The sequence below is a fragment of the Triplophysa dalaica genome, chromosome 11 (assembly GCF_015846415.1).
Source record: "Triplophysa dalaica isolate WHDGS20190420 chromosome 11, ASM1584641v1, whole genome shotgun sequence".
Taxonomy (NCBI): Eukaryota; Metazoa; Chordata; class Actinopteri; order Cypriniformes; family Nemacheilidae; genus Triplophysa; species Triplophysa dalaica.
In genome coordinates, this window is record NC_079552.1 from 20,609,546 (window position 1) to 20,753,724 (window position 144,179).

General features: G+C 38.4%; 9 protein-coding genes and 1 long non-coding RNA gene across 14 annotated transcripts; 5 read left to right on the forward strand and 5 right to left on the reverse strand.

Annotated features, from left to right (window-relative positions):
* Nucleotides 1-6,226: 6,226 nt before the first annotated feature.
* LOC130431650 (otoraplin-like) lies at nt 6,227-8,039 on the reverse strand. Its single transcript, XM_056760789.1, has 4 exons — nt 7,834-8,039; nt 7,289-7,428; nt 7,067-7,177; nt 6,227-6,993 (listed from the first exon to the last, which is right to left on the reverse strand). Exons 1-4 carry the CDS (start codon nt 7,955-7,957, stop codon nt 6,970-6,972), a joined length of 399 nt encoding a protein of 132 aa, XP_056616767.1. The 5' UTR covers nt 7,958-8,039; the 3' UTR covers nt 6,227-6,969.
* Nucleotides 8,040-9,600: 1,561 nt separating this feature from the next.
* On the forward strand, nt 9,601-22,720 carry gtpbp2a (GTP binding protein 2a). The gene is made up of 12 exons (XM_056760788.1): nt 9,601-10,008; nt 10,559-10,585; nt 12,788-12,972; nt 13,411-13,519; nt 13,948-14,145; nt 15,781-15,955; nt 18,349-18,568; nt 18,663-18,798; nt 18,938-18,996; nt 19,078-19,249; nt 19,345-19,509; nt 21,008-22,720. The coding sequence occupies exons 1-12, from the start codon at nt 9,823-9,825 to the stop codon at nt 21,170-21,172; spliced, it is 1,797 nt and encodes a 598-aa protein (XP_056616766.1). The 5' UTR covers nt 9,601-9,822; the 3' UTR covers nt 21,173-22,720.
* A 483-nt stretch (nt 22,721-23,203) lies between these two features.
* On the reverse strand, nt 23,204-28,919 carry polh (polymerase (DNA directed), eta). The gene is made up of 11 exons (XM_056760000.1): nt 28,696-28,919; nt 28,459-28,593; nt 27,991-28,202; nt 27,709-27,872; nt 27,456-27,559; nt 27,260-27,379; nt 26,921-27,044; nt 26,771-26,836; nt 26,235-26,407; nt 24,248-25,027; nt 23,204-24,059 (listed from the first exon to the last, which is right to left on the reverse strand). Exons 1-11 carry the CDS (start codon nt 28,830-28,832, stop codon nt 24,008-24,010), a joined length of 2,067 nt encoding a protein of 688 aa, XP_056615978.1. The 5' UTR covers nt 28,833-28,919; the 3' UTR covers nt 23,204-24,007.
* A 1,148-nt stretch (nt 28,920-30,067) lies between these two features.
* Nucleotides 30,068-34,985, forward strand: LOC130431192 (uncharacterized). Its single transcript, XR_008908159.1, has 3 exons — nt 30,068-30,466; nt 34,543-34,676; nt 34,822-34,985. It is a non-coding gene; the product is annotated as an uncharacterized LOC130431192 (long non-coding RNA).
* Nucleotides 34,986-39,890: 4,905 nt separating this feature from the next.
* On the forward strand, nt 39,891-41,458 carry LOC130431715 (glutathione S-transferase 3-like). Its single transcript, XM_056760878.1, has 6 exons — nt 39,891-40,080; nt 40,227-40,278; nt 40,482-40,614; nt 40,738-40,879; nt 40,958-41,083; nt 41,200-41,458. Exons 1-6 carry the CDS (start codon nt 39,994-39,996, stop codon nt 41,329-41,331), a joined length of 672 nt encoding a protein of 223 aa, XP_056616856.1. The 5' UTR covers nt 39,891-39,993; the 3' UTR covers nt 41,332-41,458.
* A 2,527-nt stretch (nt 41,459-43,985) lies between these two features.
* On the forward strand, nt 43,986-47,227 carry LOC130431378 (glutathione S-transferase 3-like). Its single transcript, XM_056760364.1, has 7 exons — nt 43,986-44,045; nt 45,631-45,906; nt 46,053-46,104; nt 46,312-46,444; nt 46,568-46,709; nt 46,788-46,913; nt 47,030-47,227. The coding sequence occupies exons 2-7, from the start codon at nt 45,820-45,822 to the stop codon at nt 47,159-47,161; spliced, it is 672 nt and encodes a 223-aa protein (XP_056616342.1). The 5' UTR covers nt 43,986-44,045; nt 45,631-45,819; the 3' UTR covers nt 47,162-47,227.
* A 4-nt stretch (nt 47,228-47,231) lies between these two features.
* On the reverse strand, nt 47,232-48,874 carry tmem14a (transmembrane protein 14A). 3 transcript variants are annotated; one of them, XM_056760366.1, is made up of 5 exons: nt 48,814-48,874; nt 48,536-48,625; nt 48,023-48,124; nt 47,852-47,939; nt 47,232-47,517 (listed from the first exon to the last, which is right to left on the reverse strand). In XM_056760366.1, exons 2-5 carry the CDS (start codon nt 48,609-48,611, stop codon nt 47,484-47,486), a joined length of 300 nt encoding a protein of 99 aa, XP_056616344.1. In that variant the 5' UTR covers nt 48,612-48,625; nt 48,814-48,874; the 3' UTR covers nt 47,232-47,483. The 3 variants fall into 3 exon arrangements, with proteins under 3 accessions (XP_056616344.1, XP_056616343.1, XP_056616345.1); XM_056760365.1 differs by having other exon boundaries at nt 48,733-48,873; XM_056760367.1 differs by having other exon boundaries at nt 48,715-48,859.
* Nucleotides 48,875-50,227: 1,353 nt separating this feature from the next.
* agpat5 (1-acylglycerol-3-phosphate O-acyltransferase 5 (lysophosphatidic acid acyltransferase, epsilon)) lies at nt 50,228-70,344 on the reverse strand. Its single transcript, XM_056760363.1, has 8 exons — nt 69,024-70,344; nt 66,345-66,417; nt 66,121-66,236; nt 65,730-65,819; nt 63,861-63,951; nt 55,572-55,733; nt 53,925-54,048; nt 50,228-53,691 (listed from the first exon to the last, which is right to left on the reverse strand). Exons 1-8 carry the CDS (start codon nt 69,240-69,242, stop codon nt 53,466-53,468), a joined length of 1,101 nt encoding a protein of 366 aa, XP_056616341.1. The 5' UTR covers nt 69,243-70,344; the 3' UTR covers nt 50,228-53,465.
* Nucleotides 70,345-71,135: 791 nt separating this feature from the next.
* mcph1 (microcephalin 1) lies at nt 71,136-110,931 on the reverse strand. Of its 3 annotated transcripts, none has more exons than XM_056761317.1 (15): nt 110,902-110,931; nt 110,266-110,326; nt 109,720-109,811; nt 109,497-109,615; nt 107,132-107,219; nt 106,888-106,999; nt 106,661-106,792; nt 104,788-104,880; nt 103,551-104,696; nt 102,107-102,207; nt 95,430-95,467; nt 94,450-94,612; nt 94,292-94,369; nt 72,430-72,667; nt 71,136-71,448 (listed from the first exon to the last, which is right to left on the reverse strand). In XM_056761317.1, exons 2-15 carry the CDS (start codon nt 110,300-110,302, stop codon nt 71,396-71,398), a joined length of 2,490 nt encoding a protein of 829 aa, XP_056617295.1. In that variant the 5' UTR covers nt 110,303-110,326; nt 110,902-110,931; the 3' UTR covers nt 71,136-71,395. The 3 variants fall into 3 exon arrangements, with proteins under 3 accessions (XP_056617295.1, XP_056617296.1, XP_056617294.1); XM_056761318.1 differs by having other exon boundaries at nt 103,578-104,696; nt 110,795-110,931; XM_056761316.1 differs by having other exon boundaries at nt 110,795-110,931.
* On the forward strand, nt 77,848-93,493 carry angpt2a (angiopoietin 2a). The gene is made up of 9 exons (XM_056761319.1): nt 77,848-78,213; nt 82,857-83,012; nt 83,972-84,093; nt 84,283-84,509; nt 87,463-87,590; nt 88,474-88,575; nt 88,658-88,824; nt 91,055-91,185; nt 92,473-93,493. The coding sequence occupies exons 1-9, from the start codon at nt 77,929-77,931 to the stop codon at nt 92,631-92,633; spliced, it is 1,479 nt and encodes a 492-aa protein (XP_056617297.1). The 5' UTR covers nt 77,848-77,928; the 3' UTR covers nt 92,634-93,493.
* Nucleotides 110,932-144,179: the final 33,248 nt, after the last annotated feature.

Below are 144,179 nucleotides of genomic sequence, written 5' to 3' on the forward strand. Positions count from 1 at the left end.
TGTGTATTATAAGGATGGGAATAAAAAAATTACTAATGTTTTTTGGTATGAGACTAAACATTGCGTGACTTTATTAGAGTTCGTACACAGGTAATGCAACAGAAATATTCGTGATGTTGAACCCGCCAAGGATCAGAGTTCGAAATATGTGGAGAGATGATGAGCAATGAATCACAGACTGGTTCAATGACGGCACAAAGACAGCCGAAGATCCTGGAGATGGTGTAGGCGTAAATGTAGCGAACAGCGTTCCTCACGGCCACTGTGCCAAGGGTTAGATGTCCACCGGTGGGTTGCTACTGCCGCTTCCTTGGTTTGGAGTAAGTGAGAGATGGCGTGGTCGACTGGGATAAAGGCAAAGGCCTCGTGGACTCCACGAAGATACTGAGGATGTGAAACTAGAGCGGAAAGCAATCCATAGAGTAAAGGCAATCCACAGGGTAATCCAAGGTATAACCACCACACACCAAGATACAGGTGGATTAAACACTTGCCTGGCAAGGCAAGGCAAGGCAAAAACAGGGAATACTTGTAAGCGTAACGGAACTGGGTCAACCAGAGTTGACGATCACTCAATGGGAGTGAGGAGTGATGCGGATTAAAGGGACAAAATTATTGAACACCAGGTGAGAACACTTGTGGAAAATGAATGCTAATGAGTGGGAGCTGAGTGGTCACAAACACGCAGACTATGAGCACGTGGGGTTGTAACCACCAATCCCCATGTGCTCAGACACTAATACACTAACACACAAACATAGACAAGTGCTCGCTTCAGATCCCGACAGACCCATCCATTTCTTATCTTACCTTTGGGTAACAGTTGTGGTCGTTTTGCTCAGTGTAACTTTATTATTAAAACCAATGTTTTCTTTCTTCCTCATTCAGGAAGGGAGTTCAAAATCAAGGGTGTAATCACTTGTAAAAATGTCATATATGATCAAATGTCCTTGTGGGTCAGCTAGCTTATGTACATAAAACAAAACGTGCTTTAAAAACAAGGATTGCGGTACATCGAAGTAGTATACGCACAAATGATCAAATAATCCGGTAGCAGTACATTTTCATTCGAAAAGACACAACCTCTCCACACTCAAGTATTGGAATTGAACATGTTAAATTGCCTAGAAGAGGTGGTGATGTTGACAATATTTTATTAAAAAGAGAAGCTTATTGTATTTATACACTGTAGTGGAGTAGGCGGGGCGAGACCGTGGTTCGAGTACGGTGAGTAATTGTGAATTAGCGTCAGCTGTGCGCACACCAGGCTCGAATCACGTAGGAGATTGGGAGCATATAAAAGGAACGAGCGACCGGACCGTCGGAGAGAGAGGACCGGGCCTGAACTTGTGTTACGTTTGTATTTGTATTTATATTTATGTTTTGTTCGCCGGCTGTTATATTACTTTATTAAATGTTTGCCGGTTCCCGCCTCCTTCCTTCCATGTCTGAATCTTTCTACATTGGTGCCAAAACCCGGGAGGAAGGAGAGACATGCTGTCGGAGAGTCCTCGCCGCCGAGTGGCCTCGCGGTGCCGGAGAGTTCGGGCAGCACGGACGAAGGGCGTCCGCCAGTGGCTGCCTGAAGCGGTGGCTCTGGGGAAAGTGAAGTGCACAGTGCGGCGACCGTCAAAGCTTCGGTGGAACGGCGACCTTTGCTGCCGCGCCCCTGGGTCAAGGTGGGGTGGCTTTCGTCCAAGCGGGAGCGGGGGAGTTGCCGCCGTCCGCCAGATGCCGGAGCCTGCGTCCGTCCCCCGAGGGGGAGGAGCAGGGGGCGGAAGTGCCGAGTGCGGCCACCGCCTGCCAGAGGCCGGAGCCTGCGTCCGTCCGCCCAAGGGGGAGGAGCAGGGGACGGGGAACCCGCCCCGACTCCCAGATAAAGGAGGCCCGGGGGGCGGACGGTCGAGCCGTCCACCGAAGCCCCAGGGCCACCGCAAGTAACCGCGAAAGAGAGTACTCCGGCTGGTTGAGGAACGAGCGGCAGCATGTCAGGGAACCGGACTATAATTTTTTTTTTTTTTCCTCTCTCCCCTCTCTCTGCCCGGTCGCTCCGAGGGCTCCCGTCTCCGTTGTCTCGTCTCGTCGCTGCATTTAAAGAGCCATTTTAAGCTCTGTATATTCAGACTACATATTTAAGCTAAACTTTAAAGCTAAGAATCTTGGTACAATGTTCACTATAATCTGGAGGATTTGCTTTCTAAGTATTTCCCAGCCCACAAACTCAAGTAACATTGGTGAGTAGCATATTTACATCAGGCAGACTGTTATGGATTCACATGCTTTTTGATGAGATTCAGATTGATTTCCTTTGTGAGCTCCTCAGTTGTGGACTATGGAGGCTGAAGGAGCACAGCTGCTGCCCTCATTTTTCACAGACACACACATACACACAGGTTTAGCCATCACTCTGCACACAACAGACCCCTCCGTATCCATGGAAACCCTCCAATGCTGATGCTGTCTTACTGATGATCGACTTTGGTTTGAGATGTGGCATGCTGTGATGGGATATTGGGAAAATACTTAAATGCACGAGCACACAGGTCTGTGTTGCACAGAAGGTAAACAGGGTACAACCATCATTTCAGACTTATTTATAAAACCCCAAAATAAAAAATCAAATGTATTCTGTAATAAAGGAAACACTTGAGAAAAAACGTATTAGTTGATAAGTACTTAAGCAAAGCTCTGTTATGGCTAAATAGAGTTTGTTTTTTACATGTAGATGCAAACCACTACCGGTAAATAATTAACAGGCTGGCTCCCTCCAGAGGTCAAATTGAAACAACGCTGCATTTTCCCATAAAAGACATGACTTTGTGATTCCATGTATTCCCATTTCCATACATATTAAAATACGTGTGTTCCAGTTTTTGTTCTGTAAATTGCCATCTTAAATTAAAACATTTCAATAATGTGTATGAAAGGATATAACTCTATTCATTAACATTTAGGCACTTAGCAGAAGCTTTTATCCAAAGTGGCTTACAAAGTACAGGAAACATTGAAGCGATACATCTCAAGGAAGCAAAGAAATTACAAGACGTGCTTTTTATTTACTTGGTGTTTTAGATAAAAAAATCTTGGTAACAGGATTGACATTCTGTCTTCTAACAGCTTTAACAAAAAAATAAAATGAAGTCATGAAAGTGTTGATATTTATCAATTGTTTATGACATTAACCTGGGTAACCGGGTTGACAGTTTATCTACCGATAACAACTATAACACAACAAAGGTGAAATGATGAAATTGGATATTTATCAACTTTTTATTACTTCAAAGATGGGATCAGGGTTGACTGTTTGATCTGCTCTCCTAATAACACCTACAACAAAACATAGGATGAAGTGATTTTATGTTTATCAATTGTTTTTTATATGAATCTTGGTAACAGGGTTGACATTTTAAAGCATTTTAATCTCCTACTAACAACTTTGATAATTCTTGTAAATGATGATGATATTGTCATTATTACATAGATGTTTATGTATATATTTCAAAATCTATAATGCATAACACATGATGCCAACTGAAATCTAAAAATGTTTCAAATATATGGATACACAACATGCGTAAGTGCAACTATAGCCATTCAGCCAGCCGTTCGCATATCAAACAGTCCTAGCAGGATATACAATATAATCAGGCTAACTTTGTTAAGTCCTCCGACAACATAAAACAAGGTGATAGAATGTAATACAGAGTAAAGGATATTAAGGGAATATTAAGAGTTTTATCAAATCTGATTAAAATGACGGTGAAATATGACTTCAGTCAAATTAGTTCAATGTGAATAATCATGTGCCCTGAGAAGACTTCAGCAGCAACCCAGCATGAATGACGCATGTCGAAGGATTGAACATTTCTTTGTTAATCAACGTGGAGGACAATGTAATGATCCCATGCACTCCTGCAGATCTCTTAAATGAACCAGGAAATGTCAGGCCATGTATAACCCCCCCAGAGGGCAGACTATGCTTCTGCATTAATCTGTGTGTGTGTGTATGTGTAATAACAAGTGGCTGGTAAGTCATATTGAGATGTTGCCTGACACGATAAAATCAACTACCTAAAAAGTTATTGCTATTACAAGCCATGTCGCCATCCTCTCACATAATGTCTGTCTGTATTTTCAGCTGCATTTAATAAAAAGAGTCAATGAAAACACAATTCAGTGTGGTGGATGGAATACCAGATCATATCATTTTTATTTGCCATTATTCCAGTTATCATTTTGAAATGGTTTCTATTCATATTTACTGTTGTAGTATTATACTGTGCACAGAATTGTTGTATGGCTCCATCCGGGTTTCAATTAACATAGAAATGTAAAAAGTACTTGGATATTATTCAATGATGATTTACGAGCTTTTTTAAAGCACATAAATCCTTAAATTTATAAAATTCTGATCATGTAAAGTTACTTAAGTATTGAAAAGTCAAGAATATTTTTTTCTACTCTATGAAATGTTTTATCGATGACTTTCTAATCTCTTTACATAATTTTGATTAAATCCTTATATGCTAATTACAAATGATTAAAAAGTAATCATTATTTGGCTAAATAATTTGGTGCCTTACATTGATAAGACCTTGTTATAGCTTTGATATATTCAGCTGCATTTATTCATCCCTTTGAATAAAATGCACATCGCCAAGGTTAACAAAGGGGGGTGTTTTTGACGGATGGAGCATTAACATAAAGTATCTCTCCATCCCTTTTGCTATTTCACCCTTTTCCTTCTTCACAGTTTATCAAAATTAGGCAAGCGTGGCCAAATACAGCAAGATAAATGATTCAAAGATAAACCGCACTTTGCTTCCCAGGAGTTAAGTGAAATTGGCAGCTCTTCTCAAAAGTGAATTGAGACAATTACTGTGAAACTTCAAAATGCCAAAACATACATGGCAAAGTCTGACTTCATACAATTCCTGTTCTCATATCCTTCCTCACTATATGCCATGCAGAAATATTTTATGGAATGTACACTTTTAAAATTGTCCTTTCATTTGTACAGATGTTTCATGTATAATGTTCAAAAACTCACAGTCAAAAACCGACAAATTACAGAAAAGGACAAAAAACGGTCATTTTACGAAATATTTCTGGGACCATGGCTGCCAGAAATGTTTTATTTTCCATTCGATTTCGATTTCCAAAACAGTACGAAGGAAAGTCTCTAGATGGCTCACTGCTTCTGCCAAGATTTTACATTCAGTACATGGAGTCTGATGGACACTAAATGTTGAACATCATTGTTTGTAGCCTACATGTTTAATGTTAGGTGTTCCATGTTCTGTGTCCTGAGGATTTTTAGTTTGTATATCGATTTCCTAACATTTGCACCTAATCAACATTAAACAATCACTGGATTAAACACCTGAAACATTAATTTACAGTTTACAAATGTAAATATTTTAAAAGCGTTTTAAACAACATGGAGTTAAAGGTGCAGTTTGTAACAATGTTTCAGTCAAAATATCCAAAAACCACTAGGCCAGTGTTATATAGTTACAACAACCCAAATGTTTACTGGTAATCATGAGAAAATCGCCATTGTAAACAGTGACACGGGGCTGTGCAGTCAATGGCATCATATCCGCGTTACCTTTCTTACCGCCTTTACTGACGTAGAAACCGCATGACAACTGTGGACAAATGCGGGAGTAGTGTAGCGTCTAGCTTGTTTCGAGCAGTCTCTTATTTATGGACCACAATTATATGCAACATTTATAAGTCTTATTACTTTACCTCATCCGCTAACATCTCGTTCCCTTCTAATTTATGGCCATCAGCGATGGAGTTTAAGAGAACAGATCCCATCTTTCTACGCACCTTCACAGCATCATCAACCTACGCCATTGTTGTTGTTTTGATTGTGCGCCCTCTAGCAGCGGTTTTTTCAAACCGTAGCTTTAATTAAATAATGACAGATATGTTTTATTTTTTTTCACAGTATTCTTGTCTTTGTTTATTTAGTGCAATGGGAAATTATATTCCAGATACAAAACATAAAGTTAGGGTGTAGTAGCATACATTGCGGTAAATAATTGAATGCTTGTCTCCATTGACTCCAAAAGCTCCATTCCAGACAGCAAATTGAATTTGGTGACATTCATTAATCTCACTATTGGTAAAAATAAAAGAGAGAGAGATTGAATTTCAAGCTAATTACCTTCAATTTACTGCTGTTAATGTACAAAGCACATTGCAGACGTAGATCCACAAACAAGCATGCAGTGCTGCCCTCTGGTGTATACTGTAAATTATTAAAGAACATTTATTTACATTCAGAAGATGAAAGAGGAGAAATGGTGATTAACTAAAGAATGAATGTGTAAGATAGCTATTAAGTTACATAAAATATATTTTCAACACAAAAACTAAATAATCCTTGTTTGTGGTTTTTGGGCAGTGGTACCTGTTTTCAGAGGTAAACACATGTATACTGTACACTGTTATTTTTTTCAGATTTTCCACGTTAAATGTAAAAAAAGACTTTTACTGTTTTTTACAGGTTTTCTTTTAATGTATTTTTGGAATATGGTTGAAAAAACTTGTAATGTAACATGTTCATATACATAATCATGCAATTTTACAGGGAAACTTATTATTTTTGCAGTTTATTTCTGGTGTCCTAGCTGCACCCAGCTGCCAGAAATTTCAGTTTTTAAAAAGTTTCCCTTTTAACACACAGCTAGTCGGGGATTATCGCGCTTATACCATGGTCATTTGCCAAGTTAAACCTCTTATTGATGTTTACAAAATGACAGTTATTTTCATCAGATCATTTTAAATGTAATAAAATCACACCCGTGCATTAAACTGTTTTTATGCACACCTTCCAGCCAATCAGAATCCAGTATTCAAACAGACCATTATATCCTGTAATTTTCCAGGGGAATTTTTTGTAATTTTTATACAAAATAATAACAAAGCAAAGGAGAATAGTACATGTTGTTGTCTTTAATCGCAGATGAAGTCAATGTCCTAGAAACATAAAGAAAAGAAAAGTGAATGCTTTTTCAGGACATTTAAGAAAAAATTTGGACACAGCACTTACTGTAGTTGGGATCTCAACAGTTTTTTTCTGAAATATGTGTGTCTCATTTACATAGTTACTAGGAAAATATCCAATGAGTCCCATCTGGTCAACATAACGATCACCATATACCTTAAAGAGAGATGCTGACATGATTCCTGTTTTTCCTTTTGTTCAACTGAGAAACCAATCCTTACTTTCAGATTATTAGTTTAAAGAAAAATACTTTTTGCAGTCACTTACACTTCCAGACCAGAAGACTCCAGCTCCCTCTACAGGTTTGAGTTTAGAATACACATAGATCAGATGGCCTCTTCTCAGGTTTATGTATCTGCAGTCTGAAGCGATGTAGTCATCAAGAGCTTTGGCCATTGAAATCACATCTAAATAACACATACAGTGACCATTTTGTCATAAATAAGCATTTAGACAAAGTTATCTAAAAAAACATTTGTTTCGGATAACCTAACAATCACAAATATGTAAAGCTATTTGTCACGCTTTATTTAGATAAGGCCTATATAATCTGAGAAATATAATTTAGGAATTCAATTTTTAGGTGTTCAAAACCAGTTTGATAAAACACAGTGATTGCACTTAAAATCTTAAACATATTATCAACAACTGTACCTCATTCATAATGTGACAGCAATCTCACAAATATTCTATTTACTATGACCACAATCCTGCCTCGTAGTTTAGTATTATGTATAAACTCATTCCTTTTGCATATTTAGGTATTCCACCTAAAAATAAACACAGAAACATCAGTCATAGAGTAAACTCACATGAACAATCCTTGTCTGCACAAATCTTTTTGTAAGCCAGTTTCTCCATGATAACACCATTTGCCGTTTGAGATAAACATACAAAACAGATCAAAAAGAAAAACCAGCCACTTGATTTGTCCATTTTTTACTGATAGTGAAGGAGAAATCACTTCTCACTTTTACATTCCCCAGTGTGCTCTTCTACTGAGAGGAAACAGTCAAGCTGCACATTCCAACCTCAGGGAAAAACAAGTTCTTTTTGGCTATTTGACTCGGTTTCCTGGATAACACTTGCCAGTGAAATACTCTCTGTATATGACTGATTCAAGTCAAATTCTATTCTTGTTTGGTTTGTTATAAGCCTCTTGGTAAAACATCTATTATGATTTAATTATGTATGATTAATATTAATTTAAAAAACAAGCAGTTATTATTATAAATGCTTGATTGTTATAACTAGTTTATTAGGTGCTAACCATGTAGGACCTAAACTCTGAAATAGCCTTCCCAATACTATTCGTGGGTCAGACACTTTCCCAATTTAGACATCTTTTCAGCCAAGCATTCACTTAATGCATAATATCCTAAATAAACCATCGGGAGACTCCATTTATTAGATATTATTTACCATGATGTTGGTTGCTCTAAACACCATGCTATGTGCTGTGCTGTGCTTTACCTTTTTTTGTGTTTTTCTATTTTTCTCATTTTCTCCTGTAAAGATGTTTTGAAACAACGCACATTATGAACATTTAATTATTAGTTGTTAAGCATAATAACATGTAATAATAATTCTTAATGTCATAAAGTTAACATCTTACAATTATTTCCGCTCATTATTTTTAGTTTATATCAAACAGATGCATTTCATGCAGTTTTTTTAAATAAACCTGATACATAAATATATCTAGACATTTTTTATTATAAAATTGTTATTTTTCTATTTTATTTCTTTATATTTTATTTATTTTATTATTTATTTTATATGCAATGCTTTGTATGTCAATGATGTAAATATAATCAGTAACAATGAATTTGAAATGCTTCAACAACTTCTGACACACACACACACACACACACAGATATAAATATATATTCTAGATACCAAATTATAAAAGAACGAAGCAACAATATTTTAAATAAAAAAGTAAACTTAAATATTTACCAGTATTTTATAAAGTATTTGTATGGTATTTCATAAATAAAATATTATAGAAAAGTTTTTCTTGATAATTGTGTCTTACATAACAAAGCTGACGCAAACCAAGTGCAATGGTTTGCTTCAGTTATGTAGTCATGTAACATTACACAGCGGTTGCAACAGGCCTAAAAGATGAATATTCATTAGTGAGAATAACTTCCGTTTTCCATTCACAAACTGTACTGAAGAAGTCGGATTCTTTTCCAAGTGGACACGATGATATTTTTCACAAATGTTTGACTAATGATTAAATTATTTTGTAGTCTCTATAATATACACCACACATTTGTTTGTTTATTTATTTACTTTCCCTCTTGGCATGACGTTATGAACAGAACGTTTGCGTGACGCTCTTCCGGAATAAGAGAATACAGGAGTTTTTAATATAAATATATACATACATATATATATATATAAATATATGTGTGTGTGTGTGTGTTTTGTATTTAAACATTTTGTTAATATTTAAAAAGGGGGAAAGTTCTGGTCCACACTCCAACACAATAGGTGGCGATAATGCGCCTTTAAAGTTAGTGCTACTGCTTTCCGGCATACAACCAAAAAGAAGAAGAAGAAGAAGTCGTCGCACTTATGCAAACTTGAACCGGACATCGAGTTGTTTTTGTTTTGAGCGGGTTGGGGGGTTGAGCCCTGCCGGCTGGAGCTTATAAATAATGTTTCTCTTCACTTAGCTTTATTTTTAAAATGACCTCATCATGAATGCAATGGAGTGAATGACGTAGGATATGTAAGTTACCTTATTAGTTTATCAGTCAGTCTTTTATTATTTCAGAGTTTGAAGCAGAATGGATACGCGGGTATCGGATCTATTCGGGAGCCTTTCCACACAAAGGTCCAGCTCTCATGGAGCAAATCATGGGGCTGTAGGGCTTGCCAGCCGAAAATCCACGAAAAATAGTAAAAAGTGTAAAAACCGCTCAGCCCGGTATCCCAAAGCAAGCAATAACCACCCGCCTTATCTACCGCCAGAGGTGAGTCGAACTAAATAACTTACAACCCCTTCTAATCTAGACAATACATCGACTTTTATTTTATATATAACAAATGTTTTATTGGTTTATAATACATGATGTATTCATTTATATAGGTACTTTCATCTAATACGGTTGTTGGGATTTTTTTATCTATTAGTCCTGTGATGTGACAGATGTTTTAAAAAATATACAACTTTACTTCGTCATAGCACTGACGCTGTTTGAAATGTCATTAACATTGTAAGGACTGTTTTTTGGTTGGCTGGTCGTTGCTATGCGTGTTTGTTTTTCACAATTTGACGCAAGACAACAGCTGTGTTTGTAAATATGTGAAATGAAGGCGGGGATAGATGACTGAATGCCTAATTCATTTGTTTCCTTATAGTCATTTAACTGGTTATGTGGTTTTGAACGACCCATCTGATTCACTGACTGTGTTTTTCTTCTGTTCTGATGGAAGCAAACGTTTTTGTGCCTGTGAATAATACTAAGCTGTGTAGCTTTTGAGCTCTATTCACAAACAACTCTGTTCTGTCTTTTGTTTTAGGTTGAAGAGGGAAACATTGAATACAAGGTGAAGTTAACGTCTTTATAAATGTTTAGTATGTCATTGGGTACAACTGTGCTATGGGCTATATGCATGAGTTACTTCCTCGTAAGGGAGAACTCTCTGCAGTTTCCAGTTGGGGAGACATAAAGAGAAATGGGAAACTGAGAAAAATAGTTAAGTTTAGCAGATGCTGTGCTATTCTACCTTATTTGAAATGATACTTTCGTGAGTTTACATGTGCATATAACATTCAATGCGGTAGAACGTCTCTTCTTTATTCCACTGCGGTGTGCCGCAATGTAAAGCATCTGCTTAATTTAACTAGTTTCTCAGTTTCCCATTTCTCTCTGCATTAAGTCTGCCCAAACGGAAACTGCCGATGGTTCTTGCATTTAACGCGGGAGTCACGCTTGCATAGAGCCCTTTCTCATTTTGTTATAAATAATCCTTAAAGTCCCAGTGAAATTAAAAATGACAATTCTTATTTTTAATGAAATATAGTAGCGTTTATAGTAAATAGCTTATCAATGTGGCTCATCTTCTTTTTAAAATCCACGTACCCTCATAATCTTCAGTTAAAATCGGAATATGGCCGGAGCATCCGTTAACTCCTCCCCTTCAACTGTCAGTCTGCTGTCAGCTTCATTTTAAAATCAATGCAACAGCTGTCAATTAGAAGTGTAAAACACAAGCCACGCCCACTAATTGTATCCTTTGAAATATGCCCTGTGCACAAGCGTAGCGACAAACTTCCGCTGTTGCCAGAAGTCGGGATCTCAGTTTCCGGTTTTCACTCGCACCGCACAAAATGTCAGTGTTTACAAGCTGTCTTAAAGATCAGCCAAATATAAGCATTAACGATGTACATCGTTGATGCCTGGTCTCCTGCTTCAACAGGCAAGCGGGACAAAGGATTTAAGCTCTATATATCGAATTATATCCACAAGTATAAGGATACATAGTGTGATCTAATGTGGTGTGCCAACAGCTAATGTTAGTGGCTTAGCTAGTTACCGAAGTGTTTATTTTTAGTGTAACGTTATTATAGAATTTTCAAATGTATTATCTTTCTCCCTTCTTAGTTTCTAATAAAGATCAGGGCTCAGGTGAAGTCATTGTGCTACAGATCCATGAGGAAAGCTAAGAAACCTCACAGTTTGAGTGTACGGTGTAGCTAGGACTTATAAACCAACAGTCATAATCTTGTTGCTCTAACAACACAGTGTTTCTAATGTTCCGGGGGATTTAGCAAAGGTAATTCATGTTTAATATAACTCTTAAATTAGTACGTAATTAGCCACTAACGTTAGCTGTCGGAACACCACATTAGATTAATCTATTTATCCCGTAGTTGTGGATATAACTCTATATATGAAGCTTGAATCCTTTGTCCCGCTATCTTGTTGGAGCAGGAGATCAGGTATCAACAAAATGGTGTACATCATTAATGGTTCCATTTGGCAGATCTTGAAGACATCTTGTAAACACTGACTTCTTGCTCGGTGCGGAAACTGACATCATGACTTCTGGCGACAAGGGAAGTTTGTCGCTATGCTTTAGCACAAAGTCTATTCCTTTTCACTTGAAAATGTGTCAGAATACAAGAAGGTAAAATGATCGCAACTTCCGGTTCAAGGGGACATTAAATGATGAATCTGGACACACATTTTTTTCATGTTTGTAAATCGTCTTAAATACCAAAAAATGTGGAAAAAAAACATAACTGAAACAAATATAAGGTAACAAATGTCAACATAACTCATTTTAAGCATTTAAGTCTTGAATTCAACAGTTTTTAACAGTTTTTAACCTGATTTATAAGAATATGGACATCAGAACTTTACTAGAGTAAATATAAAATATACATTTTTTAATAAAATATTGGGAAAAAATCATTTATATACTGGATATATAACTGCGTTAGAGCTTGGCCCGAGTGAAGACACTTCTGTAAATGTACACTTCATCAGATGAACTGAACTATTTTTATCCCACAGCTGGTGTCCTTTTTCATGAATTCATTTAGCCAACACTTAAGCAGCTTACAAACGCAAGCATTATAAGCAAATATGTCATATTTGGCATGCAAACACAGCAACAGTGCATTAAGTGCACATCACAGGCACGCCCGTCATTATTGAAACCTTACATTTGTACTGCTCATGCTCCGATTTCAACTGATCACTCTGTGTTCTAAAGCTCCTTGTTTTATTTTCTGTAACTTAGCTAAAGCTGATAAACCCCACAGAGTACCGCTTTGAGCATCTGGCCACACAGATGAAATGGAGGTTACAGGAGGGCAGAGGAGAGGCTGTGTATCAGATTGGTGTGGAGGACAATGGGCTGCTGGTGGGCCTGTCAGATGACGACATGAAAGCCTCTCTCCGAACTCTCCGCAGGATGGCTGAGAAGTATGAGCATTCATTTTACTGTAAACATAAGCGTCTATAGAACCAGAATATTCATTTATTACTGGACCGTTATATTATACTAGCTTTATATTTACATTTATGAAATTGGCAGCCGCTTTTATCCAAAACGACTTCCATTGCAATATCCTATACATTTATACATGGTCTTGTGCAATCCCCTGGGATCGAACCCACATCATTGAGTCGTTAACGCCATGCTCTTACCACTGAGCTGCAGGAAAGCTGTATTTTATACATTTATTATAAAATGGATGCCATCTAATTTAAGGGATGAGCTATTCATAGAGAATGATGATAAGAGACAGAGGTTTGTTTGTTTGTTGAATGATGTTGAACTCTAATGGCCAATTTAGATGATTGTATATCGCTACCTCTTGAATTGAAATAATTTGTCATTTTTGATTGGTTTGTGTTCAGGGTGGGTGCTGACATCACAGTTCTCAGAGAGAGAGAGGTGGATTACGACTCTGATGATCAACACAAAATAGCTGAGGTCCTCATTAGGAAAGTACCAGATGATCAACAGGTGAATAATTCAGATGCTCAGATAACACTTTTAACATGTTACGTGTGTCATTATGTGTCATAATGTTTTACATTATCTAAGTGTATGGTAGTCAAGGCTAGAAAGTATCTTATTTCAGCTTATACTGGTCCAGAACCACCCACAGGAAGATCAAGTTTTTTAATCACAGTTTTCCCTTTACATGTTGCTAAGAGGCAAGAGGATCAGATTATAAAATCATCATAAAAGAGCAACATTAAAAGTCAATTGATGGTTCATTCAAACGATTTGATGTTTCAAAACCTTTGTGCTTTTACCTTTGAACGCTTCAAGATTGTAAGTTTTTTTTTTGTCCATTGTAAATTATGGTTAGTGAAGAGACTGGGAGTACCATCTGAGACTGAGACTAAGCATATGTTGACTCAATCCTTTCTTCCATTCATTAACAGTTCTTAGATCTGCGGGTAGCTGTGCTGGGTAATGTGGACTCAGGAAAGTCAACTCTACTTGGTGTGCTTACACAAGGAGAGCTGGACAATGGCCGTGGCCGAGCGAGACTTAACCTGTTCAGACACCTTCATGAAATCCAGACGGGAAGAACGTCTAGTATCAGCTTTGAGATTTTGGGCTTTGACAGCAAAGGAGAGGTCAGTAATCCAAGCCTGTAGGGTAGCTTTTGTTACACTTTGATGAAATTCTTTCTTTAACCCACTTTGTCTAGAGGAATAAATCCAAAGAAATCAAAACAGCTTTACAATATATTAAAACAATAGTAATTTGCTCATAATTTTTAAGGGGTGTAACGATATTAGAAACCGAACTGAATGATCCGCGATACGCCGTAGGAGTTTCGCAAACCCCCACCCCATCACATGTGTCAGTTTCACTTGATGAGCGCCCTTTTCCTTGCAAAGGTTAGAGCATATCACTTCGCAAACTGAAACAGCAGCGCAGCAACTTTTGATCGTGCTCAATAATGTGATGACAGTGCATTGTTAATGGCCAGAATGCACATAGATTGAAAGAAACAACAAATTCATATTCAGTAAGTAATTCTCCTTAAAAGCGTCTAAGTGATATCAATGTTGAAAACAGTCACGCGACTTTCCAAAAATACACTGCTGTCAGTACTTTTTTCTGCAAATCACAAAAGCACATTCAAATACTATTTATTTGTAAGTCGCTATCGATAGAAGATAGGAGAAATGCGCGCGCCTAGAGAGTAAGAGCACAAAATACTAAACAAAGTTCTCTTTCTTACTCTGAAACGGACATTTAAACACAAGATAACGTAAAAATTCACATATTAAAAAGAAACCTTGTAAAGGTATTTAGTTTCGTAACCAAACCAGTATATTGCATAAGCTCTTAAAGGGGCAGCAGCATAATAATGATATCTGTTTATAGTGTTTATCAAACAACAAAGCACGGGCCCGAAAAACACTCACTGATATTAAAGGAATTGTGTACTCTAATAGTAGTTGTTCACAACAAATAAATGAAGAAAGAAGCTATAAGAAATATGTGCTTTAAATATGGAAAAGTGTTGAGAGTTTACATATACAATCAAATAATTCAATCATAAACAATGATTTGTATTAATATCTAATTGATTTATTAATATATTTAATTACAATTCAATTAAGTTTTATTGATTCTTTTTTCTTACCTCACCCCATGGCTCTGTTGCTATTAAATTAAAGGCTGGTGCCACCAACTGAATAACATGGTAGCACCAGTGCCACCTCTCTTAAGTGTTAGGCTAGAGCCCTGTTCTGACAAGTTTAAGTTTACATTAGTGTTATTTAGTGTTTACTGAGGCTTACTGCTCTAAAAATATATAAAACTAAAGTCAATTTAGTTCAAGTAAACAAGTTAAATTGTTGTTGTTATTATTAAGTTAAAGTGATTCTAGTGTTCCGGAGCATTGCTTGTGCCATGGCATGAACCCTGGCCTTACATCGAACCAAACCGAACCGTGGTTCCAAAACCGTCGTATGAACAGATCCATGGCAGCGTTGTATCGTTACACCTCTACTATTTTATCTTTCACTTTGCATACACTTAATATTATCCAAAATGACTGCAGTGGGTGAATGGATATCTTCTGAAGGAAATGTATAAAAATAAGAATATCTGTGTGCTAAATTTAGTGGCGATAGCTTCAAAGACATTTGAAGTTCTTAAAAATGTTCACAACCGATTCTCACACAAAATAAGATGTCTGGTATTTGGTTGCCCTTAGCATGACGGTTAACATTCAATGTCTGATCTGACCACAGATAGTGAATTACAGCGATTCCCGGACAGCAGAGGAGATCTGTGAGAACGCGTCCAAAATGATCACCTTTATTGATCTGGCAGGCCACCACAAATACCTGAAGACCACCATCTTCGGCTTAACCAGCTACTGTCCAGACTTTGCCATGCTTGTTGTCAGTGCAAACACCGGCATTGGTGAGTGTTTATGGGAGGCTTGAGATCGTATTTATGCAGCTCCCTTCTGAATAACAGGAAACAATGAAACCTTGTAATGTTTGATTTGATCAGTTCATGTTTATTATGGTGCAGTAAATCAGCTGTTTTCATGGCTGTATTACCCTCATTCCTCATGTCTTCCACACCTTAAAATAACCGAGGACTGCGCTTGTTGAGTGTTAGTGATCAGTTAGGGAGCGAGACGGTCCTGAATGACAGGATAGGGCTTAGAAACCTGAGACATGTCAGTCTTGTGACGAATGTTAGTTACATCATCGGACAGTTAAGTCTCCTGTTATGATTTCTCCCATATGAGGGTAACATGCAGAAAGCTACAGATAAACGATTCGAGATTCTAATATTGTGTTTTGATGACTGACTATGTGTAGCAGTTATCATTTAACATGATAACTGGTCTGGTATTGTTTTATACTCCCAGTTAACCATATAAAATATATAACCAACTCAATGTATTTCAGCTTGAGAGATTTTGCTGAATTGTATCTCAACTTTGGTTTTGCGGAGGTGTTCCTGTAACATATCCCTGTGTCACAGTGTTGTGTTTTGGTGGGGGAAACAGTGCCAGAAATAGGAGATGTTTAGGCGAGTGGGTCACACGCGTCTTTAAAGGGAAACGCGAAACCCCAAACTCTACACCGGTCTATATTATGCAACAGAAGGATGTTAAGGGGGAACAGAGTGGCATGGAATCAGTGTTATGGTTTTTCCATGCACAAATCCATGCAAACACAGACCCAGGCTGTCCACCAATCATTAACCTCAAATGATGGGCGGACTTTGGACAGACTGCACCGCCACACAGGCACATCTCAGCTGGACGTGACCTGGAGAGTTTATTTTCATGCTCTAAATGTGTGAATCAGCTGATGTGGGAGGGGTGTGTTCCTTTTAAAAACACACGTGTGTACACATTGAAGCACAGCACATTTGGCTGTCAAATGAGCTTTCAAAGCTCATCACACACTTACATAAGTAAGCCTAGGCACATTGTGATCAGGTCTGAGCCAGGGCAAAGGAACACCATGCTTTACCTTTAACCCAATACCTTTTTTGTTAAAATACACCCATCTGCACCTTTTAAGATAGTCCAGCACATCAGCCTATTGTTGGCTTTCCTATAATTGTCTAAACAGAAACTATGTGAAAGTTTTTACATTTGCATCCATTCACGTACTGTATTCATCTGTTTACATATCATATAACGTTATTACACTCAGACTACTGCATCCACACTGTCTTATGGGCCATTCAAACGGTACGAGGGGAAACACGCGGAAAGCGACAATATGCGGACGGTTTCGTTAGCGGAGCGGTGGCGGTGCGCAAGCCATGCTCGTGCACCCAAAATCCTGCCACTTCCACGGGCACAGCTCTTTACAGCAGGCGCAATTAAAGATAAAATGATCTTTTCTTTTTGAGAGCGCCAGCACCGCAATTCCAACGCTCACCGTGTACCATGTGAATGGCCCATTTGTACAGCTCACAGACAAGAGCCATGTTAGTCACCTCCGCACTTTCACTAACAAACTGTTACTGTTTTGGTGCTTGTTGTTTTGTTAGAATAGATTAAAGGGATAGTTCACCTAAACATTTTGTCATGAATTACTCACTCTCTAGTTGTTCCAAAACAATATACATTTATTTGTGTGGTTGATCATAAGGAAAGATATTTGGACGGATGCTTGTTGGACCCAATTGACTACCATAGTAGAAAAAATGACAATGGTAGTCAAAAGTGTCCTAGAACTGTTTTCTTCCCACATTCTTCAAAATGTTATATTTGAAATAATTATGAAGACATTTTCCTACTATGGGGTCCAAGAACTGTTTTGTTATAAGCATTGTTCAAATATCTTTCTCCGTGTTCATCAGAACAATGCAATTTATACAGATACTATCCCTATAACTTGAGGATTTTTGTTATGCTATGTCAAACGTCAGCGGTCACCAGAAAGCCTATAGAAGTTGGTTTCATTTTGCCAGACTTTTGACCATTGATGTTTGTAGACAAAACATCAGAATGACTTTGTGGTCAGATTTTTTGCTAATCCAGAGGTAACACGTCCCAAATATTTTACAGACAGTTGGTCTTTGTAACTGCCTGGCACCTTCTAAACTAGGTTTTCTAGACTAAATGTTTTTCACCAGCTCTGTCTTGACATTATTGTGGTCATTGTGCATCAGATGAACCGTACACAGCTGGAGGGTCATCCATTGATGTTTATTCTGAATCAGAGGTTGACGTATGCAACCATCCAATCCTGATGACTTAAATGCCACAGGAATCAGATTATCAAGTTTGCACCCTCCATTTCTCCTCTTACAAAGCTGATCTTGCACTGTTTTCTCAGCGGGTACAACACGGGAGCACTTGGGTCTGGCTATGGCATTGAAGGTGCCCATCTTCATCGTGGTGAGTAAAGTGGACCTGTGCACCAAGAACACAGTGGAGCGCACGGTCCGACAACTCGAGCGCATTCTCAAACAGCCCGGATGCAACAAGGTGCCCATGTTGGTAGCTACTACAGATGATGCTGTCACTGCCGCCCAGAAGTTTGCCCAGTCGCCTAGGTGCATCTTTTAAACAGCCCATCAACAACAAACCAAAGTTAACTTTGCCATCACAAAAGAATAATTTCTGTAATGTTTTGTTGTGATTTTGCAGCATCACACCGATCTTCACCCTGTCTAGTGTATCAGGCGAGAGTCTCGATTTGTTGAAGGTCTTTTTTAACATCCTACCTCCACTCAGCAACAGCAAGGAACAAGAAGAGCTCATGCAACAGCTACCCGAGTTTCAGGTACAGTTTTCCATTTTCATGGAATCCACATCCAGGTCCATCTCATTCTGCATCTTTCGTGTTGTACAAAAGAAAGTCATGGAGCGATTTTAATTTAAGCTGAACTGGTCCTCTATTTGTGTGTTTTGTGATCCTGTAGATTGATGAGATTTATACAGTTCCAGATGTAGGCATAGTAGTTGGTGGAACTCTTTCCAGGTACATCTTTCTCTTCATCTGCTCCATATGAACCGTGGTGAAAACTGACATTGGTGTGTAATCACAATGGGTTATGTGCAGCGGGATCTGCCGTGAAGGGGAGCACTTGGTGGTTGGACCCACAGATGATGGAAAGTTTCAGGAGCTGACAGTCTGCAGTATCCAGAGGAACCGTTCTGGCTGTAGGGTGCTCAGAGCCGGCCAGGCAGCTACGCTGGCATTGGGCGATTTTGACCGCTCACTGTTACGAAAGGTTCGTCCACACTGTTAAGTAGCAATGATATTTATGGCAGATTTAGGTGAATTATATGATTCTGAAATCTGAGTTTTCTTTCTACTACATTGCAGGGTATGGTGATGGTGAGTCCAGAGATGAACCCCACTATTTGCTGGAGGTTTGAGGCAGAGATCATTTTACTCTTTCATGCTAAAACCTTCCATAAGGGCTTCCAGGTGACTGTCCACGTGGGCAACGTTAGGCAGACGGCAAGAGTTGAAGCTCTGCACGGAAAGGTGAGTTTTAAAGCCTTCCTGTAGCTCAGTTTTAAGAGCATTGCGTTAACAACGCAAGGTTGTGGGTTCGATCCCAGGGGACTACAAATACCTATGTATAAATGTTTAGGATAATGCAATGTAAGTCGCTTTGGATAAAAGCGTCTGCCAAATGCATAAATTTAAATGTAAAGAGCCACGAAAAGTTATTACAGCAGAGAACACTATTTAATTTCTAGCTTTTTTGCACTATTTTTGCCTTCTGTGTTTAACATCCTTGTCTGGCCAATGTCAAAGGATGTGACACATCAGTGTCTCATTATTTTTCATGATTAATAATGTTTTCTTGACCAATGAGAAGACATTTCCCTAATTATTCATGACAGCACCTTGTGATTGGAGCGAACGTCTCCCATGGTAGGAAACCTTCGCCGGTTTTTAATGGCTCTTCTTCTCACTGCGTTCAAGCCCATTTTATTTGCATTTTTTTCAAAATGACAGTGAGGTACAATATAGCTGAAAGGGGAGGTTTCCTGAAAAAAAACAAATTTTTCAGATTAACTGATTAAAATATTGTACACAATTAACGCAGCATCCGTTTATTTTGTCATCCTTTCTCTAGCGTTACATTATATAATCACGCTCTTATTCATGTAAAGGGCTTTAAACCATTTAAGCACGATTTGAAACAGTTGCTTTGACGCGTTCTGAGTAGATAGACAGCTTCTAGCTGTGGAACAACACAATGCGACAGCGGTCCCGTCTGGTCTATACAGTCACAGGCTAAAGTCTGCGTCAGTGAATCTCTGTCAGACATGAACCCACCAGTGTTAAGTTCTCTTTTGTGCTTGAATGAACAACAACAAACAAGATTATGCCAGAAAGCCTGTTTTGACTAGCATTTTCGTAAGTACAGATTTCAACCTGTTAAATAAAATCCTAAATTAATGCAAAGAGTTGTGAAAATGGGAAAGGGTGTCAGATCTGCGTGCAGCAGCTCTTAAAGGGGCCTCATTCTTAAACCTACTGCTTTCACTAATGTTAATAAAAGAACAAAAGAAAATAGAAATTCAATTTGTTTTGTAGCTTTAATGAGACTTCTGTATTTATTTTACAATTTATTATTAAAGACTGTAAAGTGTTTGAGAAATTCAGTCAATTGACATGAGAACTCTCAATTATACTGTTAAATGGCCATAATTAATATTAAAATAAAGAAGAAATCATCAATTTAATGGAGACATTAGTTGCTTTACTCATATAAGAATGTTGGAATTCATTAGTGCGTTGTTAAATGTTTCTACATTAATTTGGAGATTAAATGTGAAATCATGAGAATGTAAAAGTATATTTCAAAACATGAATATTATGTGCGATTAATCGTGATTTAAAAATTGTGATTTATCAGATTTAAAAAATATATCGATTGACAGCACTAGTTTTAATCTAGTTTTCCTTTGATGGTCAGCTAACATCTATTTATCTGCCTTTGTTCTGTCTCCCATAAATCTTCCGTCAGGATGAGCTCCGCACAGGTGAGAAAGCCGTGGTACGATTCAGGTTCCTTAAACACCCAGAGTACTTGAAGGTGGGTGCCAAGCTGCTCTTCAGAGAGGGAGTTACCAAAGGCATCGGTCAGGTCACCAAACTCCAGCCCACGTCGCAGTACCAGCACAGCTCTTGATCCAACTTCACAGACTGAAAAACCCCGGCTGGTTTCTCATCACCTCATATTCACTCTTCACACTTTCTTGTTTTCCCTCTTCTATTTGTTCACGCTTTAGCTCACCTTTCTCAAGTCTTGAGATGGTCTCATGGATCCACTTTCTGTAAAGCTATAAAGGGCTTCTACACAGTTTTAATTCATTGCCTCCCACTGACAGTGTCATTTTAATGTTGTTTCTTGTTAACTCACAGTTTGTCATTCAAACATTGCAAGCATAATGTAGCAAAAATACAAGATGTCAACTGAACATCTTTCTTCTCACGTTCAAACAGCACTGATGAACATTCACACACTGTCAGATCAAGTTTGTTTGTGGGCAGACTTTTAATGTAGTTCTAAATAAATAAATAAAATAGTAACCAAAGGACAGAGATTGTGTAACACAGCTGCCAAAGAGACATCATTTTGTGGTAGTTTGTTTTAAATGTTGAGTATTTTAGCTGATGCCAATGAAGAATAGTTTTTTCTTAAGGCATCTAGTCGACAGAGTTTCATATGGTCACCTGTTTCGTAAACTCCGCTCCACCAAATGCTGAATACAATCTCCACATCACTGATGTCTTTTATTTTTGTATGTTTTATAAAGAGGCCTTTTATTGCTGTGGCAGTGTCAAGCTCTAACAGTGTTGCTGCTTTCAATCTCTGAAATACACCAGTAATGTTCTGTCTTACCACCAAGTGTTCTTTCAGTGTTGCTGCTTTAGAAGATATTTGAGGTATAATATGCGTGGTTTTCTCAAGTGCTCAAATAGCTCAGGAAACATGTAGTTCTTGTAGAATGCATTCCATGTTAACCAATACACTCGGAATGAGACTTCTCAACTGCACAACTCTTCGGGGTGAGGAGACTCTCTTTCATTCAGGGGTGTATCGCTATTGCCTTTTGATAAATTATGCAAAGGACTCTTTTATTTCTGCTCTGTTGCCTTTGTTTTGAGCTTTAAGCAGTTTCTGCTTCAGGTTACTGATTTGATCATTTTCTGAGGTCTATAGCAGAGAGTGTGTATTGGACTGCGCTTTGACTCTGTTTTTTTCATACCTTTTGATTGAAACATTTTAAATCCTTAATGGTAAAAGGGGTTGATAGATTTGTTAGCTAGGAGCCCCAAAATATTCTTGCCTAGTGCCGTCTTATAACCATCGCATGTATGTTTGTCAAATTGCACATGTTGTGCCTTTGTGAGTAATATTCAAATTTCTATCGTCACTGCTCAGGTGCAATTTTAGAAAACGATTAAGTAATTTGAACCAAAAAGAATATGTATTCAAACATGTAATAGAAAAGTCAAGTGGAGATTGTTTTAAATTTGGAATCATTTCTATTCATTTAATTTATGATTGGCATATTTAATATGGTCTCTTCTGTCTTCAGATGCAAGATGTTTTTTCAATCATATTTTTAAATGTTTTAGCCTTACTTTTTGGTGCATTAGAGTATTTATGTACAAGTTTGTTTGTATATTATGATGTACATAAATAAAAAAATATATATATTATAAAAACGTTTATTATAGTTTACATTTGGTTATTTAATGTTGTAATGTTTCATTACCTTTACAAACCAGGTGTCTTTTACTCATTTGAATCATAATGGTGTCAGCTGTGAGATGATGTTAGCACACAGCAATCATGCAAATGTTTTTTGCTCCCACACTGTACTAAAGAAGCAATGTTTTGTTGGAATAATTTTAGATAGGCTACTGATATATACACAACTCAAAAAAACATTTTTGTTTTAGAAAAAAATCTATTTAGGTCATTTAAAGCACATATTCGTGTTAAGAGGTCCGTCATGACATGAACTTATGATCTTAGCTCTAACACACTAAATAGAGTTACAGGAAGTGAAATTTACAGATGAGTAAAGTGTTACCCAACATGAGTGCAAGAAACTGCTTTGTTCTACATTTTCTATTTCTCTTTCAATAAAGGTTACTAATGATGTTGTATTCTGCCCTCTAGTGATATGAAGTGAACAATACAATCAAGGAAGTCATATTTTTTTTTATTAAACTTCTGTGAGAAATATTTTTGTTACATGCAAAGCTTCTAATATACCCAACTTAAAGTTAAAAGAGTTATAAAATACTCATTTATGGATTATAAATAATATACTTATAGACAGTTTTATAGGCAACAACATTGACAAACATTATATGGACCAAACTGCTGAGCAGTTTTAATTTAATTAAATGAAATATTTATGTACACTAAAAATGAAAGAAATTGTTTATAACCAAACAGATCAGACGTTTACTTTGAAGTGTACATCCAATTATTTGCCTTTTAATTTGCATACATTTGCTTTCAATGTTTTTAAAAAAATGTCACATAAGAGGAAAATTTCTAACTCTTCAATTTCAGAATGATCCAATTATAATTTCAGCCAATCAGGTAGCAGCAACTGTAAAACTGTTTGACAAATTAAGTCTTAATAATAATTTTGAATACATCACTGGACACAAAATCAAAAAGCACAAAAACAGATCACATAAGGATTTGATATCTTTTACAATTTAAAAGAATTTGTATGTGTATTAAATGCGGTTTCCTTCCATGTTTATGATCAACACACAATTTATATCTGCTGGACCGCAAAGAAACTCTGCCATGTCTCAAACACAAAACAATTAGAACATGCTTAATAAACAAGCGACTAGATTTAAAACTCAACACTGCTGCCACCTACTGGAGTTCAACCCAGTGTCCTTTAAGATTTAAATGAGAAAACAGAATAAGCTAACTATAGAATTTGACCTGAACCAGTTTCGTCAACCAATCATGTACGTTTCTTCATCGAACTCCTCTGGTGAAGGGATGTTGTAGAAATATTTTTTTAGGTTTCCTGAAACATCAAACATTTAGTTGGCTAGAACAAATGGCTTTTAAACAGAACACTCTGTACAATTTAAAACTTGATATTTATTTAGATTAGACACATAAAACATTCGAGATCTGCAAAATGAACATTTTTTAATCAAACCCTGATCATATTAAAAACTAATTAACAGGCACACAGTTTGAATACACTACATCTTTCTGAAGAAGGAATCCAGCGTGGAAGCTCCTCCTTGAGCTCTTGGTCTTTTGGCAACCGGTCCACTCTGAATCTTCGTTCTGCTTTTCCCTCTGGACGTCTGAGGTGTTCTGGCTCCAACGTGGCTGTCGCCGGAGGTCGAGGAAGATGAGGAAGAGAGTGATTTCTGCAAATCCAGAGCAAAATGGTAGTCTGTGTGCTCGGGTACATCCCAGACCAACACCTTCTGTCCACAACGCTCACACGTGTGAAAATCCTCACTGGATTCAGCGGCGTCTGCAGTGCATGATGGGTAATCTGATGGGCCAGAGTCACTAGTACCACTGCAGGAGCTCTGTTCAGCTGTCTCAACATGACCCGAGTTTGTGTCATCTTTGATTGAAGTGCTGGCGTCAGAGAGCTGAAGGCTTTTCTCCAGGCTCTTTTTTTGGAAGAAAGATGAGATACCAGCACTCAAACCACCTGTGTTTGTGTGAGGAGTAGATGTGGATATGTTTTCCACAGGGGTGGGGGCCAAAAATGTAGGCTCATCTTTACAAGCTTCCTCTACTTGGCTTTTTTTCTTTTTAGCCGCTTTGTGGAACAGAGACTCGATGACCCCGGGAGACTTGGGTGCGGGTTGTGTTTTGGGTACGGTGGAGGTCTGTGTAGAGGCCCGAAGAGATTGTGTTGAAGGTGGATCACTTGAGAGGAAGTTTGTTATTGCTCCTGATGAGGATGATGGTGCATCACTGAACTTACTGGCCGACAGATGAAGACAAGTCAATGCAGGTGACCTGTGTGAAAGGCAATATCAAATTACTTTGATTTTATAAATAAATGAAAGAGCCAAGGCATACATGTAAATTTCAGGCTTACAATGTCTTATAATGCAATTCTTACAGCAGGAACATCAGTGTTTGGTTCCAATCATGAATTTCACCATGATTTAGTCAAATAAAGTTAGGGTAGTGTAGAAAGTTATTCCAATACATTATGTTGTATATAAATGATGACAAATTAAGTCAGGATTTTTCCTTCTGTGCTTTTTTTTCCTTGGGATGTGAAAAACAAGACTTTTTTATTTAAGTAGAGATGGCCTCCACTTAAAGTCTCCATGAACCGGAAATTGCGATCGTTTTTACTTCCGTATTTTTCCGAGTGATATTGAATTTCTAATGATAAAATGGTCTTTCGTCTTTCTCTGCAATTTGATTGCTCCACCTAAAGGTAAATTTATACTCGAGTGTCGCCTCTACGCCGTGTCAGATATCATTTATACTTACACGTCGTTGTTCACGTTGACAGATAATTACCACTAGGCGTCAGTGTCCGAACGCATGTTGCTTGTGAAACCAAGACAAGAGCCGAAGAAGAAGCAGCTCGTTTGAGAAGCCTTAGCTGTGATAGCAGCAAGTAAACAGTCACTTTTGTTGCAGATTTGAGATGATTAATCCAGAAGCAGAAATATACTTAGATAATTCATTCGGAAATGCGTTTGAGTAAACATGACTCTATCGCAGAGTTTTTTGACCTGAGGGAATGGGGTTCAAACAGAAAAATCTCAGCGCTTGCGATCCGCGTTGTTACATTTTTGGAGAGGTGCGCATCAGGCTCTGAGTAGGCTACTGCGTAGGTCCGACACTGGACTATAAACTGAGCTTAAGCCGTCTAACATACGTCATTTTACTCATTACAGGAAGAAAGTGCATTTTCAGATTTTAACTAAAGAATACGGAAGCAGAACAAATTTTAGAAAGAGAATGACCCACATTGAGAAACTATTTATAATAAACGCTGCAATATGTCATGAAAAAATAGGCATTGCCATTTTTTAAGGACATCAAAACCCATGCTACAAACAGAAATGCGGTCCACTGTAATGACATCTGTGCATGAAAAGGTTAATGATTTTCTGTGCCATCATTTTCATGTTGAAAGATTTTCAATTAAGTCATTTTAAATAAATATAGATATAAAGTGTTATTGGCAAGCAGGACTCACCACGCTTCCTGGTGATTTCCCGCAGTATTAAGACTCTTGATGAGAGCAAAGCTGTCCAGAGTGATTTTTGCTGCATCGTATCTTGCAAGAGCACAGCAGCGAGAAAAACTGTTGGGTCTTTTATCTCCGGCCTGCCGGACCCCTACAGTCAGCTGTTTGGCCACTCTTCCGTTCTACAGAGAAAACACAAAACAAGAATGCATCTCAGTACAGAGTATGCAATACCATTCAACAGTTTAGGGTATAATATTTTTCTTCACATGAAAATAAAAGTAACCTTATCAAAACTATGGAATGGCAAAACACTTTGCATAGCTTTTTCCAATAATAAATCTTAATGTAGGTATAATAGAAGAAATACATGCAGGTAAAAGGGATTTCTCAGCAGGGTTAGATCCCAGGGATTGCACATACTCAGATACATATGTAAAGTATAATGCAATGCATGTCGCTTTGGATAGAAGTGTCTAGCAAATGCATAAATGTAAATTTAGAGTCTGAACTATCGTTTTTTTTTAAAGAATTAGAAAGCTCACCATTTCTCTGTCTTTGTTCAGTCTTTCCTCTAATTCAAGAGCCAACTGATGAAGCCAATACTGCACCTAAACAAGAAGTGAAATAGATCAACTTAACAAGAGTACAAAATGAAAAACATTACTGATATCGATCCCAGATTCACCATGTACCTTTTCTTTCGTAGCCAAACACGTTATTCCTGCAAAGTTCTTACTGCAGCCAATGGATTTTGGGAGCTGTCGAGGTTTTACAGCCTCAAACTCTATTCCTCTGCACAAGTCGTAAAGCCATGGCCTGATGAACAGACAAACATTCAGGAAAACTAAAAAAATACATTTTTGTGATCGCAGAATGAGCAAGAACACTTGAGATTCCACACGTTACCAGTGCATTATAGACTGCATTCAAAAAAGAACCCTACATCTTTTTGAGTTTTAAAAATGTCCATGTATGCATTTCCTTTTAAAAAACCCATTTTAAAGTGAACAAACTGTAATGTTGATGTTCACCCTGTCTTTTCTCCAAAGTGCAGTTCCAGTTGGGATTTGGGGAACTGAGTGAGCTCTCCCATGTTTTCCACCCCCAGAGTTTCAGCAACAGACGTTCCCAGTTTTCCTCCAAGATTACGACTGAGGAACACATCACGCATTCGTGTTACTTTAGGAAGCAGGTCGAATTACGTCACAGTTTAGAAAAGTTACTCACATTTTACAGATGGGAAGTGAGCTGAACAGTTGGGGTACAGATCCGAGTGGCAGAACTGTTTGGCGGTTGGGTTTATTCAAACCACATGCGAGTTTTGCCAACACCTAGAAAAATAAATCGAAAAAAACCTTTCACGTTTACATTAATAAGACATGGGACTTGTAGTCAAGAAGTCCGAAAATAAATTGAACTCCAGTACCACAGCAAAAGAAACTGTATTCACTGTTTTAAGAACATCATCGACTATTCAAACCTTATTGTGGGAGATTCCAGCAGAGCAGCGAAATCCAGTGTGTTTCTCCACAGCGGCCCTCATCTCCCCCACTAAAAGAGCCCCCACTGCCAAATGCAGCTCCGCGCCGTTCACCTGAGACAGAGAGTCCAGCCACTGCTTCAGTCCTCTTGCACGCTGTTCTTCTGTTCAAACACACACATTATCTACGAGATTTAAAAACATCGTCACATCAGTATACTGTAGCAGTAATCCTACTCATGACTTCACGACAGTATAAAGATATTTGCTGTTTTAACACACCTTTATCTAACACTGTATTCTCATTGTTTTGTGGAAAGCCTTGAATGTAGGTGCTCTTCAGATGATCAGGTTTAATCTCCTGGGCGGTCATATCTTTAAGCCTCTGCTGCACGTTTGCAGTGAGGTCCATGTATGCCTCGTCAATACTCGCTCTCTCAATGACAGCAAAGCGTGACATCACCTCGATCACCTCCACGCTGGCCTCCCTATAACTGATACAAACCAGTTACATAACCTATAACTATTATTTTTAGGACAGGAATGTTAAATGACACCAGTATGTGGTAGGAAAAAAACATAAAGCACTGAATATAAAACAATTAAAAATGCAGAATAAAAAGATAGTTTATTATTTACAATATGTTAAACACATTCATTATATTGTAGGCCAATATGACTGAACTACTTAAATAGACTGCAGGAGTAAATAACATTAAGTGTATCGATGAGAGAAAAAGGGGCACGTACTGGGTAAGATCCGCCTTCCCATGTGACTCTCTGACCCGTGCCACCTGCAGATCAGGGCACAACTTCTTGGCATCATCTGCCCACATGTTCCTGGTGACCCCATGAGCCCTGGCTTCATAACTCACTGCAATAATACTGAAAACACAACACTTTTATTCTGTGTGAGAAATCATTTTATTTTATGTATGTATGTTTAACACTAGATCTAGGATTTAGTGTAAACATGCCATTTCTCACCCTCCTCCTTTCCACGTCTTGTACTGAGCTACAACGCAGGGTTTGTTCTTCAGCTCGGGATTGATCCTCTGCTCCACTTGTACATAAAAGCAATCCATGTCCACCAGCGCGACCACCCTCTCCTTACCGAAATCCATCACCAAAAAACCTCACCGATGATTAAACAACAAAAGTTTATGTCTCTTCCGCGCGCTGGGAGTCTTGTGCTCTTTCTCCCCGTGCAGTGTTACTTAGAGATCTGACTGTGCGTACTGACATCTAGTGGACGTTTAAACTATTGCTCTGCATTTGATGTGTTAGACACATACAAAACTGCGCATACAAAGGGATGAATGACTTTAAGTACCGCGAGAGTGACGCAAAAGTGAAGGGAGCAGTCTTCTCTCGCGATGCTTTGATGTCATTCACCAATCGAATCCAAATTAGTAGTAAAGGGTCTAAAATTCTTGCAGAGCGAAAATAACAGATAAAATAGCAACTGATTGTCATTGAAAAGAAGAATATACAAATAACTAGGACGTTTACTCAGGATTACTTATAAAGTAATAAAAGTAAGCCAATGCTGCCATCTCTTTGTGAAGGATCAGTTTTATAAACACAGTATTTACACAGTATCTTCCCTCAGGCCATCTACCTCTTGAACAGTTAATTTTATTTAAAAAAAAATGTCTTGCGTGCAAGACTTCTTATGTGCATTTAACTCTGTGCAATAATAATAAAGTGCAATCTTCAATATCCTTCAGATAATACACTATCTATTTTTTATACAACTTTTTCTGTAAATTATATTTCATCTTGCTGTATATAACACATACCTTTTACTGAAATAGTCTATTCTATTTTTTACTTGTACATATTTACATACACACATAACTTTACTCTTATGTTTATTGTATTGTATTTCTTTATTCTTATACCCATAGGCCCTTATTTAAATCATCTGTGTAACTGTTTTTTGTATTGTTTGATGGTCTGTGTGTTGTTGCTTATTCTGTGTACTGGATGCTCCTGTCACCAAAACAAATTCCTTGTATGTGTAAACATACTTGGCAATAAAGCTTTTTCTGATTCTGATTCTGATTCTGATTTTAAAAAAGTAAGTTCGTTTATTTGCTTCATACTGTTATAAAACTTTACAATTTTAATTATATTATTTTTTTTTAAATGCATTCAAATGTGTACAAAGTTCGAATAATAAAGTTTCATAACCTACTGATCTGTTAAGTTTTATTCTTTTATTATCACTAATAAAACATAACTATAGACAGTATCCGGCTACTGTCGTTTATAATGTGAAAATGCTCAAATCAACCAACTTTTTGTTCACGACAAGTTTTAGTTTTCAGGTTATTTAGCCTAATAAACTGAACTTTGATTTTTTTGATTTTCAAAAGAAAGGCAGACTGCCACGTGCAGCGCCTCATTTGGATGTGTCTGAAGTCTTGGAGCTCGACTTCCCTACGTTTCTCCTACAAATGGGCCTTGAGCTTGTTTGGAGGTTCTAGCAGGGGAGAGCAGCTACTTCTATACCAACGATGCTCGTCCGCCGGGGGCACTCGTCCTCTTCCACCGAGCGCAGAGCTTCGGGAGGGACACACATGGAGCGGTGAGGGAGGAAGGGGACACCCGCCTAGCCAGCCAGATCAGCCGAATCAACACTAGCGATCAATGGGGTGACAGATGTCGCAGCCAGATCGCCCTCACATCCGAGAATAGAAGCTGGGTCACAGAGAATATATACGGCTGTGAGGAGCATGCTTTCGCTTCGACGGTAAGGGGACTTTATTGCCAAAGACGCGTTGATTGTTTCATGCATTTATCCGAATGCATATAAATCTACAACGTTATCTAAACCTAGATTGCATCTATATTATATATAGAAATTCGTTAAATATAGCCTTTTAAAACAGAACACTGGCTATTTCCCAGAATGCTTTGCCACCATGCAAATGCACAGTGCTACCATTGGTTTTGATCGTGAACTGAAACGCCCCTCGAAACCCACGCTGGCTGACGCGGCATAGCGTCAATGCATTGAGGTGGTCATTGTGTTGGATACGCTTTTGTTTGTACTTCAGCTTAGATAAACAGCTGAAATGCAGCTATTGCTTTGGTCGTGCAACGTGTTTTTCCTGTTCCTGTAACAGTGTGTCGTCGTGCATTTGGATGAATTCGATATACAGTGTGTTTAGAGTTCAATATATCGTGGCAGGGGGTAAAACGTGCATTGAACTAAGCCGTGTTTACATCGCTTCGACGGAGCGAAAGGTCGAGCAATTTGAACGCGAAATTAACTTAAAGGTTATTAGGCAATACTATTTGACAAATAGTGAAACTGGTGCATTTTTAGATGTGTGAATGGGCTGTGCGAGTTCTCTTATTAGTCGGGAAGGAAAAGGAAGATTTGGAAGACGGTCAATACCTAGCAGCAGCAATATTAGCGTCTAACCAAAAGTGCTAACGTTGCATATGCATATCTGTGGCTGGCTATAACTTAGTTTACTGATAGTTGTTATACAGTGGTGTTAAAAACAAGCAATTGTTATACTTATATAATTTGTTCATTAGTCAGCATGTGTAAAACATGTCAAGTACATTTATTATTCATGGCTTTACCTCATGACGTGGAAAATATCTTCATTAGTCATCCTGGATGTGCACTCAAAATAATGAGCTTTCATCATCATGACTTTTGTTTGCATTCTTTGATTTATTGGCTTTGAAAACGCTCAAACCGGCTTAAAACTGGAAATTCCACAGACTTCCATTTGTTATTGTTTTGTGGTTCAGACAGTTAGTGCGAGTATTATGAATTGTTATATATTCTTAATGGCTGTAGGACAAAGGTAGGTTGTTATTCACAGATATAAACAAACACTAGGGGAATTTACAGTAAGATATAATACTTTTTATGGGGGTGTCCTTTCAGTAGCACCAAGTTTTTAGTGCCTTTTGTGTCAAAGATAATCAATAAAAATCCATTTATTTTTAGAGGAAATAAAACTGGGTTGTCTTCCAGAAAATGTACATCTGTCTATATGATATTTTGCTAGGACAAAGGTAGGTACTTAAGGCTGACGTCGTTCCTTTGTCCGGCGCCACAACCCAAAACCTGAAATATCAGAGAGCCACATATTACAGCACACAAAATGACTGATAAACTGTTGAGTAGTTGAAAAGTCATGCATTGTTGAATTCTGTGAAATGCAATAAAATAAATGTCATATTAACTTCTCTCTTTTTAATAAAATTAATGTCATACTTTTAGTGAGCTCCATGCTTTTTCCATTTCCATACTGTTAGAGATTTACTGTTTTCTTTAGACCTTCTGCTTGATCTTACCAGGTTAACTCATGCAACTCATGTTTACTTGAATATAAGAATTTAACTTTTGGAAATGTACGCATTTTATCATTCCTTCCTGTGTTTGTCCCAGCACTTGTCATTCTGTCCTGCAGTTTATGTTGTTTGACTCTGACACACTGTAAACCGCTGGTTTAAACACAGCTACCTTGTTTTGGAGCAGGTTTTATTTTAAACTGGACTAATCAACCGTAAGCAAAGGGATGTAAATCCAGAAGCGGCCGAAGTACACAACTTTCTTACTTGAGTGGATGTACAGATACTACTGTTCAAATATAACTCTACTACATGTACAATTCTTACTTGAGTAAAGGAAAAAAGGACGTGCTTTTAAAATTACTTGAGAATTAAAAGTAAATTACATTTATGTAAGTGGTGCATTGTTTTATTGTCGTATAACTCATGCCTCTGAAGCAACCTACTTAATACACTGAGTAGCTCACAGTATCAGTGGTATTAAGAGCTTTACATGTTAAGCATGTACAGTCCAGCCCGAAATTATTCATACCCCTGGCAAATTGTGACTTAAAGTTACTTTTATTCAACCAGCAAGTTTTTTTGGACTGGAAAAAACACAGGCTTCTCCCAAAAGATAATAAGACGATGTACAAGAGGCATCATTGTGGAAAAAAAAATTCTCAGCTTTTATTTACATTTAAACAAAAAGTGGCATGTCCAAAATGATTCATTCTCAATAATCAATAGAAAAGCCTTTATTGACTATTACAGCAATCAGACGCTTCCTATAATTGCTGACCAGCTTTTCATGTCTCCACTGGTATTTTTTGCCCATTCATCTTTAGCGATGAGCTCCAACTCTTTCAGGATGGAGGGTCTCCTTGCCATCCCCCTGATCTTTAGCTCCCTCCATAGATTGTCTATAGGATTTAAGTCAGGACTCTGACTGGGCCACTGTCTTTGTCTACTAACCATTTCTTTACCACTTTTGCCGTATGTTTTGGGTTGTTGTCGTGCTGAAATGTCCAAGGCCATGTTGTTGTTGAGAATTCGGATGTATTGCTCCTTTTTCATGGAGCCGTTTACTTTGATTAGGTTCCCTGGTCCACCGGCTCAAAAACACCCCCAAACATTAGGTTCCCACCACCATGTTTTACAGGGGGGGTTGTGTTATAGGGTTGTAGGCTTCTCCTTTTTTATGCCAAATGAAGGCTACATCATTGTTGCCAAACAATTCAATCTTTGTTTCATTGGACCATAAAACAGAAGACCAGAAGTCTTCTTTGTCCAGATGAGCATTTGCATAGGCCAAGCGGGCTTTTGTGTGCCTTATCTGGAGAAGTGGTGTCCTCCTTGGTCTGAGTCCATAGAACCCAGCGGTGTGCAGTGTCCGTTGGACTGTCTGCCTTGAGATGTTGCCACCAGCAGAGCCCAGATTCATCAGGATGGCCTTGGTGGTGATCCTTGGATTATTTTTTACCTCTCTCACTATCCTCCTGGCCAGCACAGGTGTCACTTTTGGCATCTGACCACGTACTCCAAGATTTTTCACAGTGCGGAACGTCTTGTATTTTTTAATAATACTTTGCACTGTAGCCACTGGAACTTCAAAACATTTTGATATGGTCTTATAGCCCTTTCCTGATTTGTGAGCAGCCACAATGCACAGCCGCAGGTCCTCAGTGAGCTCCTTTGTCTTAGCCATGACTGTCCACAAACCAACAGCAGAGAGCTTCTGTTTTTTACCTGTTGAGTTGATTAATCAGGGTAATTAGGAGACTTTAGAACAGCTTTGACTATTTGGAATGGTATAGAACTTTGGACTATCCCATTGACTGCGACAGTTTTCAAAGGGTATGAATAATTTTGGACATGCCACTTTTTGTTCAAATGTAAATAAAAGCTGAGAAATATTTTTCCACAATGATGCCTCTTGTACATCTTCTCATTATCTTTTGGGAGTAACTTTAAGTCAGAATTTGACAGGGGTATGAATAATTTCGGGCTGGACTGTATGTGTTTAGTTTAGATGTAATCCTGTATGATCATTTGGCCTAATTATGCTCATTAGCCACTAGGCCCATATGTATTTATGAGCAGTGTTTTTTTGTATATTCCCCTTACCAGTTCTAGCAGCAATTTACCAGTAAATATTAAGGTTCTTGTTATAGTAAAGTGTAGAAGCCATGTGTTTGCTGGATTTATTACCGTTTGTATTAGTTTAACTACAAACATAAACTATATTCAATATTGAGTACCAGGATGGGGCAGCATGTACTTGGAGTCCAATGAAAGGTATTAATTGAACAACTTCCTTACCTGCTTTTTATAGATATGTTAATGTTATATACCTGTTAAGACCTTTAAAACAATATTTCTCAACGAGAGATGCATTTTTTTTGGGCAAATTATTTAGAAGTCTCCCCTATTTAACACTAGCAAGCTGATGATTTAATTCATGTGTTTTAATATAATATATTTTGTACATATAATATATAACATTTAGTTTTTCCTGACTCTTTGTAGATATCAATCCAGAGAGTGGAACAAGAAGAAGCGTCATCTAAAATGCCAGGATACAGAAGAAACAGGTTGCAGTGAACCCACATGTCGCCGCTCTTCTAAATACAATGATGAATATTCAGTGTAATCGATGAAAAGTAAGAAGCACACACGCACACACACACACAGATCTCATCATTGAATTACATCATTTTATTATTCTCTGACTGTATATATTGTCCTCTGTTTTTCTCTGACTATAAATTGAATATCTAACATTATTCTCTTGTTTCGTTTCCATAGTTCCAGCTACTTGTTGTGCTCTGATGGATCAAGATGGTGACCGTTTTACAGACTCACTTGGGCCTTGTTTTGCAATGTTGTTTCATGATGGTAATGTTGCTTAACGTGTTGTTTAAACATGAATGTTTAAAGAGCCATGTTGGATACTATGAAGTTGTTACTGAATAAAATTATTTCATGTACAACAACGTACACAATTTGTCTGTAATGTATTTTTGTATCAATTAAAAAAAATAAACACTGTATATCCAGTATGCAAAACATACTGGATATACAGTGATTTATGTATTTCTTCTAAATAAAGTAAATTAAAATCAAGCAATTTGCTGTAAAAAATACAGCTTTATACTGTTGCTATTCAAAATTACAGTTTTTCCTGTATTCTGCAATTACAGTAAATGGCTGTAAATTAAATTACAGTACTGTGGCTGTACAATTTACAGTAACTGGCTGGCAACCCTGCTGCCAGTAGTTTACTGTAAATTTTACAGGATTTTTTTTACAGTGTAGCTACTATAATACAACTATGGTAAATGTTTAGTTACTGTGGCTTAACTTAAAATAGTTTAATTGAAGTATGGTTACTATATAGAGAAAATTGTAAATGTTTGGCTTCTGTTGTTTTACTGCAAACACCATCCCTCCGAGAAAAAAACCATGAATTTGTGAATTAGAATTTTCTAATATACGACGACACCGGGATCCAGAATTAGTAAAAAACTTTCCAAAAAAAGTTGGAGTGCGTCCAACTAGTTTTTTAACAAGTTGACCATGTTAAGCAAGAGAAGCCAGCACGTTCAACAGTGTGAAGAAATCAGAATGCATGACATAGCATGATACCTGTGCCCGTATTCTTAAAGCTTCTAAGAATCTTCTAAGAAAGCTCTTAATTTAGCTTAAAAACTTCTATGTAGGAGTCTTAGCTTAAAAACGATTCAGGACCAATCTGAGAGAAACTCTGAGCAAGGAAAAGACATTTATGTAAAGGAGGCTGACCCCGTTGCTATGTATGACACAGTCTTTTAAAGAATGTGATTAGTTGTTTGACCAAGAAGGAAAAAAGAGGGCTTTTAAGTATAGGTTCATTAGTTCGGCACACACACGCACTATATATACACTGGTGTGAAAAAAGTATATGCCTCCTTTTTTAAATGATAGTTTTATTTATTAAGGGAAAAAACTATCCAAACATTTCTGACCCATATGTGAAAAAGTTATTGCCCCAATTGGTAACTGAGTTAAATTTCACTAGCCATTCATTTAAGCCTAAAGACTGCCAGACCTGTTGAATCAAGAATTCACCTAAGTAGAAGCTGTCTGACAAACTGAAGTAGTCTCAAAGATCTCAAATAGCAACACATTATGCCGCGATCTAAAGAAATTCAAGAACAGATGAGAAACAAAGTAATTGAAATGTATCAGTCTAGAAAGGGTTACAAAGTAATTTCTAAGGCTTTGGGATTCCAGTGAACCACAGTGAGAGCCATTATCCACAAATGGAGAAAGCATGGAACAGTGGTAAACCGTCCCAGGACTGGCCGCCCTACCAAAATCACTCCAAGAGCACAACGACGACTCATCTAGGAGGTCATCTAAACATCTAAAGAACTGCAGGCCTCTCATGCTTCAGTTAAGGTCAGTGTTCATGATTCTACAATAAGAAAGATACTGTGCAAAATAACATTTATGGGAGAGTTCCAAGGTGAAAACCACTGCTGACCAAAAAGAACATTTGCTAAAAAATATCTTGATGATCCCCAAACTTTGGGCAATTATTCTGTGGACTGATGAGACAAAGGTTGAACTTTTTGGAAGGTGTGCGTCCCGTTACATCTGGTGTAAAACTAACACAGTATTCATAAAAAGAACATCATACCAACAGTCAAACATGGTGGAGGTAGTGTGATGCTCTGGGGCTGCTTTGCAGCTTCAGGACTTGGACGACTGGCCATAATTGATGGAACCATGAATTATGTGCTCTACCAGAAAGTCCTAAAAGAGAATGTAAAAATAACTAGTTAAAAAAATCTAGTAATGGCCAAGTCAAAGTTCAAACTTAAATCCAATTGAAATGCTGTGGCATGACCTTAAAAAGGCTGTTCATGCTCGAAGACCCTCCAATGTGGCTGAATTAAAACACTTCGGCAAAGAAGAGTTGACCAAAATTCCTTCCCAGCAATGTGAAAGACTCATTGCGAGCTATCGCAAACGCATTTTTGCAGTTGTTTCCGCCAATGGTGGCAGTGGAATAACTATTAGGTTTAGATGGCAATTACTTTTTCACATAGGGTCAGAAATGTTTGGATTGTTTTTCCCTTAATACATAAAACCATCATTTAAAAACTGCATTTTGTATTAACTCTGGTTTTCTTTGTGTAATATAAAAAATTGTTTGATGATCTGGAAGATCAGGAAGGGGGCAAATCCTTTTTCACACCACTGTATTTATATATATTCTTTTTTTTTTTTATTTACGTATTTGATAGAAAATGAACAGTGACACAATAAGTTCCTGTAAGTGCTGTAAGTGTTTGTGTGATCACTATACTAAGATCACTAAGGTTGTGACAGAACCAAATCATCTCTTCTGCATAGCTCCATTTCGCCTGTTGCTAGACATGTTAATGTAGTGATTTTGTCCTTTTTCTCTGCTGCCAAAGAAACTCTTCAGTCTCTTGAAAGTCCTCCTCGCTACTCCTAAAATGTTGGACCTAAAGAGCTCTTTTAAGGGATAAGATCCTTTATGAATTGCATTTTCTTTACTAGGATCTTTTCTGTAATTCTCAGGGGAAACGCCCATATTTCTAAGAATTTTGTCTGTAGGAGCAATTCCTTGCGCTAAGATTGTTCATGAATACAGGCCCATGTGTTCTGGTGGATGAATTGGTGGTATGTCCTCTGGAGTGGAGATTGGCTCATGCCTTTGATTAACAGAATACATTTTCGGTATATATCTCTCAAGATCTGTTTAGGTACTTTAACTAGTCTTTTTGGTTAAGCTCATTGTCATGAAATCTTCCTAAAATGTTTATGTTTCAAGGCAGACTGCCTGTGCTACAATTTTAGGATTGTTGTTGGTTGGTTTTAGGATTTAGGAGTTCTGGATTTTGCCCTAACTTTCTAAAACTTACTTCAACATGGCTTCTTTATGTGAATACGAGCGCAGTATCACGACAGGAAGTTCGTCTTCGCTGGCCATTTCTATCTGAAATGAGGACATGACTGCAGCTAGCTATTAGGATCAATCCAGCATGTCCAGTGCAAAAAGGCTTTGACTTTTTAATTTTACTTAACATTATTTTATTTATCCTTTATATTGAAGAGACCTTTTTGAAGGAGTTTGGTTGACTTATGAGCACTTGAGCTTGAATGAGACTTGGGTGTTTGTAATAGATGCAAGTTATTGTGTCAGCCATGATTTGTTGCAATTTTGAGGTGTTAAGTCTAATTATGATTTAAGAAAATACATTTACGCAGATGCATTTATCCAAAGCAACTTACATTCCATTATTCCTATACATTTTGTTTTCTAAGTATGTGGAACCCCCTGGGATCGAACCTTCCACCTTGCGTTGTTAGCGCAATGCTCTTACCACTGAGCTACAGGAAAGCTGTAAAGAACAAATGCACTTCTAGGACCCTGTTTTTTGGGACAGCGCCGCCTATGGAATCAGAGCTCGAAGAACCGCAGTAACAAGGACCCTAGTTTTTGAGGACCGAAAAAAGTGCACAAGACAGTACTTCCACCCAATAGGTTTATTTGCCTACAACCAAATACGACTTTATTTCTTACAATTAAACCTTATGCTAACAGTTTAATGTTGAGTTATTATTGTGACTAACTAGCATAATATATCAACACATCAAGTAAAATATATAATAAATCATGGTATAGCCTTTTCATTCACTATATTCACCACATTTCAAGTCTCCGACGAGACAGAAAAGCGTGGAGAGAAAGAGAGAGAGGTGAACGAAATAATGAACATTAAGATGAACATCTTCAACTCTCTTATCATATTAATTAAAATTTCATATTTAAAAGATCTTAGAGACCACTAAGGCCGAAGCCTAGTAACGTTACTTGACAAATTAATTTATTAATCTTTTGTCATACATATTTTGTCATCTTCATATAGACGCAGTAACTTACTGTACATGACAAAATCCAGCAGGTGGTATGTTTACAGTCAATTATTATGATGTCAAATGTAACAATCAATATTATGAAAATAATGTCAAAATGAAGAGACGTGACACATTTAAATGACATAACATGTAAAATCAATACGTATAACTAACAAGATTTCACAACAAAAATGTCTCACATTGTGCTGGTTATGCCTAAGATTAATAATCATCATTAAATGAACATAAGCTTGCCAGTCGTCCTACGTACGGTTTCGTTAAACGAATATACTTAAAACTCTGTCCTCTCTCAAAAATGTTCCGTTTTTGGCACATCCATAACGTTGGAATTGCCCTCAATAAAACCAGACTGTCATGAAAAGGCTTTTACTTTACTCATTGTGTTTTGTTTCATTAAAACACGTTTTTACCCAAATGCTTTATCGAAACAGATATATATTTTTATGCAATAGGCTAAGAAAACGAGAATGTTTAACTATTTTGTCACACGGTATTTTCTATATTTTCAAATTATGTCGGTTAATACATGTGAAAATATACTTTCTGTAAGGAAAATGAATACGCATCTTTTTTATCAATTGTACTTAGGTCTATGGGCTGTCAGGTATGCATACATAATGCCTTTTCATAATGAATTGACGGTACCTTTATTAGAAATTTGCATGTCATGTGCACACATTTCCCCTTTATCATCATGACTTAGACATTTCTCATGCTATTACCCTTACACGTTTATATTGACAATAAACGATCTACGTGCCTAAACTTGTTAAAAAAATGGCTCACTAACAATTACATATTATTCTTGTTTTCTTTCAGTGAGTGCACGTTTTTTTTTTTATATGGCTCAGATTAACACAGAAACGTGATTTTTGCTGGGGCGCGTGCTCGTGCCCTTTCTCCCAGTAGGTCCCGCCTTCTGCTGAGATATAAAGACAGACACCGGCGATCCTGTTGCACACTTACATGATATCTGTTTAGTTACTCAAAGTTGAGAAGTGGTGGTTTCTTTTCTCTGTGAAAATGTCTGGAAAGATCGTGTTGCATTACTTCAATGGAAGAGGGAGAATGGAGTCAATCCGGTGGCTTTTGGCTGCAGCTGGAGTTGAGGTTTGTTGCGTGAACGTCTAGAAAAGTTATGCACATTTATGCGATTATATTACACGCCGCAGACGTGCGTGTATGTAAACTAATGATTCTGGATATTCTTACCTCTTGACTTATTGAACATGAAAATACATGTGTTTTGTTTACAGTTTGAGGAAGTGTTTTTAACCAAAAGGGAGCAGTTTGAAAAGTTGAACAATGGTACGTCTGCGTAACTTCTTACATGCTCTCTAGAAAAAAAATGAGCCATTCACCGTGGGTTGTATTATGAAATGTTGTGGACAATTGTTAGGTCTACATGTCTAACAGCCCTTACATATGTTGCAATCAAACTTATACAATATACATTTGAGTCATTGGGTGCCAAAGAATCATACATTAATTTATTTGGATCTTTTATGTAGATGGAGCCCTGATGTTTAACCAGGTGCCTTTGGTTGAGATAGATGGAATGCAGCTTGTGCAGACAACGGCTATCTTGAACTACATTGCTGGAAAATACAACCTCAACGGAAAGGACCTTAAAGAGCGAGCAATGTAAACATAAATGATTCATGAGATACTTGTTCAACAGATTCTAGTGTTTCCAGTAAGCTTCTTTTCTTGTAGCCACACCTGAGCATATAGTATTTCATTGAACACATGTGGGTTGTCTTGTAGGATTGACATGTATGTTGAAGGAATCGGTGACTTAATGGATTTGATGACAGTTTTGCCGTTCTTACCACCTGACAACAAGCAGAAACAGCTGGCAAACATAGAGAGCAAGGCAAAAGACCGCTTGCTTCAATTGTTTGAAAAGGTACTGTAGTGCTATTTTACACCTGGTTTAATATTTTGCAATAATGCAATTATGTTCACAATTTCACTTTTTTGGTAGGCTCTTGCACACGGTCAGTTCCTTGTGGGAAACCAGTTAAGCCGTGCTGATGTTCTTCTCCTTGAGGTCACACTGATGTTGCAAGAACTATTCCCTGAAATACTTTCAACGTTTCCCAAACTTCAGGTGCTGAGAAAATTCACACCATGAAACAAATTACACCAGATTTCTTTTCCATGCTCCAAAATAATATAAAATCATGTGTCTTTGGTAAAATTTAAATGAATGATCTTTCATTTCAGGAATTCCAGGGCAGAATAAAGGCCATTCCAACCATCAGCAAGTTCCTCAAGCCTGGTAGTGCAAGAAAAAACCCACCTGATGAGGCTTATGTGAAAACTGTGAAGGAAGTGTTGAGCCATTTATTTAAATAGGAGTTCCATTAGAAATGACAAATTATGGACCAAACTGAAATTTAAACATGGATTCTGTCAATCATTAATACATTTTTAAATAAGTCTTGTTCATTTTCCATTTACAATAAATATGTACAATAACTCATATACGTGGTTGTCCTTTTGGGGTTTTTATTTGATAAAGTGACATTGAGTTACTTAAACATTTATAACCTTTTGGTCAAATGTTAATACATTAATGTTAACTAAAGAACTAACAAAGACATACATTTGGAATGAACAAGTTACAAGATTATGTACACGGAGAAATTAATGTGAAATGCAAACACCGTTTAGTTGGTTCATATTGTCAAAATAGTCCCAATGTGGTCAGTCGATGTAACGTCTAAAAGATCACAAGTCGCAAAACCATCCAACCCGATGAAATTAGAACACAATTGATTGACTTTGTGTATATATATAAACCATCACCAAGTCAAACAGCAGCATCAGACGGCTATATTCAACTCATGACAGTGATATAAGCAGCTCAGCATATGTACTAGATAACTATTAACTACCTATAACACAGTTTTGAGATATTCATTAATTTATCTTTTTATTTGTGTTTAATGCAAGTTGTTGTTCATTTCTTGTTGATGTAAGTTGTTGAACATAGAATTTTGGAAATACCGAGGTCCAAAGACTGAATTTGTGATAAATCAAAAATTGACTTTCTTAATCCACATACAGTAGGCTATGTGCATTTTATAACGTTTGGAATGCAAAGTATAAAAAAATTGCTAAAACCATCTCTGTCTTTTCATGTTTATCAGTAATGAAAGTAAACACATGATTGATATTTTTAGCCAAATACTTCCAGATTGAAATAACCTGTCTTTCATAAGTAATGAATAATTGACGACGGGCCGTTTAATTAACGAAAGATAAAGCACACCCCGAGGTGGTCGGAGTGGCCGTTTCACCTCGGGTATGCATTAACTTTCAATAATTGAAAGGACCGGAGTCAATTATTCCGTTTATGCCACAGTTACCACGTCACAAGTATTTTTTCAGGTGTTTTATTTCAAGAGATTTGTTATGTTTGCCGCTCTTCTAATGCTACTGTGAGTGGGGGACGTTTTTCTCATCCGAAGCTGCCGGAATTTCCAAGACGTTATTTTAAAGACTTTGAGAGAGAGCGCGCATGCACATGTGACAGTAATGACAAAACCCTTCGAACAAGAAGGCTTTTCAAAATTTCAAAATTACTTTGTTGGTATTTTATAGTTATAAACATGATGTAAAAAAACTGAACAAGTATTCAATAGATGTTTATTTATTCATTTAGTGCCACCTAAAGTTCTCGAAGTTGCATCGAAAGCTCGCAGGTGGTTGTTTAAAGCATTTCCCCCTCTCTTTATACATTACATTAAAATTATACCTCTTCAGCAGACGTGTTTTTAGTTTTAAGCCATCGTTAAACACATTTACTGCCCAAAGCTGTAGTCTGTTTGGTGTTTTTTCGTGTTTTTCAACTTCAATCTCCTCTAGATGTTCTTCACTGACCGTTTTATGACGTTTACTAGGCTGCGGCTGCCTTTGATGTTCTCTGTCTTTTTTTCATCTACTGCACTGCCAAGTAGACCTACAGCTTTCGTCAAATTGCCGAAATTTTCTTACTTTCCATAAATATTTAAAAGATATTTCTGTGAATTTAAATCGTCTTTAATGTTGTTTGCGGTGGACAGCTACAGTTTAAATGCGTTATATCGATTAAACTTGGCGCAGTGATATCTAACTATTTATTCGGACGACAGATCTGGAACTACTTCATAGGTGTGCGTTTGACTGAAAAATAATGCACGCTTGTAGAACCTTCGTCAGCCAATCAGAATCAAGCATTCCACAGCCCCGTGGTATAAACGATCATAATGCATTTGGGTTTGAAATTTAATAAAGGTATAAGTTTTCCATTTTTGAGTGAACTGTCCCTTTAAAAAAAATTTTTGCGACAGAAGTTGCAGAATCTTAGGTTTTTATTAACCATAGGCCAACTTAAAATAATATAGAAAAACGCTTTTTTACATCGCAGACTATACAAATAAAATTCGAAAGTAAAAACATTCCAGTATATTGACGTGTTTTCATACAAGTATGTGTTGATTGTTAGCTTTTGAATGATTGTATATCTACAACCCAAGGGATTTGGAGTATATTTAAAGAGAAAGATTGTGGTATAAAGTTTAGTCAAACTGCGATACATCAAATGTTTTGGCTTAATCAAAGACGGCGCCATCCGCGCAGCATTTTAGTGCATTTAATCCGTGAATTCCTGGCTACAATTTTTGATGCAATTAAAATTATAGAAAGCTGTTGATTATCCGCTTTCTGCGCTTTTATTGAGTAAATAATGACACTCTAGCAATATTTAGTATGATAATAGGGGTTCCCCAAAACAGGCATAATCGAAGGTAGGCTATTTTATGCACCGTTTAAATAACAAATAGGGAAACAACCAGTGGCGTTGCTAGGCCCTTTTTATGGGAGCTAAAGCCCCCCAAAAGTTCTAGCTCAGCCCCCCCTAAAATATTGTGTGTAATGTAATCTGCACAAGAATTCGAGATCGCTTTATTGCCCCCTTTAAAACTCTTATTATGAAAACGTCGTAAGGCTGCGTTATTTAGCGCATTCTTCAGTTCACACACGTCAGCACATTGGAGTTAACGTCATTAGCAGAGTAACTTTACAAGGTGTGTTCATTAACATGACATCTGCATTTTTGCCCTTTTTTTTGTTATAAATGCATTTTAATATGATGTGGAAGCGATACAAGACCCTTTCCCATTCACTGTTTAAAAGTTTTATGTGCGTTCACCCCTCGTTAACTATTTGTTAACGTTACCTCGAGAAAAATGAAATCACTAAACACCAATGACGGCATACTTCCACGATTAAGATGATATTGTAGCGCACAGAAAGTGTCATTAATGATGATGTGCTATAGTTATAGAGAGTTGACTGTAGTTTTGACAGCTCTGGAAAGAGGACGAGCAGATAAGAGTTACTGTAGATCAGCCCGGTGCGGCAGTGTTATTCATTGTTCTGAGTTCTGAGGAAATAAAAGTGTACAGAAGCTCTATGTCGTTTTTCAGACGCTTCAGTATTTTTATCATTAATTGAAAACATATTGTGGAGGTAATAGAGTAAGACGCAGTCATGCAGAGAGAGTGACAGCGCTAGTGCTAAACAGAATGAATGGCAGGGAAACATGTTAAGTTATTCTCACTAAATAATGATTCAGCAGTTGATTGTGACATTTATTTCATGGACTGTGACTGTTGTTCTCACTTTGAAATATAAATGTTGCACGTTGATCGATTAATGTGATGTTCATTTGAATAATAACTTGTATTTATGCTTTTCTGCATATTCTTTCTTAATTATTTATTTTAGTAACGTATACAATATGTGGTGATTAGAGTGTGGCTCTCTCTCTATATATACATCCTCATTGGAGGCTGAGCCCCCCTAATATTGAAAACCTAGAATCGCCCCTGGTGATTAATACTTTCGATTATATTTTAATGTTTTAATAAATCGCATGCAGCATGCAGTGTCCACGCAAAATGAATGTGTGAAATATACAAGTAATTGTTAGTTGCTGGAATAAATTTAAAAATGCACCGCAACAGCAGGTGGCTTTCCGTGACCCTCCGACCCAAGTTTGAGAACGTTTGATATAAATGACCATACTGCTTGTTATCGGGTTGATACATTTGGGCATGAGATTGCGGGTTCGCACACTCATTTCACATTTAAGCAATATCCATGGTTGCATTTAGTTTGCAGTTTGGTTTATTTTTATCGTATTAGTCCTAATAGATGCAACTTCAACTATTTGCAAAGTTCTTATTTTGTAAAGAACGCCTTTACCTCACATAACACAGTGAAGCAGTCCCTGTATAGAGTGAATAATTGATTATCGAACAATCGATATCCATTAATTCAGCACCTCCGCCATGGGCAGCACTTGGTTACGTGGACGTAGGAATGTAACCTCACAAGGTATAGTTCGGGGAACACGCCTAGAAAAGGCATAACATGAGTTAAGCTGTACCTTTAGAGTCTTCGTAGCACATTATCGTGAAACGCAGCCCAGTACCTTTATAAGAAATGTGCTTGTCAGGTGCACTCATTTACCCTTAATCATTATGACTTAGGCATTTCTCATGCTATTACCCTTAAACGTTTATATTTACCAAACGCTTTAAATGCCTAAAATTGATAAAATAAACTGCTTGCTAACTATGACATATAATTGTTGTTTTCTTTCAGTGAGTGCACGGAATCCTTTATCGGATTAACGCAGAAACGTGATTTTTGCTGGGGCGCGTGCGCGTGCCCTTTCTCCCAGTAGGTCCCGCCTTGTGCGGAAATATAACGACAGACACCGGCGATCCTGTTGCACACTTACATGATATCTGTTTAGTTACTCCAAGGTGAGAAGTGGTGGTTTCTGTGAAAATGTCTGGAAAGATCGTGTTGCATTACTTCAATGGAAGAGGGAAAATGGAGTCAATCCGGTGGCTTTTGGCTGCAGCTGGAGTTGAGGTTTGTTGCGTGAACGTCTAGAAAAGTTATGCACATTTATGCGATTATATTACACGCCGCAGACGTGCGTGTATGTAAACTAATGATTCTGGATATTCTTACCTCTTGACTTATTGAACATGAAAATACATGTGTTTTGTTTACAGTTTGAGGAAGTGTTTTTAACCAAAAGGGAGCAGTTTGAAAAGTTGAACAATGGTACGTCTGCGTAACTTCTTACATGCTCTCTAGAAAAAAAATGAGCCATTCACCGTGGGTTGTATTATGAAATGTTGTGGACAATTCTTAGGTCTACATGTCTAACAGCCCTTACACATATATGTTGCAATCAAACTTATACAATATACATTTGAGTCCTTGGGTGCCAAAGAATCATACATTAATTTATTTGGTTCTTTTATCTAGATGGAGCCCTGATGTTTAACCAGGTGCCTTTGGTTGAGATAGATGGCATGGAGCTTGTGCAGACAAAGGCTATCTTGAACTACATTGCTGGAAAATACAACCTCAACGGAAAGGACCTTAAAGAGCGAGCAATGTAAACATAAATGATTCATGAGACACTTGTTCAACAGATTCTAGTGTTTCCAGTAAGCTTCTTTTCTTGTAGCCACACCTGAGCATATAGTATTTCATTGAACACATGTGGGTTGTCTTGTAGGATTGACATGTATGTTGAAGGAATCGGTGACTTAATGGATTTGATGACAGTTTTGCCGTTCTTACCACCTGACAACAAGCAGAAACAGCTGGCAAACATAGAGAGCAAGGCAAAAGACCGCTTGCTTCCAGTGTTTGAAAAGGTACTGTAGTGCTATTTTACACCTGGTTTAATATTTTGCAATAATGCAATTATGTTCACAATGTCACTTTTTTGGTAGGCTCTTGCACACGGTCAGTTCCTTGTGGGAAACCAGTTAAGCCGTGCTGATGTTCTTCTCCTTGAGGTCACACTGATGTTGCAAGAACTATTCCCTGAAATACTTTCAACGTTTCCCAAACTTCAGGTGCTGAGAAAATTCACACCATGAAACAAATTACACCAGATTTCTTTTCCATGCTCCAAAATAATATAAAATCATGTGTCTTTGGTAAAATTTAAATGAATGATCTTTCATTTCAGGAATTCCAGGGCAGAATAAAGGCCATTCCAACCATCAGCAAGTTCCTCAAGCCTGGTAGTGCAAGAAAAAACCCACCTGATGAGGCTTATGTGAAAACTGTGAAGGAAGTGTTGAGCCATTTATTTAAATAGGAGGCCCATTAAAAATGACCATTTTGTTAATTTTCCATTGTCAATAAATATATACAATAATTCTTATACGTGGTTTTTCTTTGGGGTTTTATTTGATAAAATTACATTAAGTTACTTAAACATTTATAAGGTTTTGGTCAAATGTTAACACATTATTGTTAACTAAAGCACTAACCAATGACATGCATTTGGAATGAACAAGTTACAAGATTATGTACACAGAGAAATTAATCTGAAATGGAAACACCGTGTGAACATGGCAAACTGTTAAATTGGTTCAAATCATCAAATTAGTCCCAAATGTGGTCTGTCGATGTAACTCTTAGAAGATCAAAAGTCGCAAAACCATCAGGAGGCTGAAATAAGAACACAATCACAGATTGAGATAATATATATATTTATATACAGACTGCTATATGCAACTCATGACCGTGATAAAAGCAGCTCAGCAGTGATAGAAGATAACTACCTAACACAAATTCATTTAGTTTGAATATCTGCTTAATTTGTTCCAATAAATTCTTTAAAGTTGTTAGTGTTCTTTTTCCTAATCAAACTGTTTATTTGCACTGCAACGTCTTCTCTTCCTCCACCGGCTGATTTAATCTTTTAATATTTTGTCTCATTCTTAAGCAACATCTAATATTACCATGAAGGAGCCTAAAAAACTTACAGACATAACCACTTTACCTTAACCCTGCCATAATGCCCGCAGGCATCAATTTTCCAGAATTCCTGAATCTCATTCCCATCACAACAGCCAGTGCACCAGAAGCAACTACAGTTAAAAAGTATACAGCAGTTAAATGAATGAGAGAAGAAAAAGTAAATAATCTTGTTGATTTTTTCTAATGTACTCACATAAAGAAGGCCAGTAATCATGGGGGTCAAAAGATATTCTATATGCGCCATATGCAGACACGCTTCCGAAGAACAGTCCAGCAATTAATGACATCACACTTCCTGTAATTTTTTAATGGAAAACAGAAGAAGAAACATGTAAAAGCTCCTCCAGTTCCTCATAAGACAGTACTGTGTTATTAGTACTGTGGCACACGGACGCCATCTAATGTCTAAAACACGGTAGTACGGTTTAATGCTATTTACAAATGCATTTCTACGTGCTATTCACATGACATTTCAAGAATCTCAAAGACAATCTGAGTTTTACTCCACATCTCTACCACTCTTAAGAAAGTAAAGCAAGCTTTTGCATCTTTCAAGAATACACTTTTACTATAATATACTATAGTATATTTTACTATAATGTTGAGGTAAAACTATAATAAGGTGCATTAATGTTAATAGTAGATTATGGGACCATCGTAAACATTAGCTCCAAAAGTGCATTTAAAACAATAACATTGTGTATACCTTTTCTTTTATATCCCATAAATCCTCCCAGCGCAATGGCTGCAGCATAAGCAAAACCCAGCCAATCTACTGCCATTGTGAACTAGAAAACTGAACATTGACATGCGTACAGTATTATATTTCACAGAATAACACACAAATACATTTAGGTTCAATATAAACATCAACCGGTAACACACAGTCAATAACAGCATTACCACAAGCGCGGGTGAACTGAGGGTATTTCAACAAACGCTGGAATTTAGCGAGCACAACTTGAATATGAAGTGTCGGAATACCTGTATTGACAAGCAAAAAATCTAACTAAGAGGGTGAAGCTCTTATCTAGGAACTTACATCACGATGACGACAAAACCGGAAGTGAATGAGTTGATTAATAAGTTTTTGTGCACATTTACAAAATAAAAGTCATGGATAAAATAAAACGTTTTTAAATGGAGTTCAGTACAGTGTATTTCGCCTTATTGTTTGTTGTATGTATTACGTTTTTAATACAAACATAACTAGCATATTTTAAGACACATATATTTCTTTAGCTAACAGCACACATGGAGTACAAAGAAAATCATTGCCAGCTATTTTGTTTGTAGCTACATTTGATTAATGATAAAAACATAATACAAATAAACAAAATAAAACACATTAATTAAATCAAGAATAAAAAAGATATATATATTTAAGGATTCAATTTCATTTAGAGTTAATCCATAGGAGCTATAGCCTAGCAAGTTTTAAAGGACTCCTGTTCATTAAATGCCTATAGAATTAAATGTATTTTTTTTTTAAATTCACAAAAAAGCAAGACACCTTAATAAATCAACATCTGAGCATATACCATTGCACCAATTTAACCTCTTTTTCATCAAGAATATTACCAAAATAACAATGTAAGTCAAAGTCAGACATTACAATATCATCTTTCATACAAACTTCATTTACAAACGTTTGTAAACACTCTTGACCTGATAAAATGCATTCATTATACCAAAATCCACCACATTCATAGATCTGTTCATTTTACCACATTTTATCACTTTCAAATCAAATGTTACCTCTTATTGCACATAAAACGATATTGAATTGAATGTCACGTGGGAAAGAAATTGAATATGTAAAATTACATTAGACAGAACTTTTAAAAACCAACTTTATTGTGAACGTCTCCAAGTACAGACAATGGGATGCAGTGTTTCTAGATTAATCTGTGTACTGCTGGGCTGCTATTAATATGGCTATTTAAACAATACTGCATTACAAGTCTTTAAAGGATAGGCATCAATGCAGCACCAGTAAGGTGGTTGCAGTATCATGAGGATTGTGTTTGAATAACAAAGTAAAAAAATACACAAAAGATCAAAGCCTCCAAGGAAGAGTTGATCCTCATTGATTTGGAAACACTGAGGCGTAGATTTGAGGTTTGTGCCAGTCATATTACAAAACATCAAAGTCTTTGATTCAAACACTAGTCTGGTACAGTAGTTAACTGGCAACAATAATAACATTCGTCGAATAGTGACATTAAACATTAACATTATCGGTCCACACTGGGGTACAGGACCATCTCCATTTCTGCCCAAAAGATGCTCTGGAGAGAAATTAATGTGCTGCAGCAATTTTATCAGTCATACATAAATGATGTGAAACGAAAGCGATATTGTCATTGTTAAATGAAGGATAAACAACAATTAGAACTGAAAATTAAGATTTGTTTTAATGGTGTGAACTGTTGAGACACTTTAACCGTCTGAAACACAATACATACGACAATACACATAAAAACGGGGCAGATATCAACCCAGAGGAGAAAAAAAAACATTCACAACAGGACACACTGCTTATGGTAAATGTAGATTAAGTTTAGGAGGTAGAATTTATTATGTAAAAACACCATATTGGTTACATTTAGATTACGGAAGACACACAGTTATTATAAAAGCAAATAGCCCTCATCTGAAAACATAAATGAATAATTTGAATCTAAACTAACAGCCTATTGGCATGCAGGCAGGTGTAATCTATATTGTGCAATCTTTATTTAAACTCGATGAAAGAATAAAAAGTGCCTTCTATTTAAATCACACATTTTGGCAAATGCTTAGATTTGGGGCTGGGGGTAATATGTGTGTCAAGTTTCCTACATCCCAAAAAGTTGTATTTGTTAGATAAAGAAGGGCTTGATTCCATTTAAGGTTTTAAATAAAATAACTCAGACATTATTTCATCTCAATCGCATTAACTCATTTCTAATTTTCAAGTGTTCCATACTTTTTCCAAATACTTTTTCCAAATACTTTTCCCATCAGAATGTATTTCAAATAACACAACCACACAGTATAAACCATGGGCAAGCACAATCTTCTGTAAGCCTACAAATCTTTTTAATGTGGTTACTCGTATTTTTACCCACGGATGCAATTAGATAGATGGAGTGAAGCTCCAAGTGCCATACCATTACATTCTTCAGCAGTACTTTATGATATTTACTTGTCTATTATCATCAAAGCGTAAGATTTCATTCATTTGTACATCATGAAAGGCATAAACAAGGTGGTGTCTATACTTGCGGGGTTTGTTTTAGGATATTAAAGTCCACACCAAAAGCACGACATGACAGATTTCCCAGACTTTTCTTCCTGTTATTACGTGGGCTTTAATAAAGAAATTCCAATAGAATTCTAATATTCAAAACCTATTTGTTTTTTATATAAAAATGAATTTAACTGGTTCATTTTAAAGTAGGAATCGCATTTTTTTAACCAAAAATAAATAAATAAAACGACGCACCGTACTTTTCTCCATATAACAAAAATACATACAGTGAGGGAACATTGATCCCCTGCTGGTTTTGTAAGTTTGCCTGCTTACAAAGAAATTAAGGGTCTACCATTTTTATTGTGGGTTTATTTTAACTGAAAGAGACAGAATATAAAAAATATTTTTATATAAAGGTTACAAATTAATTGCGTTTCAGAAAAGAAGAACTTGGACTTTGAAGGGAAACGCTTGTTGGCAAGCACAGAGTTAAGACATTTCTGATAGTTGGTCACCAGGTTTGCATATATGTCAGGATACATTTTGGTCCACTCCACTGTAAATCTTTAAGGTTTCTTGGCTGTCACCAAGAAGACTTTTAGCCTCCTTCACAGATTTTCTATAGAACAACAGACTGGCTAGGACATTTAGTATGCTTCTCCTTAAGCCACTCTATGGTTGTCTTGACAATATGTTTTGTGTCCTTGTCATGTTAAAGGCCCATGCATGACCCATCTTCAGTGATCTAGTTAAGGGGAGGAGGTTCTCCTCCAAGACTTTACGGTACACTGGCCTGTCCCTCAGCCCCTCAATGCGGTGAAGTCATCCTGTACCCATAGCAGAGTTAAAAAGCCCTAAAGCATAATGTTTCCAACACTGTGCTTCTCTGTAGGGATGGTGTTCTTGGGGTCTAAGTCAACATTTCTCTCTCTAGTAGTCAATTTTGGTCTCTGTGGTCAATTCTGTGGTCCATATATGCACACAACCAATCTGTGGAGCCAGAATTCTTGCTAGTTGGTAGGGGATCAAATACTTATTTCACTGACTGAAATGCAAATCAATTTATAACCATTATATTAAAAATGTTCCCCCTGATTTTTCTATATTCTGTCTCTATCAGTTAAAATAAACCCACCATAAAAAATATAGACCTTCATTTCTTTGTAAGCAGGCAAACTTACAAAATCAGCAGGGGTTCAAATCATTTTTTTCCTCACTGTAATTACCATGAGATTTAAAGCTCAATAAAAATATTTCATAATAGTAATTCTATTCTATCCGAGTCATTTTTCATTCATTTATCGGAGCTCCTAAATCTTATCGTCCTTCCAACTAAAGCAGTGGTCAATAAAACCACCAAACCATTTCTGAATTTGAATGAAAGTACGAGTAACATGTGACAGAGAGAAAGATTATCCTTTACAAACTTTGGCCTGTTTCTTATATCATAATACTTTAGAGGACTGTGAATATTTATTATTTATATTACATTTTGGAGCTTGACAGTCATGGACACTATAGACCTTAGTTATATATAAAAAAAAAAGATTCTTCACAACCTCTGTTTTGGTGTTCTACGAACGAAAAAAATAAAAATAAAAAAGAATACAGTCTAATAGCAACTGGAGGCAGAGTAATTCGTGAAAGATTTTTTTTCCTTCTGCAAGTTTGGCAACAATCTGAAATATTTAGCAACAGTGCAAACTATGACAAAATATAGCCCAAAATATAGCCCATATCTGATGGACCTTTCAGGTCTTGTCATCAAATCAAATAAAAATGATAATCAATGTGAAATAACTCCATTTGTAACCAACAAAAATCACCCCAATTACACATAAAAATAAAACATTCCACAGACACTCAACAACATGAACTAACAGAACTCCGAGCCTGTAAACACATTGATAAAAAAATACTAATTTTCAGAACTCCACCTGTCATCAAAAACTAAAAGGAAAGCTGCAAGTTTAAAATATGTACTTTTCAAACAGAAAATGACAAAAAGATTTGAAATCAAAAGCGAAATCTTCACGTAATGATCTCTCTGCGTTGTGTTTTTGTAACCGGTGCATTCCTGATAGAAAAACATCACGCAGTGTTTACGCCACAAACAAGCCTATGACCAACAAATCTGGCTTCCCCGCCAGCAAATGAGGTCACTGATAAAAACATTCTTTTGTTGCAGTTTATTCTTTGCTTGCAGCATAGACACGGTGTTAAAGTTTACCATCAGTCAACTGGGAGAGTATTACAAGATGGTCAGTAAATAAACCTCTTGATACGCTATAAGCCAAAAGTTCAAAACTATGAATCTGAAATCTTTTCCAAAGAAGCAACCTCACATCTCTGAATGCTGGTGTAGCCGTGAGGAAGATATTTTCTTATGGCTTGCTGCTTATGGACGTACGCTGACCCAAGCCCATCCCAGCAGAGTCCCATAGATCCAGGTGTTGAGATAGAGTTTTCTACCTGACTCAGTTAAAAGCATGGGTAAAGTCAGACCACCGAAAATCAGGAGGGAAGGCAACGTCTTACAGAGACTGAGTGTTGACCTCCGACCTTCCCCGGGGAACCTGGACCTTTTTTCTGGGTCCTCGGAATCGTAGAAAGTGGTCAGAAGCCTAGAGAGGAAGAGTAGGGCAAAGTGACAAACTTACAATTAAAAGAAATGTAACTCCATTTGGGACTTCAAAATAAACTATTTTTAGTAAAGGGTGACATTAGTGGTCTTTACATCACAGTTTATTGTATAAGCAGCTTGGAGAACTGAGATTCTAAAATCAGCTATCAGCTGCACTGTTCAACAAATGAAAGAATTTAACGTTGAGTTGTGTGGCAGGTGATGGATACTCACTGATCCTTGATTTCAAATCTTTCGTGCAGCCACCGGCGGAAGAACACAGGTTCATGAGGAATTTCCCTCATGTCCAAACGCTTGAAGTAGATGTGCACCCTGCGGCATTCCATACACAGGAACTCTACCAAAACACACACAACTTCAGTTAGGGCGAGAAGAGGAGGTTCACACAATCAACACAGACAAAAACAAACAAACACGACACGACAAACAAACAGCACAATCAATAATGACTAAAATAAGTCCTCATGCGATCCTGCACGATTCCTTTTGGTTGTTTTTCACCGTTTTAGTCTTAGACGTTCTCGGTAAGAAAATATTTGTATGAACAAAGTATTGTTTAAAGCAATATTTATTGACAGAGTGTTTGTTTCCAAAATCAGTGGGATATAGCAACACAAATATCTGGGAAAAACAGGCAATGACTAATCCATGGGACATGCTGTGGACAAGTTACATTTTAAAAGGGATAGTTCACCCAAAAATGAAAATTCTGTCATCGTTTGCTCACCCTCCTGTTATTTCATGCCTGTATAAATTATTTATAGTTAAAAAAAAATCTGATGAACACAGAGAAAGATATTTGTAAAAATGTTCACTTGTGACATCAGTGACTACCATTATGGGAAAAATTAAAGGTAGTCATAGGTGCCTCAGAACTGTTTGTCTTCCTACCTTCTTCAAAATATCTTCTTTTGTGTTACTACTATGTTAGTGAATGATGCCCCAGAACTGAAAATTATTGACATTCTTCCAAATATCTTTCTTTGTGTTCAACAGAATAAAGTAATGTGTACTGGTTTGAAAGACCTGAGGGCGAGTAAATAATGACATCATTTTTATTTTTGGGTGAACTATTCCTTTAAGTGTTCAACTGCCATTAATGCAGATTAATGCATAGGTATTCCAGCCAAATATCTAAACTGCGACCGGCCTGTGTTTGGAGCATTTTGTAGATTTTTAACAATACATAAAGCCCAGTTAAGGTTTATCTTTGATCTTTCGGCTGTATTTTTATTGCCTGACTTCTAGGAGAAAATGTTAAAAGCTCCTATTATTTCTAAGTTGCTTGAGAGAAGCCTCTGCAAAATAAATGTGAATGCAATTTTTGTTGTTAAAATGCAGATTCCCCAGAATAAGTCTTTGAGAAATATTGAGAATGTTATAAATTGTTTTCATGATAATATTTCAAGGATCTTGCTAAAGAGTAAATTCATTTTCACTGTGGTATTCGAACTCGAATCAAATGCTGGTATTAACTGGTTAAATTTGCTGCTATTGTTATGAGTTACTGAAATACTGGTATCGTGACAAACCCACTGCTGTGCTGTCTCTGAAGACATGCAAGTGTTTTATTTAAAAGGATGTAGACGTAATATCATAACAGTTACCTAAACGTCGCTTCTGTTTATTCCTGTGAAAAACAGGATGTTTTCTGCATGACAACACTTGCGGATTTAATGTTTTTGGGAACAGTAACCAATGGAAAATAACGTGTCGCACGAGTGACTTGTTTACAGGAAGTGTCAGGAAATTCACATGTCTGTATTATAGCAGGCCTCAAACAGCCTGTGCCCGCATTCTTTCCTGTGCAATTTTCAGTTGACCACACAAAGATCTGTGACAGAAGCATCACGAGAGTACCTGGCATTGAAGGAGCTGGACGCCTCTGGCCATCTGCTGTGAGAGTTCCCTCGTACGCAACAGTGATGTCATACACGGCATCCAGGTGATCCTTCATAGCATCTATGGCAACGTGTGATGCTTTCATTCTTGGAGTCAAAACGTGCTTTAGCACAGCCAGTCCTGTAGAACATAATAAAATGATGAAACACTACGAATTACTAACTTCTAAACATGGTTTCTAAACATTGTCCACACTTTCTTCTCTCAATTATTGTTCCGTTTTCAAATTATTGTAATATAAAAACCCAGTATATGTTTTGCTTATTTTATGAACAGGTTATGCTCAATTTAGGACCCAATGACCTTTGGTAACAAATTTGGCACAATGTCACAAGGCACCATTTTTTCATCTGCACACTGACATGAATGAGGTTTAAATGCCTTGCTTGGCTTTAAAAGACTTGGGATACAGAACACAGTTTTATAAAGTTCACTGGAGAGAAACTAAAATCTAAACAAATCTGATCATCAAAAAATTTCAGCATGTTAATAACATCAAATATCATTGGTTCCCTTTCTGTCGGTCTCTCGACGTTGTGTCGAGAACGACAGATGGGGTTCGCCCTTGAGAACCAATCAACTCTGACCACTATAGAAAAGGCCAATGAAATTTGGCGAATGAAATTTGCATGCCGGGCTCCGCCCCCGGATATCCGGTATAAAAGGAAGCCGGCGTGCAGCATTCATTTACCTTTTGTTCTTCAGAGCCTTCGCTCATGACTACGAACTGAACGAATTCAATGAATTCTTCGTCGTCTTCTACTGCCGGATCTACGACGTGTAGCAGGGGATCGTCCCTACCTGCAGCGACCTTCCCCTGGGCGTCTCGGCAGTTCCGAGGGTGTGAGATTTATCTAAAAGTCCTTTTCAGGACTGACTGAGCATTCTCCAGCGCGGTGTTCTCTTTGGTGCTGAAAGGAATGGATACGATCGCTGCATTAGGTGTGTGGGCGTCCAGCACACTGAAGCAGCGTTCGTTGACACATCTGCCCGCACTGCGGGTAGATTGTCATTCAGAAGTTGCGGTCACGGGTGGCTGTCTTCCTACGGGAACCAGCCACCATTTCGTCTGCTACCAGGGCTGTGACATCTGTGGCTACGGCCCTGATGACCACCCACGTTAGCAGCGTTAGTGATATGGGGAACTCTGCGAACGTAAACCAGCCAGCTAAGTGCTCACGGGCCGATCGCACCCCGATTCGCTTTTCTGAACGTTCCCCAACCGGCGGTGGCATACCGTCCGGATTGTCACGCACACACATCGAGAACGACATGTCCCGCTGTTCTCTTGGGTGCGGCAGGGGACTGACACGATCGCTGCATTAGGTGTGTGGGCGTCCAGCACACTGAAGCAGCGTTCGTTGACACATCTGCGCGCACTGCGGGCAGATTGTCATTGAGAAGTTGTGGTCACGGGTGGCTGTCTTCCTACGGGAACCAGCCACCATTTCGTCTGCTACCGGGGTGGTGACATCTGTGGCTACGGCCCCGATGACCACCCACGTTAGCAGCGTTAGTGATATGGGGAACTCTGCGAACGTAAACCCGCCAGCTAAGTGCTCACGGCCGATCGCACCCCGATTCGCTCTTCTGAACGTTCCCCAAACGGCGGTGGCATACCGTCCGGATTCTCACGCACATCGGGAACGATGTGTGACGTAGATGAGATGTCGCTCGCAGCATCGGAGGGAGACTGACATCCGACTCTGACGAATCCGAGCTCCACCCCCAGCGGTCGTGTTAGGAGGAAGCAGAAATGTCATTCATGCTAACCCGGGGTTCCGGAGGTGCATGAGGAGCTGTGTAAAACTTGGAGCGCTCCACTCTCGGACCACTCCAGTGAAAACCAGCTCCACCTCCCTTACTTCCCTCGATGGTGAGGCAGCCAAGGACTGCGTCGAGATCCCCCGAGTGGAACGTCCGCCTGCGGTGCACCTGTGCCGCGGATGGCTACCACCTGGGGGGAATCGGCCACGCCTACGGTCCAAAGCACGTAAGACTTCGGCATCACTGGTGTCGAGGGCTTGCGATGCCGCGGACCAGGCTGCCTCCTCTCTCTTTGCCATGGCCATCCTGCAGGTCCGCCAGGCCAAGGCGTTGAGAGAGCCCCACGAGGGTAAGGCCGACCTGGGTATAATGCAGGATCTCCGTGCCGCCGCTGACAGCGCTCTACGGGCGACTAAGGCGGCTGCACGGGCCCTGGGTCGGACGATGTCCACGGTAGTGGTCCAGGAGAGACACCCCCGGCTATACCTTGTGCAGAAGAGTGATACCAAGGAAGTCCGCTTTCTTGATGCACTCATCTCGCAGGGTGGGTTGTTGGTAGAGAAGGTCGAGGACTGCGCCTGAAGGCCTCCGAGATCCCGCGTGACGTCTGCTTCCCTGCAACCCAGGACCCCTTCGACATCGATTCCGGTTCCTGTGCCCCCACAGGCGGCACCCCGGAAGCAGACGTCGAGGGGGAAACCTCCACCCCGTCAGCAAACTTCTCACGAGAAGGGACACAAACGGGAAGACTCCAGGGAGAACAACATCGGGCCCGAACCATCACAGCCACGGCTCTGATCGGTCGGTACGTGACGACTCCTGCCTCGTCACCAAAGCCGGGCCCTTTTCAGGGCCTGGCGCCCACTTACTCACAGAGTTTTTCGGTCTCCCCGGGTGTACTTGCAGCCGATCCCACACTCCACTGGACTGTGCTCGGCGAACCGACCTCACGCCCTGGCGAGGCGTGAGGTCGTACACATACGACAGCTGTCACCACTCTCAAACCAACAGTGCGTGCCATTGTCTCGCCAGGCAGGTAAAAAGGCGGAGCCATCCTTCCCTCCGGGGACCCCCCGCGACAGATGGTTAGCTCCGCCAGCCGACGAACCACCCCCCGTGGAAATGATGAAGCAGACTGCCCCCTTGGTCACCCTGTACAGTCCCTGGGAGCTCAAGAGCTGCCCACACTGTCTCGCTGGCTAATGCGGGTGGTCCGTCTTGGTTACTCGATCCAGTTTCCCAGAGACTTCTGGCAAAACAGGCATCGAGTTCGTCCAAAATCAAGACGTTCAGTGGGTCACAACCTGCACTTCATCATTCCCAAGAAAGACGGCGGGTTGCCATAGGTCTGCGTACCCTGAACAAGCACCTTCACGAGTTGCCGTTCAGATGCTCACGCAGAGGCGCATCCTGACATCTATCAGGTGTCAGGATTGGTTTGTGGCAATCGACCTGAAGGACGCTTACTCTAATGTCTCGATCCCCTCGACACTGCCCCGTTCCCATGGTTCGAGTTCGAGGGGTGGGCATATCAGTACAGAGTCCTCCCTTTCGGTCTGTCCCTGAACTATCTCGACAACTGGCAAACACTCGTGAGATCTGTTCTATACACAGAGGGACCTGGTAGTCCGGCATCTAGATCGATTGGGATTTCAGGTCAACCGAGAAAAGAGCAAACTCTCCCCAGTGCAGAGCATCCGCTTTCTCGGTATGGAACCAAACTCTGCCACCATGACGGCACAGCTGTCCGCAGCACGTGCCCAGTCAGTGTTGGAACTGGAGGCTCCTGGGACACATGGCATCCTCCGCGGGGATAATACCCCTCAGGCTGATGCACATGAGACCGCTTCAACACTGGCCACAGAGTCAAGTTCTGAGGACAGCGTGGCACACCGGCAGCAGGCGCATGGTGATGACGCCCTGCTGCCGACGCACCCTAACCCCTTGGTCTTCCATGACCTTACATGACTCCAACCCCGGTCCAGCTCATTTTGGGTGTTGTTCGGACAGGCACAGATAGACCTCTTTGCCTCCCATGACACCACCCATTGTCTGCTTTGGTACTCCCTGACCGAGGCCCCCCTCGGCACGGATGCCCTGGCGCACAGCTGACCACGGGACGGGCGGAAGCACACCTTCCCCCCCCCAGGAGCCTCCTTGCACAAACACTGTGCAAGGTCAGGGAAGAGGAGCACCAAGTGTATTGGTTACACCACACTTGTCTAACCGCACTTGGCTTCAGAGTTGATGCTCTGAACAGCGACTCCCCCTGAACCATTCCCCTGACAGAGGACCTGCTCTCTCAGGGGAAGGACACGTTCTGGCATCCCAGATCAGACCTCTGGAACACCCATGTCTGGTCTCTAGACAGGACGAGAAAATCCTGAGATGGCTACTCCCCCTCTATGGCTGAGACCATCACCCAGGCTAGGGCCCCATCTACTAGGCGGTCACACGCCTCTAGACGGCGCCTCTTCTCGTCCTGGTGTCTCTCTCTCTCAACGAGAAAAGACCCACTGAGGTGCTTGATCAGGATTGTGTTCTCCTTCTCACGAGACTGGAGACTAACATCTCCCCTCCAAACTGAAGTGTATGTTGTCGCTATCGCCACTCATCACGACTCAGTTGATGGAAAGTTTCTAGGGTATGGAGCGGAGATGAGGCGGATTCTGCCCTCTCGCGCCCGTTAGGAACCTGGTGATCAGGTCGAGTTGCCCTAGAAACTTTCCATCAACTGAGTAAAAACCTTGAAATCTTGAAAGCCCCTCAGAGGTTCCGATCTTCCTCACCTGAGTAAGACAGCCCTCCTGTTGGTGCTCGCTTCCGTCAAGAGGGTAGGGGACCTCCAAGCATTCTCTGTGTCCCCGGATTGCCTTAAATTCGGCCCTGGTAATTCTCACATTATCTTGAGACCCAGGCCCGGATACGTGCCCAAAGTTCCCACTTCTCCCTTCAGGGACCAAGTGGTGGACTTGCAGGCGCTCCCCACTGGGGAGGAAGACCCAACCCCATCCGTGTTGTGTCCTGGACCGCACGCAGAGCTTCAGTAGCTCTGACCAGCTCCTAGTTTGTGTTGGAGGACAGCAGAAGGGGAAGGCTGTCTCCAAGCAGAGTCTGGCGCACTGGGTCGTGAATGCCGTTACGACGGCATTTCGATCTCAGAATCTCCCATGCCCATTGGCAGTGAGGGCTCACTCCACCGGAGTTTAGCCACCTCCTGGGCACTGGCAGAAGCACCTCTATAGCAGACATCTGTAGAGCTACGGGTTGGGCTACGCCCAAACACCTTCGCAAGGGTTAACAGCCTTCGCGTAAACCCAGTGTCAGCCCGCGTCCTGCGTGGCGACATGTAGGACTGGCATCCGGGGGGGCGTATGCCTGCGAAAGCACCTTCCCACCCTCCAAGAGGTTGGGTCAGTGTGCTATCTACCCTTTTCTTCTTACCCAAACACATGGCTAAGAAAATTGGTACCTCACCAACCTTCCTTCTTACCCAGACACTGGTTAAAAACAGGCATTCCATCCATCACTAAGCAAGCACCTCCTGGGGGTTGGCTGGGCAGAGCAGCCTTCCCCCTTAGGCCGGGAAACCTTATGACCTATCACAGATAGTTTTAACCGGACCTGTGCTATCGGACGCAGTAACACCCCCACCGTGTGCTGTTCCGTCTGTTATACCCTCATGACAATGGTTCCCACACATGGTAACCCATGAGCTTCCCCAGGTGGACCTCCACCTCGCAGTACTACCCAGTCCGCCCGTTCCATGCGTTCTCCTCCAAGGACGAGACCATATCATATCTCCACCATATTCCTCCCCACGGGTAGGAGGTGGCCTCTGCAGCGCTTCTCTGATTAAGAGTTGCGCTTTTCCCGGTGTAAACCCGAGCCGGACGGCCTCTCGCCTGTAGAGAGCTAAGGCCCCGTCCGTGAAAGGTTACCGGTCAGGGCTGTACCCATCTTTCTCCCAGAAAGCTCTGGAACCCCCCGACCACCACACTGGAAGGTTACAAGTTTCACGAAAGCGTCGAGCTGACACGCCCAGGCTTGTTACCGTCGCTTCGCTGAGATTGTGACGCGATACAGCGTTTGTGCCGTTTTCCATAGATAACCCCATCTGTCGTTCTCGACACAACGTCGAGAGACCGACAGAAAGGGAACGTCTTGGTTACGTATGTAACCTCAGTTCCCTGATGGAGGGAACGAGACGTTGTGTCCCTTATGCCACAAACACGTATCGTATTCTGCTGCAGTCGTGAGAGGATCTCAGGCTCTTCAGAACAAGAGGTAAATGAATGCTGCACGCCGGCTTCCTTTTATACTGGATATCCGGGGGCGGAGCCCGGCATGCAAATTTCATTCGCTAAATTTCATTGGCCTTTTCTATAGTGGTCAGAGTTGATTGGTTCTCAAGGGCGAACCCCATCTGTCGTTCTCGACACAACGTCGAGAGACCGACAGAAAGGGAACTGAGGTTACATACGTAACCAAGACGTTCTCATGTGTCTAAGGACTACTTGTCATATGATATTAATGCAATATCGCTCGAGTAACAGTGTTTATCACCTAATGAATTGAGAGATGAAATGGAATCTCCCCTTTTAGAACGTAAATATAAATGATAGCAGTCATAGGAGTCGCTTAAGGCTGGATCACACTAAAAGACTTTTGCTCAGATGTTGCCCAGATTTTCAGTCTGGAGTTGCTGCAGAACAACCCTTCACAACTCCTTCCTGGTGGAACATTCTTATTGACTCAGTCCGGTCAACCACATCTCTCACAACATTCAAAAAACGACTGAAAACCAATCTCTTCTGTGAATACTTGACAGACAAATGGGAAGAAAAAAAACTAACACTCTCTTTTTCTCAACAGGTAGTGGTCTGGCTTTTGTTGAAACTAACTATTTATTAGCACCTATTGTATTAGGTTGTAAGTCGCTTGGGAAAAAAAGCATCTGCTAAATGACTAAATGTAAATGTAATGCAGAAAGTCTGCATCAGTCTGCAGATTTTATTATGTGTTGTGATGCCCACCAAACTTTCAAAAAGTCTGCAATGTGTTATGTCTAGTTTTTGAATCTGTTCAGAACACATAAGAAGATATTTAGAAGAATGTTATAAACAGCCTACCATTCACTTGCATTGATTACAACAGAAGTAAATTAGTGCGCTGTGCTGTTCTCTTACCAATATTTTTCAAAATAAGTTATTTTGTGTTCAGCAGAAGAAAGTCATACAGGTTTGAAATGACTAGAGGGCGTGTAAATTATGAGAATTTTTATTTTGAAGGTGAACTACTCTTAAGTTATTTCAATGCTGTCATATTTAAATCAAATGCTCGTATCTGTGCAGTTACATTGTATTATCTGATAATAAACTCAATATATGTATCTTTTTTTATCTCACAAATGTTTAATTTCGACGTTTATTAACACTCTGCTGTCATTTGGATTATTTTAATGACATATGTATGTGTTTTTATATGGACCATTTTAAGCGGCATATAAGAAACATGATGGCATTTAATAAAAACATATTTTGTTTGTATTCAAATGAAGAAAGGAGGTTGAAAAATTCCCCCACATATTACCTTCCATATTTTGACGAACACCAAGGTCCTGTGATAATAATATTAGTCCCGTGCGAATCAGCATCTCTCTGATTTGGTTGGCTCATATCTAATTTTTCTAGGTTTTATCCACCGTTTGCAAATAAACACCATACAACTATAAGCTATACACAAAGCCTTGCCATCACATCTGGGAAATAAGTCAGTAAATTTGAGTAAAATCCAAGCTGTCATTTATCCAGTGCGAATGCGCCACATGAAATACAGATGTGGGGAGGTGATTTATAAATTACACGAGGCCCCCGGATGATACTAATCCTGTGCGAATCAGGCGAATGTGTTACCTAACGTTACGTGTCTAACCAAATTCGCAGAAGGCTCCAACTAAGTTTACAACGCAAACTTCTATCCAATCATAGCAGTGGGTGATTACTTCCAAGTCTTGATATGAATATAAATGAAATATAAAAGAAATGAACACTATAACTCAACGCAGGGCAAAAGTAACTTCAGGCCAGGCATGTGTGCCCGATCAAACAGTCTATAACAGCTGTTGTCACTGTTAATTGTCATCACATTAAAAAACGTTCCTTTGTTTCGAATAAAAATTCCATTCCATTTTCTACCGCTTATCCGAACTACCTCGGGTCACGGGGAGCCTGTGCCTATCTCAGGAGTCATCGGGCATCAAGTCAGGATACCCCCTGGATGGAGTGCCAACCCATCGCAGGGCACACACACTCACTCATTCACTCACGCACTCACACCCTACGGACAATTTTTTCCAGAGATGCCAATTCGAATAAAAATAATAAATAAAATTAAATCATAAATAAAAGCATGTTATGAGACTAGGCAATTTTTTGTTGAACTATTCCTTTAATGTAATAGCAGAAAGTCCAGAAATACCTTCTTTGGCTGCAAAAGTTTGACTGTCATTGACAACTTTCTTGGACTCGGGGTTGTAGCGGGTTCCCTCTGGGAAGATGACAAGATACATCTATGCAGAAAACAAATAGGGTAACAGAGTCATAAAAGTGAAGCACTTACTGCTGTTAGTGAATAATGGGTGAATCACAGTCATGGGACAGGGCAGATGTAGGTATGCATTCTTCAGCTCTGTCAGTTTGTGAAAATACAAAACTTGGGAATATCCGATGGGGGGAGGGGCTGTTGCTTATGATGAAACCACAGTATGACAGCAATATTGTATAAAACAGCTGCATAGCTCAAAGAGTGTCATGGGAAAAAGCCTGTTAGTCTTTAAAAAAAAAAAACTTACAGACAGGAAGGATAAGCAGAGGAACTCACATTCTTTGTACAACTACATTTAAAAAATACGAAACGAATAAACCAAAACGAAGGTCAACCGTGCAAAATGAATCCAGTTTACTTTCTTAATGCATGCTTGCTACTGATTTTACAGTGCATAATCTATTTCGGAATGTTATCCAAAAAAGTTTGTCTTTATAATCAAAGTGTAACATAAGAATTTTTTTAATAATGGAGTTTGACCAACATTTTAAAAGCACCACATCATGATTCTTCGTCATTCTGACATGTAAATATGAAAAGCAACCCATGCTGCTTCTTATAAAGCATAAAGTCATCACATCAACCTGAACCAGAGGTCGCATTATAAACCAAAATTCACCGTTCATGACCTAAAAGCACTTTAAAGTTACTTGTAAGTGAATGAATGAATGATTACAAAACAGCATGCACAACGACCGGTCATTGTTACTGACTTGACATATGGACATTTGTCTGTAATTAGTATTTTATGTCTGACAAGTTACAACAGAAACATTAAAAAAGTCGTATGACACGGCTGAAACGAATATTATGGTTTGTTATAGATGTAATTCAATGTGGATACACGATTTAAGGTTAAAAACGCTGTATTTTCCACATACAGTTCATGTTTGTATCTTGTGCGTGTTCCTCTTGCCCCCGCCTCTCTGAAACGCGTAGATTTTTGACAAAGCTCATCGCTCTGATAAGTGAGGTGTGCTATTTTAACTTGTTAACCAGTGCATAGTGGTTGGTCGAATACTGCAAGCGAGTGAGGGAAATGTAACGCCTTTTACCATATTTGGAACATCAGGTTCCTCTTTAATTGTACTGACAGGTACACACACCTTACTTGCGTATACATTTGGGCAGTGTAAGTCAAATACTACTGACGTAGTATTGTGGGGGTGTGGTTACAAGAGGCGTTTCAGGCAGGTCTGGATAAGTATTCGCTTTTAGATAGAATGCATCTTTCGTTCCCACACTTAAATTTTTGCAATCTTACGTGTCTAATACATGCATGAGCAACTTATAAAACACCAAAGACCCAGAAAAACACGTGTTCGCGCCATATCACCTCTTTAAATATCTAAACGACGTCGATTTATTGGGCAGTATATAATATAGTATATAAACACAGTAAGTACAATGAAGACGTATGTAGCGATGTCACAAACATGCTAATTAGAACGTAATATCAACTTGCACCACAGTGACGGGTAGAAATACATAATGACAGATTTTTTACGAGCCTGACTAGCGCGACCTATGACCGTCACTAAAACCCACATTTCTCAATCCAATCCACTAAATCTCATCAAATAGCCCGTTGCACATGGAATACAGAAGTAAAACAGGTTGTGAATATCGTTTCACATTAACTCTACACCTAAAATATAAACACAGTTATGATGTCTTACTTCACTTATAAGGACAAAGACAGACCCCTCATTCAGAGAGCGCTACGGGTGACTGTATACTCACAGGTGTGCCCACTTTAGCCTGAGAGGATAATTTCTTCTTCATGGCATTCTCATCAAATCTGGCACTCTTCTTGACATACACTCCTCCATGCTGTGAAAGACATGCAATAAAGTCCTGTAACGGCGCAATTCAACCACAGAGCAAACACAACAGGCACTATGGGAAGACAAATCTTGGTTTATCTTTTATCAAACAAAGAATAGCATGGTGCCAGTGATACCAATGGAGTCGAATGACAGAGAATGCAGACGGACAAAATGTATTCCTTACATTCAATGTGTCGATTTGAAAAGCGTCTGTCTAATGTCACGTACAGCAATGATCACATATCAAAAATATTCTAATACCACTGCATCATGAACCGTGTATCGTGGGTTGACATGAACATTACCTGTGAGAAATACCACCCGTACAGCGGTAGCCACTTTAGACCATCTTTCAGTACGTATCTTACATGTCCTAGTGCATTTTGACGAATGGCCAACACGTCAGCTATAATCCAGTCAGCTGCAATAGAGAACACCGTAATGACATCAGATGGAGATGTTACAGATGTGAAGTCACATTCACGTACTATTCATGTGGTACTTCAAAGAATGCAATGGTCATACTTACATGTCGACTGATGGTTGGACAGGTAAACAACATTCTCTGTTTTCTTTGGTATGTCGTCCCCATAAATTATTATCTGGATAGAGATTTACAAAGAGCTTTTAAAACGTCAGACAACAAAGAACATCAGGATAGTCTGAATGTACATGATTGAACCAGTTTGATGAGGACAGCAGCTCAGAGATCTTCAGCGTTGTGTGACATGGTGCGATATCAGGTTCAAACAAATTGTGAGTTTGTGGATTGAACATATGTCTGGGTTCTGGCAGATAGAGTTTACCAAGACCATATGCCTGCAACATTAATAGCGAGGCATAGCAACGACACCGGAGGGGCTATAATCTCTCTAACATTAAAGCTTGAAAGCATTAAGTCATGACTCTGAATGCTTTTATTGACGAACTGCATAAACTAAATCAGTGTCTGAGCTATGGTGTGACGAATGCTTCCCACTATCACTTTGGGCACTTAACCCAGAAATTAAGAGAGAAAATGAAGTTGTTGTGCAAACAGAAAATAAAGTACATTTGCAGGACATTCATTTATTGTTTCGCAAAAGAATGATAAAAGAACAAAAGCGTCCGTGTTGCCTCTGACAGAGATTACTGTACTATAATGTTTATAGGTTAAGGTTTATAACTGTTAAGGTTTCTGGGCTGTGGTTGATTTTTGATTTCACAATCATCAAACTCAACTCTATTTCTTATTCACAACCAGGATGTAAGACTTATCCCTTCCATTTATTAATACATTGATTTTGATAACAGCATATCTCTGTAAATGTTATCAGTGTAGTGAGATACTGTTGGTGACGTTTCTTAAAACTCACCTTGCTTGGTGACTCTTACAACTGACTTTGATGAACTTGATTAACAGGCTGGTCTATATATTTTACAGCAGAGGTGTATGAACATAAAAGCATTTTACAATTCAAGTTTATATTTTCCCACACAGAGGACATTTAACATTTAATCTTAAAGGAAAGATTATGTGTATAGACCTGAACCCTGTTTTAGGACAATAATAAAGGAGTTGCTTTTAAATGTGATTGTGAACTGGACATCGTTTTAGCATTGACCGTTGGTTTAACAACAGCTAAATGATCAGGGCTTTTCTTCCGACTAGGTCAGCTGAGGCATGAGAAAGCCAAAGTAACATCAGCACTAAAACACCAGCTTCTGCAGTTACAGGCTCTCTGAGATCAATAAGAAACAGGTAACAATTTGTTGTTACTTTCATTTAAGATCAGGTATCATGCTATGTCATGCATTCTGACTTCTTTGCAATGTTAAACGTGCTGGCTTCTCATGCTTAACATGGTCAACTTGTTAAAAAACGTGTTCCATGATCCATGTTTCGTAACGGATCTTATTCCTTTCATCGGCCATTCTTCCGGAAAAGCACTGTAGGGCGATAGAAAGCGCCTGCCCACGTACCAACCAATGAGCGATAGGAAGACCCGTTCATCAAGATTGTCTGCGCTGCATCAAGACTGGCTGCGCTGTGGGCCTGGAGCTGCAACTCGTTACTCTTGCGATCGTGAGAGAAGTTGAGGTGTGTTTCTTTGTTCAGGGCATGTTGGTGATGGATGTTATATAAATGGTGGATATAATGCAGGATTTGGAGATAGTTTAAACTGATAGATGAACCGGTCCCAGTGCTAAAAGATGTCAGACATGAACTGCACGCGGAAAGTCAAACTAAGTCATACGTCTGTGTTTTGTTTGCAATAATGTAAACAACAGGAAGGGATAATGTGATGATATATTGTGCGATCGTGCCGTGGTTTCGTCTCCCCTGCCTGCCTCCAGCAGCTCATCTTTTCCAGAAATAATCTTACAGCTGTAACACTTGTTTTATATATTTGATCAAACTAAATACTCTTGAAGATACGATTCATGCAATACTGATGTAAAGGCACTTAAGATTGATATGAGATTGGCAGAAACTGTTTGTGTTACCCCATCTTTAATGACAAGTGCTGTTACTTCATATCGGTGGATCACAACCTTTTCAACTTCAAGGCCTCCCATCGCCCAAAACAATATTTAAAAAGTTTTAAACATTGCTTCATTAAACATGGACTTAATGCATTATTCATATTTTGGTGCAAAAGACAAATCCCTGTTTTCAAGAACGCATGTTCTGCCTCAATATGGTTTAATATCATCAGGTATAAAATTGGGACATCAGCATGTCTTGATATAGATTATTAGTTTGAAGGAAGAGTTCTCTCTTTGAAAGGACATTTCTATGATCATTTTCTCATACTCAGTCATGTTGAACCTGTATGACTTTCTTCGTTCTGCAGAACACAAAAGAAGATATTTTTGATAGCCAACCAACATTGGCACCCACTGACACAAAAACATTTCTCAAAATATCTTATTTTGTGTTCAACAGAAACAAAGAGTCATATGCAAGTTTTGAATGACATGAGGGTGAATAAATGATGACATCAATTGTGTGTGAACTATCCCTTTAATGTATACATTAAGTTATGGAATAAAAAAAGATTGACTCAGGGGTGGTGAATGACAATATGTTGAATCTTTTGACACAATGAATACAAAAATTACACAAAGAAATGATTCCCATACGCGCAAAAGGGATCAGTGTTTTACTCTAGAATGTGTTATCCAACATGAAGTGATAAAGTGATGACAAACACTACACACTTACCTCCACGCCCGTGTAATTCTCAAAGAAGAACAGGACCATGCTCTGATAGAATGAATACGCCCGATCATCCACAGTGTGATAGAGTCTGGAGGGCAGGAGGACGGACAGCAGCCTCCAGGCGCTCCAGGACAGCAGGTAAGCGGGAGCGGTGCCTAGCATCACGGCCGCCGGGAGCCAGTAACGCAATGAATACGTGTGCACGACCAGAGACAGCAGCATTTTCACTCTAAACACTAAGAATCCCTGTAAATCTGAATCTTTAACTGCGTATCTACCACGCACTGATGCCCACTTTAATCCGATTTCAACAGCGATGTCGATCAGGAAGGCAAAAAGTCGACGCAAAATTTCACGCTAAACTTCCGGAAATTTCCCGCAGGTTGGACCATGACACCCCAGTCAATGCACCCAGAGCACTCTCTCAAGTGTCAGCATCATCAAGTCTTTCACATTAAGCTGATACGAAGGCGCATTTATATAGAGAAACACTTTGCACAAACTGCACACTTCACTTTCGGTTGCAGTATAACTTACTAAAAAGACACTAGAAGAAGTAACGTTACAGTACGTTAGCTGTCAGTGAATGTTTCACTTGCAGGACCTTCTGAGGAACAGTCATACAGTACAAAACTGAAACAGATCTAAACCCACAGTTGTGTCAACTACTGCTGCCGCTGATTCAACGCCCAAACAACATTTAAACAATCGCGTTATCTTACACACTTGATCGATTGCCACATTTCTTACTCCCAAAGTCACACACGGCTTTCAGAGCCTCCATATTGCAAGGGTGTCATCAGCCAAGTGTGTGTATTCTGCGCAATGATTGGCTGCGATGTGTGTTCCGGGTATGTGACGGTTACTACGACGACGCCTCCCTGGAGCTGTAGCAAGTGCGAGCTGGTACATTCGCTCAGTGAACAGTATTCACGAACTACGACTGCGTAGCTAGTTTCATGTCATTGCTTAAATTCGTGAAAACAGGGCTTTAAATAAAGAAAAACAAATTGCTAACGCTGCTTTGTTTCCTTCATTGAACATCCAGTCACGTAACCTAACGCTGTTGATTAGCAAATACTTATTTTTAGTTTTTTGGCCATTCCATTCGCAGTCTATGAATTGGTAGAGTCAGCCTCAGACCTCACGCCCACGGAACATAAACCAGATAAAAGTCTGATCCATAAAAAAAGTCTGATGCATAAAGCACAATTTTCTGGAAACACTTCAGCACGTTCGAAGTCATCATCTGATTGGATGAATTTCACAGGATTTCCGGGAGACGTGCACGAAGCCGTCTGAAATAAGAAGTAAGCTCAGCTGTCGTGTTTATCACGTTCGAATAAACGCTTGATTCTTAAACGTATGCGAGGTTAACGACATAAACTTGTAATCATTTAACTTTTGACACGTTCGTGAATTTATAACGGCCTGTTACTGCGGGGAAATTTCCACGCCTCGAAACATGATGCGGCACAAAACGAAACGTAATAGGTTGCTTTACCTGTCAGTCATGTGGCCTCTGGTCTGGCCTTGGCCAATGAAAGCGGTGATTAGTTCTGGCTACGCGAGACTAATGAATTGGTGACAATTGCCTCATATAACTTGTTTCCTCATAAATGTATAATGTTACTATAATGTAAAAATGTGTCTAAAATATTATCGCTTTTTATGTCATCCACCTCAGCTTTACAGTGCAATTACCTACTATAGGTAGTAAACTGCAGTTTTTGACTATGCACATAAATAATAACGGAGAAATGATTATTCTGATACAGTGCTGGCTATGTACAGCTATAAAGCATAACTGCTCCTGTATTTCTATTATTAAAATTATTAATTTGTATGCATATTATAATGCATAAACATTAATGATGGGGTAAAGCAATAACATATTTGCTAAAATGTATTAATGTTTATTGTCACCAAAGTAATTCTGGAAGTCGATGAAATTAACTGTTGCTGAGTTTGTTGTGTATTAACAGACAGATAGCTTCAGTAAGGCTCCTTATTATTAGCGTCAATGTTATTTACATAGATTTGTAATCATAATAAATTGTCAATCTTTATTCAGATCTAGAAGTGTCCTCATCCCTCTCTTTGCAATGTATAATCCAGTATCTTTGCATTATAACATTTATTTGAAGAATGTTTCACAGTTAAAAGACAGTTTTATTAAACTATGTTAAACAAAATAACAACTTAAAATACATATTTAAAAAAATAAGAAAATGATACAAACCTGAACTTTAAAGTGTCAGACATACGAACATTACAAAACAGTAGCTAAACATGAAAAAAAAACATTCACACTTCCCAAATTACAAGGATTTCACATTGACCATCATCATCATCACCGATAATCACATTGATCTTCATTCCACCACATAGTTTTTATATGGGAGTAGTGTGAGATGGGTGACACTGTCTGAAAAAGGAAAATGTGTTATGTAAAACAGAGCACATTAAAATGACTTGTATTACAATATACTTTTCTGTTTAGTTACAAATTTTACATTCACAAAAAATTTAAATTGTAAACAATATGATGTACTTTATATACAGCACAGTAAACATTACACTATTATTCTGTATCAATAGGGGGCGAGAGAAGAAGACTGTAAAAGGTGCCAAATAATTAATTGATACAACATGTTAAATTGTTCTCTGATATCTATGTGGCTTTATAAAGTGCAAAAAAATATATATAAAGTGAATAATAATGTTGAGCTCTACACTGATTTGCTGTTTCACTGCGTGGCTCATACCAGTAGCTCACACAGCAAACATATAGCTACTGTCAAGTGAAATGGAATAAGTGGATAAAATCACTTCTTGCGGTAGGGGTTGTAATGGCAATATAGTCGGAATCGCCCCCCTTTTAAATCAGTATAGTAAACGTTACGTTTACTATAATAAATAATGAAGGTGGTCACACTTCAGTATAGGGGGCAATTCTCGCTATTAACAAACCATTAACAATGACTTTTCCCCAGTAAAGTCTTAATTTGTTACTTATTAATAGTTAGTAAGGTCGTTGTAACGTTTAGGTATTGGGTAGGATTAGGGAGTATGATAATGCAGAATATGTAATTTATAAGTACTAATAAACAGCCAATATGCCAATAATAGACATAATATGCCAATAACAACTAGTTAATAGTGAGAATTGCCCCCAAACTGAAGTGTTACCAAGTATACGGTAATATTTTCCTTTGGACTGCCACATTAATACTTTTTACAAACACCATTACATGCCTTGATATCTAAACCTTTTCTTAGCTAAGCAGTGATGATACGTTATCATCACATGTCAAATGGTTTGTTGCGCTCCCTCAAAAAACGTGTGCACCAGGAGCCACTGGTTTTTGGTACATCTTGAGAAATCATCATCAGTATGTCATCTTACCTAAAACCCACTGTTCAGTTAGACTATGGCTTCCTTCTGGTTTCTTGCCAATATACTCTCCAATGCAGATTCCTGCCTGTCGCACGCTCCGGCACACAGTTCCTCCACACAGTTGAATGAGCTCTGTCAGACTGCTGCAGGGAGGCTGCGAGTGCGGCGACACAAACATGGGAGGCTGATCCTGGAACAGATCCTGCTGATGCTCCCCAGCTGACAGATGCTGCTGTAGCCGGCATATCTGCCATAGAAGAGAGAAATGTTAAGTACACCTGCAGGTCTGAGTGAGTACAGAGAACAAGTAGACTCTGGAATACTCTGGAAGAAGTGGGTCTGAAAGAGAATACGAAATATGATGGTACGTGTCAAAACATCAAACATTTAGCAAAAGAAAGCAGAAAAAAAAAACTACCCTGGAGGGCTGACCAGATCCGCCTGGCAGAACAGCTAAGACCGGCTTAGGCCGTGTTCAGACTTGACTTTTTTTGAAGCTGCTAGCATCTGTTTCACATTATGATCCTATGGCGTAAAACGTGTTTGCAAAAAACGTCCCAAGTGCTTTTTTTCAAACGCCAGCGTCGGCGTCGTTTTATGCCGCTCAATCGAGTCTCTTTTGAGGGTTGAAAAAAGTTGGAAAATACTTTTGTATAAATGTACGTTTAGATTTCACACAACTTCTGATTGCATTTCTAGCGAGGAATTTGTATAGTAGTTTTGAATTATTTGATTAGTTATTGCAAAAACGCTCTCTGTTTATAATTCAAATCTTCTGTGATTTCCGTTACGCTGCCTATCTGTTTTCCTGGGCTGCCTTCATGCTCAGGCGCTGCCTCTGAGGTCATGGCGTTCGGCTGCTATTTGTAACCAACAATCAGCTATCTTGTCAAAAAAGAAGTCAAGTCTGAACACGACCTTGAAAGAAAATGGCATGAGTTTGTGTAAATGATGATAATAATCATTTTTGGGTGAACTATTCCTTCAAGCCTGTACAGTGGGTCTTAATAATCTGTAAGAGGCCTTTAATTAGTTATTCGATGTAAAAAAAATCAATTTGATATGATTACAAAAGCATCTTTATATATCTATCAAAAATGCGTCAGGAATGAGTTAAGCGTCCAAACGTTTTGAAGCGATCAGGAGGAGGCGGTACACCCGCGCACATGAGTGATGGGAAGTTCATTGTGTTGGGTATATGTGCATGACAAAGGTCTTGTGATGTTCACTGTTTGCGGTTGATCAGGGTAATACATCATAGATTACACATAATGGCATCTTTTGCGGCTCGTTTGAGCTCCCAGGGCTCCAATCTGAGCGGGCTATTCTCTCTGTCCAAGTGCTCTCAATGGTGCACACTAAAAAGTAGACTTCTGGCACGGCACACATTCACATCACTGTTGAGTGCGCTCGGGGGGCGGGACTCTGGAGCGTGCTCCATGACTGCCATGGGTCAGTGACGAGGCTGAAAGGGACAATCTGCTCTGTTTTACAAATATGCCTGAGTGTGTTAAGCGGCTGAAGAAAATAGGAATACGCTGAAACAATGTCGGGGAATAGTTTTAAAGTGCTGGACCATTTCAGACTTATGTTTTAAGCTTCATTAACAGAACTAAAGGTAAGAAGTTCAGAACTGAAGGAATGCAGAACAACAAGAATGATCTACTTCTTATAGAACTTGTAAGAAGTGCCAATTCTTTACACATAATTTGTTCAGCTACAAAAAATTGTCATCCATTTTTGGAACCGTGATTCATTTCATCACTATTCCTGAGGTACTGCTGGAAGTGAACACACTTGATCACGGGTCAAATATAAATTGTGCCGGTATTAAACATTATTTATTTATCACTTTTAATGGCTTGGAGTAAAAGAATGCAGGGATGTAATCTAGGCAAAATCCGTGTGCCTTAAAAATGCTTACCTTATTAGACTTGTTTCTAATTTCCTCTTTTCTAACATTTCCAAAAGTGATAATAGTAATAATAAAGCATGAATAGACATATAATCTACAATAGAAATGTTTGGTAATAATATATAAAACAATTATTATTTAAAGTTAGAATAATCTACTGTTTTGTCTGCAACCAGAAAGAAGGTCTCTAGCGTGATGAAAAGAAAAAATCCTCTCACCAGAATAAAAGAGACAGAGCATTTGCACGCTGTAAACTCTGATTAAGAAACAGAAGGACATTGTATATTTCCTTCTTCCTGCAACTTCCTTCGTACATGAAATGATCAACACAAACACAAGCCCTCCCACGCATGTGATGAGGAAAGGTGATTCAGCCCCTGCACCTGAGTGACAGCGGGCCTTTTCTCTCCATCCTCCAGACGGCACTATATTGCGATTGCATGCAGAAAACAATGAAATTTAAGAAAATAATTTATTGAAAATAAAAGGGCCGGAACAAACGTGGAAATGTTTTGGTGGACATTTCAATTCTGATCTTTCTGGGGACAGATAAAAGCCACTAAGTCCCAGGGAAATAAAAAATGTCAATTCATATTTGTTCATGAAATATTGCAGCGTCGATAGTAAAAAGTGTATCAATGTGGGTCATTTTCTTTTTCAAATTCATCTGCTCCCATAATCTTCAGGTAAAATCTGAAAATGCACTTCCGTCCTGAAATGACTATCCATCTCAAATGACCAAAACTAGACGGATTGGGCGGAGCATCCGTTTACTCCTCCCCTTCAACTGTCAGTCTCCTGCCAGCTTCATTTCAAAACCAATGCAACAGCTGTTTTTACACATCCAGTCCATTTCCAGTTAAAAACGCAAGCCACGCCCACTCATTTTCTACAAGGAAATTCACTCTGAAATGTGTCAGAATACGGCAGACAAAACAATCGCCACTTCCGGTTCATGGGGACTTTAACTTTATTACATCAGTGATGAACAGAGTAAATATAAAATCCGTGCATCATAACCAATTCACAAGCTTTAAGACACTTTGACGTTGAATCTTGAATAGTTTAAATTTTCCTTTTTTTTTAAACTGGCATGGTGCTAGCAACACCAAGGTCATTGGTTCAATTCAAAAGCAGAAATGTTGGATATGTGGATTTCTACCAAATGCACAAAAATGTAAATCAAAGTTTTCACTTACATCAAGCAGTTTGTATCAAAATAAGGACTATATATCGTTGTGATATGACCCTTGTAAAACACACAAACAAGATATGATATACTGCCATGATAAATGTTATATGTTATGCTTTTGCTTGCCAAAAAAACCCTACTATTTGTCAAAACACAAAAATGTCATGTTTGTTCCGGTGCATTTCCACTGAAAACTGTGACGCACTCTAGAGCGAATAAAAGCTTTGATGGTCATCATAAAGCAATGTTCTCTCAGGTGTTAATGGAAGTGACGACAAGGATGCATGATATCCAAGCAGAGGAGACACCCGAGGGGTTAACAGACAAAACATCCTCCGAGCGGAATTATTTCCTCACACAACACCTGTCTTCCGCTTCCTTCATGTCAGCTTTTCAGCCCGATATACTGCATTATCATCCAAAATGAGAAATTGCAGTAATTCATCTTAAAAATGTAACAAATTTGTCAGGATTTGAATACAGTTTAAACTAAACTGTACTGATGTGAAATAAGAAACATCTATGATTCTTTTAGACCCAACTGTTTAAATTGTAATAGAAATGTAGTAATTTTACAGCCCCAACATTTGGTTAACTGTATTCTTTTAACAAATTTACAAGTATTCCTGTAGCTTGACTGATAAAGCACTGCATTAACAGCGCAAAGGTCACGAGTTTGAACCCCAGTTCCAAGAGAACTCACAAACCGATAAATTCTAAAGCTTGCGTAGCATTGAATACTGAAAGTCACTTTGGCTGAAAGCATCTGACAAATGGAAGAACGTAAACGTAAACCTATAAACACAAACATCTACAAAACTCAAGATGTGATAATTCAATAATAATAATTCAAAAGCAACCGCAAACATCTGATACTATGACAAATGTCAAAACACAATCAACTGCGGCTCCGTTACAAGAAACAGCGATGTGCCGGCAAGAAACGCATGACCATATCAGACGATGTGGGAGGAATTTATCAGACGATATGATAACTGAGAATGAATATTTTTAGATGTTCCATTAACAGGGATCAGGAATCATACTGAAAGGACATGAGAAGTGCTTTTACAAATGTCATCTGTCTGAGAGCCAGATACTTTCATAAACAAACTGACTTTTAGATTTTCTTCCCAAACATATTCCAGGAATGAGTTAATATGACATTTTTCATGAGAAACTGTTTTACATCAATCATTTATTCAAAGGATTTGACTAAAACATCTATGAATTTAGAATTTCTAAATATTTGTGGCCCTGGACAGCGAAACCAGTCTTATGTGTCAATCTTACAGCTGAATAAACAAGCTTTCCATTGATATATGGTTGGTAGGATAGGACAACATTTGACCGAGATACAACGATTTCAAACTTTGGAATCTGAGGGTGCAAGAAAATCAAAATACTGAGAGAATCACCTTTGAATTTGTCCTTGGCTTAGCATATTACTCACAAAAATAAAGTACATATATTTATGGTTGAATTTAACAAAATATGATCAAGGAACATGATCGTTACTTAATTACCCAATGATTTTTGGCATCAAAGAAAAAACAATCATTTTGACCCAAACAGTGTTTTGTTGGCTTTTGTCACAAATATTACTGTGCTACTTAAGACTGGTTTTGTGATCCAGGGTGACATTTGTTATGCACTATTTAAGTGGTAAAAACTCAAGTCTCCAGTTTATGTAAAATCTTTCGATGTTGAATATTGATCGCTCGTATAAAATGATCCAAGAATGCAAATGTCACTTGCATTTGTTCTCGAAACTAAAAGGGGTTTCTTCTCCATTTTACCACACTTGCCTATTTTCAGTTTAAACAAAAAAGTGGGGAATGAATGGTCAAACATTCAGGGGTATCTGTGCTTTGAAAAAAATAATATGCAAGGTGAAAAAAGGGTGCACATATGGACCTGTAGTCATATGGTCTGACACAGACATTGCTGAAGCTGCGTTACTTGAACTATACAGCTGCATCCTGAACTGATTCTTTGAGAAAAACACAGCCATTGTTGGCCGTCCTCTCCCTTCGAACTGACCCACTGTCATGTCTTTCTTTAGAGCACATGCAGACCAGAAGGGAAGTGTTAATGAGAGCTACTGAGCTCCTGTCTGGCTTGAGAGCTCTTCACACTGCTGGATTGAGTAGCCACGGGTCATGGGAGGAGCCCATTAGACCGATGAGGGGCGAGTACGAGCCTGCGAGCAAGTGTCACTCTACCAGTGCCTCTGTGACACAGTCTCCTCCTACTCCTCTTGATGGTATATAAATGAAGCTCACACATAATGCCAGAGCACAATCCTGGTGCAGGAGAATTGAGTCATCTTTCTTCATCTACAGCTCCAAGAAGGGGAAACTTTACTTGCACTGCTTGAACGAGCACTATTGAAGACTTGATGAAAATGACCGGAATATTATTTAAGTTTTTTGCTTTAAGTTATTGTCTGTGTTTTGGAGAAGGAATTACTGCAAATTCAGAATCGACAGGGAAGAAACAGTACCAGATCCAGAACGGTCCATGTTCTTATACCTTTCTGCTGCCGGAGCCGCAGAACTGTGGAGGACCTTCAAGCTCCTACAACCAAGTTCAGCGTGATGACATGGTGGACTACGACAGCTCGGTCCAGAGACTGGAACAACTGGAGAACATCATGGAGAACTACACGCAATGGCTGCAGAAGGTACATTCTTCTTGTACATCAATGCACAGCAACAAGAGTAGATTTTGCGTTCAAAAGCAGATTGGACATTAAATGTACAGATTGTATTTTGTTGCAGACTCAAGTTTCATTTTGGAGTTGTGTATTAGGTTGTGGTTGAAAAACATTTTTACAACCTCAGGTGCACCACAAGTTGTTACAACGGATCCATCCATCCATTTTGTACCGCTTATCCGAACCACCTCGGGTCACGGGGTGTTACAAGGGATACTTCACCCAAAAGTGGAAATTCTGTCATCATTTACTCACCTTCGAGTTGTTCCAAATCTGTATGAATTTCGTTGTTCTGATGAAAATCTGTCTGATTATAAGCATTCTTGCAAACATCTTTCTCTGTGTCCATCAGAAGAAAATAAATTCACACACATTTGGCAACATTAACATTCTGTCCAAACTCATGACAGCCACTTTTTTGACAAAATACATTTGCTTCTCTGCATTTATTTATAGTAGAAAGGATTTCTCATCGTCCCCTAATTTCTTTCTGTATTTTTACTTCTCTACCAGCACATTTATGGCAGACAAACAAAACTAACCGGTGTAAAATGTATTTGTTTGTTGGAAAAACACACTTCTACAACATGCTGTTTTATCCAGCTACAGTAGCAAACAGCTGCCGCAAATACTGTACACATGTTGATGATGGAAACGTAATGAAGTTCAAATCCAAACATTACAATACAAAGGAAACATGCTGTTTTTATAAACAGCTGAAAAGCCAGAGAACGCTTTGACTTCAGCATGAGTTTCACACAATGAAACAATGTCAGAAGTTCACTCGAGCGGCTTAAAATCAGGAAACAGCACTGAGCGCTTTGGTTTGAAGGAATAAACATCATTCCTTTCAATGGCATCAGCGAGGCAGATAAGATGAAGGGGCAGTCAAACATATCTCATTATATAAACTGACCAAAGCTTCTTTCATTGAATTCCAAGAGCTGGATTACATTAACCAGAAAAGACCAGCGCTTAAACCCAACCAGACTGACCAGACTGGGATGTAAATTGGGTGTCTAAGGTTCACGTCAAGTTCAAGCTAAAATTGACATTAAACATTTACTGTACTCAAGAGAGGGTGGATCTAATGCAAAATAAACAGTAAGGACTCTTAAATATTTTGATTCTACAGCTACAAGTGCGGACTTCAGTATAACGCATTTTGTGTCCCAGAGTAAAGTTAACAGATAGACAGAATTAGTGTTGCCAGTGTTGTGTGAATTTGGCAACTTCTGTAGGTTAAAGCCGGAATGTTGTTCATCAACTGTCAATCTTACGCTAGTATATTTATGAAAATAATGTTTTGGTATTTTGGGTAGGGTCATTGGGCAAATTTCAGGCTAATATTGATTGTCCATGGGCTGGGCTTTGGTTACGATTATCTGGCAACCTTGGGCAGAATGAACTGATCGGTTTAGTTCCACATACTCAAGCTGTAGTGTTTTTTGTCGTCATATGAAAGTTATCTGACTGGTTGAAAAGCACATTTAATCTTTATTTCTGTTAAAAATGTATTGTTTTAAGGCATGCTTATTTTAAAGGGGTCATATGGCGCAAACGCGTGATTTTCTGTGTCTTTGGTGTGTTATAAGCTACTCACACATGTATTACACACTTAAAATTGCAAAAACAAAAGTGTGGGAACAAAAGATGCATTCTTTCTAAAAGCGAATGCTCATCCAGACCTGCCTGAAACGCCTGGTGTAACCACACCCCCACAAATCTACGTCAGTTGGTGGTATGATTTGACTAAGATCGCCCAAATGTAAACTCAAGTAAGGTGTGTGTACATGTCAGTACAATTGAAGAGGAACCTGATGTTCCACATTTGGTAACAGGCGTTACATTTCCCTCACTCGCTTGCAGTATTCGACCAACCACTACGCACTGGTTAACTGGCCTTTTCAGAGCGATGAGCTTTGTAAAAAATCTGCGCGTTTCAGAGAGGCGGGGCAAAGAGGAGATACAAACATTCATGGTATGTGGAAAATATAGCGTTTTGAACCTTAAATCGTGTATACACATTTAATTACCTCTAAAACAAATAATTATATTTGTTTTAGCCGTTTCATATGACCCATTTAAAAAGACTAAAGCACTGCCATTTTCATTCAGATAAGTTGCAAAAACATTGACTTTTATATCTTCCTGAGAGCAAAATTAACAATATTTAACAGAGTTTTTGGGGTCTTCTCCCAACAGAAGAACGAAGACCTTAAGGTAATAGCTCACCCAAACATAAAAATTCTGTTATCATTTGCTCAGCCTCTTGGTATTTCAATCCTTCATGACTTTTTTTGGAGAACACAAAAGAAGATATTTTGAAGAATGTTGTTAACTGGCCACCATTCACTTCTTTTGCATGGACACAAAACCAATGAAAGTGAATGGTGTTCTACTGAAGAAAGTCATAAAGGTTTGAAATGACAAGAGGCTGAGTAAATGATGTCAGAATTTAGATGTTTGCGTGAACTACCCCTTAAATCTGATGTCAGAGGAAAGCACCATTTTATAAATGGACCATTGCACAGAGGAATGTAACAATAAGCCATATCTGATTCATAAGTGGCCTAAACACTTTATTTATTGTGCCGGTTAAACAATGTGTCAGTATGTGGCCGCCCTTCCATGTGAAATCAACACAAACAAGTTGCAACTGATTATATCACGAAGCATCAATGGAACGTCCTGCTCGCAGTTCCTTTGACAAATCATGACACCCTTCACGTGTACCCGTGCTCCACAAAACACGCACGAGAGGAAGACAAACAAAATCGACCTGATTAAACAAGCTAAAAATATTCATACTACAGTGTCGTGACTCGTGACTGTAAATTGCTCTTCCGGACAAACCGAGTGAGTAAACAGCGAAAGACACTCCAACCGTCGCCATTTTTTTCCTTTCAGCATTCTAGAAATATTTTCATTGAGGATGCAACTTATCACTCATCATTTCCATCCTGTTTGAGTGTTGGCTAGTCTACCGCTCAGGAACTCAATACAGGAAACCAACGTACGGATCGGAGCTTCAGACAGTGCTATATACAGCAATCTGCCTATTCTTTTACTTTATTAAAATATAAATTGTTTAAAATGTTGAGATCCAAAGGATTAGCCATAATAAGAACAAATTCTGAAAAAATCATATAACATTTTGACAGTGCCGTAGTTTATCATTTCAAGCAGCATTTTTCAAAGGAAATGACCACCTGCATGTACACTGAAGTTTATGTTGAGAAGCTTGACAAACAAACTGTCTGCTCAACATCTGCTAAAAGAGGAAGAACTGCCTGCCAAGCACACATATTTCTTCAAAGTGGGGATTATTATTATGACAACTGACAGCCAAGATATGATTTGCCTTTTGACCTACTCGAAAAGGGGTCGCGATGACTGACGATTGAGACGCCAGAAACAATTACTCCATTATAATGAGATCTGAACTCAATGCTGGTAAATTAAAGCACAGTGAGCCGGAACAAATCTGTCAGGATACTCAATAACTCTCATAATGAAATTCAAACCACTCAACCAAGGGTTTGTTTATAAAAAAACAACATTCATTCTGTCATCATTTATTCATCCAAATGTTGTTCCAAAACTATGGGTTGCTTTTGGAGAATGCATGAAACAGGGCATTATAAGATCTTACTTACTGATAATCTTCATCGCCCCCACAGCTTTAAAAACTCATAGGTGGTATTCACACGTGGTACATTTTCAAACATGCAAGATGTCAAGTTTGATGCTAGAGATGCTAAAGACCTTTGGTCGGTCCCTCACACAAAGAACACATATGTCTTTAGAGTAGGGATGCACGGATAACATTTTTAAAAAAAAAATCTGGTACTCGCCGATACCGATGCCAGTACCTTTTTGCAACACAATGAGACTAATGGACACAGAATAGCTTCATAATTATATACATTCTGAAAAAATATATTTTATGACCTTTTCACAAACTTTCAGTGCAAATTCCACAACAAATTCCAGTCAGTTCTTTAAGTTATGTCACGTGAGGTATCAGTCTTTGGTATCTGTGCATTTATATGAGTACGAGTACATGAGCTTAGTATACCTATACTGGTGGTCGGTGCATCCCTACTTTAGAGAACTTCAAATTTAGTACACAACATCAGTTCAAACACTATTTTTTTTATGCTATACATTTTTTACACAATTTGATTAAATTGAAAACAAGAGATATTATGGAATATATCTTCGTTTCACTGAAAATAGAAAGACATGTAGGTTTGGGTTTATCTGTGGGTTGGATAGTGGCCACTTAAGTTTAAACATAAAAGAGGAAAGGTTACTTGGAAAAACGCTTCATATTAATGACATGGGATTTTACATTGTGTCTTTCTGTTTGGAATTTTACATTATGTCTATACGTTTGTCATTTCAGAGGTGCAGGCTGCCTTCTATATTCTTACCTCAAAAAAGTATTAGACAGGAACAAACTCCATTTGCAAAACGTACATTCAGCTGCTAAATACAATACCAGAACACTCCTCTCTTGCAAATCTGCAGTAAATACTTGTAGAAAACAGACAGATGTGGCATCATCAGCATCTACTTAATCACACGTCTGATGTCTTTCACAGCTGGAGAACTACATCCAGGACAACCTCAAACAAGACATGGCCCAACTCCAACACGACGCCGTACAAAACCACACGGTGACCATGATCAGGATCGGGACGAGTCTACTGAGTCAGACGGCTGAGCAGACACGAAAAATCACAACTGTTGAAGCCCAGGTGAGCACTTTTGTTACGTGTGTACTTCAGTAAACACTAACACTGTTAAAGCTAGTAAGATGGCTTGCAATAAATGTATAACTTACATTTTAACAAGGTGGCAGTTGAAATTTTATGTAAAAAAAAATCACGAAGACTGGTCTTATATACATATTACTCCCAAGATAAAATGCTGCTACAAATGTAGTCAACGTAGTAATAAGTGTACACAATGTGCTAATATTTAGCAAAATTTATGCAAATATAGTTGCTGTTATCTGTCCTGTTAAAATCCATTTAAGTAGGTTGACAGAATGGATTTGTTTGGAACTATTGAGGGCTCCATGAACCATGTGACCACATGTGAGATGGAGTGTCATAACTCTCATATTCAACGGCTCTGGCCAGTTCCATTTCAAAATGCAATGGCTGATTTTACACATCCAATCAAATCGCAGAGAACGACCAAAGCCTCGCCCGCAATTTTTTTCCATTTAAAATTACATTTCATTCTGAAATGTGTCATAATACGGAAGTAAAGGCAATCCTAGCTTCCGGTTCACGGGGACTTTAACACCCAAATCACAAAAATCTTTATTCTATCATGATAACCAATGGTTCGTATAGCATTGGACTGAAAGTCTCTTTCAGGCATTAAAAATGGTTCTCTGTCATCTCATTTGTTCTTGCATGTATCATGACTAAACACCATGAAGCACTTCTACTCTACGGACCAGAGTTGACTTTTGAGTGAATGCCTCACATTACAGTTGGTAGATGAGAAAACCTTCCTTAAGTGAAAGTGAAACATAGAAAAACACTAATGAAGACTTCATAGATGTTATTATATGAGCAGTCAGCAGTTTCATCCTTGCCAAATAGTTCACGTAATGAGACATCTTTTCAAGGATGTTGCAATTAAAGCCGAGTCTTATCTGAGAGCATTCTGTGGGAAACACCAAGTCTTTTTTCATCTTTAGGTTATTAATCAAACAACTCGACTTGAACGTCAGCTTCTTGAGAACTCCATTTCCACCAGCAAACTGGAAAAAGAAATTCAGCAGCAGATAAATGAAATCGGCAAACTGCGTGATAAGAACAGGTAATTAATACAACAGTTCACAGTAAACAAGGCAAAAGTCAATAAAAAAACACTCAATACGAGATCTTTGCAAAACACACAAGGAATGCATATCAATTTAAGATTATATTAACCAACAACCTTTACTATATATATGGTATAATCCCCCCTTCGATGTTTTAAATGGTACATCTCTGGGATTACCCTCAGTTTCCTGGAGAAGCGAGTAGAGGAAATGGAAGGGATGAGAAACACAGAGCAGGACAACTTAAAAGAGGAGAAAGAGCAGCTGAAGAAACTGGTGGAGAAGCAGACCAGCATTATAAAAGAGATGGAGCAGCAGTTGCTCCGCGCCTCCTCTGACAACTCTGCCATGAAACAGCAGCAGCAGGAGTTGACCAACACAGTCAACAATCTCATCCACACCATCTCTCCGGGTAAGCCCCCGGCCGCCCGTGTCAGTATTCCACTTATCACATGTGAGATCGGGGACAAAACAGACTCCCAAAACAATCTCATGCCAGCTCACCGCCAGCTGTTCAAATGTTTGGGAAAAAGATTTGACAAAAATCAGTCCGCTGCTTAGACAGAGACACAGAGAAAGATGATTATCAGTAAAGTACAGAAAACACAACATGCTGTTTTTGTCATTGCTCCAGATGAACGACAGAGTCTAGGTACTGTTAAAAACAAAAAGTTGAATCATCATCCAACACTTTCAATATATGAAAAAGATACAGCGAATCATTTCTGATCTGTATGATTTTATGTAAGGTAGTGGTCACCAAACTTTTCTACCACTCAAAAAGTACAAATAAATTGAATCAATTGAACCTCTAGCTTGAGGCCTTTTATGTAACCTATAATAGTGGGCCTATTTGAATAAACTGAAATCCTTTTTCCACTTTTCATATGCAACTAATGGCTGAAATATACTACAAGACTTTTGATGAGATCTTGCCTTAAGCAAACTCTGTAACATGTAGAGGTGCCATTTTCAGAGTTAAAAAAAAAGACTATTTCAAGGACTTTAAATCACACATTCCTTAAAACATGTGGATAAGAATGAGTTTAACAAGACCTTAACTATTTAGGTATTTACTGTATCAAGATTTGTTATTTATAAAGCATTTATTTGGAGTTTATTTGGTTTACTTTTATTAAGTAAATACAGTTCATAGATGGAAATGTTATAAATAGGCCCTAATAATAACAACAACGTCAATCATTCATTTTAAATCATTTATCTTTTTCTTTGTCTATGTATTAATGCTCTGTTTCACAAAATAGCCAAAGGTCTGACAATGTAGTATGGAATATCATATTCGGCTAATTGAAAACATAAATAGGATGTCGGCAGGCAGGTCATCTCCCGCATGAGATAGTACTGGAAACTGAGCAGTTTACCATCACTGACAGACCTGCGGATCATTCACAATAACAACTTTGTGAAGGGGCAGTTGTCTTTCACACAAGCTCAACATTAAAATACATGCGCGCTGGCGTGATTGGCGGTTGGGACTTTTTGGAAGAAATTATGAAATGCTTGCGGAAGGTGTGTATTGATAAGGGGGCATTAACATTTAAAACTCGTGAAATACGCAGGATGCGTCTGTGACAACGCCCAGTATCAGCATCCTCTTTCTGAATAATTCGCTATATTACACAGCTGCTCATATCTTATTGCTTTCATGAAATGTAATGTGAGCACAAAATGAGATATTTGGAAGAGTAGAGGAAAGCAAACAATTCTTGGGCACCTTTGACTACTATTTAATTTTTCCTTCTATGGTAGTGGATGATTTCCCAGAAGTGAAAATTGCTACAATTCTTCCAAAATACTTTTCTCTGTGTTCATCAGAACAAAGAAATGTATACAGGTTTAAAATTAAACGAAGGTAAGCAAATGATGACAGAATTTTCATTCTTGTGTGAACTAGCCCTTTAAGGATGCACATTTTTCTATATCAAATCAAGTAAAATCATTAAATGCCATTTATCATGTTAAAAGATAGTCCCTCACATTTACTAAACATAAACACTAATGATCCATGGTTTTGCTACAGTAACCATAGTTTAAAAGTATTTGTAGAAAAAAACATGGCTATACAAATTATACCACAAAACACAGTTAAAGGAATAGTTAACATTCAAAATGAAAATTCAATCATCATTAAGTCGTCTTAAACGTGTGAATTTCTTTGTTCGGTAAAACAAAAAATAAGATATTTTGATAAATGTAACCCAAAAATGTTTGTCTTTTATATTGTATGGACACCAAACCAATGCAAGTCAATGGGAACCAACAAAAGAAGATATTTTGAACAATGTTCGAAAATATTTTCTTTTGCGTTCTGTAAAAGAAAGACATACAAGTTTGAAATAACAACAGGCTTTGTAAATAATTACATCAGTTTAATTTTGAAGGTGAACTATTCCTTTAATTTTTAAATGCTACAAAAATAACCACCAGCCACATAGTGACTCTAACAGTATCTCAATAAAGCCATAAAAAAAGGTTTCATAAATCAGTTAAAGGAGTCTTTTACGGCTAAAACAAATATTATCTATGGTTTTAGATGTAATGCAATGTGTACACACGATTTAAGGTTAAAAAATGCTGTATTTTCCATGCATCTTTGTCTCTCCTCTTTGCCCCGCCTCTCTGAAACAAGCAGATTTTTAACAAAGCTCGTGGCTCTGAAAAGCGAGATGTGCTATGATTGGCCAGGTAACCAGTGTATTGTGATTGGTGGAATACTGCAAGCGTGTGAGGGAAATGTAACATCTCTTACCATGTTTGGAACTTCAGGTTCCTCTTCAATTGTACTGACAGGTACACACACCTTACTCGCATATACATTTGGGCGGTCTTAGTCAACTCATACCACCAACTGACGTAGATTTGTGGGGGTGTGGTTACACCAGGCGTTTCAGGCAGGTCTGGATGAGCATTCGCTTTTAGATAGAATGCATCTTTTGTTCCCAAATTTTTTTTTTTGCAATTTTACGTGTGTGATACATGTGTGAGCAGCTTATAACACACCAAAGACACAGAAAAACACTTGTTCGCAACATATGACCCATTTAATTCTGGTCCTTGATTGTGATTGGTTGTGCCGTGTTCTAAGCCATTGTATAATCCCCCCAAACATACAGCTGGCCGCATTACAAGTATCACTGCGCCACAGTATGTTCCTGCCTCTGTGTTGCTTGGCAACACCTTTGCAATAATATTTTTGATTAATATCACTACGTTTTGTTTTTGGAATCCTTTCTATGTATACGGAATAACTGTTTTATAAAAGCAATAAGCCCCCTGATTTATAACAGCTAGGATGCGTTGTTAGGCAAATAAACCTCTTGTCACAAAGAAATCTCTTTTTCTAGGTGGCAGTTCAGCGATGATGCAGGATAACCCAGACCAGTACAATGACTGTGCCGCAGTATTCAAGTCAGGGAACAAAGAAAGTGGGGTCTACTCGCTGATCATACCTGATACAAAGCAACAATTTAAGGTTAGAATGACATACTTACTACATTTAAGGTCATCAGCCAGATTAGACTTTGCTATTTTTTTCATTTGTGACTCTGGCCAACAAAACCAGTCTTAAGGCGAAAATTCTAATTTTTTATTTTTTTTCAATATCTCAAAGCTGAATTAATAAGCTTTCTATTGATATCTGGTTTGTTAGGATAGTACAATATCTGGCAGAACAACATATGTTCACAAAGCTGAAGGTGCAAAAAAGCTAAATATTGAGAAAATCGCCTTTGACTTTTTTATACATTTACGGTAGGAAATTTATAAAATATCTTCATGGAACATGATCTTTACTTAATATCCTAATGATTTTTGGCATAAAAGAAAAATCTGTAATTTTTACCCAACCCTGTATTTTTGACAAATCCTAAAAATGTTCCCGTGCTGCTTAAGACCGGTTTTGTTGTCCAGGGTCACATTTATTAAATCTGAAAGAGAAATTATTTTTTGCTTATATTATTATGTGTGTGTGACACCTCATTCAATACGGCCATTCAAACCCAAGTAGTGAAAGACCAACAGCTACCACAATAACATGTCACAAACATTTAAAAATAAAAAAACAGTCCTGTGGTCCTTGCAAACCGACCAGCAAGAAAGCCAAATTCTCCTTTCCCTTTTTTTTTAACATGCCTGCCGACAGACAGCGATCTCCTAAGATACCTTTCATTAGCAGTAACTGAAGTCTGGCAATTCACCATCCTTTCTCACTGCTCAGCGTATCGAGAAAGTGGCCCAAAAGCTTATTTGTTTATGTTAAACCTCAAAAGAAAGGCATGACATGAGATTCAGTTTATACAGAAGAGCCATGAACGACCGAGGCAAAGTTGCCAGTCATTTACCGTCTGTGTTTCCAGGCCTACTGTGACATGGAAACAGATGGAGGTGGATGGACGGTCGTACAGAAGCGCTTCAATGGCCTGGTTGATTTTCATCAAACTTGGAAGAACTACTCGGCGGTAAGAATTCAACAACACTCTTGCATCCTAATTTTAGTTTCGGTTTTAAGTTTGACGCACGGATCACTTGTTTCCACCTCAGGGCTTTGGTGACGTCTCTGGTGAATATTGGCTGGGAAATCAATTCATCTCCAAGCTGACACAAGCAAAACAGCATGTTCTTAGGATAGATCTGATGGATTGGGAGGGAAACACAGCCTTTTCCAAATACCAGCAGTTTTCACTCGATGGAGAGAAGCAGAACTACAGGTAGAATTATACTGTACTTCAAACACACTGTCATGGGATGTTGAGCAAAAACTCAAAATATCATGTACTTTTGTTACTATCCACAAATACTAATGATCACACATCCCAGCAATATGCTGTAGAGAAATACTGAGATATAAAATGCCTCCCACACCTAATCACAACGCGTTTCATATACACAGACTCTCAGCGTGATCTCTTGTTTGAAATGAAACCCTAGGAAGCTGTGTAAACTGTTGATGTGGTACACACCCATATAAACACTGCCGCTGGTTTAACTCATGCTGCCATGAAATCTCCGGAGACCTGGCACACAATTGTCAAAGCTCCAAATGAAATATTTTGTCATCTGGAAATAGTTAATGCCCGAGTAACGCAAAAACATGATACAGTGCAGTCTGAGTGTCCCCGGTACAACTTTTGCCATTTGATTCCTAAACAAGCTAACGGCTAATTGCCGTTTTTATAGTAATAACAAAGCGACAGAAGAACAAGATATTATGTCTCCATTCCAAAGCCAAGTAGCTGTGCACTTCCTAAACAGGCACTTAAGGGGTGATTCACATTTTGCGTCTAGAACCCATAGACTGTATAAAATATGGACGTAGTGTCTGTGACGTCACCCGTAGGTTTTTGAAGAGTAACAATGAAGCCTCAAGTCGGTTGAGCCGTTCGTCGCTATCTTGGCATCGCGGTTCACTCCCGGATAATCGAAATGGCAAAGAGGCAGGACGTGGTTGGAGCCGACGTGCCTGGATGCTGAAACATATGGAAGCAAATAAGAGACATAATGTTTTGAAATTGAACAGCCTATGAATCCTTGATTTTGAATTATTTTACTTTGGAAACCATGTATCTGAATTTATTTGTTTTGAATTTACCTCTATGAAATTTAAATATGAAAATTCTTGATTTCCAATTTAAAAACTTGAATTTAATGCTTAACATTCAGATTAATCAAATTTGATTGCTCTTATTCAGATCTCAAATTTCAAGTTAATACTTTTCAAAGAAAACATATGTCTAATTCGACTGCTCAAATTCAGATTCAGGAAAAACAGTTGAGCCAAGAGCCCGTCTGCAATTGAACCGAACCATTGAACCGAACCATTGAACCGAACCAATGAACCGAACCGACGTCGGTCGAAAAATAATAATAATAATAGTTCCAAAAAATAATTAGCAACAACATACTTTTGTTCTGTAGAGTCTGATTGTACATGAACAGCAAACTTACCGGAGCGCCTCGTTTCCCTAGAAGTCATCTTCTTAACAGGTTTAATATCCGTGCCTTGGCCTCTTCTTGGATCATGACAGACAGTCAGGTTGTCGTGCTCTGATAGGCCGCCCGACGTCGGTTCATTGGTTCGGTTCAATGGTTCGGTTCAATGGTTCGGTTCAATTGCAGACGGGCTCTGGGCTCAACTGTTTTTCCTATCCTGGGTAGCCCGGATGTTACCATGTGAATATTTAACTAGAATCTTTCGATCTGAATTTGAGCAGTCGAATTAGACATATGTTTTCTTTGAAAAGTATTAACTTGAAATTTGAGATCTGAATAAGAGCAATCAAATTTGATCAATCTGAATGTATTTTATCTGAAATTCTGTAAATTGATTTTTTTTTGTATCAGAATTTGTGAGCATTAAATTCAGGTTTTTAAATTGGAAATCAAGAATTTTCATATTTAAATTTCATAGAGGTAAATTCGAACACAAATAAATTCAGATACATGGTTTCCAAAGTAAAATAATTCAAAATCAAGTATTCATAGGCTGTTAGACTTCAAAACATTATGTCTCTTATTTGCTTCCATAGAAACAAACCACGCCTGCCAAGCTCGACGTATTGGTGGTTCACATTTAAACATTTAAAGTGGTTTACAGCTTACTCTTGAGGTAAATTACCTGAAACTACCTGTCACTCAAGTGGCAACGCCCTTAATTATGCAGAATTTTAAGGCTTAATATAATCTTAACGGATGTGTTATAAAACAATTGCCGCACTAGCCGTTAAGAAGAAGAAGCCTAAACAAAGGATTTATGGCTTATATGAACTGAGAATACATTGAAAGAACTGTGCTACTAGATGTATTTATGCTGTGATCATCAGTCTCCATCGTCACTGAGCTTGTCTATATTGGTTGGTTGGTTCTTGTCGACCAACTTTCTGAAAAGTTGAAATATTTTGACCAAGTTCCCAATAAGAAAAACTGATGGCCTTTTCACAGGATACAGATCAGCGGTTACAGCGGAACAGCCGGGAGAACCAGTAGCATGGGCCAGCCAGGCAGTGACTTCAGCACAAAGGATGTAGATAATGACAAATGTGTTTGCAAATGCTCACAGATGCTCTCAGGAGGTAAGAGCAGGTTACTTTCTATTCCTCTGGCTTCATAAATCATAAATCTCCTTGTAGTGGTTTCTCGGAGTTCCCTCATCTGAACTTTGGTACTTGGCACTTGCCCCAGAAATCTGTAAAGGAGGCGCCTTGCATTTTTTGTAGTTGGGTCATGGCTTACAAGCAGAATTAGTCAGGAGTTAATCAGTGATCAGCTCATTTGGGAATTTGGCCTTGACATTAATGGTCTGGGAACTGAAGACTCGCTCTAGCTTACAGTGCTGTTTCTTTCCATGGTAGGATTGACCATGGCTTAAATACTCAATTCTCAGCAGATTTATATAGTCTGAAAGAAAACTACAACTGAATTCACAAGGCTGTTTACAGGCTTACTCTATTTAAAAAATGTCCCAGGTGAAGCACCTATAATCTCACAACATTATATATATAATCTTATATTAAAATTCATTTACACATTACATTACATATATATACATGATTTTTCTGGCTCAAAATGAGGCGGAGGTGGTGCCATCCAGAGCTTGTACACACACGTAGGCCTACAGTACCTTTAAGTGGCTTAACCAAAGTGACTTTGACATGTTAAAAGTTCTAATAAAATTAGATTAAAATTACAATTATTAAGTTATATAAAACACTTCTTTTATTCAACGAAACAAAAGCATTTTTTTTTATCAAATAAAGCTTTTTTATAATTTTCAACTAACTTTTCAGCCCACTATAGCCAGCTGAATTAACAAGTCTTACTAAATGAGCAAAGCTCATTCACATCTTGCATTCTCAGTGGTTCACTTTAAATGATTCAATTAGCCCTTACATTTGCTAGTGACTGAAAAGTTCAATAGTTTATAGTCATTAGTATGCAAGTCATTCTAAACGCAATGTGCGTCCATTATGGCGAACTAGCTATGTACAGCATACGCTGATTCAACGATCAAACCGCAAACCTTAAGACATTACAACTATGTACGTCATGTTAATTTAAGAAATTTCATGAAATTAAACGTACTTGGATGCAAAACAAACAGCCGTGAAACACAGCTAGCACTTGTTCTGCAATTCTTTTTAGCACCTCAGTGTGATGATAACGAAACAGCACCTACCCTGTGGCGTGATGCCGCAACTGCAGTTACAAATGACAGTCTGTGAAATGCACGCAACATTTCTTGTGAAGAAACCCCACATAATTTTAGCCAGAGTCTGAGGCGCCACGACATTTGACGGTTCTAATGAACACAGGAGCTTCAAATCAAAATCAGTTCATTCATGTTTATTTTTTTATTGTAGGTTGGTGGTTTGACGCATGTGGACCTTCCAATCTCAATGGAGTGTACTACCAGCAGGGACAGAACACAAATCGTTTCAATGGCATCAAATGGTACTACTGGAAAGGTTCTGCATATTCACTAAAGGCCACGACTATGATGATAAGACAAGCAGACTTTTAAACCGCACGATCCCGTGCACAATCTTCATTGAAGTCACTGCTTTCCTATCCAATAGAAAAGGTCTGACCTACATGCACTTCTTATGGACTTCTGTTTAGAAGACAAAGCATTTGAGAAAGCAGCTTTGTTTAAGTGTTAAACTGTTAGTGTTTTTAATACAACAAAATGACATGACCTTGGATGGAGCATCACCAAAGTAAAAGAAAACATGAATTCTTCTTGTGAGTGACAGGTGTTGTAATCGGGACACACACCTGCAGACTGACCTACCTTGACGCTTCACAAGATTTCTGAAATCATGTAGATGTCGAGACAACCAGAACTAGTATTTTCTATTTTTAGGGTGTTTATTTTTATGTAATGAATGTATTGTAAATACTAGATTATTTGCAAATTTAGGTTTTATATAACATCAATGTGACTATGGTACAAGAGTAAATTATAAAAAATAATGTGTGATCAATTGATAAAGCTGTCGTTTACACATGGTTTAATGCTTTGGGCCTTTTAAACCACACAGATTTTTCTATAGTGTGCTACATGTTGACGTCCATGTAAATGCACAGTAACAGTCATATAATGAAAGATATGAGCACCGCTTTTCAAATTCAACCAAATGTCCATGTAGGTATTTCTATGACGTAGTGTTTCCTAAAGTACAGATGGTGAAATGAGAATTAAATATATTTTGTATGTTTAGACTTCAAGTGTCCTGATACTATCTGTACATTCTGTTTCCATCTTCAGTTAACCTGTTTGTAATTATATGTGTACAGCGACTGGTAGAAACTTCCATTATTAAACTATTGTATTGAAAATAACTTATTTGCTATAGATACAATAAAACGTATGTTTATGTAAAAAAACGTGTCAATTTATTTAGTCATGTTCACATTTATGTGTGCGTTGTATACCAGACAGAAGTTTGCTAACCAAGGGTACATTTTTTGCTTTATCGTTTATATCAGACCTGACATGAACAGGTCTTCAAACTGCTTTTTTAGTTGACTCTGTAATTGCAGTTTTTTAAGCTTCTTCCTCATGAGAACAGACTCATTTACTGTTTCCCACGATTTGACTGTCTGTCGGTGTTTGTGATCGAGTATGCACTAATCTCACCGTAAGTTTGGGGATGAAAAGGGGAATGAAAATATGTTTTCATATCAACACAAACTCTTTTCATTGTCTGTATAAAAGAATGACATCTATTTTGGTTATTGTAGACTGCCAACCAGGGTGCCAACTCGGTGCTAAAATGTTGCAGGTTCAGTAACAAAATGTTTTATTAAGACGTTTTATGACCGAAAGGCCACTTATTTAGGACATCATGGATATATTTTCATTTCAATTAAGCATTTCGCTGAATTCTCAATAGTATTAGGTCTGTATATTAAATCTGTAATAATTCATTTACGATTAGAGTCCTATACTACAAGTATCTTTCTTTTTCAAATGTTCATTTAAACTCATCAAATTAAATAAAACTATTAAAACGGTTTTATACTAAATAAAAACAACTAGCACATCCTATAGTTTCTCAATAAATACATAAATAGCATTGTGGCAATAAGAATTCAATTCTTTGTTGTAGTGTCTTTTACAAAATAAAATTAAACATTGGACAGGTTCAGTGAGACGACAGAAATGAATGTACTCACAGGTGCAGCAGGGAAATGATCGGAAAGTTCATATGGTTCCTCAGGAACCCACTGCCTGTGCTCCAAACACCAGAGGATCTGCACGAACCAGGAATATGTACATGAAACAACCCCAAAACAAACATTCATAAATGCAGCATCACATACACACCACACACCCATTCAAAAGAGAGGATCCAGCATCCTCGTGCGATGCCCAATAAGATGTTAAGGGTTCGACGGGGACTGGCGGCCACGACGTGAGTGGTGCTTTCACACACATTATCCACCACTGTAAAACCACCCAGACTTCTGATCAACTGGAAGACAACCTCCTGCTTTCTAGAAACACAACATATGAAAACCACAAACAACAGGCTTTACTCGTGTTTTTGCTTTCACATTACATTTGGTGGCTGTCCTTCCAAAACCTTGGATGTCCAAATGCACTGTTTAACAGGAAAGTGAAAAAACACAGTACGTTTTAAACAATTAAAGACTCCCGTCGTCAAGCACTTTTTCATATATTCTACTGGTTAGATGTTTGCAAAACCCAGTGACGAACATAATGGGTGACTAATAATAATGATTTATTTAAAACTCAGGAAATATGGAGATACAAGGTTTCAGAAAGCCAGCAGTGATTTATAAAATACTAGTGAAATATAACATACATAACTTAAACCCAATCATTTCCTGAAAGTGTTTTAAAAAGGGCAATATGACCTTAAATAATGTATGAAAATGTGAGTTGGTAGAAATCAGAGTAAGACATCAGTAAAAGGGGTAAATCACACTATTAACTAGTTGTGATTATCATGCCTATTATTGGCCTACTGGCTGTTTATTAGTACTTATAAAGGACATATTCTGCATGAACGTACATTACATCCCTGATCCTAGCCAATACCTCAACCTAACAACGACCTTACTAATTATTAACTTATTAATAAGCAACAAATTAAGAGTTTATGGGGGAAAAGTTGTAGTTAACAGTTTGTTAATAGCAAGAGTTGCCCCCTATACTGAAGTGTGACTGAAATCTGTAAAAAATTACTTGTTTAGAGAGTGTCAATAAAATGACATTATGTATTTTTTAGATGACTGTTGTATTTACTTAATCATGTCCATGACAGACAAGACAACTACAGATACTTACTCAGTGGGCATGCTTGTCATTACCAAGGATCTATTTTTCTAAAAGACAGAAAACAACATAGAAAAGTTTAATACTTTCTTCACTTCTACATCACAGCGTATGATTTCATTCACCTAAACATTTTCCATCTCAGTCACATGCACTTCTGCGCTCTTGTTTTGATGAACGGCGGCATAAACCAGTAAACACATGCCGGATATCTGCATATTTAGCGAACGGAGAGGAAACTAAAGCCCAAGGTCATGAGAGGGGGAAGCGCTTGAGAGTCATTTAAGCAGAGAACAGTGTGGCACTACTTCATCCGTTCTCTGTACCCTGGCCCCGGCACAACAGCTCCATACAAACACACGAACGACCTTCCTCTCTGTTCCCCTCCAGGAAACTGAGGTTTACATCCATCAGTGAACAGGGCCACCAAAACAGCTCCATACATAACATGTTTACAAAGATGCTTTCTGACATCATGACATATACGCACGGCCAGGTGCGGACAAGCATTCCGGTTAAAATCAATGAAAAGACACGTCGGCTAAATGTGACGTCCGACCGGCCCTAAGAGGAAAAAAGTGGAAAAAACATGAAATTCTGGAGCAGGATTAAATAACATGTGCCATTGAAATTGAAAAAAACACTTCTGTCAAATATGACACTCTTCTGGTTTAGCTGAATTGTTTTTGAGGCGTGTGCACAATACATTTAAGCTGTGTAAACAGTGGCCCATTGAATGCTTAAACACGACCACGGTTCACATTTTAAGGGGTCATGGTGTTGGATGTAAAAGCATTGAATGAAATTAAGGTTAAAGCCCCCGTCACTCATCAAAGGGGTCTGTGCGTTGCTGAAATGTTGGTATATTGTTCCCATTCAACATTACATGTGACCACACCTAACTTATGTTCCATTATGTTCAATATCTTTCATCATTAGCAACGTCTCTTACAGAGAAAACACTAACATAGCCTTGTTTTTTTCCCTTGAGTGAATCCGAAAGAAATCTTTTAAGCAGATAAATCAAGAAGAAGAGGCCGGAAAACGATGCAACGTTAAAAGACGTGATTCGATAAGCTTGGGTTATTTTGGTTAATACCTGCTGAAGTTCACAACGTCAGCCGTGTAAAGGTGCGTGAACCCAACACAAAGAACTGGTGTGAACTACAATGAGCGCTAGTTTCCAACAAGGCCGGCACAAATGAAGGAAATTCTTCAGAGTATGACACACCAAACTTGATGGCCGGTTCATGCACTCAGATACGAGGCCTCTATTCACAGAGAGAGGAGGGTCAACCTCTGTTTCAGCCTTTCCCAAAATAACTAATAAAAGCTTTATAGATTAGATTGAAGGGATTGCAGGCTTGTGTTGCGAGTCACATGAGATCATCAAACCAATAGGTTAACAAGCATTTGTTTTGCCACGGCATTGTAGGTGGGTTCAGCAGCTTTAGTTTATCCCTTTTAATTTGAGGCCTTTATGCTATTTGCAAGTCTTGTCTATCCTAAAATTATTTTTATAAGTTTACCGCTGCGAGCAGACTTAATTTAATTTGTTCATATCGAACTAAAAAATTGTCTCTTTAAAACAGACCAAAAACTATAATGGCTCATATCACATTTGCATGCACGTCCAACTTTTGGTCCAATAAATTGATCTCTTTACTGAGAATTGTTACCATGGCAAGTTTAAATGTAATGTCTATCTGCAACACCACCTGCGACTGACTATCAATATCTTGTAGGAAGAAAGGGACTTTTTTCATGTAAACCAAAGACTATTGGCAAAGGAAAAGGGGACCCTTTGATATGTGCCCCTCAAACTTCCTGTTTCAAGAGGAAATACATCAACACAGGAAAGAAAACAGAACTGGTCATGCATGGACTCTGTACGGCAAAAACCGATGCATTCAAGAAATAAAGCGAAAGATGATTTAAGGAAAGTAACAAGAATTCTTCATGCAAACATGGTACCTCCATATTAGCATCATGTCATAAATGCGGAGCTTATCAAAATCTGCATCACATACTTGCAATATAACGGTCTTAACAAGCATGACTATTGATTTCATGTAAATGCTACACATGCGGAAATATCGTAAATTATTCTGTGCCAATAGGCCCTTTTCACATGACGTCACGCATCTTCCACTCTGCCGCGAAGCAGTGTATCCTTACTTCTGTTAGCGCCTTTGAATGGAGTTACCAGGTCCATTGCGCAGCTGCCACAAATACGGCTGGATGATGACCACATCTTGCAGACAAATTTTCGCTTACAACAAGATCAAAGCTAGATAAAGGATACAAATTCTTTGTTGAACAGTACCTGTTTGATTATGAAGGTAATTGTTTTGATTTCTTTTTGTGTTAGCGAAGGTGCTAGGATAAGTCCCTGAATAAGTGTTCTGTCAGGTTTATTTTCACTGTTGTTAAATTCCTGCGCAAAGGCAAAACAGAAGTTCTCTTCTTCTTGTTTGTTTGTTGCAAGATGGATGTTATGATACAGTGCTTTGCGAAAAGGCGGAAGTTAAGTGATGTCATTGTGAAAAGGGCCTATACTGTATATAGTTCAACATTGCAGGTGGTGGTTTTGCACCTGTTTAACATTTTGCATTCAGAGCCACAATGGTTACAAACACTCCCTCTCAGTTTCCTTGTATTGAGAGTGACTCAAAAAATTGATGAAAAAAGCCTGAGACCTGAGAATTCATCTTTTCCTTTTTAAATTGAACACGACACAAAAAGAAAAGCATGGACTTGTTGAGGTGCAGGAGCCCAATTCTATATAAAGGTGTACCAAATGTGCAACAAAAAACCTTCTCTCTTTTGAAAGAAACCTCTCCAAGTAGAAGTCCCGCCAAGCTCATGCCTGTGTTAGACATCTCCTTAACTTCAAACCTGACATTAAGATGGCTTATGAGGTCATCCACCCGCTTCTATTATCTAGAACAGTCATCCTCAATTGGCGGGCCACTTTATTCTCTAATATCTTTATCTAATTGAATCCCTTTTATCCCTTTTTTAGTTAATTTTATCCCTTTCCGCTCCACGCACGCTGCTTCTTTCCCGCCAAAGACGCACGCCGCATGAAAAGCAGCAAACACATGCTTATTTTGACAACACTAGTGCAGACACTCAGAGCAGGTAAAAGGTAAAAACACACAACAGTAAACAAAATGCATCAATTTTAAAGCATTTGTATCCTTCAGTCGGTTTACAGTTCGCTATATATCTCCAACCTTTCGACCAGATTTGTGATATTTTATAAACCATAACGTTTTCATCTACATTTAGCATTAGCATTATTCATCAGCATGTAAACATTTGTGACCCTGTGAAAACCCAGGCTAAAGTCTCATAATCAAATTAATTACGAGAAACATCCATCAAAGATTAATTTCAAGCAATCATTTCACTAAGATTTTGGTATTATTCGGTCAATATTGTATTGCTATATTTTCACAGAATATTCTGAAGGATGATTTTGTGAAGGACTTTTGCTGGGTTTTCACAAGCAGGTTCACATTTTGTAATGAACAACGTTCTAATTGGGAAATAATTTTAGGATAGAAGTTGTTATGATATGAATGGCATAGAAAGGCTAATTTAGCAAGTACATTTTGTTGTGTGTTTATGATGAGAGCATTTTAATCGTTACTTTACATTTGCTGTTTGCATGTTGTCATTAGCTTTTTATTTACATATATTAATGATCAGACTTCTATTAAGAGGGAATTCCCCTAGATCCACGGAGCATACAATACATACATACATTTGCTGTCCTAAAAAAAGAAAGTCATTTTGGAAGAATTTTTCATTCACAGTCTTCCTTTACTTCCCAACATGACAGCATCATACAACACATTTTTCTATTAATTCCCAATCCATTATGTTCTGCAGCAAATGTCACAACAATTCATCTGAACACAAAAAGTCAGCATTATTATGTACACGCACGACGCAGATGGAGGACTAGTGTTCATCGTATAGTTATATTAACAAATAAAATCTTACTTTAGTAGCTTCTGTCCAGACCATTTAAGAGCAGCAGATATAATACGGGATGATTAACTTTAAATAGTTTACATCATTATTAATTGCGTTGACGAAAACTATAACGTAAATGATTCGTTAACATCATGTTTTCACTGATGAAAACGAGACGATAACAAAATAAAAATAAATGCATGATAACGAAAACGAAAAACAAAAAATCTGACATTTTTGTCAACTTATAGATATAAAACTAAGTAACATGTTTGGATGATTGAAGTAATGGAAGACAGTTTCTGTAATATGTCTTTTTGAAAGATATTTCTCATTCAGTCCCAAGCAAAGAGTGCAGCTCTGTTCTTCAGAGAGGCATGCCATGAGCCAATAGCGCTTCAGTGTGAGCCCCATCAGAGTGTTTCATTGGTTGAATGTACGTATTGAATACGCCCTACAGAACGATTCATTTAAATCAAAGGAGATGTAATAAACTAGTACAGTACATGCGTTCATGGTCTAATATTCTCTGTGTTGCAACAATGCATATTCAGTAGTTACTGAACTTTTGTGAAAAATAAAGGTAATGACCTGGTTTAATTTCATTCTAAGGTCAAGTAAATTATGTAAAAATAGTTCAATCTTTGGTTGGAACACTTAATTACACATCATGCAATTTATTACATTACTTAATAACTAGATTACAGCAAAATGGTTCATATTAATACATCATTATTGCGCATAAAATGTCTTTTGATTTTGCACCGGTAAATGTGCCGCAAAGACCTAGTAAAACAAAGGAAACACAGGCTATCAAATCAGCATCAGCACTGGTAAGAATACCCAAGACATTCTGTTAATTAGTTGTAATATTTCAAAACGGATTTAGCTTCATACACGGTGAATAACAATAACTATCTGAGAGAACTGTTGCTAAAAAATAGAACAGAGACTCGAGATGTGACTTTAACTCCCCCTCAGAGACGTAAGACTTGACTTAGACTCGACCTCAAAGACTTGAGACTTGACTTGGACTTCAGAGACTTGTGACCATGTCTGAAAGATACACAGTTAACTGGAGTCACATAGATGATGACAAACATCCATCTGTGAATTCCTCACCACAATGGATTAAATCCCACTAAACTTGCGATGAACTGACACGGCTGACATCACACGGATATGATATCAAACCGAGATAACGTCTGGAGATGAAAGCCGTTTGCTCCTCTCTGTGGTAGGACAGAGTTTTGTTCAGGCTGAGGGAACGTGAAAGAGCTCTCGGCCAGGTGTGTGTCACAGTCACACAGAGAACACACAGGAAGCCAGAAGAGCAACAAAGAGTCGAGCATATAACAGCAGCTTCAGAGCCCATTACTGGGCCATGCCATGCTGCTCCATGGAGACAGAGGCAGAAAACTGAAAGCTTTAGTGCTAGAAAAAGACTTTCATTCTCACCATGTGTGAAAGACCAGTTCTTAAAGCAATAGTTCACCCAAAATTGAAATGATCTCACTTTACTCACCACCATGTGTATACGATTTCCATTTTCAGATGAACATAAAGATATTATTTGTTAAAAAAAACCCATCACTCTATGTCTATGTCTAGAACCCAACATTTTAAAGCTCCAAAAAGTACATCCATCCACGATAAAAGCGTTCAAATGACTTAAATGTATGGTTGACCCAAACATTAAAATTCTGTCATGAATTACTCTCTCTAGTTGTTCCGAACATTATGAATTTCTTTGTTCTACAAAATATCTTCTTTTATGTTCAACAGAACAAAACATTTTTATAAAGTAATTTTTCCTGCTATGGTAGTCAATGGGGTCCAAAAACTTTTTGGTTATATGCATTCTTCCAAATATCTTTCTCTGTATTCATCAGAAAAAAGAAATTTATACAGACTTTGAACAACTCAAAGGTGAGTAGATGATGAATTTTTACTTTTGGGTGAGTTGCCTTTAATTTCAGCAAATTTGAAACCTATAATTCGTTTTTTAGGTGGTGACGCAAGGAATATCTTTTTCGAGTCCAAGCATCTATTCATTTCCAGCGAGGGTCCCGTCTTAAACAGCGGATTATGAGCACAGACTCACATCACATATTTAAGCAAACCTGTATTAACTCAAAATACTGTCATCAGGCTCACAGAATCTACGACATCAATATTTGAATGAATTATGAAAAATAAATCACTGACTGGCCATTGTGCGTGACCTCAGGCTTAACAAGCGGATCGTTGACACATCGATAAATGTCATCACTTCTAGCGTTTCTTGAATTTAATATATTCTATATTGCTAAGGTACAAGATGGAATTGTTTTCTGTTTAACTAAAGAAAGTTTGTCATCCACATTTGGGATGCAAATGATGAGATAATTTGATATTAACATTAAAAAACTAAATCATAAAAGTTTGATGGCATTGATGCTAATAGAAAAAAAAAACACAATGCAAGGAGCCATACAAACAAATCAACCAACTGGGATATTTTGTATTATTTTTGATGGCGAAATGCTTAACCTAAAATCATGTTTAACATTTCTTTAAAAAAAAATAAAAAGTATATAACAATATAATATAATAACCATTAAACTTGTCCACATTGGTAAAGCTCTTCACAATACTTTTTTTTTCTAGTGTTAAGAAAATAACAAAATAACAATAACAAAAATAATCTGTAACCACTTTACCTTTACATATCTGTCCTTTTTCATAGTTGCACCTTTGCTGCACATTTCGGAAGTTTTCTCATTGAGTCCATCAGTTGTGCTTTTATTTTCTTTGCCTACGACTGAAAGCATGCAAAACAACAAGAGTTAGTTGAGTTGAGAGCAGAGCAGCAGGTGTGCTGTGACACAGATAAGCACATCTCACAAGGGTTGGGTCTACACGAAACGCATACTTTACACTGGAGTGTTTCTTTAATTCAAAGAATATTCACTTCTTCTTTTAAGTTTAAATAAACTGCAGTACAAACATTTCATCTTATCACAGCTCAGCAGGGATCCAGGTTTCACATTATCTCTAAAAAGCAGCAAACTCTTAAATACGTCGCTAACCTATTGAATGTAATAACAATGTCTAGAATGGAAATATTTCATCAGATGTCACTCTTTAACATTTGATCTATTCTGTGCAAATGTGAGCCTTTAGAAAAATGGCAAGCTACATTTCAAAAACATACAGTTGCCTATGTAAATTTGCACAAAATTTGTCAATTTATTTACTCATGTCTTTGAAAACCTGTCTGTGACGATATTTGAGAAACGTCTCAGTGGTTTTGAGTTCATAAAATTGAAGTTGATAAAGGTCAATGTTGTTCGGTTATCAATATTCGTTATAATATATTCGTTGTGTGTTCTGCAGAAGAAAATCGTACAGGTTTGGAATGACATGAGGCTGAATTGATGATAAAATTTTAATTATACCAACACCTGTCCCCTCATATACAACCACAAACTAAAATGTATACTGTCTTTCCAAAACAAAAGTCAAACAGTCTAATTTTTGGTTGGACCGCCTTTAGCTTCGATTTGTTTTGATAAGCTTTTGCAAAGTCACAACATTTATTCCCATCCAGAGTTGTATAAATCTTTCGCCAAATTCTTGTATTGATGAGGGGAGAGTCAGACCTCTACATAAAGTCTTCTCCAGCACATCCCAAATTTTCTCAATGGGGTTAAGGTCGGACTCCCAGTTGGTCAAATCCATGTGGAAATTGATGTCTCATGCTCCCTGAACCACTCTTTCACAATTTGAGCCTGATGAATCCTGGCATTATCATCAGAGAATACCCACTGATGGAATAACCTGGTCATTCAGTATATTCAGGTAGTCAGCTGACCTCATTCTTTGGGCTGAACCTAGACCAACAATCCAATGGGAGGCTCTTCCCTATTTGCTTAGTTAAATCCAGGTGGTGACTTTTGTTTTGGATGGTCAGTGATTTTTTTTGTGGGAAATGCATTGCTTGAGCTGTTTCTAATAAATGTCACTTGATTTTATTTTATTATCTAACGCAACGCCATTCATGACATACTGGCCCACTGCATATCTTTCACACTGTTTGGTTATTTAAAGGCGATGTTCATGTTTTAAATACTTTATTAATTCAATTTAATAAATTTCACATACTTTTCAAACCCATTCTCTTTTCAATACCGTGTTTGGGAGGAGGGTCAGGTTCAGGAGTCTTCTGGAGTTTCACGTTAACCGCTGTGGATGATGTCAGAGAGGTAGCTGTCCATCCTTTTCTTTCATTGACAGGACAAGGCTTCATTCCCTCATCATTCTCCTCTACAGAGGCGACAATACAGCTCTGCCTGGTTGGCCTCCGCTGTTTCTTTGCAGATGGCTGGAGTTTTATTTCTTCAGTACTGGGCATCTCCTTGGCCTCAGACCTCACAGACAAACGCTCAGGCCTTGATTTGAGTTTCTCCGGGACTGTTTCCTCGCTCTTATTCACAGTGTCCGAAGAGTTCAATAGGATTTCTCTCACATCAATATTTCCAAGTTTCCGCTTTGTACCAGCTGATTTTGCAGAGGTTTTTCTGCCCTTTTTCTTGTTGGGATCCTCCAGGTCAAAAGTGGGCAGGTGAACATTTTCTGAGGTCGAACCAAATAAAGAGGTCCTCCGTTTGAGACTGTTGTTTGCTGGAGAGAAGAAATCTTCAAACGCCTCCCCGTCATTAACGTCCGGACTTCTACAAAGATTACTAAAAGAGTCAGTTGAACGCAAAGCAGCGGAGGTTCGTCGATGACGTGATATTTTAGGAACGGCTTTGGGAGTACTGGGCTGACTTTTCTGAAAGACGTCCTCATTTTCTGTAAGACACTCGGCTGCTGAGGAGGACTTTCTGGTGCAGTTTAGTTTGGAGCTGGTCTGTATGGCATTGGAATCCTGTACAGTTTTCCTATTCGTTTTTTTCTTAAACATTTCTATGGGTGTGTCAGGACTGCTGGATGACTCTGTTTCAGGTGGATGTTTAATATGTGAGAAGTTTTCAGAACTGTTTTTCTGAATGAAGCTCTCTGAAGTGGTCTGTTTTTCAATATTGTTCACCAAAGACCTTTTTGATCTTGAAGATGCAGCAGAGACTGTTCTTTCAATGCTGGATAGATTACAAGCAGCTGCCTTGTTGGGCTCAGGAGGTGTCTGGTAACTTAGTTTATTAGTTAGTTTTGTCGTTGACTTCTGTTTGCCTTTCTGGTTAGTCCTGTCATCTTTAATGTTTGAGGAGCGCTGCTGAGACGTTGAAAAACAACCCAAAGGCTCTTCCTCTGCAAAACAATGTTTGGGGATTTATTATTTTCACATGAATTTGGTATATTTTACCAAAAGAGTAAACCAAGATTTCTGTTATTTCCTGACCTAGCTGTTGCAAGAAAGAGAGTGTTGGTGAGGAACCGAGAGAAGGTCTTAAAGACGCATCAGATCCTGACCCGCTGTCCTGCATCTGTGAGGCTGAAGCACAAGAACAACAAACTTTTTTTTACAAAAACAAAGCCCAAAGGAAAGCTCATTTACATATAGGTAAACATTGAATAGTTGGATGCACGAACTAAAACAAATGAAAAAACTGACAACATGTTTCGCTAAGAGTAAGTGGTGTCTGTGCTATGCAACGATACAGCTCACCCATGGTTTAATACGTACCTCAGGTTTTTACCAATGGTATTTGGTTCGATTTGGTTCTAAAGGCTTGGCACATTAAAGGACTTATTTTGTTCTCTTTAAGCAAATATCAACTTAAGAGTTCCAAGTGTGTGGTGTGCGATTAACACTGCAAACACTAGCGGTCAATGAGAAAGGCCAAAGATATACAAACAAGGAGCGCCACTGCCATTACAATAAATTGGAAAAAATTATCACTTTGGTACGACAGGCATACGATAAAGCTGCTAGGTGCTTCTGATGGCCAGCCCTCGTCTGTTCGTCAGCATTATACTCAACAGCACATTGCTTCTTGTGCAGGCACCCTCGCTTCATCGCCTGACCACCACTCGCCATTAGATATTACTCGTGTGGGTGGGTTTATCTATCTCAGCACACAGATATACAGACAAATATGGACAGAGCCAGTTCAGAGAGAAATTAAGCACACAGAAATAATTTTAACGCAAAAACGGAAAACTCAAATCCACTAACTTACATATTTTACCACGGAGGTCGTACTAGGGCTGGGCAATACAGCATGCAATTTTTATGCTCAGTTTCGTCAATGATCTATGTTTAAATGCTGCAACATCCGAAAGCCAGAGGGTGCTCTTGCGCAGAAACTCAGAATATGGGACACAGAACAAGAACGATTTACTGACACACATCCTGTGTCCCAATTCACCTACTTATACTACGAACTAAAAGTATGTACTTTTTTTGTAATGGATGTAAAGTATGTACATTTGTGTGTGTAGCAAAACAATGTGCATACACTGGGACATACTAACAGCATCAGAAGTGGCCGTTGTTGCCTAGACAACATTGTGGCCATTAACTGTCACACACACATACAGCTCTTCTTTCCATTAAGGTATTTATTCATTCGTAGTTGCGTATGTAATGTTTACTGTATACGTACATTTGTTTATTTAGTGAGGCATCAGTTAAATAATTTATTAATGAAGGGAAGTGCCACTAAACTCAGCCTACTCATGGTGAGTTGTGGGTAATATTAGCCGTTAGCTGAGCATCATTCTGCTCTTTGAATTTCTACCAAAAGTAGTAGACCATCCAGGAATCATTGGAATACTATTTTTAACATACTACGACTTGAGACATAATAAAAATACTTTTGAATAAAATTTAGGATGGCTGGTTTGCAGATTGGGATGCAGCAAGTATTTGAAATTGAGTATTGCTGTTCTTCAAACATTTTCAGGTATTTTCATGATAATAAAGTATATTTATAATGATGATGTTTGACGAGTGTTGGTTTTTCAAATGCCATTATAAATGACTCAATCTCGTATTGATTTTAGATTGAGCAGTACTTCCTACTGATCAAAGAGCCGTAGTTCACGGAAGAGCTGTGCATAAAACCAAGAATCGATTTAGACATGTATGAATCGCGATAAATGAGAATTGTGGCATTCCTCTAACAGGTGAAAATTCACCAACAACTGATATATAGGCGGCTTTATAAAAATGAAGAAATGATCTGGTATCAAAACAGCTGAAGTCTTTCAATACATCTTTACTTGGCAAAAACGAGTAGTGGTCCGAGTGGTACAGTATGAGAAAATACCTGTGGGTGAGAGTTGTTCCCGTTGAGCTCTCATTTCTCTCAGACGCTGTGCCATGCTGTCAGATCGCTTTAAAGAGGGACTGTACACTATTCCACTCTCCTCATCAATAATGAATGGTGATGAATCAGAAACTGTATTCAGAATAAACAACAACAATCCCAAATGCATCAAACAATCTGAGAAACTGCTGAATGGAACAGTTGGAACAAACGTATGCTGCTCTCACCCACAGGGGATGAGGAGATCAGGCCCTCCATCATCTTATCCAGCTTTTTTTTCATCCGTCGATCATTCTCTGGGGTCTTTACCGGAATATCTCGGGGCTGCATGCAACGGTGCTGCAACAAACAAAACAACAACAAGTTTTTTAAGTTTTTTTAAAGTTAAAGCAGTTATTTGGTGCTTACTCACAAGCTAAATGAAAGCCTTCCCCTATTCATGGATTTTAAAGTGATTTATACACATCTTACTGTTCTTTTGTTCAAGAGATGAGATTTGGACACTTCATTCACAGCAGGGTAAAGATCTTCATTGACATGTTCACCGCTCTCTTTGCAACTGCAAATACATTGAGATATGAATAAATCACGTGCTTGAACCGGAGACATCTATAGGGCATCAGAAGAAATGCAACAATGAACCAAACATCAAAGACAGGATCAGTGAACTCAAAAACTCACAAAAAAAATAATCTCTCTTCAGATAGGAAAACAAAACTCAATTCATGTGTCTAGATACAGTTGTGTTCAAAATTATTCAACCCCCAATGCTGTAAATGGTTTTAGGGAATTTAGTGTACATTTGTAATTGTATTTAGAATGAAATCCTACAAGGACTTCTTAAAGAACCATATGCAACTAAAATGACATCAATTAGTTTTGTAATACAGTAGTAAATGTTTCTTTTGTGAATTCTTCATTGACATAATTATTCAACCCCTTAAAGACTACCACTCTGAAGAACAGAGGTTCAATGAAGTGTTTTCAATCAGGTATTGAAAACACCTGTGGATATCAGGGAGCAGCAATAAAGCCTAATAAGCACCAATTAGGCAGCTTTAAAATGACTGTGATACTCTGCTCCTTCTAGACATTTACTGGTGTGGTTACAAACATGGTGAGGTCAAGAGAATGGTCCAGGAAGACAAGAGAACAGGTGATTACTCTTCACAGGAAGGGCAATGGCTATAAGAAGATTGCAAAGATGTTAAACATACCAAGAGACACCATAGGAAGCATCATTCGCAAATTCAAGGCAAAGGGCACTGTTGAAACGCTACCTGGTCGTGGCAGAAAGAAGATGCTGACTTCGACTGCTGTGCGCTACCTGAAGCGTAGAGTGGAGAAAAGTCCCCATGTGACTGCTGAGGAACTGAGAAAAGATTTGCCAGATGTGGGTACTGAAGTTTCTGCTCAGACAATACGGCGCACCCTGCGTAATGAAGGCCTCCATGCCAGAACTCCCAGGCGCACCCCCTTGCTGTCCCCAAAGAATAAGAAGAGTCGACTGCAGTATGCCAAAAGTCATGTGGACAAACCACAGAAGTTTTGGGATAGTGTTCTGTGGACTGATGAAACAAAATTAAAACTGTTTGGGCCCATGGATCAACTCTATGTTTGGAGAAGGCCTATGAAGAAAAGAACACCTTGCCTACTGTGAAGCATGGCGGGGGGTCAAGCATGCTTTGGGGCTGTTTTGCTTCTGCAGGTAGTGGGAAGCTTCAGCGTGTGCAAGGTACCATGAATTCTCTTCAGTACCAGGAGATATTGGATGACAATCTGATGCAGTCCGTCACAAACCTGAGGCTTGGAAGACGTTGGACCTTTCAACAGGACAATGATCCCAAGCATACCTCCAAGTCCACTAGAGCATGGTTGCAGATTAAAGGCTGGAACATTTTGAAGTGGCCATCGCAGTCACCAGACTTAAATCCGATTGAGAACCTCTGGTGGGACTTAAAGAAAGCAGTTGCAGTGCGCAAGCCTAAGAATGTGACTGAACTGGAGGCTTTTGCCCATGATGAATGGGCGAAGATACCCGTAGATCGCTGCAAGACACTTGTGTCAAGCTATGCTTCACGTTTAAAAGCTGTTATAACTATAAAAGGATGTTGTACTAAGTACTAAGATTGAATGTCACTTGGGGGTTGAATAAAACTGATAATGATGTGAGCTCAGAAAAGACATTTGTGGTTATTTCATTATAAATGTTATGTTATATTTGTCTGACCTACACGTGCCTCTTTGATTTAATTGTAAGCAGGATGACTGAATGATCATAATCAATGTCAACCCGACCAAAACAATCAATTTCAGTGGGGGTTGAATAATTTTGAACACAACTGTAAGAATGATTCAATTGCTATGAATCATATTATGTTCCATAAAGCAAATAACTTTCATTTCTTTTTTATATACAGTTTCTCCAAAAACCTGCAAGGCATTTATCAAGTGTTAATAAAATGTATTAGGTTTTGTATAAAACAATTATTACAATTTATTGTTATTGCAAATGTCCTGTGATTAGGTCTCCAAAACTGTATATTTGAATCAAAAACAAAAACAAAATCCATATCAGCCAAGATCTTCTTTGCTCCGTTTGTAGCGCATAGCAATTGCATTGCAAAAGTCGTGGGTTTATCTCCATCTGAACATGCATACCGATTGACAAATCCAAATGAAAAAACGACTCATTTTCAACATTAGAAAAATGCAACAAACTCTACACTTAAATCTATAATTAATTTGATATCAGATTTCCTGGTTTACCTAACTGATGGCCTTTCTGGATATCAATAAAACACATTAGTCATGACTCACGTCACACTCATTTTACCTTGCCACCCAATGAACGGACACAATCTTCACTCCCATTTTCTGAGCTTTCTTCCATGTGGATGGGCGGCCTTGTTTAAAGACGACATGTGTCACGTGTTTCTTGAGCGTCTTGGATACCTGCAATTTCCAAATATATTCTCTGACTTCACGTTTATCCTACATTTGACACATATTCAAATTTGACAAATGGACACAATAGTCAAAATGAAAAGCATTCTGACCTCAGCACCCATGTCCAGGAGTTGCTGAATGAACGGATCAGAATAATCCTCCATCCTGCTCGCAGACCACACGTCAACATATGCCACCACATCTTCAAACACACACACACACATGATCCAATATTCAAAGATATGAAAGACTACTTTTCACTACTTAAAATACTAAAAATTTAGACAAAACTGTTAAAACACTTCACATCTCCAGTAATGAAGAACTGGATTGTTGCATTATTAAACGTGGTTATTAAGCAGATAATGTATGCTTATTGAATGTCAATTATTTCTTAATTGTATTGAATTATGAAATGTGCTGCTATATACAATTATGTGTTATAGTGAAAAAGGTATTCAGAAACCCTCAGATATGACTCTTTTCACCATCATCTTCTTTTCATTACGGACATCGAATAAAACTATTATATATATTATTGTAAAAAATATTGATATTTATGACAATTCTGATCTTCAGTGTCTGACTCTACAAGCAGAGATGTCACTTCACATACACTCTTTTTTACTTTAATGGTTATAAAACACCCATCATACCTTTGAGAACTGTAGAAGACATCGTTCTTCCGGACATGATGGACTTTAAAGGTTTTGTATCCTTGAACAAAAGAAACAGAGAGTTTTAAAATCTACCCAGACAACATACAAATTAGTAACAATGGAAACAAAACATAGCACATTTGACTTAAGAACAAACATTATTATTATTATAACATTATATGGCATCATCTGTGCAGGTCTGGGTGATCAACACATGTGACGTTTACACTGTAACACACAATCCATCTCGTTCATTAGTTTCATTTAAAACTGCAGATCTGAACAGCATGGTCCTGCTGAAAAGTAGCTAAAACCACGATGCCCTTTATAACAATAAAAGTACTAAAATAGTTATCCGAATATTTTACTGCATCGGTTAATATAACGTCTTTTCAAAGCAACATTTGATTGTTAGGTTAGGCTATCATAATATGATACAATATAATGTGATAGCAACTCATAATATAGGAAGCACATCTTGTTTAAAGTATCTGTATGAAAGCAACAAACGCTGTCAACTGCTCACCTTGATCTATGAAAAGCACATAATCATGAATAAAACGCGCATTATGAGCATCAACATTTCTGATTATTAATACGAACTGTTTTTATTTCATTATTCACTTCACTTACGGCGATTTCGCGCTAATAGTTCCATTCGCATTGCATGGTGGGAATTCAGTGACGGTGCAACCGCCGATTGGTTGGTACATTTTGGCCACACCTCTAAAGCCTTTTATTCACATTATTTTAATCCTTTTAATAATTTAATCTGTTGTAATCTGTTTAACACAGTACATCTTTTGAACAAAGTATTCTTAATGTTCATTTGTATTTTAATTTTATTTTAAATACCCATTCTTGTGCACGCTATATTGTATTTTTCTTTTGTTAAAGGAGACGAACATCAAAAACTCGACTGACAAGTAACTCAAATGAAAGGAATAGTAATGATAATAATAAAATCTTAAAAATAAAAAAAATTAACGAATAATATTAAAAACATTCTATGTCTTCTTATGTCAATTGTAAAATGTAACTATTGATTAATAAACATTTGTTATGCTTTTATGTCATGCATGTGATGAGTAAAAAATAAAAAACGTGCCAGTAGATTACTTTAAAATCAAATCGGAGTTATTAGCAAACAATGAACAAGAAATAATACTTGCTACGTCAAAGGATTGAGTCGTGCTTTTTTTGGCATCACAAAGAACTCATATTAACCTACACGACGTGGCCTATTTTCACCAGTAGAGGTCACTGTAATCCCAGCTAAGTACAAAGGCTTTTACGTAAAATTGTTAAATAAACATAGCCCACAGAGTATAGAGTATAGATAGTATATTTAATGTAAAGACAAGAACATTTAGCATGGTAGCATTAATGTCTGCTGAAGAAGTGTCATGGAAATTATTAAAACAACTGTATGGCAACTGCATCAACTGCATCAAACTATAAGGTATGGTAGGCCTATAAAGTTTACACATAATTGTATTGTCAGTTATGACACAATTGATCTGAAATATCAACAGTTTTAGTGTAGATAGGATATTTTCGAAGCATTCAAACATGCTGTCAACCAATTTCAATCCTATTATCTTGTGCATTGAAAAGCGTTAATGGGCAGAAGGAGAATAGAAGTCATTGTTTCAGGTCCAATAGAAAGCTCTTTGATTAGCCAGGCCTTTGATCGTACTGTGAGACTCAGCTGCCAGCTGCTTTCCCGTCCGTATTGGCATGCATTGGCATCTACCTGTAATCCAATTAATTCTGCCGAAAGCTGGGTTTTAGCTACCATGGAGCACATGCACAGTACCCAGCTGCTCAGAGGCCGAGGGAAGCGACGGTACTTAGGTGAATGGCAAAGGGTCTTACAGAAGCTGAGAAGTGGGAGCACCGCTACAGTTGGCACCGAGTGGTTAGGAACAGAAGAAGAAGAAAGGCTGCATGCTTGATTGAATGATGAACAACGCAAGTAGTGAAAGCTCTCGCCATCTGCCCAAAGCTCTTCTACACAGCTGTGCTCTTCTATATTTGTAGCGTATTCTGTTTGCCTCTGTTTACACAGTGTAATAGCAGACTAGCATCTCAAAATGTCCTGCCACATTCTTTTGAACGATTAACGCCACTCTCCGCAGATGATTCATAGTTAGACGCAATATGAGGCAGAGTTTTATGAATGTATAGAGCCACCTTAACAATCAATATTCAATTTAATCAAATATTCTCATTATAGCGTTTACATTGTTTCATAGAAAGATTTACCACAATCTAACAGACTGAGCTTCAAACTGTTTAATAAACTTGTTTCAGGAAAAACATTATATTAAAGGGATAGTTCACCCAAAAATGAAAATTCTGTCATCATGTAGTCACCCTCAAGTAGTTCCAGACCTGTATACATTTATTTGTTCTGATGAACACAAAGATATTTGGAAGAATGTTAGCAATTTCCAGTTCTTGGACATCATTGACTGCCAGAAAATGTTTTTTGTTCTGTTAAAACAAGATATTTTGTAGAATTTTGGAAAGCAAACAGTTCTGGGGCACCTTATACCGTTATTTTTTTTCCTTATATGGTACTCAACTTGAGGGTGAGTAAATGATGGTGGCAATCCCTTTAATATTTATTCAGCACATTTAAAAATAAAATTTAAAAATAAAAACTATACTGTATCAACCATGATAAAAATTTGGAGACCCCTCAAGTTTTACCTTTATTCAGTATTTTTGCATGTATTGTGCCAATCTCTGTCCAGTGTCTCAAATTTCAATAGGAACTAAGCTTGACACAAAGTCACCCAACAGCAATGTAAAAGACACATGAAAACTTTGAACAAAATTAGCATTATTCCATAAAACATATATAAGTATTGTGTTGTTTAAAGATGAACTTGTTGTCACTGAAGTATTTGAGTTCTGGATACATTGCTTTTTTTATTTTGACCAATTTATCCCCTTAAAATTTTTCTACAAATAAATGCGAATACAAAATAGTATGTTTCTATTTAAAATTGAAGAGAAATGTTGTCACTTATTCACAATGGTACTTAAATAAATACAAATAGTAAGTAAATCATAATAAATAATTCTGGTCTCTTAATTTCTTCCGCGGCTGCATGTATATTGTAAACAGGTTCAATATAGATTGTAGAAGGAAGGACGCGGGGCCGGCTCTTTCTGGGAGACGAGAGACTTTTATTTTGAGACAAAACTTAGCGCCACTGCGCTTAACAAAACTTCAATGACTTTCTCTTTGGTAAGTCCGCACGATTTCCGGTTGCTTCAGTCAGAATCTCTTAAAGTCCTCAAGCGATCACACCGTCTCCCAGTCGGTCTCTCTCCTCGTTCCTCCAAACTGTGAGCCTTTTGAGCTGTCTCCTTCCCACTCACTGTAAAGAGACGCAGGTGATCTTAATCTGCAATCAACCTATTTGCTTACCGTTTTTCCCGTGTCTCTCCTCCCCGGCACAGACGTCACTAAACCACGCCCCCCTTGCCACACACCCCCACCGCCCGACTCAGGCCGAGGTCCCATCCGGCCTACAGCCTCCCCCCTCCTCCTGGAGAGGAAGTTGGCCACGACTATCTGAGACCCCGGTCTGTGGATCACCTGAAACTTAAAGGGTTGTAACGACATATACCACCGGGTGATCCGCGCGTTGGTATCTTTCATGCGGTGGAGCCACTGGAGGGGAGCGTGGTCCGAATGGAGCGTGAATTCGCGCCCCAGGAGATAATAGCGGAGGGTGAGTACGGCCCACCTGATCGCCAGGCACTCCTTTTCGATGGTGCTGTACTTCGTCTCTCTCCTAGAGAGCTTCAGACTGAGGTACAGCACCGGCCGCTCTTCACCCCCCGTCTCCTGGGACAAACCCCCCCCCATGCCCCGATCCGATGCGTCCGTCTGTAACAAGAAAGGAAGAGAAAAATCATGGGAGTGGAATAACGCATTGCAATGTCTGATCCACAGAGAGCAGCCTTCACCTTGGTAAAAGCCTGCTGGCATGGCTCCGTCCACTGGACGGTATCCGGTGCCTCCTTTCTAGTAAGGTCAGTCAGCGGGCTGGTGAGCTCCGAATAATTAGGTACAAACCTTCTATAGTATCCCGCCAGCCCCAGGAACTGCCTCACCTCCTTTTTGGTCTTGGGTCTCGGTGTGGTTGCAACTGCTGCAGTCTTATTAATTTGGGGACGCACCTGACCATGACCCAAGTGGAAGCCCAGATACCTTACCTCCACCCGCTCAATTGCACACTTCTTTGGGTTAGCCGTCAGCCCGGCCCTTCTCAGCGATCCCAGGACCGCCCTCAGAAGCTGCATATGCTGCTCCCATTCGTTGCTATAGATCACTATATCGTCTAGATATGCCGCCGCATACCCTGCATTTGGTCGCAGCAGGCGGTCCATGAGGCGCTGGAAGGTGGCCGGAGCTCCGAATAAGCCAAATGGAAGTGTTACAAATTGGTGTAATCCAAACTGCGTGGTGAAGGCGGTTTTCTCTTTAGATAGGGGAGATAAGGGGATCTGCCAGTATCCTTTAGTTAAATCCACTGTCGAAAAAAAATGAGCCGAGCAAAGTCAATCCGGCAACTCGTCAATCTGTGACATCGGATATGCATCGAATTTTGACACAGCATTCACCCTTCTATAATCCACACAGAAAAGGACTGAGCTGTAGGATTTAGGGACCAAACCTATCGGGCTCGCCCAATCACTATGGGACTCTTCTATTACCCCCATCTCGAGCATTGCCTTTAATTCTTCCTGAACTACCTTTTTTTTGTGTTCAGGTAACCTATAGGACCGGCTGCGAATCACCACGTCCGGTTTGGTCTCAATATGGTGCTCGATGAGATTGGTGCGACCGGGTAGGGGCGAGAACACATCCGCAAAATCTGCCTGCAACTTGGCCACCTCGGTGAGCTGGGAGGGTGAGAGGTGACCCCCCCGGGGCCAGAGCAAGGGATTGAACTGGGTAGCTCCCTTCTGGTCCGAGATCATCCTCTCTACTCACTACCGTCGCCAGCATCACCGGGCTCACCTCATTCCATTTTTTTAGGAGGTTGAGGTGATATATCTGATGTGCTCCGCTCCTATCCGACCGTACTACCTCATAATTGAGATCGCTTATTCGACGTGTAACCTCAAAGGGCCCTTGCCACTTTGCTAGTAACTTGTAACTCGAGGTGGGGAGCAGTACAAGCACTTTATCTCCCGGTGCAAATTTACGCAAGTTAGTACCCCTGTTATACTGTCGGCTCTGCCTATCCTGGGCCTGTAGCAAGTTCTCCATGGAGAGCCGCCCCAGTGCATCGAGTTTTGCTCTCAGGTCCAGGACATACTGAATTTGGTTTTTGCTATCCGAGGGTCCGTCCTCCCAAGCTTCCCTTAGGACGTCCAACACCCCACGGGGCTGACGTCCATAGAGTAACTCGAAGGGGGAAAACCCCATGGAGGCTTGGGGGACCTCTCGTACCGCGAATAACAGGGGTTCTAGCCAATTGTTGGCGTCTTCGTGTACGAACATCCGGATCATTGTCTTCAAGGTGCGATTTAAGCGTTCGACCAACCCGTCCGTCTGTGGGTGGTAGACGCTGGTACGAACTGCTTTAATGCCCAATAACCCGTATAGTTCGCGGAGGGTCCGTGACATAAACGCCGTGCCTTGATCTGTGAGAACCTCTTTAGGGATTCCCACATGGGAGATAATACAAAACAGGGTGTCCGCAACACTTTTAGCCGAAATGCTGCGGAGAGCCACCGCCTCGGGATATCGTGTCGCATAGTCTACTATGACCAATGCGAAACGATGTCCTCGTGCCGACCGCTCTAATGGCCCGATCAGGTCCATACCAATTCTTTCGAAGGGGACCTGAACCAACGGAAGAGGACACAATGATGCTTTAGGAGTGGCCGGTGGGTTTACCAGCTGACATTCAGGACAAGACGCGCACCATCTGCACACGTTCTCATGAATGCCCGGCCAAAAGAAGCGGGCCATTAGGCGGTTTAATGTTGCTGTTTGTCCTAAGTGACCAGCCATTGGATTACGGTTAGCCGTCTGGAAAAGCATTTCCCGGCGGCTCTTTGGGACAACTAACTGTGTTGTATCATTTGATTGAGTGTCTCGGGTCACTCGATACAACCTTTCTTTTAAAATGGCAAAATACGGATAGACGAGCGGCTGTGCAGGGTTGAGACGCTGTCCGTCGATGGTACGAACCTGGTCAAACGCATTTTTGAGCGAGTCATCGTGAGACTGCTCAAGGGCAAAATCATCGCACTGAGAGAGATGTTGCCTCTCCACAGCACTCCGTTCCCCTGGGTCAGTCGCCCGAGGTTCCGGCTCAGCTTCCCCCGCCTGCACAACCGCACTCTTCCGTCGCCCTTGACTTCACGAGGAAACATCCACACATAATTTCCCCAATAATACAGAAAACATCGGCCAGTTCGTCCCCAGCATTAGCAGATGTTTGAGATTCTGAACAGTCACGAATTAGCCGATGTATGAGATGAGGATTAACCGCCACCACTACTCTATGTTTTTGACCCCTAAATTGCATGGGCATCACCACTAGAGGATAGTTCACCACGTCCCCGTGTACACACCGTACCTTAACCATGCGGCTCTTATCCTTTGCCACGGACTGAATCAGGCGTTGGTGGATGTAGGTTTGGTTACAACCCGAATCCACCAAGGCCTGATATATATTCCCCTTAATACTCACAGGTATTTGACACAATACCTGTAAGTATTGGACCGCTGGACAGCGGTCGATTGTGTGACCCGGCTCCCCGCACCGCCAACAGGTCGGCCCAGGCCTTTCCGCCACCCTAGCGGCAGGAAATAGGCAGATGGATTGGTGGGGAGAGGCTTGTGGTGGAGGAGAGGTCGCAGGCTGGTGGTAACGGCCGGGTCCCCGGAAAGGCTGTCATCCATTTCCCGCTGCCTGGGACTTAAGGACGCCGGAGACCTGGGAAGGGGTACAGGTCGGGGAGAGAGAGGGGAAGAAATAATAAAAGGGAGAGAGAGAGATGTTCGGGGTACGCCGACCCCGGGGCACGCCACCATCTGGTCCTCAGCCAACTGGATGGCCTCCGTCAGCGACGCCGGCCAGTGGCACTGGACCCACTGGGCGGTCTTCGGCGGAAGCCACGCCACGAACTGCTCCAGTGTCACTCGGTCGAGGATCTTGTTGACGTCGCCTCCGTCGGCCATCAGCCACTTGCGACAGGCGTCCCGGAGGTATGTGGCAAGGGGGGCGTGGTTTAGTGACGTCTGTGCCGGGGAGGAGAGACACGGGAAAAACGGTAAGCAAATAGGTTGATTGCAGATTAAGATCACCTGCGTCTCTTTTCAGTGATTGGTGAGGAGACAGCTCAAAAGGCTCACAGTTTGGAAGAACGAGGAGAGAGACCGACTGGGAGACGGTGTGATATATTATTTGCTGAATACATTTTTATGTGTTAATAGCTTTGCCGGATTACTATAAAGTTAAAGTCAGGTAAATTTGATCAGGGTTTGAGCAACGTAGACCATGCAGACCGAAGGTGAGACCCTCTGGTGTAAATGATAATCAACGTTTGAGTTTTATATGTTGTTCTCATATTGGGATAGGGATTTGAACAAACCCCTAATCTAGTTTAAAAACGAATTCTCACCCCGCATTGTCTAAAATGCCAACATGACTAATCATGTCAATAATTACATTGTGTGGATAACACATGCTGGATAACACATGCTATTACTTTATCAAGAGATAAACAAAGTTTCACCTGGTGGATAAAAGGGGGCAAAAGAAAAATATCCATGCCTTATATAGAAACTTGGGGGTGCACTCTTTTGCTTTGTGCACTCAGCTTTTTTGTGATCTAAGCTTCACATTTTTGTCAGAAAATGTTTGAATTGTAAACGTGTTTTTGGTAAAAAGAAGTTTAGAAAATGGTAATACGGAGCCAACATGTTAAACCGTGTACTCATGGAACACAGACAGAGTGCAGAAGAGCTGTAAACCCCAAGCAAGTCACGGATGATCTCTTTTTCGGTCACACTCTGTCCGAAGGCTCGGTGCAGATGTCCAGAATGCTTTACTGAATATGCATGCCAATTAATTATTGATATGCTGGACCACTGACTGTCCAAGCCATCTGAATTAATGAGAGAGGAAGAAGAGGACAAGTTCCTCCACACACTGCATTCTACATCCTTATATGTCAAGGTACATCTGCTCACCAAACGGATGCTGGATGCTGCGTTGCAAAAAAGGTTTTGATTCATTTTTCAGATACATCTGTTCACTAAGCACATTTTTATTAACTTCCCCCCCCAAAAGCATTATATTGAGAGTCAACATAAAGTATCTCCTGTCCTATGTACTGTACATGGTTTAAGGTACAGTTTTTGAAAATTGTGATCATTCAGTCCTACCATGGCATATATCAAAGTACTGTGTTACTACTGGAGAAAGAGAAAAGTGTCTTTTTAAATCAAACTTTTTTGTATTTTTTAAAAACATATGAACGTATGTTTCATATTTCATGTTTCATATGAGTATGAAAGTAATTGAGATTTTTTTGCAATAAATCATGTTCAAATGGGATCAATTCTTTGCTGATAAATTTGGGTAAAGAAAGGTCAAATATACAAGGTTATGTCGGTCTGGGTGAACTTTCATTCTGTAAGATTTTTAACGACCAAGTTATTTGATCTTTACTATCTACATTCATATTGTAGATTTATGTCAATAAAGAACTTTCAGAAGGCCAATGGATGATATGCAAATCCGATCTAACTGAGAACTTTAATGGAAAGTTGACCCAAAAATGACAATTCTGTCATCTTTTACTCACCCTCTGATTGTTTCAAACCCTCATACATTTCTTTGATCTGCTAAACACAAAGGAATATATTTGGAAGAATGTCAGTAACTAACCAGATCTTATCCCCCATTGACTCCCATAGTATTTATTTTCCCTACTATGGCAGTATATGGGGGGGTCTGTTTAGCAGATCAAAGAAATTTATGCAGGTTTGGAAGAACCTGAGAGTGAGTAAATGATAAGAATATATACATTTTTGTGTGAACTATTACCATAGATGTCAGAAGCAAATGTATTGGCATCAATTTAAAGTACTTATCTCATGTTAATAAGAAAAAAGCAGACACTTTACAAAAATTAATGAACCATTGAAGTTCATCAGTATTCACCTCCTAATTTGACACACATACATTTCTTCGGAGGTAACCCACTTCATGTAATTAGTGGAAAAGTGTCCATTAATGCCTAATTGAGACTGTGAATGCATGTGTGTTTGGTAACGTCAATGCTTTGTGCATAAATAATGAAACACAAAATCATTAACACTAGGGAACACTCCAAACAGATGTTAGAAGGTCTTGAAAAACACCAGGCAGGTCAAGGATATGAGAACAACAAGAAACACATTGAATATTTCACAAATTGCAGCTTTATGGTGATGAATAACAATTTCATCATTAAAAATATGACGATTATTTAAATAATACCGCAAATGGTCATGTGACTTTTTCACATACCACGTGACTTGTAAATACGACAAAAACACTGCGTTTCGATCCGAAGTGATCAAGGCCATTTGCAGACAAAACTTTCTGTTCAGCATTGAATACACCAGCTCTAGTCAGAGCTCATCATCTTAAAGTGGTAGTTCACCCAAAAATGAAAATTCTGCCATCATTCACTCACCCTCTTGTCATATCATACCTGTATGACTTTCATTCTTTTGCAGAACACAAAAGATGTTTTGAAGAATGTTGATGACCAAACAGCGGTGTCAGCCATTGACTTCTATTCTATGGACTCAAAACCAATGCATGGGAATGGCTGCCATTGTTTGTTTGATCAAACGACATTTTTCAAAATATCTTCTTTGGTGTTCTTCAGAAGAAAGAAACTCATAGTGTGAGTAAATGATGAAGCCTTTCCGGGTGAACTTTCCCTTTAAGACTTCTTTAAGTTCACATAGGGACCAAGTAAACCAGTAGATTCAGAGCAGGTAGAAAACATGGCAAAAACTAATTGAATAAACTCTACTATATTCAATGTATTACATTCTGCATTTAGCTTAAAATAGCCATCAGAATGACACTCGGGCAGACACTCAACAGTAGATGAAGGATGCCCGCGGTTGCTTAGAAATCATAACCCTGTTCCATCTCAGCTCCTTTATGCATAGTAACTGTTATTCCAACAATCAGGCCATTGAATAAAGGTCGGCGGTTGAGATCTTCAATTACTTCCCTGACAGGTTCCAATATCAGCCGTGTCAGTAACAAATCAACAGAATTAGCTCAGCTAAAAAAGAGGAAAAGAGTGTCATGATGCTGAAAGACGTGCAGTGCAGAGGGACTACTGATCAGTCACTTAATTCTGTATGCCAGTAATCATACTGGATGACTCCAATGGTTTAACATGAGTTGAACTGGTGTTCATTATGAACTTTATTGGGTGAAACACTGTAAAACCAAATGTTCAAAATAATCAAACAGATTAAGTAATGTAAACTTAATTTCATGAAAAAGTTATACTTACTTAAATATTCTATGTTCCTGTAACACAATTTTACTTTTAAGTAAAGTATAATGATTATTTTTGATTAACTTGAAGTCTCTTCTTGCTAATTTTGGGTTGTATAAGTTTGATTTATACATATCAAGACTAAGAAATATGTAAAAAAAAGCAAAATTTAGTCAAGTAAATTTGAGTCAGAAAAGTAAGAAATATTTATAGTTTAAATGAGATGCAAAGCAGCATTAAGAGCACCACTGCAGCGTGAAGTATCATTTAGCTAAAATTGATTTAAAAGTTAATTTGTACATTTGTTAATTGGTTTTATTTGTATGTGACTCATTTGTATAACCTAAATAGGAACTTAGAAACATATTTAAAGTGCATTAATATATAAGTAATAGAATAGTAAATAATCACAATTACAAATAAGTTTACTTTAAAACTTGCAAATTAAATCAAAAACTACTAATTAAGTTGACTGAGAGAATACTTCAAAATGTACTCTCACAAGTATTCATGATACAGTTCATTTGACCTTGATGCAGCACAAACAATAACGTAGCTGTAAACGTTTGTAAAATAAATGTGGGCCAATTTAGTCTCAAGTATTAAAATAGTAATATAATAATACTACTATCATACTAAAAATGATGTTGATAATGTATTATTCTCATCCGCACATGGTGTAAAATGCAGTTACTTTGGCACGGTGTCTGTGACCTTCAGAAAAGTGCAGGGTTAATGAGGAAAAGTACCCATGGACTACCATCCACTCATTAAATCATTTTCCATTCCCAAATGTAACTAAAGCTGGTTTGTAAACAACACTGGCCGGCATCATCCACAGCATTGTGAAGAGCAAATGACACAATAAGGTCTGTGGTATGAACATCTCTGCTTTTTTAAATTGAAAATAAAATCTTGCAACATGTTTTTCTCTTTCTGAATGAGAACCCATTCACAATGCAAAGGTTTAATCTGATAAATGTGTTTTGTGATGATTAACACACCTGTAATACATTATCTGGTTAGTCTCGGCCTTCCCGCAGGGGTGAGAAATTGCTGTTTTTTGTCTTTGTCACACTCGCTGTGCAAGAAATGAATTGTGGGGCCTTTTTAGATAATTCTTTTTCAAATGTTATGTTATCAGTCAAATTGCCTTGCAACGATCAAATACAACAACTCAAGACTTTTTCACGTATTCAATTTCTTAAAAAAAGACAAAGTCCGCTCAGTAGGACGTTCAAAGTCAATTTCTGTCAACAAGCATCTGCAGATTTCTTAATGAATATAGTTCTCAGTCGTATCTGTTCGTGTTTGTCCTGAAGCGGTGAGTTTAGTCTTCACCAGTGGACGTGATGCTTTTTTTAATTTATTGAATGCCTAGGACATCACCCATCCGGCCCTCTCTATCAGAGATCCATTGGAAACCTTCTCTTCTCACAGACAAATCACATCGTGAGAACTTATTAGTTAATAGCCTTAAGTATGAGGCCCTCCCTCTTTTCAAGGTTACTGGTGAATAAAAGCAAGGCAATTAAGTATAACCCAATTTCCTCCCCTCTCTTCTCAGTTTGAGAGCAGTATAATCACTTTCGGCCCAGCACATCTTAGATAACATAATGCAATTACTTCTCCTGCTTATTATAAAACATTCCTCGGGGCTTCCAGCGTGTGTGTCGTCCACTGCAGAAACCACGGCGCTGAGGCGGGAGCTCCAAGATTCAGCCCCCCTGACCATCTCATCCCCTTTCGGCAAAAGAGGCGGCTGATCAGAATGCCTGATCGGAAACGTTTGTTATGTCTTTCTACAGTGGAAATTAAATATTTATTTATTATTATTTTAGCATGATCATTGATGTGAAATAAGTTAACCAAACATAGAAAGATAATGAAATATTATCCAATTTTTAGTGACAAGTCACTAAAACAAAAATTAATTGCTTTGGGAACAAACCCAGATCTGATGAAGCCGTTTAGAGTTTGGTGAGGTGACCACTTCTTTTTCTTGTTTGTTTTGTCCATTCATCTCTTTTGTGGGCATCTTTTTTAAACAGACAGCACATTCCACTGACATCTTGACATGTCGTGTGTGGTGCATTGTCTTACCAACCTTTTATTTCCCGCGAGGCCCCGGCAGCTGCATCTGCACCGACCCGCTGGGGGTGAATGTGCACAGATCAATTCAGAAACACCTATATTACCAGTTTAAATGCAGGGAGACGCTTCTGATTCATTTTACAAACACGGTCTCACTCTCCCTGCGGTCATTCTGCGAACTCAGATAAAGGTGGAGCAGGAGTCTATTGATTGACTCCTCTCTTCAATAACATTGTTTTTTATTTATTTGTTTATTTGTTATGGTGACACGCTTTATTTGCACATGCACTCTTGCATATCAAATACCTGAACTTACAACTCTTCGAATTTACGATTGCAATCTATTTGGCTGATCACTGTTAATCTATGTGGCCAATAGAGAAACAGACTGCTTTAAATATGACCAAATCCTCTGTCTTATATCCTCTATTTAAGCATCACGACTTGTTTCTTGATCTGTTGTGCAATATACATTTTGTCAGTTTTTATAAAATTTGTACATTGTTTCATCTTTTGGTGATCTTTGTTGTCGCAATGCAACTGCCAACTGAAGGTAAAAAAAATCTGTTGATAACCCAACTTGTTAAAAATGAAGGATCACAAATTTTTCCTCTCTGAAACATTAAATTATTTAAAGATAGGTCTGTAAAAATAGTTTTTAAGTCATAACTTACAAGACATGATAAATGAATCATGGCTGACCGTGAATAGAGCATTTCCAACAAAGAATCTGGATTTGTGTAATGCTGGGCTTATAGGTGAAGAAAATAAATATATGTTTATAGAAAATTATAACCAATAAGAATGGTAGTCTAAGATTTTTGAAAATAGCAGGAATCAATTTTTTATTATTAATATTTTTAAGTTCATTCTTAGTTTTCCATAGTTTCATCATATGTTTTGAAAGTTCATTTTTGATGATTTCTAATGTCGACATTTCTATTTTGTCTCAATTGCTGTATCTTCTTCAAGTTTCAAGAATAAAATATGATACAATTCTTCAATTTCGAGTCTGTATATTGAACAAGGGTCAAGGTATGGCATGTTTTGGCAAAAAGAACCCTGGTAATACCAGAACTACACAATTATGTGGGAAAAACAAAGCTTTCACATTATTTCATTTATTTGTTTAAGATGTGAAGAGCTTTCCTGTAGCTCAGTGGTAAGAGCACTGCGTTAACAAAGCAAGGTTGTGGGTTTGATCCCAGGGATTGCACATACCTATAAATGTATAGGATAATGCAAAGTAAGTCGCTTTGGATAAAAGCGTCTGCCAAATGTAAATGTAAGTGCATTATTAGAATGAGATACCAATTGTGGAGTGTGAGTTTGTGCCCTTTTACTGCATGATTATAGGGGAGGATTCTTTTATTTACTCACAATTTGTAAAGCCTGTTAAAAACAAAATGCTGTTTCTGTTAAAGACACTCACCCTATAACTGGCAGATGGGTAACAGGCAGAACAAATAAGAGAACAAATAAAAACCTTGTTAGCTTAAGAACAACCCAAGGGATACAATTAGGAGACTGGAAGATGTGTCTTTACACAACAACATAAATTGGAAAACTGTAGAAAAGTTGCATGGCCTGTAAATTAGAGCAGGTGAAAATTTCACCATTATGTAAACATTAAATCAAACAACATTCCCATACCTTTCACAAAATGCTGTGAATGTGATGTTGTTGAGTGGGTTGGATATTGACTTTGAAGAAACTGCTGAAAATGAAAGTGCAATGTTTGTCCAGACCAAAATCATTATGAGGCTCGATTATGAATATGAATAGAAAATGTGCATGATTATATCTTCAACGGAGGCGTACAAACTCCTCTAAACCCAATTCATGTTTTGACATCCTACGATTTCACTGCAGGATGAACAAAAATAAGTTTATAGTATAAAGGCTTAAATAATAACACATACTGATGAAGGGTAATTATCTGCAACATGTTGCTGTGTAGATATTTGCCAAGATAAAATATATATATATAAAAATAAGTTTTTGTATATATGTTTCACCACATTCACATGCTTTGATGTTTTTTCACAAACTGAACTATTCCGTATGTTGTTGTATGGTCAAATAATATGTTCTATTATAATATGTATTGTGCACTCTAAAAATGTTTACAGTAATTTTACGTGAAACAATTTACACAAAGCTGTGAAATCTATGAAATATACTGTAAATATAAAATAAAAAGAATTCACCAAAAATTATGAGTGTGGATTAAAAATAGAATAAATTAATGAAATACCAATTTTTTTGAAAAATGTTGGATTTTTAATCCCACTAAAACATTTTTTTTGTCTTTTTTGTCTAAAAAGTTAATATAAATGTTTTTTTTGTGATATTTATGAAGTCACATTAATTGTTTTTTGGAGTGTAACGTTGTAATTCTTGTCTTTTTTAGATTTTTAGCATTATCAAAATAAAGTGACTGTTTCAATTCTTAATCTCAGTCTGGATTATCATTTAAACTACTCTGTGAACCGGGTAAAAAAAACTTGAGTGTGCTTGAAGACACAAACTCTAAACTGGTTAACAAAAGTAAACAAGAACACATACAAACTTGAATATAACCCAAGGGATACAATTTAGGAGAGATGTTTCTTTAACCATGCAGTGACTTAATGTTTCAAGGGTGCATGGCTTGTAGAGGGTTCACGTTATCACACTTTGCTAGTTTCACATTGACTTGTTTTTGGGAATGTTTGGAGACCATACTATCAGTAAGGGTCAATTCTAAGAGTCTGAATATAATGGCAATCAGTCAATGGCAATAAAATAGCGTGTTTGTTTGCCCAGAAAAAATCTATTTAACCAGGTTAGATAATAAACTTAGATAGCCAATGTCTTATGAAAGCTAAGATTTGTTTTCCAGAGGCATAAGGGATAGGATAAGAAAGCCCTACAGGCTGATTGAGATCGACAACCGTTCTTTTGACTTAACAGCAGTGAATAATAGATGGAGGTGACAGCACTTTCCTCTCCCAGCTCAAATGCTCCATTTACACCTGACATTAAGATTCAAAGCCTTTATAGCATATTGATAAAGCAATAAATAAATCAAATAAATGCATTTGCTTGAACTCTAAACTTTTTTAAGAAATTCAATAGGAGCACATCTTTTTTCCTGAAATAAAACCTAAACATCAAGTCTTTTGTTGCACTGACCCTCCCAATGTCCCACTCTGTCCTGAATTTGTGGTAAATATTTTTTGTTCACAATTTCGCCTTTCTTTCAATCTGAATGAAAGTCATAAACTCGTCATTCAGGGTACCACAAAAATATGTTTTGTGTTCCATCGCAAATGTGTTGCAATCTCTCACAATGCAAAGTTACTACTATGGAATGCAAAACCATTAAAGCAAAACTTCTGAACATATAAGTCATTCCCTGTTCCCTGAGGGCAGTACACCACTCACATTATTTGCTGAACACATCCTCCTGCCTGTTGCCTTGCTAACAACAGTGCCACCAAGTAAAAAAATAATGTACAGTCATTATTGCAACACAAAGGGTGACTGACCTTTCCGCACGACTTGTGTCAATCTGAGACTGATTTTGACAAGTTATGTTATGAAAGTAGCACTGTTGGCTTTAAGTTAACAGGAATGGTTTCCAGGTTGGAAAAGGTACATTTCAAGGGTGATTTTGACCTTTGATTAAATAGGGTAACCTGTCTGAAGATGTCCATTAAGCTTGGTCATCATTTAATGACATATACTCAATTTTGCCATTTCTAGCGAAGGTGCACAATGATAAAATGAATAGCTTGAATGCTCAATAAGTGAATAATAAATGATAAATGTGACTTATATTAACCAGCTGTGTCAATGTCTTGTGTCTGTATTTCATAAGACAGAAGGTGTTAATTCATCCCAGAGTCTTTCTTGTACCAAAGAAATGTTTTTCAGATGAATATTTTTTATGTGTCACTGTAAAATAATACAGCAGTACAAGTAATGTACAGTAATTAATTAAATGACATAAAACAAGTCAGCAGATGCAGCAGATTCCAATGTCTTTTTAAAGGTAAAAAAACTAATAAGTAAATAATAAATAAAGAAATCCTCCATACTGCACTGCATCGAATGACTTTGTGAGCCATTTAAAGGTATAGCTTAATTAGATCAGATAAAATAGATTCGAATACAATTTGAAGCTTGCAGAATTGATTTTGTAGTTTCATTTTGAAGCCGTCTATACTGGGCTGTATTAAACAAACCTGTCATACAAAAGAGTTATGTTGTTCTTGACAGCTCCTGAATGATAATTTACTATAATATTGCTATGTTAACTTAATTTTGAACGATGAACAAACATGAAGCTGAACAAAAACTGAAGAAACTGAAAAAGCACAGTGCGTATGAAATATAATAAGGTTAGATTCCTCATGCACACAGGCAAAGTCATTCATATTGATTGTGAAACGAGGCTCAGGAGAGATTAAAAATATATTTTATTATGATTCTCCCCCAAAGCTGCGAGCTAAATTAAAAACTGTTTGCAGAAGCTTCAGGCCCAATCCTCCGAAAAAATTCGGGATTGTGTGACCAAGATTGCATTATTTCTGAAGACACTCAAAGCCGAAATTGAAGTGTTATGGGATGTAAGATTGAATTGGCAGCTCATTTTCATTTCTGCAGATTTATTAGATAGGAATACTGAACATCTTTTCTACCTCCTTACTCTCTTCATGTGCTGTGATGTCTTATTAGAATGGAGTTTGATCAAAGTAACATTGCCTTTTACCCAGATGTGTTGAATCAGAAAATTCCCCATTTAACGAAATGCTTTTTAGAGTAAGAGTTTTGATTTGAGTTTTATTTCGTTGAAAATTATTATTTAAATTAGCCTTTAATAAATATGTTAATTTTAGTTAAATATTTAGCAACTTTGTTATATATATATTTGTAATTTTATTATTTATTTTCCCCCAATAATTTAAGACCAATATTTTATTTGATTTCAATAAACAAAAATGCTTTCAATGTCTTAATTTTAGTGAACTAAAATTACCATTTAAAAAAATTCGATACTGATGACAATCAATGCGGATTGGTTGAAGATGCCACAAGAACACGCCTACGAGCGACCATCCTGAGCCTTGATGTCAAAGATAGCATAAGAGCAAGAATACTGTAAATTCTCTCACTTTTCTACAGTGTCTTGTCCAGCCTCAAAACAGGACTTGCCAAACACTTTGTAAAGTCAAATGCATGATTGTTCGCCGCCGTGCTATACGCTTCTATCGTTTAGTCGGAAAGCTCTCTCGATACTGCTCGCACATTGATTTTCAAACAGCTTTTATGTGCAAGTCATTATTATATTCAAGTGGCATAGGCAGAAGTTACCTCAGGGAGAGACTGGCCAATTAGTTGTGTCACTATAAATAAATCGTGTCGTACAATGAATATTGCATTAAAAATGCAAATGAACACGCGTCTGATGCATATTAAGCACATATTATAATAAAAAGACAGTGTGTATACTGTGACTCAGAAAACTTGAAGGTTAGCTTTATAAAAGCACAGGCCCAAGTGTTCATACGATACCCTTTTGGTTCTTTAACAGAGTTAGTTTATAAATGGTAATAATGTGGCATGCTTTTAATTCCAATGTAAGTCACCTGGGCTACGAATGCAAAGCGCTTGTTTCTCTTTTCCATCTAAAGTATGTGGGAAACATGACATTGTGCATGTCGCGTGAAATCACGCTGCGTAGCAGAAGTTGGAGTGATTGGATCGTGTTAGATCACGCTCGCTGTTTGCTATTCTCATTTCACCCGCCTCTCCTTTTGTAATTGCATGGATGTTTTCTAACAGCGGAATTGTCAAAGATGCTGTTGAAAATCAAAATCCATAAATAGTTAAGCACCTGAGGGGGAGTGAGAGCAGGCTGGATTTGTGTGGGCCACATCTAAGTACAATATATTCAACAATAATGACTTGAGGAAATCTGTCAGTCCCTCTATATTGATGAAGCCTTGGCTCAGAGCGAGCAGATGAGCTTTCCAGACGCCTCGTATTATTATTTTAATAATTTTTATGATGGAGAGTGAAGCATGCTATTTACATGAGGGAACAGATTTATTTTAATATTTATTTCAACAGCATTCTCAATTGTTCAGTAGGTACTGAATTGTCGGTTGTGTTGTATTGTACACATTAACTCCTTTTATCACTTCAAAACATGTGTTCATGAAACATCTCTATCAATCAATCATAGCCATCATAAGCCATAATTCACATTTACTTTAAAGGTCAACCAAATGATTGGTTGAAAGGAAGGATGGATCAACAAATAACGTTAAAATTATACTCAGAGTTTTTTTTTGTCAGTGCTTATGGGAAAAATAGCATGTTATTGTAATATAATGTTGTTGCGGAACAACATGGACGCACATATGTAATGGTAATGAGGTTCAATTAAAAGGAAGGAAGGAGGCGGGATGCGGCGAAAATTTAAATAAAGTTTAAATAAAATAAACGAACAAATACAGGAAGTAAAATGCCGGCAGCCCCTCACGGACGACTGCCGGCGAATCAAACAAACCACAACTAAAATCCAGGCCTGATCCTCTCTCATCGACGGTCCGGTCGCGCGTACAGCTGACGCTCATTATCACTGACTCGCCGGCCTCGACTAACAGTCTCGCCCCGCCTACTCCACTACAGTAATACCTGGCAAAGCCATGTTTTTTGTATCCTGTCTGCTGTAGATATGTATTTATCCTATGTGTTTTGTCAGATTACAGTAAATAATAGGGTAAAAGGGCTTTACACGTACAGTCCAAAAATTTCGCATGCGTTTTTTCGTATTGGCTCTTGTTTGTACGATGTCTCTGAATTCTTATAAAAGGCCACTCAAAATGCTTGACGGACGAAAATATTGGAGGCAGTGTGTAAATGTGATTGATTTTGACAACATGATTTTGGACGCTCATTAAGGTTCCCTTCATAAAGCATTGATATCTTTGTTCATTAATGATTAATGTCATTTTATCACTTCACAACATGTGTTCATGAAACATCTCTATCAACCAATCATAGCCATCATAATCCACAACGCCCTAGCTGTTATAAAATGTAAAGTAACCTGCTGCTTTGCCGGGCTTATTGCTTTAATAAATGTATTTTTTGTATGAATGTATTTGACTCGAAAGCAGATTCATTATAATCTTGGTGTTGTTTGCAAAAAAGGCTGTGTCAGTCAGAAGAAGGTAGTGTTATGTTGGCTTTTCTTATTATTGTATATTTCACATCTTATGTAACTTTTCAAACCATGATGCTTGCCTGATCCGATTCCGAATGTCTTACAGTGCCTCCCAGAATGCCTTCAGATCATGATGCCTAAATCCAAAGCAGTTTTTGCTTGCAAACTTTTTATCACCTTTTAACACTAAATGCACAAAGGTTGTTGTAAAATTGTTGGTTTACAATGTTTAATTAATGATTCAATTACTTCCAACAGTTAATCAAAACTAGAAAACATTTGTTTAATATTTATTGTAGAAACAGAATGCCTGCTCACAAGGCTACATCTCTGCTGCGAATCATACATTTAGAAGTATTAACATGAAAGTGCACTTTAAAGAAAACACCAAACTTGAAAAAAAGATTTAAGAGTTACAAATGTTAGCAAACCATGAAAGCGTGCCTTAATAAAGTCGATTCATCTGAACGATTTATGAAATATGCAATAATAAGAAAAATTACTATTTTGCAAATAACTAATGAATAAACATGTGAGTTAAAAATGGCTCACTTTTCGACAGGTATTTCTTTGGAATCCCTTTTTATGTACATAGCTTTATAACTGCTTTATAATGCATTTGTTAATGACTTATTAATCATTAATGAACACATTTACAAATGCCTTATAGAGGGAACCCTAAAGTGTTACCATAAATGGAAAATCATCAGTTGCCATATTGTGAAAGTCTTGCATCAGGTAACTGCCACCTGCAGACAGAGATGAATGTGCAGTTTGTCAAACTGCACCTGGACTCTGTTTCAGGAGTCAGTTCATTGGAATATATATTTTTCATTAGGCCAATATTTGATTTCTTTCTTATGCAGGGTTCTTTCTAACTTCAGCATTTCATCAGTTCATTTTATTTCATTCACTGAAGCTTTGTTAAATTGATCAGCTCTTCAATAATAAAAACATAGAAATGAGCTGAATTTAATGTAGTTTCAATGACACTGAAACCTTAGTTAGTACCGAATGTCAAAAAACAACAAAAGGTTCAATCATGTCAGATTTAGTGTGTTTTAAGTTCATGTTAGTTTGAATCTTTATTTTCAATGTGCTCCAAGGTCAACTAAATCATTCATTATTTTATTGCTTGAAGCCATTCTGTCTGCAATCCTTTCTGTCACCCACTCCACAATGATGATGTGACATAGGAGATCTACCCTAAGAGAACACTTGCTCTCTTTTTTTTTAGAAAACGCCTCTGAGAATTGGCTTTAAAAAATAAAAGGCCAATGAGAATTGGCAAGAGGAACTGCTTGCCAACCCGCCCAGATATCCAGGTATAATGAATGGGGTTCATAAATTCAGATTTATGAACCTTTATGAACCATCCCTTCATAATTTTAGCTAACTTTTCTGCCCCCCACAGCTGTAATTATGGAAGTCTCTAATAATCGAATATGTACATTGTTTGGATCTCACAGCTCACACTAAGTTTTCATCCTCTCTCTCGTCACAGCAGTGTCATATTATTATGCCAGAGAAGAACTGCTCCTCTCATATGAGTCTAGTCTCTCCCAAATTTTTCTCAACATTTATACACAGTTTTGGTCCCTTGACACTGTTGCCTCACAATTGTTTTGCCTCACAATTGTCTTGTCTTCTAAACTGTCTTGTCAGTTTATGGTGTGCGTTCACGAGAGCACTTCGCACGCTGATTCGGTTGGGCTGAAAAAGTGCAGGTCTTCCTCAATATCGAAATCATCATACATTTTGCGAAGATCAGCTTACAGTCTCCTTGGAGTTGTGCTTCGGGTTGTCAGTCAGAACTCCAGCGTCTGCCCCCACCGAATGCCCATACTTCGAAGTGCTGTCTTGAACGCACACCATAGACTGACAAGACAGAGGAGAATATATATCAATCAAAGTCGTTATTTTGGTCTGTTTTTCGCACACAAAGCATTCCGAGAAAATAATTACATTCAAGAAAATGTAATTGAGCCACTATGAGCAAATGGACGAATTTAACAATGTCTTTAGTACTTTTCTATAACCATTATGTCTATGAGGAAATCTGATGTCACCTAAATATCTTTATTTGTGTTTCGAAGACGCCGGGAAGTCTTAAAACATGTTGAATGACATAAGGGTGAGAAAAAAAACACAATTTTGATTATGGGATGAATTTACCCTTTAATTGCTTTATTTATTACCATCTTTAAACATATACACCATCACTTATGTGTAATATTATTACATCTAACTCAGTGTGAAGTACAGCTTAATTATATGAATATTCTATTTCCCAGGGACATTGCAGAATTTGAGAATATTAGGATAACTCCCAAGTGTATGTTAAATGTGAACATGACCTGAAGTGTAGCTCTCAGCAGGACTGCATGACCTCAACAGCGTTTATCACAGATTCAATTCAATTCAAGTTTATATATAAAGCGGTTTTCACAATGTGCATTGTTCCAAAGCAGCTTTACAGGAGCAAAAAGGAAAAACAGAAAAGTAAAACTCAGCACGGTGCATGGTGTTTATAGAACGAGCAATTTATCATTCTAATAAATAACATCTAATTAATAAATAAATAAATGCAGTCTCCTGGTGAGCAAGCCAACACTGCCCTGCTGTGTCGATGAACCCAAACATCAATGATTGATTAATAGAGAAAAAAAAAAGCCAGGCTCAGCCGGGAGGGCTAGATCCCCTCTGACGTGTCATAGCTGCTCTCAGTGACACCGACCAAAAGCCACTGTGCAAATATCCATGAGGAAGAGGGAGATCTGCAACCCAGAAAGTCCCACTCGCTGAAACCGTGCAGGTTCAACCTGGTCCCACTCCACGATCGACAACCATGGAAAATAGTAATTGCATGTTGTAACTTTATTCCTCTCTTGTCAGACATCGACCACAAAACAAGGCCAAACCAGACCCACACAGCCCCAGCAGATGAATCCCCATAACCAACGAGCCCACTAACTCCCCATAAACACCCACCCGGGAACGTCCAATCAGGGCCACTGAATGCAGCTATAACTTCAAACTGCCGACGTGTGATGTAAGTTTAGCATTAAATACCAAGTATTGTAACTTCAGCATTAATGTGACAAGTAGTCAGTCTTTGCTCTTGGTTGGGAATGGAATGGTCTGAGTTGGGATGGTCCAATGTTCGGATGTCTCTTGGGTGATGGTGGAATTGCCTTAGAGGGAGCTGGGATGGTCAGTCAGTCTGCAGCTGTAGCAGGCGTAATCTCTAGGTGGGGATGGGCATATTTACATTTACATTTAGTCATTTAGCAGACGCTTTTATCCAAAGCGACTTACAGGTGGGGTAGGCAATAGAAGCAATTAGGACAGCATAAGTACAACAAAAGCATAAGTGCAATCAAAAAGAAGACTGGTCTCATATAACCTAACACAGTATACAGAACCATTCATTGATTCTTTTTTTTTTTTAAGAGTAGAGAAGATAGAGTCAGAACAGATCAGTCGGAAGAGATGTGTTTTCAGACGTTTCTTAAAGATGGCTACAGAATCTGCAGATCTTGTAGCAGCGGGTAGATCGTTCCACATAGGTGGAACAGATCTGGAGAAGGTGCGCGAGAGAGATTTTTTACCTTTTTGGGATGGCACCACAAGACGGTTATCGTTTGCAGAGCATAGGGATCTGGCGGGTACATATGTCTGCAGTAGCGAATGAAGATATGGTGGTGCTGAGCCATTGGTGGTCTTGCAGGCCAGGAGCAGAGTCTTGAATTTGATGCGATGTAGCTTGTAGCTTAATGAATATGTCGATCAATGTAGCTTAATGCATATGTCGATCATCTGGACCTGGCGGAATTTCTTCCTTACTATGCATTAAGTGAAAGCTTGACTGAAAAAGATGTGTCTTTAGTCTAGATTTAAATTGGGAGAGTGTGTCTGACCCTCGAATAGTATCAGGAAGGCCATTCCAGAGTTTAGGTGCTAGGTATGAGAAAGCTCGTCCCCCTTTGGTGGATTTAGTTATTCTAGGTGTTATCAAAAGTCCTGAGTTTTGAGATCGTAGAGAGCGTGGTGGTTGTTATGTGATAAAAGCTCAGTTAAGTAAGTAGGGGCTAAACTGTTTAAAGCTTTGTAAGTAATTAAAATAATTTTAAAATCAATACGATACTTAATGTGTAGCCAGTGAAGCGATGATAAAACTGGGGTTATGTGATCGTATTGTGTGAGATTCTACACTTTCCATTCTCCTCAGCAGTTTACATGAGACTGAGGAGAATATGTCGGACTCTGCTTTTAATTTTTTAATTTTTTTGACAGGTTGCTGTCTTATATAACGCCTAGGTCTTTAAATGTATTTGTTGGAGTAACAGTGCAGCCTTCAATTTGCAGGTTGTAATCTGAGATATTCTGTTCTGTGTTTTTGGGGCTATAAGTAATATTTCTGTTTTGCTAGAGTTTAAAAGGAGGAAATCTCTAGTCATTCAATGTTTTATGTTCTCGATGCACTCTGCCAGTTTGGATAGCTTGAAGGAATCATCTGGTCTTGATGAGATATATAGCTGAGTATCATCTGCATAACAGTGGAAGCTAATTCCATGTTTTCTAATAATGTTGCCAAGGTGCAGCATGTATATGCAGAAAAGCAAGGGTCCTAAAACCGATCCCTGAGGTAATCCAAAATTTACTTGCGTGAGATTTGAAGATTTCCCATTTAAATGGACATATTAATATCTGTCTGATAAGTAAGATCTGAACCAATGTAGTGCTTGTCCCTGAATACCGGTATAATTGTGTAAACGATCTAATAGTATTTTATGGTCTACAGTATCAAAAGCAGCACTAAGGTCAAGCAGGACTAAGAGTGAGATGTTACCTTTATCTGATGCAATAAGGAGGTCATTTGTAATTCTAACGAGCGCAGTTTCAGTGCTATGTTGCGGTCAAAAGCATGACTGAAACTTTTCTTGAATGTCATTATTTTGTAGGAAAGTACACAACTGAGTAGACACTACTTTTTGTAGTATTTTAGACAAGTACGGCAGATCTGAAATCGGTCTATAGCTTCCAAGTTCGTTGTGGTCTAAGTTTGTTTTTTTGATAAGAGGCTTAATTATAGCCATCTTAAATGGTCCTGTGACATGTCCTAGTTTAATTGACGAGGTAATAATGTTATAAATGGGCTCAATTGCAGCAATTTTAATTTTAGTACAATTGCTAAACTAACAAACAAACAGACTTCACCTGACCTGGCTATTCCGCCGCACCTTGGTAGCAGTGAATTCATGAAATTTCTTACAGAGAAAATCGAGCTAACTAACATAGCTAAAATCAAACCTCCAAGTGTGTCTGAAGAATTAGTATCGACCATTACCCAAAAAGAAAAGCTACAGTGTTTTATTACAGTGACTACTTTATCAAAAGAGTTACTACCCGTTGCAATTGAGCCAATTCATAACATTATTGTCTCGATCTTGTGGTCGAATGTTTTTTATGTCCCTGAATCCTCATCTGCTTCATATGTGCCTCAATTACATTCTTGACAACAATAATCATCAAATGAGGTATAAGAAATCATTCATTGTGTAGGGCAGCTGCAGATCAGTTGATAAGATTGAGTCTGTCAATAAATTAAAATGATTATTTCAAGAAGACAACACTCAATACATCTAGAGTTCTGTTTACTGATAGATATTTCTAAGCATAAATAAACCTACATATTTCTCTCACATAAGGTGCCATCCTTTACATGAGTGTACACAATTTTATTTCACCATATTTGCTTTCACAGCTGGTGACCTTTATAGGAAAGGCTTTTTAAGATTCTTTGTCATTTCTTTTTGATTTTACCTTTAAAGGTGAAGTGTGTAATTTTGGTACCTGCAGAAACAAACAACATTGCTGGCTGTTTGTTTCAGTAGCAATTTTGTATGCAGCATGCATCAGACGGTCATACAATAAACTCTGCTATGTTGAGCTTTTCATGTGTTTGGGTTCATATCTCATAATAGTTTTAACTAGAAAAGTCTGGTATGTCTGGTACAAAAAGATATGTCATACAAAAGGTTTGTCTGTCTTCTGTGTTTTCACAGGTATAAAACTGTTGATTCGCGTATAGTCAATATGTCTTATGTACAGCTGCTCTGCAACAATGAAAATTGTAAAAAGCGCTACATAAATAAAGTTGAGTTGAGATCAGTGTTGGGTGTAACTAGTTACTAAGTAATTAGTTACTGTAATTTAATTACTTTTCCCTTGAAAAAGTAAAGTAAGGGATTACTCATATGTTTTCTGTAATTTAAATACAGTTACTTTTGATGTAATTAAACTAAATACTTTGTTAAATATATGCGTGTGCAATAGCGTAATTGACTTCAAAATTCAAAGTCTTACTTTAAAATCTGTGCTTTAATGTATAATTCTCACATTTGTAATACTTTGGTCAGTTAATAATATTATTTGAATGAATTCAATAAGCCGTTTCATGTATATTCTTGAATCACTTATCTAATCAAGGTTGATGTAGGATATAGAAAGTAATTAGTAATGAGTAACTAAATACTAAATTTGGACAGTACTCTAATTACACTATTGAATATGTAATGAGTAAATAGTAATTAATTACTTTTTCAGAGTAACTTACCCAACACTGGTTGAGATGAGACGTCATCCACTATGTTGTTCAACTAACATGGTTCAAATGACCGATGTGCGTCAGGTGTTTTTTCTGCAAACATTATAAATTGTATAATAATTGTATAAAATAAACAATTTGTTGAATTTTGTTGTAGCCTATGTAAATTAAATTAAAGAGGACATAACATGAGATCATGAAAATGACATTTCATGCAGTGTGTAATGTTTCGGTGTTTAAAAGTAAGCAGTCTGCCAAGTTTTAAATTCGAAGGTGAATGAATAACAGAGTTACTAAATTTAAAAAATGGGATTTGACTCTGAATCATGCAAGCGATTCGTCCCTAGTCCGATTCGCGAACCGCTGCGGATTTACGTTACTAAATTAAGTCCACGCCTACGTTTTGCTGGACTGCCCTCGATAACTTCACTCCTCTCCCCCAAACACTCAAACCTCATTTGCGGTAGACCAATCACAGCAGGCTAGACCATCTGACCAATCATGTCAGACTAGGCTAAAGTAGGACCTTGAAAATCCCTAGTTATGTACCTAGTTAAACAATGTATTGAATGTGTTGTGGGTTCTTTGTCGTATTTAAAGACACCACATGACAGTGACATGTAGCGGTTGAGCTTGGTATCGCAGTCTCAATTCAAAATGTTGCGTAACGGTTCTTCTTGCTTTCTTTTGCTTGTTTTCAGAAACAAATAATCTACAAGCACTCTATTATTTGCGAACTTGTAGCAGACGTTGAGGGCACTCCACATATGCTCATGCTCAGTACCGGCATTCGTTTATGTTGTTGATTTGAATCCATCTACCACTGGAATATTACGATTTGTATTATTTTACAGGGTCTCTTCCAAAGAACGTTTTCGTAACAAATTGTATGATGTAAATCCTACAAAACTATAATCATAAGAGGAGGTCACGAATGAAGCCCCATTGGTAAACTAAAGTCATTGATGTAAAAGAAATTATGCATTGTAACTGAATAAAATTGTGGATTGAGTTGGAACTCTTGAAAGAGCATGTTTCTCTGTATCATCATCTGCTATGTCTATTGTCGAAGGGACAGTTTCCACTATTAATTAACTTTCTGCTTTGCTTTAATAATGAATAATAATGAGTTTGTGCATCCTCTCTCTCACTCTCTCTCAATAAGTCCCCTGCTCCATTGTAACTTATTCATCAGTTTGAAATTGATTAATACTTTATTTAAATCAATCTTGAGACTCTTGAAGCAGGCGAGGAATTCTGATCAGCCACATTTAAAAGCAGATGATGGACACGTGACATCCTTTTGAAGCTCCTCGTTCGGTCTATCTGACTGCAGCTGCGCTTCGATCGATAGGTGAGAGAGATTACAAACCAATAACGCAATCATTAACCTCTGCCGGATGACAAAACAGATCAGGCTCCCGGCTTGGCCTGGCTAAAACCAGCTCAATGTGACTGACAGACTGTGTAAAATACTCGGAGCCACTCAATGGTTGTGTGGAATGAGAAAAGAGCCTCTGTCAGTGCAGTCAAAACGGGATCAGAAGGGGGAATCGATAATGAGAAACCAGAGAATCTCAAAGGAACAAACTATTAGCTAAGGGGATGAAGGGGCCTCAGTTGAGTTGGCTTGAATTGAAATTGATTCGCCAACAGATACAGATTCCACAGGTTTGCTGCCGGCCGCTGTAATTAGAGCTTGCAGGCTCCAAGTTAAATTGATGTGCAGATTCTGGCCCATCTTCACATGCACTTGGTTTCGAATAGACCAGGATAGGACAAGCAGAGAACCAAAAATGTGTTTTAGTATTAGTTTTAATGACAAGTGTCTAAGGTTATCTGCAAGACTTTTCTTTAGAAAACCTTCAAGTCAAGTATTAAGGGTGATATTTTTTGTAGGCAATGTTGAAGACAAAATTGAATGTAGATAGAGATGTAGTGTCCCTGTTTGAAATGATAGCGTGTCACGTTCTAACTGAAAACTACACAAAACCGTCTTCTCGAAGAAGTATGCTGTTGTGTTTGTATTGAATAGAATTCATCACGATCACTAAAGGCTAAATGCCTTGACATGTTTGTGAATGTACACCGGTCTTTTACTTTGTGGACATTTCCACACATCTAAACATGATGCGGAACAAAACAAAACATGGTTGGTTGCTTAACCTGTCTCGACCTTTTGGGCGGGTCTTGGCCAGTAAAAGCGGCCAAAGTTCCCAGACTTTCAGCAAGACTAACATGAATCTGTAGCTCATCCTGAGGCTCATGTGAGTGTGGCTGGACCACATAGTGGATATTGGTTGTTTTGTTGGTTCCACTTAAAAATAAGTTACCTGGTTGCCTTGAAACTTAGTTAAATTTTTAAATTGAAAAGAGTTAATTCAACTTATAAATATTAGTCAACTCAACTAGTTTAGTCAACTCTACGAGAAATTTGTTGAGTTCACTTATATTTTGTGGAGGATGAAGCGAGAGTTGGGTGTCTGCTTTGGTAAAGAGATGACACAGTCCTTTAGCTTGTGATCATTTTCTTACCCATTGGCCTTATATACAGTACTGGATGATCATCAAATAACATTTACATTTATGCATTTGGCAGACGCTTTTATCCAAAGCGACTTACATTGAATTATCCTATACATTTATACTTAGGTATCTGCAATCCCCTGGGATCAAACCCACAACCTTGCGTTGTTAACGCAAGGCTCTTACCACCAAAACAAAAGATTGTTGAAACAGAATCTTCTGACCCTCATCTAATGTTTGTTATATTATCATTTTTGTACTGCTTTTATTACATTTTCTAATTTTTTATGCTTACTTACTTACAGCATATCTCATATTTCCCCCAAAAAGTTGATAATGTTCTAGTGCACCATGGCAGACTTTAGCCTTCAAGCATTTCATGAAATGGTTTAATTTTATCTAGTTTTCATAATTCTAGTGTGTAGTGAAATAGGCAGGGCGAGACCGTGTGTCAAGGCCGGTGAATGAGTGATAATGAGTGTCAGCTGTACGCGCACTCATATCACGGAGGAGATTGGGAGCATAAGAGGACGAGCGACTGGAGCGTCAATGAGAGAGGACCAGTCCTGGATTTTAGTTGTGGTTTTTGTTATCCTTATTCTATTGTCTTTTTACTTTGTGGTTATTTCATGTTTGCCAGTTTGCGTCTCCTTCCTTCCTTTTACTGATTTTTATTACATAGGGGTTTATTGAAAAAAAAATTTGTTACAATTGTTTTCACAGTTTGTACACCAATGAATATCACGTTTTTTATATATATATATATATGTTCTGTATATTTTAAATGTCATTTCTCTGTTTTATGTCTCTAATGCCTGTATCAAAATGTATGTACTGTAAATCTGTTTAACAGCAATATAAAAATGCTCCAGAGATAAATTTGAAACTTCACTCAGAAACTCTAAAGCTGTTTTAAACTTTAAGAAAAAAATTGTCAAGCCAACATCAAAGTTTGGCTTTTAAATTGAACAGTTTTTTTCTTGTATACTTCTTCAGATTCCCCTGCAGCTCCAGCATAAACAAGTGAGAGCTAAGACTAAAAAGGCCACAGTGAGATTTTAATGTGAGATGTTTCTTCCTGCAAGGTGGCCTTCTCTTCCCTGTCACACATTTATTTACTGTCCCAAGTTCTATACATCCCCATTCAATGTAAAAAAACAACCCTTATTTGCCATTACACCACCATGTGCTTTATGAACACCGTGAAGTTTACAAACCAAAGAAATGTGATAGCGAAACGTTTAAAAGAGCCCAACCTGAAGTTTATTATAAAACAGAATTTCTATAATGCCTCAGTTTGGCCTCTGGGTTTAATAACCTTAAAAACAATTCCCTTCATGTCCACTAAACTCTAGTTGAAATGTATTAAATAGTTTCACCATGAACACTCAAAGTGAAGCACTATGTTGGTCTGGGTGTGAATTAGATTTCTGATTTCATTTTTTATGACAGCTGATGATAAGTGAATCTGGCATGAAATGACAATCCAAACCCACACAATGCGAAATATGTTTTTCTGGAAACCCCTGAGTCATCACACTGGCAGGTACTTTGTACGTGATGATGGTATATTTTGATAAACCGACAGGTTTTAACACATGTGTTCCATTTCTCGATGAAAAGTCACCATTTAATAATGCCAGCTAGTGTTTGCTGTTTCAGTTGAACAAAACAAAGAAAGGGTTGGAATGACATCGGGATGGTAATAGAATAAACTCTTGACCTAATGGGGAAATTATCATTCTTACAAACTTCTTCGGTATGTTTAATATTTCTACTCTAGCTTCAGTTTACTCTTAAAATGCAATATTGCAGCACTGCAAAGATCTTTGGCTCCTGTATGATAAATTGCTTGTGCTGTTCCTCATTTGTAAGTTGAATTGGATAAACGCATCTGTTAAATGATTAAATGTAAATGTAGTGACTCCCATATGCCCTTCAAATGCAGTTAAAACTCTCTGCGTTGCAGCAGTGCTGATTCAGAAGTCACAGACCGCATCTTTTCTTTTTGATTCATCTGCCGAGGAGGCTTTGTCTGTTTCTGTTTACTCTTGTTTAGATCCAAGTGTAAGTTCTGGAGTTTCCTCATCTTTCCTGTCAGTCATGTTTTACAAGCAGATGTCTATGTACTTTATCGTGTTGCAGAATTATATGAGCCAGTGAATCCAAGACTACAGTTTGGAATGGTCTCCATTGTTGCAGCATCCATCAAAACTTTCAAAAAACAGCTCAAAACATACATGTTCTGCATTTATTTGACTAAACAATAACTGTTTGTCTGTCTAAAAAATATATATATATATATTGTTGTTCATTCTCTCCTTTGATTACTTCAGCTTTAATCCTCCTAGTAGCAAGGCCTTGCAATTTAACGGTTCTGTTTAGCGTGCTGACAAAATGTTTATAAGGTCTCCTACTTGTAAGTTGCTTTGGATAAAAGCGTCTGCCATATGAATATATGTAAATGTAATATTTTTTTTTTTCTTCATGTGTATCTTTTATGATGACCGGTCACCCAACTTGCATTGGTCAGGATCGGTGGACAGAACCAAAACGCAGGCAGTTGAAGGGTTAACAAAAATACTTTATTAAACGGACAAAACAAAAACCCACGATGTGAATACAGTACTCATAAAGACGTATCGAAACTAAAACTTCTACAAAGGGAAAATAAACAAGGTACGAGGTAAATATAATAATAATAAATAATAGTCCATACATGAAGGTAACAAGGGTTATCCAAAATTCAAGGAAGGAATGAACCGACAAGGTGTGAGTGAAACAGGGATCCTAAAAAGGGAAATGTTAAGGAGGGAAGATTACACAGGGGCGGGACCGCTGTGTTTACTGCAAACATGGCAAACCTGGATACACTGATATTTTATAAATGTATAAGTCTTATTTTAAAGAGACTTTTGCATAATTCATTTTATATTTGATTTGGAATTTGTTTAAAAATGGCAGTTTATTTTTGTTATTTGACATAAAAGGTATTTTTATTTTACAAAGAAATATGCAGCATTTGAGAAATAATAAAAGGACATATGTTCATTTCTAATTTGTCTCAACTCATTTTGTACGAATAAAATGGGAATGAATCGTATCGTGAGATCATTAATCGTTACAACCCTAACTATAGGTTATACACCATTAAAGCACCAAATAGATGATATTCATCTGAAGGTAGAAGATTGTATTGTATTGTATGTCTTTACGGTACAAGAAGTTGGAAATTTGTCTTTGCCTCCCATCACACTGTACAGACATAACACATACACAATAAGAAAAGAGAAATAGTACACAAGATCATAACAACAAGAATAAAAGTACGGTTCATTCGTGATAAGTCTCTTGGTGAATTAAGAATTCTAATTGCATTTGGAATGAAGGACTTTTTATACACATTCTTATTTGCTTGAGGGACTCTAGCGCCTGCCAAGACCTCAATCTGTCTAGAGAGAGGGTGAGAGCTATCTGCAAGAATAAAAGTAATATTAGTTGCCTCTGTGGCCATCCGACTATTTTACTGACCATTGATACAATTCTGGAGATTATTTCTTGTGTAATTTAGGTACAGAATTCATACCAGGCAGGAAGATGGAACGTGTGACGCGGAGCTGACCTGGGATCAGCGTCACCTAGGCAATAGCATAAAGGCCGCGTGCATAGAACACTCGAGGTCCTGGGTCGAGAGGCTACGACTGCTGTTCCCATTTCACCCCAGAAAGGAAGACGGAAGGACAGCGAGGGGAGTAGGGACGAGGATCTTCACTCACGAGCACGGACTGGCATCTTATTATTTAAGAGCACCCCCGAATTGTACCCTTTGGACCGTATATTTTATGTTGTTTATTAAATTCCACACTGGGGTTGCTTTTACCGCTGCTCTGTGTCTGCCGTGTCTCTTACCCCATCACATTTGGTGGAGAATGCAGGCGATTGAAGGTAGGAGACCAGCAGGAGAAGAGTGTAATAATCCTCATACTTCCTGGGTCTCAGATCGGACGGACACGCTCTCTCACTCAACCGCCCAAGAGGGAGGAACCCGGGGGCGAAGAAGAGGAGAGAGGCAGAGAGATAGATGGCGCCGAACCAAGGGATGATCCTGACAGCAGAAGGAGCGGACGAGCCGACAGAGAGCACTATTTAGTTGCCCGATCGAGCGATGGAGCTGCCGGAGAGTGCTGCCGAGTCACCCGAGTGCGCTGCTTAGCTGCCAGAGAGGTACCCAGCTGCCGGACAAAGCTGCCTAGCCGACGGAGGAAACGGCTCAGCGGGACGAGGGTGCTGCCGAGGACGGGAGTCCTACACAAGGACCAGCTGGAGATCCAGTCCGTCTTTAAGCCGGCCTTTCAACCAGCCAGCATGGGCTGGGATGTTAGGCCCCATTTCCCCACCCACCCCTACGATTCTCCCGAGGCGCCTACAGGAGCGATCAGAGACCAGGTTGAAGCTTGGGGGGGAATGTGACATGGAGCTGACCTGGGATCAGCGTCTCCTGGGCAATAGCCCGGCAGCTAGCACCGATTGCGCCACACCTGCGTTGGATCAACTGCCGGGCATAAAGGCCGCGTGCATAGAACACTCGAGGTCCTGGGTCGAGAGGCTACGACCGCTGTTCCCATTCCGCCCCAGAGAGGAAGCCGGAAGGACAGCGAGGGGAGTAGGGACGAGGATCTTCAAACACAAGCACAAGCGATCTTACTTATGAGCACCCCGAATGGTTCCTTTTGGACCGTATATTTTATGTTGTTTATTAAATTTCCCACTGGGGTTGCTCTTACAGCTGCTCTGTGTCTGCCGTGTCTCTTACCCCATCACAAACGTTATAAGTTACTCTCAATGACGGATTTGTACACAAGTTCTAGAATGTGCTTACTGACACCAACACAGCTG

What these genes read in the sequence shown, in the direction of transcription:
- LOC130431650 (XM_056760789.1), bottom strand. Translation starts at nt 7,957, where the DNA reads ATGGACAAATCAAGTGGCTGGTTTTTCTTTTTGATCTGTTTTGTATGT. An exon ending in TGCAGACAAGGATTGTTCAT is followed by an intron (nt 7,429 to 7,833) that starts GTGAGTTTACTC and finishes TGTGTTATTTAG; the next exon opens with ATGTGATTTCAATGGCCAAA. An exon ending in GAGTCTTCTGGTCTGGAAGT is followed by an intron (nt 7,178 to 7,288) that starts GTAAGTGACTGC and finishes TCTCTCTTTAAG; the next exon opens with GTATATGGTGATCGTTATGT.
- polh (XM_056760000.1), bottom strand. Translation starts at nt 28,832, where the DNA reads ATGGATTTCGGTAAGGAGAGGGTGGTCGCGCTGGTGGACATGGATTGC. An exon ending in CTGGAATCTCCCACAATAAG is followed by an intron (nt 27,560 to 27,708) that starts GTTTGAATAGTC and finishes TTATTTTTCTAG; the next exon opens with GTGTTGGCAAAACTCGCATG. An exon ending in TGAACAAAGACAGAGAAATG is followed by an intron (nt 26,408 to 26,770) that starts GTGAGCTTTCTA and finishes TTTTCTCTGTAG; the next exon opens with AACGGAAGAGTGGCCAAACA.
- tmem14a (XM_056760366.1), bottom strand. Translation starts at nt 48,611, where the DNA reads ATGGCAGTAGATTGGCTGGGTTTTGCTTATGCTGCAGCCATTGCGCTG. An exon ending in TGATTACTGGCCTTCTTTAT is followed by an intron (nt 47,940 to 48,022) that starts GTGAGTACATTA and finishes TTTTAACTGTAG; the next exon opens with TTGCTTCTGGTGCACTGGCT. An exon ending in GGCATTATGGCAGGGTTAAG is followed by an intron (nt 47,518 to 47,851) that starts GTAAAGTGGTTA and finishes TTCTTATTTCAG; the next exon opens with CCTCCTGATGGTTTTGCGAC.
- agpat5 (XM_056760363.1), bottom strand. Translation starts at nt 69,242, where the DNA reads ATGCTGCTGTCTCTGGTCGTGCACACGTATTCATTGCGTTACTGGCTC. An exon ending in AGAATTACACGGGCGTGGAG is followed by an intron (nt 66,418 to 69,023) that starts GTAAGTGTGTAG and finishes ATCTCTATCCAG; the next exon opens with ATAATAATTTATGGGGACGA. An exon ending in AGATTTGAAATCAAGGATCA is followed by an intron (nt 53,692 to 53,924) that starts GTGAGTATCCAT and finishes CTTCCTCTCTAG; the next exon opens with GCTTCTGACCACTTTCTACG.
- LOC130431378 (XM_056760364.1), top strand. Translation starts at nt 45,820, where the DNA reads ATGTCTGGAAAGATCGTGTTGCATTACTTCAATGGAAGAGGGAAAATG. An exon ending in GACCTTAAAGAGCGAGCAAT is followed by an intron (nt 46,445 to 46,567) that starts GTAAACATAAAT and finishes GTTGTCTTGTAG; the next exon opens with GATTGACATGTATGTTGAAG. An exon ending in TGCTTCCAGTGTTTGAAAAG is followed by an intron (nt 46,710 to 46,787) that starts GTACTGTAGTGC and finishes CTTTTTTGGTAG; the next exon opens with GCTCTTGCACACGGTCAGTT.
- mcph1 (XM_056761317.1), bottom strand. Translation starts at nt 110,302, where the DNA reads ATGTCCGGAAGAACGATGTCTTCTACAGTTCTCAAAG. An exon ending in GGATCCTCTCTTTTGAATGG is followed by an intron (nt 94,370 to 94,449) that starts GTGTGTGGTGTG and finishes TGGTTCGTGCAG; the next exon opens with ATCCTCTGGTGTTTGGAGCA. An exon ending in AACTGAACAGTGGGTTTTAG is followed by an intron (nt 71,449 to 72,429) that starts GTAAGATGACAT and finishes TTCCTTTTTCAG; the next exon opens with ACAGTGTCACCCATCTCACA.
- angpt2a (XM_056761319.1), top strand. Translation starts at nt 77,929, where the DNA reads ATGAAAATGACCGGAATATTATTTAAGTTTTTTGCTTTAAGTTATTGT. An exon ending in CATCCACACCATCTCTCCGG is followed by an intron (nt 84,510 to 87,462) that starts GTAAGCCCCCGG and finishes CTCTTTTTCTAG; the next exon opens with GTGGCAGTTCAGCGATGATG. An exon ending in ATACAAAGCAACAATTTAAG is followed by an intron (nt 87,591 to 88,473) that starts GTTAGAATGACA and finishes CTGTGTTTCCAG; the next exon opens with GCCTACTGTGACATGGAAAC.
- gtpbp2a (XM_056760788.1), top strand. Translation starts at nt 9,823, where the DNA reads ATGGATACGCGGGTATCGGATCTATTCGGGAGCCTTTCCACACAAAGG. An exon ending in CGCCTTATCTACCGCCAGAG is followed by an intron (nt 10,009 to 10,558) that starts GTGAGTCGAACT and finishes CTTTTGTTTTAG; the next exon opens with GTTGAAGAGGGAAACATTGA. An exon ending in TTGAAGCTCTGCACGGAAAG is followed by an intron (nt 19,510 to 21,007) that starts GTGAGTTTTAAA and finishes ATCTTCCGTCAG; the next exon opens with GATGAGCTCCGCACAGGTGA.
- LOC130431715 (XM_056760878.1), top strand. Translation starts at nt 39,994, where the DNA reads ATGTCTGGAAAGATCGTGTTGCATTACTTCAATGGAAGAGGGAGAATG. An exon ending in TGGCTGCAGCTGGAGTTGAG is followed by an intron (nt 40,081 to 40,226) that starts GTTTGTTGCGTG and finishes TTTTGTTTACAG; the next exon opens with TTTGAGGAAGTGTTTTTAAC. An exon ending in CAACGTTTCCCAAACTTCAG is followed by an intron (nt 41,084 to 41,199) that starts GTGCTGAGAAAA and finishes CTTTCATTTCAG; the next exon opens with GAATTCCAGGGCAGAATAAA.